The sequence below is a fragment of the Meriones unguiculatus genome (assembly GCF_030254825.1).
Source record: "Meriones unguiculatus strain TT.TT164.6M chromosome 13 unlocalized genomic scaffold, Bangor_MerUng_6.1 Chr13_unordered_Scaffold_34, whole genome shotgun sequence".
Lineage (NCBI taxonomy): Eukaryota > Metazoa > Chordata > Mammalia > Rodentia > Muridae > Meriones > Meriones unguiculatus.
Window position 1 is genome coordinate 6,872,094 of NW_026843646.1, and position 144,179 is coordinate 7,016,272.

At 40.3% G+C, this 144,179-nt stretch overlaps 1 pseudogene; it reads left to right on the forward strand.

The window, feature by feature from the left end:
- The first annotated feature begins 977 nt into the window (after window positions 1–977).
- Window positions 978–120,511, forward strand: LOC132650911 (zinc finger protein 347-like; annotated as a pseudogene).
- The last annotated feature ends 23,668 nt before the right edge of the window (window positions 120,512–144,179 follow it).

The window sequence follows — 144,179 nt, forward strand, 5'->3', positions numbered from 1 at the left end:
ACTCAGATATTGTAAGAGGTATACACACTGAATTGGTGATCAGTATGTGTCCAAAACCTTCTAATAAGCAAAAAATTCATAGTAGAACCAGTGTTGCTATTTTTCGTGCAGTAACATTGTAAAGTTTAGTGAAAGGAGCAGTTTATGAGAATCAAGAATATTGTTGTGGAGAAACCTTAATCCCTATATGACATGTGTATGATGAACAAAAAACAAACTGTGTTAATTCAATGTGGAAATCTTCATTATTTTTGTAAATTAAACCGGTATATCATATGTCAAAATGATTCTAAGACACATGAGCATAGGGATATTGAAAGAAGCAGTGTCCCTGTCTTTCTCCAAGAACAATTGATTTGGTAGTAGACCCCATTGTGAGTAAATTTTCTGAATGTGATAAATGGTTACTGTTAATTGGTTTTGCAACTTCATTGAGAATTCATCAGCAAACTCATATTGCTGAAAATACCTATGAATACTAGGAATTTGGAACTTCTGCTTGTCTTGACTCACTTTGTAAATGAAGTATCATTCATAGAGTACAAAAATTTGTGAATGGGATTGCTGTGGTAAAACTCTGAATTCTTACAATACTCTTCATATATAGGAGAAAACCTTTTATAGAAAAATGATGCTATAAAAGTGATTCACCTAACAAATGCTCTTACCACCACAGGGATCTTCAAAAATACCCATAATGAAGGGGAATGCCGTGAATGTAAATAAAGTGATAAAACTTTAATATTTGATTCTTCTTTACCATTAGACCAAATTATGAAATTAATTCATATAGATAAATATATTTATTAGTGTAATGAAATGACTGTGGTAAATCTTTCACATATGCCAATTTTCTTTGGAGGCATGAGAGCAGTCATACTGGAGAGAAACCCTTTAAATGCACTCTATGTGGTAAAGCCTTCCCCTATATCACTTTTCTCATATGGCATGAAAGAACACACACTGGAGAGAAGCCTTACAAATGTAATCAATGTGGTAAAGCCTTTGCAAAAAGGAGTCATCTCACATGGCATAAAAGAACACATACTGGAGAGAAACTTTATGAATGTAACCAGTGTGGTAAAGCCTTTGCACAAAACAGTCATCTCATAAGCCATAAAAAAACACACACTGGAGAGAAACCTTATGAATGTAATGAGTGTGGTAAAGCCTTTGCACGAAACAGTCATCTCATAAGCCATAAAAGAACACATACTGGAGAGAAACCTTATGAATGTAATAAGTGTGGTAAAGCCTTTGCAGAAAACAGTAATCTCTTAAGCCATAAAAGAACACACATTGGAGAGAAACCTTATGAATGTAACCAGTGTGGTAAAGCCTTTGCACAAAACAGTCATCTCATAAGCCATAAAAGAACACACACTGGAGAGAAACCTTATGAATGTAATGAGTGTGGCAAAGCCTTTGCAGTAAACAGTCATCTCATAAGCCATAAAAGAACACACACTGGAGAGAAACCTTATGAATGTAATGAATGTGGCAAAGCCTTTGCAGAAAACAGTATTCTCTTAAGCCATAAAAGAACACACACTGGAGAGAAACCTTATGAATGTAATGAATGTGGCAAAGCCTTTGCAGAAAACAGTACTCTCTTAAGCCATAAAAGAACACACACTGGAGAGAAACCTAATGAATGTAACCAGTGTAGTAAAGCTTTTGCAAAAAACAGTCATCTCGTAAGACATAAAAGAACACATACTGGAAAGAAACCTTATGAATATACCCAACGTGATAAAGCGTTTGCACAGCAGAGTAGTCTCCGAAAACAGGAAAAGACACACAGTGGAGAGAAACCTTGTGAGGGTAATTAATGTGATAAAGCCTTTGCATGTAACAATCATCTCCTAAGACAACAACACATTCTGGAGGGAAATCATATGAATATAACTATGTGGCAAAGCCTTTGCACATAACATCTCCTAATAAATAAAATAATACATACTGGAAAGATGTCTGACTGTAACCAATGTGAAAAAACTTTTGGACTTCAGAATAGTCTCCACACTCATGAAAGAAATCCTAATGGACAGAAAGCCTGTGAGTGCTTTTAACATGGTGAAACCATCCCACATTTGTACAATCTTCATCATCATGAAATGATTCATAATAGAGGAAAAACTTATGAATGTGTTAAAATGGTGAGGCCTTGCACAAATCTAGAGTCATCATCATCAAAAAGTATCCTTACTGGAGAGGAATTCTGTGAGTATAAGAAAGGTGGAAAGGCCTTTGTGTACTTTGGTCCACTGAGATGCAACAGAACTGTAAAACTAGCTCAATGGAAATGACGTCCCTTTTCTGAAGGGGAAAGGGAATAGCAACAATAGGAATGGATGGTAGTAATGGGGGAGCGAAACGGGGGTACTTAGATTGGAATGTAAAGTAAATAAACTTATTTTTAAAAAGAATACAATGAATAGTGAATATCAATTACATGCAACAGTATTATATAATAAGGTGTTTATGGAAGACTTATTGATAATCCTGATTCTCAACATTTAGTGTTTTCTATTGCCTCACTTTACACAAGAAACTTTTAGTTCAGTGGATGAATATATAGGACATGAACTAACACCAACCAGGAAGTTCTCTGAGAGTATCACAACAGTGGTAGCCTGTAGAAGTTTCTTTGTGTACACATACCTATTGTTCCAGGGGTACTATTGAAAAACATCACAACCCACACTGAATTTTCAGATATGAGGGAGGAGGCTTTCTTTTCCATGTATGACTCTGCTTCTGGCCTAGATGGGTAACCATGTCAAGGGTGAGTTTTCTCTGCCTGACTTCATCTGGAGAGTATCTTTAGACATGGACACCACCAATCAAATTTGATAGATGGCCTTTGAAACAGATCCCTGATAACTCCCCCCTCCCTTCAAATATAGGATAATTTGGTTCTGTGTTCTTGTTCTTCTTATTCATATAATAAGAATGTGCTGTTTAATGCAAATCTAGCATTCTTGAATTTCCTAGTATTAAAAAATTATTTACACCTATGCTTGGAGCATCCCAGGTACTCCCCAAGGGATATAAGCCACTGTTTTCTGTTTTCTGGAATTAAAGTTGAACTTACTTTCTGAGGTGGTTCCCAGACTGGCTAACCACTGTTATGCTTATGAGCTTTCCAAGCTTAATACTACTCATCTTCTGCCCCTCATGCCTTCATGGGCTGGTGGGAAACAGCGCTCCAGGTAGCAAGAGAATCACATTCTCTGAAATGCCTGTGATAAAATATTTCAGACTGCATAGCGTTTCAAATTTTACATGTTTCTGGATGTGAGATGGTCAGTCAAACAGTGTCTTGGGGTGGGACTCATTAAAATGAGTTATACTTAGTGTTTAGTTCAAGGTAAGGTTGCAGGCAAGCTTCATAGTATGAAATCTTCTCAGGTGAGTACAGTGGCCCATGGAAAATAAATACAAGCAGAAATTTTATTTTTCTGTTTTTAATAGCTGAGTACTGTTCTGATAATGTAAGGGTGCATGGCAGAGAAGAGGAACTCTCCTTTTGAGTAGTCTATGGGAAGAGGATGGGGGAAGGTGGAGGGAGGGTGGGACCAGTAGGAGTTGAGGGAGTGACCTTCAATCAGCATATATAATGAATAAATTGTGAAAAATAAAAACAATTAATAAAATAAAATATAGTAAGAAAAACAAAGCAAAAGAGCAAAAAATTGAGTCTAGATTGGGTAACTGCCCTCCCTCAAAGAGAAGAAAGAAGATATATAGAAAGAAAAGAAAAACAGAATCTTTGTCTTTGTCACCTTTCTTCCCTGTGGTTTCAGTTGAAGATCACTATCCAATGGAGACCATGATTTTCTCTCTGAAGTTTATGTTACCATAGAAGTAGGATTCAAACCTGAAACTAATGGCAGAGGTTCCTAGTTAACATATCAAATCAAACTTACCTGCCATTTTCTCTCAGCAATCCTTCACTCCTTCCATATTATCTGGTCCTCCAGGCTAGTACAGCCCATGCAACACCCTGAATTCTCCTTCCCAGGGCCTGAGCTAACCTCACTCTCCCCTCACCTATCTATAGGCAAATTATTTTGGCTACCTGTCAAGAGCCATGCAGGAGCAACAGTAAAACAGCTGTAGAACTCACGGAATGTGGCTCCCCTGTTAGCATAGTCACAATGAGTTTGTCTTGGAGAAGCATAATCCCAAGAACTGATTTTCCTGAGGAATTGTGCTCTTATTTAGCATATCTCTACTTGTTGCCCTTACGATGCCCATACACCTCATAACATGAGTTGTATGAAAACTCTAAGAAGGCTTCTAGCTTGTCACTGGGCAATATCACTGGTATTTAAAATTAACAATGTTTGATCTCTTTCCACATGGTTACTGGAGCAGATTAATGAATTAACTACTGCCCTTGAAAGGAGCCATAGATATAGATTGTAAGCAATGACCATTATACTTAGAAAAAATTTGGAAAAATAGATTGTTTAACAAGGTCAGGGAAGATGTTTTTGCTAATGGCTCTGATGTAAAAAATCTTAGAGAACAATTTAAAGTTAAGAAAAGTACACTATTAATAGTAAAGCCATGGATGTTTTAAGGTTGATGAGCTGAAACAATAGCCCAAGGAAACATTAGACCTTCAAACTGGGTCTAAAACTGAGACAGCAGTTGATTCCCCTATATTTGTTTTTCCCCTCAGCTTCTTGATATGATTTAATAAAAATGATTAATGAGTAGATACACACCCCTTTAAGATTTAAAGTACAGTTGCCAGTACCATGCCATTTTTTTTATTACTGTTGTGCTATAGTACTACTTGAGATCTCGGATGAAGATACCTCCAGAAAATCTTTTACTGTACAGGAATTTTTTTAAATCAATTCTGGGTTTTTTTGTTTTTCCATATGAAACTGAGAATTGTTCTTTCAAGTTCTGTAATGACTTGTGCTGGTGTTTTGATTGGAATTGCATTGAGTCTTTAGATTTATTTTGGTAGAGTGGCCATTTTTCTATGTTAATCCTACCAATCCTGGAGTATGGGAGATCTTCTGATATCTTCCTTGAAGTTCCTTTTTTTCATACAAGTCATTCACTTGCTTGATTAGAGTCACACCAAGGTACTTTATGTTATTTGTGGCTTTTGTGAAGGGGTTTTGTTTCCCTAATTTCCTTCTGAGCTCATTTGTATTCTGTATACAGGAGGGCTTCGGATTTTTTAAATTTAATTTTGTATCCAGTAATTTTGCTGAAGTTGTTTATCAACTGTAGGAGTTTCATGGTTGAATTTTTAGTGTTATTAATGTATACTATCACATCATCTGCAACACAAGCTGGACTGGATGTGGAGAAAGTGAACCTTCCTCCGTTGCTGGTAGGAATATAAACTTGTACAACCATTTTGGAAATCAATATGGTGCTTTCTCAGAAAATTATGAATAGTGCTACTAGAATATTTAGTTATACCAACCCTGGGCATATATTCAGAAGATTATCAACCATACAACAAGGACATTTGCTCAACTATACTCATAACAACTTTATTGACAATAGCCAGAATCTGGAAACAACTTAGATGTCCCCAAACTGAGGAATAGACACAGAAATTGTGGCAAATTTATACAAAGAAATACTATTCAGCAATTAAAAACAAGGAAATCAGAAGGCAAGTGGATGCAACTAGAAAAGATCACTTTGAGTGAGGTATCCAGAAGCAGAAAGACACTCATGGTATAAACACACTTATATGTGGATATTAGCCATATCAGGGCAGTTCAGAGTCCAATTGGGTTACATAGTAATGTGAAGAGGGACTGCCTCTGACATAATCTGATTGGCCTGCTCTTTGATCACCTCCCTCTGGGGGGGGTGCAGCCTTACCAGGCCACAGTACAGGACAATACAGCCACTTTTGATGTGAACTGACAGACTAAGAACAGAAAGGAGAGGAGAACCTCCCCTATTAGTGGACTTGGGGAGTGGCATGCAAGCAGAGGGAGGAGGGAGGGTGGGATTGGGATGGGAGGAGGGAGGGGCTTATAGGGGGATGCAGAATGAATAAAGTGTAATTGATGAAAAAAAATACTAAAATCTATAGTCCTAAAAGATCTAAACAACAGGAAGAACCCTAAGGAAGATGCTTAATCCTCATTCAGAAAGGCAAATGGGATAGACATTGGTAATGGGGGAAGATAGGGAACAGAACAGGAAACTACCACAGAGGGCCTCTGAAAGAATCTACATAGCAGGGTATTGAAGCAGATGGTTAGGCTCATAGCCAAATTTTGGGCAGAAAGCATGGAAAAATATGGAAGATTCAGGAGGTAGAAAACCTGGATGGGAGAGGCCTTCCACAAGGAGGCCAATTGAGCCAAAAAATAGGGCCCAGGAGGTCCTGTTCCAACCAAGGACCATGCATGAAGAACACCTAGAATCCCTTCTCAGATGTAGCTCATAAATATCTTAGTTTCCATGTGAGTTTCCTATTAAGGGTAACAGGGGCTGTCTCTGACATGAATTCAGTGGAAGGCTCCTTGATCACCTACTCCTGGAAGGAGCAGTCTTGCCAGGACTGCAAGGAGGAAGAAGGTGCAGTCATTCTTTGTCAGACTTGATAAGATAGGCAGCATAAGATAGTAGGGAAGTAGGACATCCCTTATTAGTGGACTAGGAAAGACGGCATAGGTGTAGACGAGGGAGGTAGGTTGTAACTGGTTGAAGCTGAGGGAGAGGCTTACAGCCAGAAAACAAAGTGAATAAATTGTAATAATCAATAAAAAAGAAAAAAAAATGAGTTTTTTTTTCCTGAAATGGTTGGACTCAGGCAACTGTCTCTTAAAAACAACTAGAAAGAATAGTACTTCATCGCTTCACATTTTCCTTTTTCCTGTAATACTATATATAATAAGTACCCTTGATAAAATTCAGTGGTTTGTTATATATTCCTAGTATTATAATATTATAAAATATTGTACAAATCAAATTTTGATATGTTAAGTGTGTAAAAATAGTTTTTGACAAAGTGGCTTGAATTTTCAAAAGAGCAAAGAATGATTACTCAAAATTCAGGAGAGTGAAAATGGAAGGAAAATTGATGGAAGAATAAATAATATATAAATAAATTAATATCTCTTACACAGTAATTATAACATTTTGGTTATTGAGATTTAAAAAAATATACACAGAATATTTCTCAAGTAAACAATGTAAGCTATTATTAATAGCTCTTATGCATGCACCCCGAAGTATTTCTTTATATTATTCCTCTTGTCACTGAAAAGTGTTTTTTGAAAAGTCATGCCACTACACCGTGATGTTCAGGCTCTAATACTGACTATTCAATTCTTATTTCAGAGCACTGACTGCTTTTAGCCAAATTAGGACTGAAATCAGACAATGTTTGATTTCTGTGTCTAACTCAGGTCATAACTTTTGATGATACATTTTGAGTTCATCCACAATTTCAAAGTAAAATGATTGCCTTTCTTGAAATGTTAAATGTTCTCTCTCCCTCTCTCATACACACACACACACACGCACGCACACGCATGATACATGTAATAGCAGTTATTGGCAAATAAAGACTTGAAATTGAAAGAGCCAAAAGAGTGTTATATGAGAGATTTTTTTAGGAAAGACAAATAAACAAGAAATAATGTGATTATATTAAAAATCTCAAAAAACAAAAGTACATGTTTCCATGAAAAAAAATTGAATAATATTATATTTTGCACTCATGTGATTCAGGACAATCAAGTCCATTCTATCTTAGCACATGGTAAGCTGTGCCTCAGTAAACATGAGTGTAGATGTGTGCTGGAGCAGCCACATCACCTGTTTCAGATGGATAATGGTGGAATTCCTCATTCAGTGTGTACAGTACATACTCTGGTTTAAATTGACTCAAGAATTTTAGGTAATTTTTGTGTGTAAACTGTATAAAATAAAGTTCCCCTAAACTTTTTTGGTCCACTTTCTTCTACTGTCTCCTTCCATCCTTTTACACAGAGATGCTGTCCAACCTGGATGATAAAGAGTGTTCAGTAGGTACAGCAGAAGAATGGACATTGTTGTCTAGTCCATTCTGTTAGTTCCTGTCTTTCTATTGGAGAATTGAACATCCAAGTTGAGAGATTTCAATGAGCAAATTTATTATTTCCCTTTATTTTGTAGTTATGCTGTGGGGTTTTTGCCTCCTGATTTGATGCTTGAGATTATTCATTCTTTCTCTCTTGAAAGATCAGGAGTTATTCTAAAGAGCCTGAATTTATATGCAACTTAGTATTTTCAACTTGCACCTTTTAATATCCCTTCCTTGTTTAATATATTTTCTTTACATTTAATGTTTTGATTTTGTGTTCTGAGCACAATTTCTTTTTGGTACACTTTAATTGTTGTTCTATATATGTTTTGTACTTTTATAGGCTACCCCTTTCTTCATTAGGTTAAGGATACATTCTTCTATTATTTTGCTTAAAATATTTTCTAGGATTTTGATGTGAGGTTTTTCTTCTTTTTCTATTTCTATTATTCATAAATTACTTTTTTCACTTTTTAGATTTTCTGGATCTTTTGTGCATGGCTATTTAACATTTCTGTTGACACAATTGCTGTTTTCTTCTTCTTCTTCTTCTTCTTCTTCTTCTTCTTCTTCTTCTTCTTCTTCTTCTCATCCTTCTCCTCCTGCTTCTCTTCTTTCTCCAACTCTTCCTTCTTCTTTTTCTTTCTCTTCATCCTCCCCCTTCTCCTTTTTTTCTTTTAAAAATAGTCACTTTACTTATATTTTCATCTGGAATAAAGTTTTCCCTTCCTCTAATCCTGGCATCTCTTTCCCATCTCCACTTCTATCCTGTCTAAATTCACCCTCATATTAAACAAGGAGGGCCATAATGTATAATAAGAAAATAAAATAGCAAAAAGACAAAAGCAAACACATCTGAGTAGGAAAAAAAAGTAAAAGAGCCCAAGTTGGGAAAGATGCAGACTTGTTCATACATGCAGGAATCTCATAAAATATTAAACTTGAAACAATAGTATACACACAGAGGACATGTAGCTTTAAAAATAGAAAAACAATCTTCAGCAAATTAAAATGAGAACTATGATAAAAACATTTTAAATGAATGCCAGAATTCTAGGACATGAGAATCCAAACTTGCCAGTGAGGGAAATCTTTGGCCATCTACCTTTTGGAATGTACTCTTAAATGTACAATTAAGAGTAGTTTCTTGGATAAAATGAGTGTCCCTTGGAGAAAACTACATTTTCATTTGCAAGCATTTATCAATTAGAGATAGGGCTAAGGACAGAACGCTAAAGGCTTGTGCATGCTGCCTCAGTCTCTCACAGTTTATCTAGTCTTCAGTCCTCTAAATTTATAGTGCTTTGTTCTTTGATATCCTCCATCCCTTCTGGCTCTTACACTCTTCTGCCTGAATTACTTAAGAGCCTGAAGGGCATATTCTGAGGTCTCTCACTGAATGTCTATTTTCCCTATGGGTCTCTGATTTTGTCTCCATCAGATGCAGGATGACATTTTTTTTTGATGATGGCTGAACAAGATACTGGTCTATGAGTATAGCAGAATGGTGTCAATGGTCATTTTATTACTTTTAGTAGAATGCAGTATTTGCTTTTCCCCTAGAACCATGGGCTGTGTAATTTCTTTTTCTTGATCAATAAACCAATGTCAGGTATGGATTCCATCATGTGAAGTGTTCCTTAATTCAAACTATAGATTGGTTATTTACTCCTAAACTCTTGCACTAATATGTCTTACAGGTAGAACATTGTTATAGTTCAAAAGTTTGGTAGCTGGGTTAGTGTTTATATTTATCCTCTTGTAGTTGCAGAGTACTCCCTATATCAAAGTTGCTAGAATGTTAGTGTGAAGGTTCTATGTAGGCACAAGCTCCATTTATCTATGTTCCATGTAAATGTAAGTGTTGTCTCCAGCAACAGAGCATTGCAGTCAATTTGTGGAGAGCAGCCTATAGTTTTGGCAAAAGCCTGTATTGTTTTGGCATTACTATCACACTACTTTGGCCAATACCTCAGTTAAATATAAACCATTACCAGTACTGGATTCCTAATTTAGTGCCAAGAGATTTCCAGTTGGGACTTTCTCCTTGTGTGGTGATTTCATTTATATTGGCTTCTTATATGTATATATTTTAGAAAGTTTCTATTGCATTAGGTTTCCACTGTACCAAATAAATGACCCTTAATTTTACCTGTCTTTCCTCATGTTACCATGTCATTGCCCTCTTCCTTTTCCAATATCCTTCAATTCTATCTTTTTAGCCCACTTTCATTTTGTTCCAAGTATTTATTTCCCTTTCCTATGGAGAAATTTCGGCCTCCCCTAACCTCCAGTTCTTAATCTGTATGTATCCCCTGCATTATTATGTTCAGTTGCTTGCATATCATACATCTTACAAGTAATATATATGTAAAAGTAAATACACACCCTATTTGTCTTTTGGGGTCTAGGTTCTCTCACTCTCAGTTATCTGCAAAGGTGAATTTACCTTCACATTTCATGATTTGAGTTTTTAAATGTCTGAGTAATATTTGATTATGTAAATACACTAGTACTATAACAAAATAGAAATACACACTGGAAAAACAGATAAAATCTTCACAAATGGTGCTGACCAAACTAGATGCCTATATGTAGAAACATGGAAATAGATGCCTATTTTCACTCAAAAGTCACCTCCAAATGGATTAAAACCTCAGCAAAGTTTATATACAGTTAAAGTCTTGAAGTCAGCACAGTTATTTGACAAACAGCATAGCTGAGTTGCATGTTACAATAGCCTTCATGCTATCTTTCAGGCTTGGTCTTGATCTCCACTTGCTACATGCTTAGAGGCCTTACAATACATGTACAACCTGGGGCCATTGGAGCAATGGGAATTTTTTTAATGAATCATTTATGCCTTCATCCTGGAGTACTGCTTCTAAGCTTCTCCAGAAAAATCCTGAGCATACTGTCCTGCTCACTTTTAGGAAAAATATCAATTATCTGGCCCTACATGAATGTCTTCCTCGTGGAAATTGTCACTCACATAAAAATGGCAGATAATTCCTTATGAGACTTTAGCTCCAAGATAGTCTTGCAAAATCTACCCCTGTGCCTCCTCAAGAAGAAAATAATCAGAACAATGTATTCTTAAAGGGCAAACAAAGTTTGTATTAGGACTAACTTTTTCTAGAAATATTAGCTTGCACAGTATCACTTTGGTGTTGTATGACCAAAATAATGAAAGAATACTTAGATTTAGCACATAAATAAATTCTACAAAGATATGAAGTATAGACATTGCGTTATGACAGGAATTTGATTTTCATTTCTCAGATTTTTAAGGACGTTGAACATTTTTAAGTGTTTCTACACCATTCAATATTCCTTTGTTGAGAATTTCTCTTTAGCTCTGTACCCAATTTTTAATTGAATTATTTGATTTTTTGGGTTCTTTATATATTCTGGGTATTAGCCTTCTGTCAGATGCAGAGTCGATGAAGATCCTTTCCCAGTCTGTAAGCCATCATTTTGTTCTGCTGACAGTGTCCTTTGCTTTAGAGAAGCTTTTAAGTTTCATGAGATCCCATTTATTGATTGTAGATCTTAGAGCCTGTGCTGCTGGTGTTCTGTTCAGGTAGTTGTCTCCTGTGTCAATGTGTTCAAGCCTTTTCTTCACTTTTTTTTATAACAGATTAAGAGTGTTAGTTTTATGTTGAGGTATTTGATCTACCAGGACTTTATTTTTGTGCAGGGTGATAAGTATGAATCTATTTGTATCTTTCTATATGTGGACATCCAGTTAGACAAGCACAATTGGTTGAAGATGTTCTTTTTTCCATTGAATGGTTTTAGCTTCTTTGTAAAAAATCAGGTGTTTTAGGTATGTGGGTTTATTTCTGGTTCTTTGATTCAATTCCACGGATCCACCAGTATGTTTCTATGCCAATACCACACCGTTTTTACTGTTTCTCTGTAGTACAGCTTGAGATCCAAGATGGAGATACCTCCAGAAGTTTTTGTTTTGTTTTTTGTTTGTTTGTTTTTAACAGAGAAGATCCGGGTATATTTTATTTAACTCGATATTACCAAAATATAATTCAATGTATAGTCAATACATAAAGACATTATTCAGAAGATATTTTAAATTATGTATTTGACACTGACTGTGTTTATTTGGATGCCAAATTTGGATTTAAAATATTTGTCTTTGTGTTGAGATTTCACAACAGCCATATCTGAAAAAGTAGATCCTCCACTGATTTCTCTCCTCCACTGTCTGGTTTCAATCCAGTTATTGCATTGTGTTGCTTTTTCTAAGCATCACCTGCCTCAAGTTTGCATAAACATGCCACCATTTGTTCTCTATATTGTCAGTTAAAACAACCAGCCAAATAATGAGCAATAGAGAGGATAGGGTGAGACATCCTGGTCCAGAGTAGGAGGAAGAGGAAGGAGGCAGGAGAGGAAAAGAGGAGAATCTGCAGGAGAGGTCTTGGCACCACATGTAGAAATGAACTGGAACTAAGATATCACTAAAAGCCATATGATGGGTGAATCTTAATGGTAGGAAACTCTGTGGGCTTAGAGGTTTAGGATAGAGTAACTGTTGGCCAGCATTGTGCTTTAGGTTAATTAAATGAATCCTAGTCTCTGTGTGGTGATTTGGCTATACAGCTGTTTAGGAATAACCACTGCTTAACTAAAAGATTAATCAACAGTAAATATTAATAATCTACAACAAATGGCACCCAACTAATCTAAGTATCCACACCCTTTAAATCCTACTTTAATTTAATTTGGTGGGGAAGAGGAATAAGCTCTCAGCGATACAACCCAAACTTTAAACCTAAAAACTCCCAGGTAAATTACTGGCTCTTTAAAAGAGACTCTTAAACATGCCTCATAACAAAAGACAGCCTATTTTGGGCAGAACTGAGACTGAACAAAACTGGCTGCCACTACATTCTAACAGGATGAGAGAAACATTAAAACAGACTTCTCAGAGCTTGGCTGATAATCTCTTCTATGGTTTTAAGACAGAAATAAAGGAAAGTTTAGAAATTATGACTATGGTTACATTCATAGTCCTCAATTTAACTTTTATAATTGACTTAGCCTTTTATGTCTTCTCAAAGGCAAAGCCTTTAGAAGAGATAGTGGAACAACACAAAGAACAAGTAGAACAATATGAAGAAAAAATGAAGTTTGGAAACAGGACATAAAACGAGATACAAAAACTTACAGAACATGATAAACAACAGGAAAAGAGGGGAGAGGTTTTAGAAAAGATACTGGAAAACACAAAGAACAACTAGAACAATATAAAGAAAAAATTAAAAGTTAGAAGCAAGGCATAAAAGAAGACATTCAAGAGATTATTGAACAAAACAAACAACAGAGAGATAGGTGTGAAATATGGGTACTGACCTTAAAAGAAGAGTTTAGAATACTAAGTAAAGAAAATACTCAGGCAGACGCAAAAGATAATAATAAAGAAAGCCAAAGAAAGGTGGTTAGAAAACAAATGTTAGCTTATTTATTCAGTCTACAACAGAGACCAGCAGAAGATGATCACCCACAGGATTACCATGAGGCTGAATGGTACCCTGTGGAAGTGCTACACCTGAGGTGGATATTCAATTCCAAAGAGTTGAAACTTTATCTAAAGTGATACAAAGTGTTAGATGCCTTAAGTGTACAGGACCAGAAGGTCAAATAAGAAAACTAAGACTATATGTGGCTGAGATAGCCATAAACTTATGGAGAAGAGATATGTTACAACAATGGAAGACCCAGATTAACATCCCCCCAAGTTCTGAGACAAGCCAAAAAACAGGTAATACTACTGATAAAGAAGCTAATTTAAAAAAAATGTCATCAACAACAGTTTCAGACTGTCCAGGCTGTCCATAAATAAAATACAACAGAGGCATTCTTTTCAACTGCCTGTTGGGAAGCCACTGCTAATAAAACCCCCACAGCCTTATCAAGGTAGTTGGGTGACCAACCTTTTTGGATTGAACAATGGTCTATGAGTAAAGAAAAATTACTGGCACTAGAACAGTTAGTCCTGGAACAGCTGGAGGCTCAGCATATAGAGGAGTCCAACAGCCCTTGGAATTCTCCTGTATTTGTCATCAAAAAGAAATCTGGCCAATGGAGGATGTTAACAGATCTCAGAGCTGTTAACAAAATTATTCAGCCAATGAGATCGTTACAATCCAGAATCCCATTGCCTTCAATGTTACCTAAGGAATGGCCTGTTATAGTGATTGATTTAAAAAATTGCTTTTTCACAATTCCTTTACATGAACATGATAGGGAAAGGTTTGCTTTCTCAGGACCCACTTTTAATAGAAGTTGTCCAATAAAGAAATATCACTCGGGTCTTACCACAGGGGATGTTGAACAGTCCTACTTTGTGCCAATATTTTGTACAACAACCGTTGGAGGTAATTCGTAAGCAGTTTCCTCAATCCATAATTTATCACTATATAGATGCTATCTTATTGGCTGATTCAGATACAAAAACATTAGAAAATATTTTTGATGATATAAACAGAATTTTGCCTTGTTGGGGTTTAGAGATTGCTTCTGAAAGATTACAAAGAAGAGATTCTATTACCTAGGATACAAAATAGGTCTACAGAAAACTTGACCACAAAAAGTACAAATTAGAAGAACCCAATTAAAAACTCTTAATGATTTTCAAAAATTGCTGTGAGATATTAACTGGCTATAGCCTACCTTCAGTTTAGCTACTCAAGAGCTAAGTAACTTATTTCAAACCTTACAGGATGATAAGGATTTTAGAAGTCCAAGAACGTTATCAACTGAAGATTAAAATGAATTGGCTCTGGTAGAAAGGAAATTACAGATGCTTATATAGACCATATTGATCCAAAGAGGGCCTGTATTTTGGTTATCTTGCTTTCCACTCATTCACCCACTGGAATTCTTATGCAGAGGGAGGACTGTCTTAGAATGGATATTTTTGGCACACAAACGAAATAAAAACTTAAAAACTGAATCCTTATGATTCAGTTCAAAAATCAAAATTATATACAATTCTCTTGGTGTTATCAAATTTTCAAGAATCTCTTAATATAGTCACTGACTCACAATATGCAGAAAGAATTTTTCTGCATATAGAAACTGCTGAGCTAATTCAGGATAATTTGGATTTAACGTCACTGGTTCTTCAATTAAAACGAGTAATCAGAAATAGAAATAATACACTGTATATAACGTAGATAAGATCTGATATGGGTCCACAAGGCCCTCTAGCACAAGACAATGATGAAATTGATCAACTATTGATAGGAAGTGTGTTAGAGGCCTCAGAATTTCATTAAAACACCATGTTAACAGCAAAGGTTTCAAAAGAGAGTTTTCTAACACTTGGCAACAAGCCAAAGAAATTGTGTGAAAATGTCCCACTTGTTCATTATGTAACTAAACTCCACTAACTGCAGAAAGTAACCCTAATGGTAACCAAAAAAATGAAATTTGGCAAATCACGTATTTTATTTTATAGAGTTTGGTAAACTGAAATATGTGCACCATACTATAGACACATATTCAGGGTTCCAATGAGCAAAAGCCATAAGTTCTGAGAAGGCTGATTCAGTTATTACACATTTATTAGAAATGATGGAAGTTATGGTATGCCTACACAATTTAAGACTGATAATGCTACAGCATATGTCTCTAATAAAATGGAAAGATTTTTTTTTACATATTATAAGATAAAGCATGTAGCAGGTATACATCACAATCCTGCCAGTCAAGCAGTCATTGAAAAATCGAAACGTACTTTAAGGGACATGCTTAACCAACGGAGAAGGGTATTAAAACACCACAGAGATAGATTACATAATGCTTTATTGACCTTAAATTTCTTAAATGTTAATAAACAACAAACAACAGCTGCACAAAAACACTGGGTTATAGAAAAAAAACTGCTGAATCATTTCAGCCTATATATTTCAAAGATACCTCAACTTCACAATAGACAGTAGGGAATGTGTTACACTGGGGAAGAGGTTTTGCATATGTTCACACGGGAGAATAGAAATTATGGGTTCCTTCAAAACTAATAAAAATCAGCTATCACAGAGGATGACGACCTGAAGACCTTGGCCTCACACAAGAAGAGAGAAATCAAGAAGACGAAACAGAACAGGTAATATAAATTGATTATCCCTTCACATGGAACAACTCTAAAACTGACTGAGACATAAAAAAAGTCTCTAACCAGAACTTCAGCAGTACATGGCCAATAAATCCTTGGCTATAATATCCTCAAAATTTATTATGCCATTCTTTTAATTGGCATTGACAAAATTGGTTCACAGTTCAATTTTATTCTGAACATCTCATACATTTATAATTTTATAACTGTGTAATGCTTGTGAGAAATTATATGTGTTTAGAACAAAAGGAGTGAATACTGGAGATGCTGGACCAAACCTGACAGAATTTTTCTTCCAGCATGCTGAGACATTGACACATCTGTTTGTATCTTGCATGTTCCAGAATTGTGCTTGTTCCTGCCTCAACAACTTCAATTGCTGTTTCTCATCACGGCCTGCTCCCAATAGAGCTTTGAAGAAAGCTACAAATCTTAATTGGTCCAGCATTCTAAACTGTTCTAAACAGGACTTTTATTATTTTCTCAACATTCAAAGACTGGACCACAAATATTGCTTACTTAATTAAACATTTTTCCAATTTTCTTTGGGCCCCCAACAGGATTTCTGCATGTCCAAAATGTCAGCTAGAAGAAATCAATGAGAATGATGTCATATTTTCCTTAAGGGGAATTGGGTAGGTTTTTGGTTGTTTTCTGTGGCTACAAGTGTTTATTGTCATTGGGAGATGTTCATAAATTACTAATGGTATTATTCAGAGTGAAACTGTTATGTCATTTTGGGAACCCCAAAAGACCTGGGATACACTCTGCTGTAAATACATGAGGTTTTTAAAATTGTATACTTGTTCAGACATGGGACACAAACTTCCTGTGGACACAGGACAGGAATGTAGCCCTGAGATCTAGGGAAGCAAGGTTTTTATGGGGCAAAACTGCAAGCAGGGACTTACATGCTTTGGCTTTACATGATTGTGTAATGGAAACTGAGTTTGAAATGATTGGTTACTTTGGGCATCAAGACCACAAACAGTTCTGGCCTGGTCCTATGGGCCAGTTTCCTAGCAACTGTATAATTAGTGGGCAGGAAAGAATGCAGTAAGGTTAATTTGTCCCCTTAAGGCTAGTTCTTCCCCAAAGGAGGCTGGACATGTTTCCAACTAACTAGGCTTTATTCATGCTTATGCTTTAAACTTTAAAACAATACCCACTGATTTTAAGTCTTTGCTCTCTCAAATCCACTAAGAATTAATGTAATTGAGATTTTAAAAATGAAATAAAATGAAGTTTCAAATCTTTCTTCCATCTGCTATTTTTCCCATAAACTCTACTGTGTGCCTTCCTTGGGAAAGGAACCTGGTTCTGACAATGTGCCAGCAGGCCTGGCTCTGATTTTTTTTTTATTTCAATCTTATTATTATTATCATTATTATTATTAATTTGGGTTTTTGAGACAGGTTTTCTCTGTGTAGCCCTGGCTTTCCAGGCCTCATTGTATACCAGGCTGGCCTCGAACTCCCAGACATACTCACAGACATCTACCTGCCTCTGCCTCCTGAGTGTTGGGATTAAAGGTGTGTGCACTGTGCTTGGCAGGACTTTCTTATAGCCTGGTTGAAGTCATACTTTATGACTTAGGACATGTGAGTGTGAAGAGCTGGCAGGGGTGCAAACCCTTCCTTTTGGAGAGAGGGTTTCTCTTGTGGCCTTGCATGTCCTGAACTCGTTTTGCAAACCCAGATGGCCTGGAACTCACACCAGCCTCTGCTTGCCCCACTGACAGCCACAGGCATGCGACACCACACCTGGCTTCTTGTTATAGTCTTTAAGAATGATTTATAATCTCTGTCTGCCTTCCTGGGACCAGCTCTGTTTTGACTGGGAGAGTTTGCAATCACTAAAAGAAAGGGGGGCAGAGACCCCAGGATTCCTTCCGCAGTGAGCAGGGACTGGCTGGGCCCTGGCTGAACAGGGAATTTAAATTGGACACATTTAAACTGGGAATACATAAATTTAAGCTGGGGCTGTGTGTGCAATAAACTAGCTTTACTTACTAATGGACCCTTGTGCTTTTTTCCCTTCTTCTAAGAAGTGTAAATCCCATCTATTTGTTTATTTTTACACGTATGACTGTTTTGCCTGCATGGATAGGTGTGCCTGTGTACCAGGTGGATGCCTGGTGCCTGAAGAGGCAGCATTGACAACCCACAAGTATACCCTTGAGTTTTTCTTTTGCCATCTATTGCTTCTCATGGGACCTACACATTAGTCTGGTTTGTTGCTTCAATGAGAGTCCCTTGGAGAAAAATAAGATTTTCATTTATTATCATTGTTATTATTATTATTAAATAGGGAATGAGTGTTCTTTTTGGAGGGATGGACACTTTATTTATGATTCACAGTGTAGTTCTCTTTATTATGGAAGATTTTTTTATTATTTGTACACTATTCTGTCTGCATGCCAGAGGAGGGCACCAGGTCTCACAATAGATTGATATGACCATGTGGTTGCTGGGAATTGAGCTCAGAAACTCTGGAAGAGCAGCCTGTGATCTTAAACTCTGTGCTATCTCTCCTGCCCCCTTATTTCTTATTTTTATTTTTTAAATTTTTATTTATTCATTTTACATCCCTGTCTTAGACCTCCCTTTCTTCTCCTTCCAGTCATACCCTCCCTTTTTTTCCACTATCATCCCTCACCTGGCTCTTCAGAAAAGAGGATCACCCTGCCTCTCCTGTGCATACCCACCCACCCCAGCATATCAAGTGGCATCAGGACCGAACACATACTCTTTGCCTGTCGAGGCAACCCCAACAGGGGAAAGTGAAAGAAAAGATAGCTTGTGGGTCAGGGTGCATTCATATGTGTGTTGGTCCTGCTGTGTTTACAAGGCCTTGTTACCCTTGTGTCCTTCATCCACTCTGGCGCTTACACTCTGCACACAGAGTTTCTTGAGCCCTTAGGGGCTTAGGGTTTCTTGCAGACATCTCATTTAGGGTGGAATGGTCCAAGGCTTCTCACTGTTTGCATATCGACTGGATGTGGGTCTCTGTATTTATTCCCATCTCCTGCAGGAGGAATTTCCAATGATGGCCTAGCAAGGCACTAATCTGTGAGTATGGCTGTGCTCCTTTAGCACAACTGTAGCATTTAGATTTCTCTTATGTCCTTGGCCTTTGTAGACTCAGGTTCCTGGCCAATCAAGCAGTATTGGATCAAGGTTCCTTCTCATGGAGTGGGCCTCCTGAAACCCAACTAGATATTAGTTGGTCTCTTCTGTGACCTTTATGCCACAAGTGCACCAGCAAATCTTGTAGGCAGGTCACTGTTGGAGAGTGAAGGGTGTATGGCTGGGTTGGTGTGTACTTTTCTCTTCTGGTGGCATGCAGCGTATGTTCCTGTATCGCAAACAGCAGTCTATAAGGGTGAAGGTTCTCGGTAGGGGCCAGCTGGGATTCGCTGTGTCCAATGACTTGTGAAGGTGTTGTCCTCAACAACAGAATCTTACCATCAGGTTGGGGAGAGCACTGGAGGATGGACACAGGTGGGGGGCCCCAGGCCCTGCTTTGATCTAGCACAGAGACCTCCTGCGTACCGACTCCACAGGACTCTGGGAAGCCTGCTCTCAAGACACGCCCTTGTCTGTTCTTATTAAATTGAAATAAATACATAGTATTAAATGAAAACATCATATATATAAAGCTAGTTATTAAGTGACACGTGTGCTCCACCAGAGGGCACCAGATTCCTTGACAGATGGTTGGAGCGCCACCGTGTGGTCCCTGGGATGGAACCTGGCACCTTGATAAGAGAGGGATTCTCTGTGTCTGATGGCTGTTGCGATGACAAAGGTCGGCTTTTTTTTTAAGATTCATCCATCCATGTATTCATTCATCCATTCATTCATTCTGCTTGTGCACCAGAAGAGGGCACCAGATCCCATTACAGCTGGCTGTGAGCCACCATGTGGTTGCTGGGAATTGAACTCAGGAACTCTAGAAGAGCAGCCAGCGTTGTTAACCTCTGAGCCATCTCTCCTGCCTCCAGTTATTTTTTAATATTTAAAAGACATTTATTTTCCATGTGAGCGCGTTTCTGCCTTCCCAAGACTAGTCTTCCTTTGACTGGGCGACTCAAAATTAATTTTAAAAAGGGGGAGGGACCTCAGGATCCCTTCTCCAGGGACCAGGGACCAGCTGGACTTCCTCTGATCAGGAGAATTCAAAGCGCTCATTTTTCCTGCACACAAGTGCAGCAGCCCTGTGTGTTTACTTCCGGTACCAGGGGGCGGGGCGATGGCATCACAAATTGGCTCCGAAAGGCTCCTGAACCTGAAGACTGCGAGGGGCACAGGGCGGGGACATTGACAGAACACCAGGGACCAGGGAAAACACTGTGCGCTTTGTGACGACGGGGAAAGCGCTTCCGGGGGATACTTCTGGGTCCTGACAGAGCTCTAGGCTAAGTAGGGAGGAGGAGGATAGCTTGTGAGGGTGTAATACGGTAAATACAGCATTCTGGGAATTGTATTTTTGCGTCTGCAACTCGGCAAAGCGACGATATAGTGAGACCTGGCTATGTTACTACAAACAATCCCAGAAGTCCTTGCTCTGAGACAGTTCTCACTGAGGCTCCCAGCAGGCACAATGCACTCTGGGATTATTTGTAGTTCCCTGGCTATGGAGTGCTTGGCTTTAAGAATTTCCGTGTCTGGGACATTTCGTCATGAATTCAGTAAGGATGTTCACAATCGTACAAGATAAAACAGATAATTTTTTTTTTTTTGTCTATGAGACACCTATAATACAATGTGAGTGGCTGGAAGTGGAGCTGAAATGCGGTAGATAGATTTAAGATTGATTTAAAGCCTGGACAGCTCCTAAGAGGGTGGATGGGGTATTGGAGCTTTTGGACAGGACTGTGCTGGATGTTAAGTGGAACGCTAGCACCCACAAGCATACATGCCATGTCTTCAATGTGTTATGTACTGTTGAAAAAGCAGGCGCTTGAGGACAACTATAAGGTTATATTCCAAGAAGCTGGCAGTTGGTGTAAATTCAAAGTTCAAGAGTTAGCACAGCACCTCTTCATTTTCCTAGTTCCTCATTCTGCATCCTGTTATTTTCAGGTATTTCAGACCGAACAAACAGCATCTTTTCAGGCTGAAAATGGACTGTAGTTTTCAGTTCAGATAGGTAGCAGCATATGATTCTTGAGGATTCTCTTAGAAAACCCTTCCCAGTAACTCAAAAGCTGGCTTCTCATGCCTGGTGTTGGAGTTTTTGTTAGATGGAGGGACAATTGTCATCATAGATGGCAAAATTTCATTTAAACTAAATTTTAGTTTTATACAATAGCTTACATGGATTATACATATCTTAGATAGTTACTAATATTATTCCATATTACTTTTTCAGACATCCTTACCTTACCATCTTCCCTTTTGTATTTCTTTCTGTCTTACCTCCGAAATTATTATACCCCCTTCAAGTTTTTCCCATTTCCTCTTTCAAATCTCTATACCTTTCTACTTCCTTCTGCCCCCACACACTTTCATTCTCACTTTGGAAATGGTCACTATTTCATTCTTGGTTTTTTAATTACTGCCGGATATAGACTCACATATGAGTACACACATATTCCGTTTAAAGCTGGGAAACTTAGAAGAGAGAATATGTGAAATTTGTCTTTCTGTGTTTGGATTACCTCATATAACATGATTTTTTTTTCTAGTTCCATCTATCTACCTGCAAGTTTTATGTTTGCATACTACTCAATAGTGATGCATTTTAAAATCATGACCTAAAGAGCTAATATTTAATTCATTTTTAAGGTTATTTAATAATTACATCATTTTGTGCCTTCTCTTTTCTTCCCTCCAAACCTTCCCACAGACTTCTCCTATTTCTCTTTCAAATTCATCTTCTTTTTTCAAATTTGTATTATGCTCTTAATATAAGTTGCTCAGTTTAATAATGTTACTTCCATGCATGTTTTCAGGGTTGATTGCTTGGTATTGGATAACTAAATGATTTTATGCTCTTTCCTGGAAAGATTTTTTTCTCATACTCTCAGCATTTATTAGTTCCCTGCAGATTTTTGTGTAGGATTAAGGACAATGGTTTCTTCCTAGACCACTTTTGCATGTCTATTAGCATTTTCAATTTTTAGTTCGTTTTTATACAGGTATATTGGTAAGCCTTTTTTTCTTTATTTTTTTATATTGGTCCATCTTATGGGTGTAGCTTCTGGTATTATTAGGAGACACATTACCAGACCATACTCTGATCCTCTGCCATATATATATATATATATATATATATATATATATATATATATGTATACGTATATATATATGTATATGTATATATATATATACATACATATACATATATATACATATATATGTATATATATATATATATATATTTACCTCCTGTTATGCATGATCACTGAGTCTTATATCTGGTAATTGTTTTGTAGATGTATCAGATGTGACTGTTCTCCAGAATTCTGCCTTGTGATTGGTTGTGGTTTTCAGTCATGATTGTGGTTCAAGGAAAAGCTTCCTTGGTCAGTGGTGAACTATACTTATCTATGTGCATTATTAAAAGCATTTAGGTTGCTACATGTTTATATTCATGCATGTACTTACATGTATTATAGGGATTTATGTAGATAATTCACAGTATGATTGCTTAAAACTCTTTTAAAAATTTACTGTTATTTCACCTACTTCCTTCTTTTATATTTATCCTGTAAAAGACCTGGGGTCTTACAGCTCAGGAGTTCAAGATCGCACTCTTCTCAGGAATTCCCACAGACCACAACTCAATGCAAAAGCAAGAGCATTTTTTTTTATTTCAATCGCGATAGGGTCACCCCTCAAAAGGCAGGAGATGGCCCCAAGCATGCAAAGCACAGGGTATTTATACTTAAAAATCTGGCCACTTTTGCTCTATACATTGATTGGTCAGCAAGAATAGCATGAAGATAGTTTATGCCTAGTTGTTTGCAGTTTTTGGCCATTTGTGAGTTTTCTCAAAACAACTCACCCTGCCCTTCAAGAGCTACTTGCCTTTGGCTTCAATTCAAGGCTATCTCAGAGCAGTTCATCCTGCCATTTGAGACCTATGTGCCTCTGGCTTTAATTCAAGGATGGGAATGGTCACAGCTGTTTTTCTTTTACAGTTGTTTTCATTCTCGGGTGGGCTCTCATCCCCCTTTACTTTGTGCTCCAATTTTAACCCTAAAATTGTGGATCAATCTCAGAGAGAGATCGATACTGCCTCTGGAGCATCAGGACATGAACCACACTTACACATTCCCTGACAAAGGCCAGTAATTGGTTAACAATACAGTGTACTATTGTGACAAGGAGCAAAAGGGTAGCAAAAGGTCCCAGTAAGAGAAGCACATAGGGGAGCATACCATTAAACCCATTCCAAAAAGAAGATTCTATTAATTCTCATCTTCTGTTTTCAAGATCTTTTTGTAATTTTTTAATCTTTCCTTTAACAATGCCTGATTTATTAGTGTAAAAAACGGCATTTCTCCTGTGGGGCTAAGCAGATTCCTCTTTTTTCAACCGTAAGGAGGTCTAATCCCCTCTGGGTCTGGAGAACTACTTCTGCTAAGGAATTGAGCTGGTCTTGGAGGTCATTGATGGTGCTCGAAAGCAATTGTACATCATTAATTAACTGTTGGGACAGTTTGTTGTATTTATATAATAAAACACCCAAACCAGCTGACCCAGCGCCTATGGAAGCAGTCAGCCCAGTTCCCACTAACAGAGGAATGAACTGAATGGCTCTCTTCATTCTTCCAGCCATTAAGTCAAAGGTGGGGACTAGGACTGGCTCATCCCCTGGAATGATGCTAAGATCAGGGAGTTGCCTGTACACAGGTCCCAGTCCAATCTGTGGGCAAGAATGTATAGGCTTTATTATTCCTGCATAAGAAAACAGTGTTATTGTCAGGGCAGAGAGCTGTGGAGATGTCAATTGCTGAATCACAAATGGCAAAGGTAGCATCCCCTACAGGTAGATCTGAGCTATCATTTTTGTAGGGTTTTGTCAAACAAGTAACATTTTGCTTGAAGAGAGGCTGCACTCTCAGAGGGGGTGCTGAGTGTCAGGACCCCTCAGCAGTGGAATAAGTGGCGTTGGGGGGGAGCTCCAGAGGAACAGGCTGCCCTTGTCAGAGGTGGAGCCAGAAGTCACTTGCAAGCGAAGGGTTGGTGTCATTTAGGAGGCTATGAGTGGCAGTAATAACATCTACAGTCTGGGGGTCTAAAATAAAATTTCCTCTACTATCAGGAAGAACCAGAGGGTGGTAATTGAGGGACGAGTATTCTTTTTTCTATTAACTCTTCAATGCATTGTTTAACCTGTTCTTGTCTGGCCTGATCCTGCACCCCTCCTCCATCTGAGAGGTGAATGGGAGGTACCTTTCTTCAGCGTACAGGCTTTCCTACCATCCCCGAACAAGGGGCTTGGAGTAATTAAGATCCATGGACTCCTGTTGGCATACTGTGGAAACAATCGTCTATCCTCATCTCCTCCCTGACTTGGTTCAATATGGCAGTGAAATAGGTGATGTTATCTTTTCCAGTACATTGTTGCACAACCCTATAGCAACTGCTATGCACAACCTGTTGATAGGTATCACAAGGGCAAGGCACGGGGCACCCATTTACATAAGGAATCATCTTAGGCTTGGTTACACAATGCCATTCTAAACTTGGGGTACTCCCTGAAGGTTGTAGGGCTCTATATGCCCATGTATCGCCAAACTCAACTTGAGCATAGGCCTTGTTGGGGCTCCAAATCTCACCAATAAGTAAGGCTCTGCCATTCATCACACCACCCTTGCAATCACAGGGTTTACCACACATTGCTTCCAGGGCCTTGTGAGCCTGGTGAGGATCACCAAAACTCCAATTGAGTAAAAACAGCACCACCCAGAGGTACCATTGTCTGTCCACTTTACTGGTCAAAGAGTTCATTGTCCCTGATGAGTTTCAGTTTTAACAGGTTGCTGGAGGCTTGGACTTTCCAGGTGTCAGAAGGTTTATGAAGAGCAGGCTGGACATATGACCCATGGATCCAAGCTGCAATGCTCTCTACTTTGACGGCTGTTGGGGTGTTGAGCAGGACACAATAAGGAACCTTCCAATGAGGTTCCAAATTCTGGCTGCGGTGTCATAACAAGTACACCATCTCTCCAACCTAGAACTAATGGGGCACCTCCAAGGACCTGGGCGCATATGCACTACCAACCTTGCTCCAAATCTCTTTCTGAATAAGTTGCAGTCCTTTTCACCTGGACAACAAGTCAGAGTTACCACTAATTATGTCAATGGGGTCCCCAAGAAGAGTCAGGGTAGCAGGAACCCCATATAGTAGTTCAAAGGGAGTTAAGCCTAGTATGGAGGGAGTATTTCTGACTCTAAAGAGGGCCAAGGGAAGGATCACTGCCCAGTCACCATCAGTCTTCATGGTCAATTTAGTGAGAGTCTCTTTGAGAGTTCTATTCATTCTCTCTACCTGTCCTGAACTTTGAAGTCTATAAGCACAATGTAACTTCTAATCAAGTCCCAGAAACCTGACCACCTCCTGGTTTACCTGAACAACAAAGGTTGGCCCATTGTTTGACCCAATTACCTTTGGAATACCAAACCGAGGAAAAATGTCTTCCAGAATCTTTTTGGCCATGACCAGGGAGGTTTCTTTCTTTGTGGGAAAAGCTTCCACCCATCCTGAGAAAGTGTACACAAAAACCAGGAGATATTTATTGCCATCTCTAGATGGTCTACTTTCAGTGAAATCCACTTCCCAATGCATTCCAGGTCTAGTTCCTTCTCACTGGCCAGCAGTGACACCTGAATACCACCTGAGAGAGGGCTGGGAAAGAGAGAGAGAGACAGGGTGACACAGAGAAGGACACTGAGTCTACATGCTGATCCAAGTGTCAGTTTAATGGACGTCAGATTAACACTTAAGTAGGCCAAAAAGTACAAGCATTTTCTCCTGTAGGAGCTTTACATGGTCAAAACATAGGAGAGCTCACTCAAGGTTACACAGCGCCTGCTGTCTGGTTACTATGGTTGCACACAGTTTCGCAGGGTCAGAACTGTCTGCTGTAGGACCACCAAGGTCAGTTTATAAGAAACTGGACTTTGCAAAATAGCCAAAGCAAAGAGGCCAGATTCCACTGTTCAGATGCCATTAACTCCAAATTTGCCATATACTCCAAAAAGGCTGCCACAGTTCCTCTCAGCTGCTTCCCTGGAAGCAGCTCTGGAAACTCTTACCTATGTTTACCTACTGGCAAGGTTCACATGCCCTAGTCACTGTCTCAGTCAGGGTGGTGAGGTTTAGTATTCAGTACTGGGATGGGTGGGCAACTTCAGCTGAATTCTTTGCCCACAAGTGAGTCCACTTATGCATCTGAGTAATTAATCTATCAGCGTCTTCCTGTGGTAGAATGATCTTACCTTTAGAGTCAATCCATGCCCCCACATAGGTGTCAAATATCCCCTGTGTTTTACCATATTAACTTTAAGTCACTTTCTGAGTAGTTTAGTCATTCTTCTCTGGGCAGTTCAGCAGTTAGTACCACTAGGACAGTTTCCTCTAGCAGCTGCTTTAGCCTCCTGATCGGCCATGTTATTCCCCTTTCCTGCCTCAGAAATCCCCTTCTGATGTCCCAGACAATGAATAATGCTTACCTTTTCCAGCAGCAACAAGGCATTGAGCAAAGTCAGAATCTCATTTTTATTTTTTATCTCTACCAGCTGATGTTAGCAGAAATCTCTGCTGATAGATGGCCCCATGTACATGGGCTGTTGGTAAGGCGAACCAACTATCAGTGTAGATGTTTATCTTTTTACCATTTTCCAGTGTTAATGCCTGGATTAAAGCAATCAATTCAGCTCGCTGAACAGATGTGCCCTCCGGCAACGCCTGGGCCCATATTACCTGATGTCCATCTACCACCACTGCCTCTGCCTTTCTCTTCCCGTTCTACAAAAAACTGCTCCCATCCTTATAGTGTGTCACCTCAGCATCAGGAAGAGGTTGATCTTTCAAGGCCTTTAGCCATCCCTGTTCCTCTGCTAGAACCTGTAAGCAATCATGCTCCAGGGGCTGGATTTCTGGATCTGGCAATAAGGTGGCAGGGTTTAGCCCTGTAGCCGGGGCAAAGGTGACTCTATCATTATTCAAGAGAAAGGCCTGGTAATGTGTCTTGCTGGCATTCATGAGCCAGAAATCAGGTGGCTGCCTTAAGACACTCTCAAGGGCATGAGGAGCACAGATGATGAGGTCCTGTCCCAGAGTCAGTTTATCTGCATGTTTTACTAGTGCCGCCACTGCTGCTATTATTTACAGGCAGGTTGGCCATCTTGCCACTACTCAATCAAGTGTTTTGGATAGATAGGTACTGGTCTCTTCCAGGGTCCAATTTTCTGTGTTAGCACCCCATTAGCCATTCCCTGATTCTCACACGCATAGAGATGGAAGGGTTTGGTTACATCAGGGAGTCCCAATGCTGGGGCCAATATTAAGGCTTGTTTGATATTACCAAATGCAGCTTGTTCATCCTTTCCCCAGATGAAAGAGTCACTGCCCTTTGAAAGGGCATGCAGAAGGGCTGCCATGTTGGCAAATCCTGGGATCCACAGCCGGCAAAACCCCACTGTACCTAAAATTTCCCTCAGTTGTTCAGTAGTCTGTAGAGGGGGATTATGAAATACAGTCTTTTTTTTCTAGCCTCCGACGGCCATCTCTTTCCCTCTTTTAATATATATCCCAGATAACTGACCTATTTCCTGCAGAGATGGGCCTTTTTCGCTGTAGCTGAGCTTACCCATCTCTTGCAACAGCTGGTCGGTGGCCTCAAAACAGGTTTCTTTACAATTTGAAGCTAATAGAATGTCATCCACATATTGGAGAAGAGTTACCTGTGGATTGGTGGCCCGGAGGTGTGCCAGGTCCCAAAGAAGGGTTTCATCTTCCTTTTAGGACAATTCTTGATCCAGTGTCCTTTCTCCTTGCAATAGGCACACTGATCCTTAGACAGAGGGCCCTCTGATTTCCAGGATCTCTCTCCCTATCATTATGACTGCACTGCAGTGGCCAGGATCTTAGTCAACTTTCTGTCTTGCCTCTTTTCCTTTCTCTTTCTCTTGCTTCCTGCTCTTTCTGCTTTCTTTCCTCTTTCTCTTCTTCCATCTCCCAGCTGTAGAAAACCTTTTCTGCTACATGCACTAAATCCTTAAAGAACTTGTCCTGTAAACCCTCTATTTTCTGGAGTTTTCTACAAATATCTCTGGCTGACTGGTTTATAAAGGTAATAGTCACCATTGGTTTATGCTCATCTAAGATAGGGTCATAGGGCGTAAACTGACAGTATGCCTCTATCAGCCATTCCAGAAAGGCTGCAGGAGATTCATGCAGCCCCTGAACCATCTCTCTTACCTTCATCAAATCAGTGGGATTTCAAGCAGCCCCATGGAAACCCGCAATTAGAGTCTGACGGTAGACCTCCAGTCATTCCCTACCTCCAGATGTGTTGTAATTCCCGTTCAGTGGGTGAGGGGAAGCCATCATCAATCTCATTAGGGAGGATGGAAGGCCTCCTGTCCATTCCAGGCACAGTCTTTCTCTTCCCAAGGAGGACCCGTCTCGTTCCTCAGTAGTTAAGAGGGCCTGCAAGAGTTTCTGGCAATCATCCCAAGTGGGCTGGTGAATAGGACAGATTCAAACAAATATGTGCCTTTTATCTCACCTCCAAGAAATGATAGTCACTGCCTGTCCCATAATAAAGTCATCCATCAAAAAAGTCAAAGAAGCAACAATGATAGAGACAAAGAAAACAAGAAAGGCAGTTACACAAGGACACCCTTACGGGTGGTACTACAGAATTCTGATTGAGAGGCTGCCTCATGGCGGCTGTCTCTGAAGAGAAACAGATGGGAGGAAAACCATCCCGGAACTAGCCTCCCCAGATGGAATCTGGAAGGTCCTCCAGTTCCCAGGCAACCGATATTCTGACAAGTTTGTCTATCGCAGACACTGAGCAGATGACCAAAAATGTCTAGATAGGTGACTAAAGAGAAACAGTGGTATACCAAAAATCAGACTAACCTGTTCTGAGCTCACTTCTGAGCCCAGCCAGTTGAGTGTTAAGGAAGGGCACACTGTTTTCCGGGCAACGCACCAAAATGTAAGACCTAGAGTCTCACTTCTCAGGAGCTCAAGATCTCGCCCTTCACAGGAAAACTCACAGACCACAATTCAATGCAATAGCAAAAGGTTTTATTGCTGTCGAGATAGGGTCGCACCTACAAAGACAGGACATGACCCTGAACATACAAAACAGGATTTTTAAGGATGAAAATCAGATCACTTTTGCTCTACACTTTACAGCTGGTTGTTCCTCAGAACAGTTCACCCCGCCCTTCAAGAGCTATCTGCACCTGGCTTCAATTCAAATAATAACAGTTGTTTTTCTCATTCCCAGGTGGTCCCTCATTTGTTCTGATGATGAAATCACTGAATAATGTCATGTTGCAGTGTTAAGAGTGCAGGGATCTGTTTAGGAGCCTGTGCAAAACAACAGCCTCATTCACTAAGGTAATTCAAGGCCCTGGAGAAGACTGTTCACCAACTTCATACAGAGATTGGATTCAGCTCTAAAGAGGGTAGTACCGGACTGACACCAGATAAGCACTGATGCCATTCTTGGCGCATGATACTGCAAATACCACATGTAGGAGAGCATTTAGAGCATGAAAAGGAGGAGCAGCCCCAAGAGAAGATTGATTAAGAGAGACAACTGCTATTGACTCTCAGGAACATCATGCCGACCTCACAGGACAAGCTACAGCTAGAGTTCCCAGTTCTCAAAAAAAAAAAAAAAAAAAAAAAAAACAAACAAACAAAAAAAAAACGTTGTGCTATTTTGGGTGAATCCAGGAATTTACCAAAAGAACTGTGAGGTTAAACTCTCTAGAATGCAAAATAGGAGGTGTGTTAACACAGAGGCAAGTTGTGCCTTTACTCACAGAAGGGAACAAGCAGATTTTGGCTCCAAGGGAAATCAAAGGTTCCCAGGGTTTCATGGCAGCTGTGGCAAGGGAAAGCACAGGTCTAGGGATGACTGCTCTGAGAGGGACAAACAGGCTAACCTCTTGCCATCAGGAAACCAACAGAGGTGCCTGTCAGGCTTAGGCCCCTCATGCAACAATACGAGCTGTCTCCCATCAGGCAGCCATGAGGTACTAGGCAGGTAGGAAAATCTAAACTGAGGATTTCAGATTTGATACACACCACTGCATGCAGCAGCACAGCTTTGCATCTGGCTGCATATAAACCTCTGACCCTAAGCACAAGGGTTCTATGTCACAAAGGAAATACAGCAGTTTATGGACCTGTGTATTCAGGGATGCTAAAGAGGATCTCTGGAAGAAGCAGAATAACTACTACAGGATCTATTGAACACCCAGGTACTGTAGATGGGGACTGCAAGGAAGAAGTTAAAATCATGGTGCATGTAAAACACGAGATGCAAAAATAAGGCAGGGGTAGAATTTCTCAGCTGTTACTGTTCTCCTCCATCTAGGGCAAAGCCGCACCCTTAGGAAGGACAGGCACATTTGGCAGTACTGGAAATTGTGTGTTCTGGAAAGCAGTGTCTAATGATCAGAGATCTAAATTAATGGCAGCAACAAGTGGTGTTCATTAAAATGCAGGAGATGACTTCAGTATCCTCTCCCAAAAGTCTTGGGATCCACAATGTGTGCTTCTGAAGGTTCATATACAGTTTCTAGGAATCTGTAAAATTTCTCCAGTAGGACAAAGTGTATGGGGGATTAAATAGGTGGAACCAGAGGGTCCAAGAGGGAAGTTGACACCTTCTGTAGTCTGCCACTGAAGGAGAAATTCAGAAATAATTCCAGGAGTCTTTCTGCAGGATAAGTCTCCTCTCTGCCCAAATCCTTATACTTCCAGTTTCCTAACCATATTTAGATTGTTGAAATCATACGCCGGGAGACTGAAGCTGAAAGGAACTTAAGGCAGAAGCACACGCAGAATGCAAGATCTGTTCTAGCCACGTTCCTCCTTGAGCATCAGCCAGAGCTGAATGAATGACTTCGTTAAAGTAGGCAAAGACTGCTCCTGGCTTCTGCCCCTTCTCCTTGCCTGATCATCAGAAGCCGTGCCTTAGACTCTCCCCTCAAACTCCTTGTGGGCCAACACAGGTGCGTACTGTGAGCTAAGCAGTGGAATTTGGGTAGAACACAAGACCACCTGTATCTGGAAAGGGTGCTTTAGGGTGGGATATGGGAAAATTCGCAGGAGGAAGGAATGGTTTCACAGTTTGGAAGCAGAAGGGCGTTCCACGGTTTAGCCTGTAATTGGAAGCCTTGAGGGAGTGGGTGGGGCCTAGGTCGGTATTTAAGGGTGAGCAGTGGACCCCTTTACGCATTTGCCATAGCCTGCACTGTCCTGGGTGTTGTTCTGAGTACACACTGGAGAGGAAGAACTCCTGTCAAAGTGTCTTCGGCAGGATGGAAGATCAGGCAGATGTGGGTGGCTGCAGTAAGACAAAGACATCCCGGCGTCTAAAGACTGTTTGGCAGGCTAAGCAGAAGGAGGTCTTGCTCTCAGTTTTTGCCAAGACACCTTACCCGAGCTTCAGGACCAGGCAGGAACTGGCCAGGGAATTTGGGGTTCCAGAGTCCTGCATCTGCATGTGGTTTCAAAACTGCAGAAATAAGACTGGCGTGTCGAGGAAGACCTCAAAACAGACCACCACAGGCTCCAGCCGTGAAGCCTCCCAACAGCCTCCTGAAAAGCTTGTCGCCAGGGTACAACAAGCAAGAGGCCCGCCCTCAGAACGGAGAAGGCCTCGAACGCGGCTTAGTCCAGCGCAGATCAGCATGCTAATCTTTTGAGATCTCTCCATCCCCAGACTATGCCACGAGAGTGCAACTGGCCCTGAGCACAGGTTTGCCTGAGGACACCGACCGCATATGGTTCCAGAACAGAAAGGCCAGGCAGAAAGGCCGCACTCGAGGCAGCACAGCTAAAGGTGAGGACCTGCCTGCCTCTCCTGGCCCGGAAAGGGCTCCTGGAGCATCGTATTGCATTGAGCAGGAGGCTTCCTGCGACAGATTGTTGACACCGGGTTCTGCAGGAGGCGAGTATGGAGAAACGTTGATGCCAACATCCGAGCTCACCTTCTCCACAGAGGCCTACCCAGAACCCAGCAACTCCTGCCCTGCACAGCTTTTCCTGGATCAACTGCTGAGTACAGCGGAAGTCAAGGAACAGGTACCAGCTGCTCTGAACCCAGATGACCCATGAGACCAGATCGAACCAACACTTGAGGCTCCTCTCACGGAAGAAGAATATCAGTCTCTGTTGTATGATATTTGACCCCATTGGTAACCCCTAGAATTGGGACTGTAAAACTCTGTTGCTTGGACCGTCACCTGACCATTGTCTCAGAGACTCCAGCCAGAAATGAGCTTGGACAGATGCTCAGGCTTGCACCTAAGAAAGGTGCAGAGCTCTAGCGATCCTGAGTAAGTGTTGGGAAAAAGATGGAAGGCCCTGGAGGTGCGAGGAACCTCACAAGAAGACCAACAGAAACAGGTGACCCAGACCCCAGGGGGCTTGCAGAAACTGAGCCATCAAATAAGGAGCATGATTGGTCTGGACCTAAGGACCCTGCACACACGTAGCAGGTGGGAGGTGAATCTTTGTGCTTAATGTGGGTTGCCCTATGAGGGAGGTGTTGTGGAGTGGCACAGCGGCGGTGGAATGTTGTTTCTAGCCTGGACTTTGGTGTTTCTAACCTGGACGGTTTTTGAAGGACAGTTATATCATGTTAGCTTCAATTATGATGAGTATAAATATGTAATTTGTCTGTTATTGTACTCTGCATCATTAAATTACTTTTAAGCATTACTATGACCTGGTTATTGTTTTCATTTGGAAGTTAATGTAAAGGAGATATGATTATCCTTCAAGCTGAGAAGATGTGTGATCATGAGTCTTGGTTTTTATCTTGACTGCATGTGGAATTAAGCAAAACACCCAAATTAAGGACACAGTTGTGAAGTACTCTTCCTTATTTGAAGTAGTCTTCTCTACTTCTATAAGGATCTATAAGGCTGAAAAACACACCTTTAATCCATATCTTCATACTGCAAAACCAACCACTCACCTTTGCCTCATCTTCTACTGGAAACCTATACAAGGACATGGAAGAAGGAATATTTTACTCTTTCCTGTTTCCTTTTGCTTTGGTAGCAAGTCTATTTCTTCATTGACTATAGAACCTTCTTCTTGAGGATTTCAGTGTATTTGAAGGTGGGTTGCGCCAACCAGCCTCATGGACCAAGCCAGTGATAGATTCCTTGATTTTCCATTTTTAGCCATCCACTGTTGAATTAATTGACTCACAGATTGTAAATCATTCTCATAAATCCTTTCCTATAAAGAGAGAGTTAGAGGGAAAATAAACTATGCATATAATTATCTTTCACATAGAACTACCAAATTTTCTGCTTTTAATAATGTTATGTAATTCATTCAGGAATCACTTAAACAACAGTAATTTTCATATGAGGAGTTATAGAAAAAATATTCATCACCATGCAAAGTCAAAATGCTACATAACTTTTTGGGTATATTGATGGACTAGGAATTAATTTTTTGATGCAGTTATATTCTAAAATATCATAATTGAATTACAAGTATTTTAATTTTTTGCAGCATTTATATATAGTTTATTTTTACCTCAAATTAATCCCTTCTATGTCTTAATTACCTCAACACACATTAAAGTGTGTTCATTTTTCATTTTCATAGGTTACAGAGATTCTATTTTATATGGGGATGACATCATGAAAATTAACTGTTCTATGCATGACACTGCTAATACCAAAACATCATTCAAATAATAAGTAGACCTATCAGAATCACACTAGAATTCTCAGCAGAGATTATGAAAGCCAGAAGGGCTTGGATGGATATCATGCAGACACTAAGAGACCACTGATGCCAACCCAGACTACTATACCCAGTATATATGCAGCCATCCAGCCCTACAGAAGATACTAGAAGGAAAACCCCAACCCATTAATATTAAATACACTCCAGAAAACACATTGTGGCCCACACCATGAGGGGAAGTCCATGCCTGACACTGCCTGGATGACCATGAACCAGAGTCAAGATAACCTAGAGACACACGATATCTGTAAACATGACAGGCAAAAAAATGCCAATGAAAGATACTCCGCTATAATCATATATGAGTGCCTAGCCCAGTTGTCATCAGAGAGACATCACCCGGCATCTGATGGGAGCAGATGCAGAGACCCACAGCCAAACACAATTATGTATCTAGGGGAACGCCACAAATAATGGAATATGTATTGTAGGAATCAGAGATATCAAGGACAGAACAAGAACATGGCTCACTAAGTCAACTGGGCTCATAGGGGATCACAGAGACTGAAAGAAAAAGGCAAACATTCTATGAGTCTTGTGAGCTAGGTTGTCTGCATACATCTTAGATGTTGCTGAGGGACTTCCAACAGTGAGTGTGTGTGTGTGTCGGGGGGTGACTCTGACTCTTTTTCCTGCTCTAGCTACACTTTCCTCATGTATTGCTTTGACCAACTCTGATGTGAGGGATTGTTCCTAGTCTTATTGTAACTTGTTATGCCATCAGAATTTTTTTCATTGAAAATAAAGAAGCAGTGGATCTGAAGGAGAGGTGAGTTGGGCAGAGTAGAGGTGGATAGATTGTGGCTAGGAGGAATGGAGGAACAGGAAACTGCAGTTGGGATGTAGTGCATGAAGCAAGAACAAAAAATAAAATGCTAAAACAAAATAAACTATCAGCAGCTAGGGCTGTTGGTGAGTACCTGCAGTGCTAGCACTCAGAAAGTTAAAGGTAGGTGGGTCTCTGTGAGCACAGAGAACACAGGATGTTCTACAAACAGAGTCCAGGACAGCCAAAATTATTCAGAAAAATCCTGTCTTCAAACAAACAAAAAACTGTCAGCATTTTGTGTTTCATCTTTAGGAACTTTGTTTTATGTCCTACTTTTTAATTTTTTATTTTTTAATATGAGATACAGTTTATTAACTTTGTATCCTAGCTGTAGCCCAGTCCCTCATTTCGACCCTTTCCCACCCACCCTCTCATCTCCTCCCTACCCCTTTCCAAGTCCACTGATAGGGAAGGGCCTCCTCCTGTTCCAACTGACCCTAGCTTATCAGGTATCATCAGGACTAGCTGAAATATCCTCCTCTGTGGCCTAGCAAGTCTGATCCTCCCTTGGGAGGGGGGAGGTCAAAGAGCCAGCCATTGAGTTCATGTCCAAAATAGTCCCTGTTGCACTTAGTATGGTACCCACTTAGATACAGAGCTGACATGGATATATTTGAGCAGGGGTGCTAGGTTACATGCATACATGGTCCTTGGGTAGAGATACAGTCTCATAAAAGACCCCTGTGCCCTGATATATTTGGTTCTTGTGGAGTTCCTTTCCTTTCCAGGTCACACAAACAACCCCTTCTTTCATATGATTCTCTGTGCTCTGCCCAAGGTTTGGTTATGAGTCTCAGCATCTGCTTTGATATACTGCTAGGTAGAGTCTTTCACAGGGCCTCTGTGGTAGGCTTCTGTCCTGTTTCTTGTTTTCTCCTATGTCCATCCCATTTGTTTTTTTAAGTGAGGATTGATCATCTTAACCCAGGTTCTCTTTCTTGTTTGTCATCTTTAGGTGTACAGATTTTAGTATGTTTTTCCTATGTTATAGGTCTAGCATCCACTTAAAAGTGAGTGTATACCATGTATGTCTTTCTGCTTCTGGGATACCTTACTCAGGATGATCTTTTCTAGATTTTTTCTTGTTTCTTTATGTTTATATCTCATGATTTCTTTGAATGGACTAGATAAAAACCTGTCTGTTGCACAGCTGGTAAATAGGTTTCCCATTTTATAAGCTGCTTCACCACCTAAAGAATGGATAGCAAAAGCATTTTAGTCTCCTGTTGTTAGACCGGGAGTCTCACTGATCAGGAGCTCAGGATTGTGCACTTCCCAGGAACACTCAGAGACCACAACTCGATGCAAAATCAAGAGTTTTATTCCAATTGTGATAGGGTCGCCCCTCCAAAGAGAGGAGATGACCCTGAACATGCAAAGCACAGGGTTTTTATACCTGAAATTCAAACCACTTTTGCTGTATCCATTGATTGGTCAGCAAGAATAGTATGATAGTGTACAGCTGATTGTAGATAGTGTACAGCTGGTTGTAGATTGTGTACAGCTGGTTGTAGATAGTTTACAGCTGGTTGTAGATAGTTTTTCTCAGAACAGTTGACCCTTCCCTTCAAGAGTTATCTACACATGACTTTTCAATTCAAATAATCACAGTTGTTTTTCTCATGCTGAGGTGGTCCCTCACCCCCCCCCTTTTTTCCTCAATTGTAACCCTAAAATTGTGGATCAACGTCAGGGAGAGGTTGATACTGTCTCTGGAGCATCAGGAACTGAACTGCACTTATAAGTTCCCTGACAAAGGCGAGTTCTTGTCGGAGAGTTTATTGTCCTTGATGAGTTTCAGTTTTAGAAGGTTGTTGGAGGCTTGGACTTTCCAGGTGTTGCAGGTTGATGAAGAGCAGGCTTTACATGTCACAGGTGGACCTGAGCTGTGATGCCCTCTACTTTGACATCAGTTGGGGTGTTGAGCAGGAGGTAATAAGGACCCTTCCACCCAGGTTCCAGATTTTGGCTGCAGTGTCATGACACATATACCAGATCTCCAACCTGGGATTGATGGGGCACCTCCAAGGACTCAGGTGCATATGCACTGCCATCCTTGCTTCAAATCTCTTTCTGAATAATTTGCAGTCCTTTTAGCATGGACAACAAGTCAGAGTAACCACTACTTATGTCAAGGGGGTCCCCAAGAAGAGTCAGGGGAGCAGGAACCCCATATCATAGTTTGAATGGAGTCAGGCCTTGTACAGAGGGAGTATTTCTGACTCTAAAGAGGGCCAAGGGAAGGAGCACCACCCAGTCACTGCCAGTCATCATTGTCAATTTGGTGAGATTCTCTTTTAACAGTCTATTCATTCTCTCTACCTGTCCTGAACTTTGGGGTCTATAAGCACAATGTACTTAGAGTCAAGCCCCAGAAACCTGGCCACCTCCTGGCTTACCTGAGCAACGAAGGCTGGCCCATTGTCTGACCCAATTACTTTTGGAATACCTTACTGTGGAAAAAATGTCTTCCAGAATCTTTTTGGCCATGACCAGGGTTGTTTCTTTCTTTGTGGAAAAAGCTTCTTCCCATCTTGAGAAAGTGTCCACAAAAACCAGGAGATATTTATTATCGTACCTGGCTGGTTTAATTTCACTGAAATCCACTTCCCAATGCATTCTGGGTCTAGTTCCTCTCAGCTGCTTCCCTGGGCTCTGGAAATTCTTACCTATGTTTACCCTCTGGCAAGGTTCACATGCCCTAGTCACTCTCTCATTCAGGATGGTGAGTTTTAGTATTTGGTACTGGGATTTGTGGGCAACTTCAGCCAATTTCTTTGCCCTCAAGTGAGTCCATTTATACATCTGAGTTATTAATCTCTCAGCGTCTTCCTGGGGTAGAATAATCTTACCTTTGGAGTTAATCCATGCCCCCAAGTCAGTGTCAAATATCTCCTGTTGTTGCCATATTAACTTTAAGTCACTTTCTGAGTAGTTTAGTCATTCTTCTCTGGGCAGTTCAGCAGTTAGTACCACCAGGACAGAGTTTCCTCTAGCAGCTGTTTTAGCCTCTTGATCAGCCATGTTATTCCCCTTTGCTGCCCTGGAAGTTCCCTTCTGATGTCCCGGGCAATGAATAAAGCTTCGCTTGGCAGGCAGCAACAAGGCATTGAGCAAAGCCAGAATTTCGTTTTGATTTTTTATCTCTTTACCAGCTGATGTTAGCAGGCCTCTCTAATGATAGATGGTCCCTTGCACATGGGCTGTTGCGAAGGTGTACTGACTATCAGAGTAGATGTTTCTTTTTACCCTTTCCCAGAGTTAATGCCTGTGTTAAAGCAACCAATTCAGCTTGCTGAGCAGAAGTGCCCTTCAGTAACGCCTGGACCCATATTAACTTATGTCCATCTATTACTGCTGCCATTGCCTTTCTTTTCCCATTCTCCCAAAACTGCTCCCATCCATATAGTATGTCATCTCACAGTAGGGCAGAGGCTGATCTTTCATGTCCTTTCGCCATCCCTGTTCCTCTGCTAGAACCTGGAAACAATCATGCTCCAGGGGCTGGATTTGTGGATCTGGCAATAAGGTGGCAGGGTTTAGCCCTGTAGCCGGGGCAAAGGTGACTCTATCATTATTCAAAAGCAAGGCTTGGTAATGTGTCATCTGGGCATTCATGAGCCAGCAATCAGGTGGCTGCCTTATGACACTCTCAAGGGCATGAGGAGCACAGATGGTGAGGTCCTGTCCCAGAGTCAGTTTGTCTGCATGTTATACTAGTGCCGCCACTGCTTCTATTATTTCCAGGCAGGTTGGCCATCTTGCCACTACTCAATCAAGTGTTTTGGATAGATAGGCTACTGGTCTCTTCCAGGGTCCAATTTTCTGTGTTAGCACCCCATTGACCATTCCCTGATTCTCAGCCACATAGAGATGGAAGGGTTTGGTTACATCAGGGAGTCCCAATGCAGGAGCCAATATTAAGGCTTGTTTGATATTATCAAATGCAGCTTGTTCATCCTTTCCCCAGATGAAAGAGTCATTGCCCTTTGTAAGGGCATGCAGAAGGGCTACCATCTTGGCAAATCCCAGAATCAACAGCCAGCAAAACCCTGCTGTACCGAAAATTTCCCTCAGTTGTTCAGTAGTCCCTGGAGGGGGAATGTGAAATACAGTCTCTTTTCTAGCCTCCGAAGGCCATCTCTTTCCCGCTTTTAATATATATCCCAGATAACTGGCCTGCAGGATGGGAGTTTTTCGCTGTAGCTGAGCTCACCCATCTCTTGCAACAGCTGGTCGGTGGCGTCAAAACAACTTTCTTTACAATCTGCTGCTAATAGTATATCATCCACATATTGGAGATGAGTTACCTGGGGATTGGTAGCCTGGAGTTGCGCCAGGTTTAGGTGTAGGGCTTCATCTTCCTTTTGGGACAATCCTGGATCCAATGTCCTTTCTCCTTGCAATAGGCACACTGATCCTTAGACAGAGGGCCCCTCCGATTTCCAGGAACTCTCTCCCTATCATTATGACTGCACTGTGGTGGCCAGGATCTTAGTCAACTTTCTGTCTTGCCTCTTATCCTTTCTCTTTCTCTCACTTCCTGCTCATTTTGCTTTCTTTCCTCTTTCTCTTCTTTCATCTCCCGGCTGTAAAAAACCTTTTCTCCTACCTGCACTAAATCCTTTCACGACTTTTCCTGTAAACCCTCTATTTTCTGGAGTTTTCTACAAATATCTCTGGCTGACTGGTCTATAAAGATTATAGTCACCATTGCCTTATACTCATCTGAGGTAGGGTCATAAGGTGTAAACCAGCTATATGCCTCCATCAGCCATTGAAGAAAGGCTGTGGGAGATTCATCTGGCTCCTGAACCATCTCCCTTACCTTCATCAAATTGGTGGGCTTTTGAGCGGCCCCATGGACACATGATATTAGAGTCTGGCGGTAGACCTGCAGGCATTCCCTACCTCCGGATACGTTGTAATCCCAGTTGGGGTGGGTGAGGGGAAAGCCATCATCAATCTCATTAGGGAGGATGGAAGGCCTCCTGTCCATTCCTGGCACAGTCTTTCTTGTCTAAAGGAGGACCCGTCTCCTTCCTCACTAGTCAAAAGGGCCTGCAAGAGTAGCTGGCAATCATCCCAAGTGGGCTGGTGTGAGAATAGGACATATTCAAAGAAATATGTGCCTTGTATCTCACCTCCAAGACATGATAGTCACAGCCTGTCCTATAATAAAGTCATCCATCAAGAAAGTCAAAGAAGCAACAATGATAGAGACAAAAAGAACAAGACAGGCAATTTGACAAGGACACCCTTTTGGGTGGTACCACAGAATTCTGATTGAGAGGCTGCTTCACGGCAGCTGTCTCTGAAGAGAAACAGATGGGAGGAAGACCATGCAGGACCTAGCCTCCCCAAATGGAATCCGGAATGTCCTCCAGTTCCCAGTCAATCGATATTCTGACAAATATGTCTATCGCAGTGACTGAGCAGACGACCAAAAAGGTCCAGATAGGTGACTAAAGAGAAACAGTGGTATACCAGAAATCAGACTAACCTGTTCCTAGCTCAACCTCTGAGCCCAGTCTGTTGAGGGTTAAGGAAGGGCACGCTGTTTTTTGGGCAACGCACCAAAATGTAAGGCCTGGAGTCTCACTGCTCAGGAGCTCAGGATTGCGCCCTTCACAGGAACAATCACAGACCACATCTCAATGCAATAGCAAAAGGTTTTATTGCTGTCGAGATAGGTCGCACCTCCAAAGACAGGACACGACCCTGAACATGCAAAGCACAGGGTTTTTATGCCTGAAAATCAGATCACTTTTGCTCTATACTTTACAGCTGGTTGTTTCTCAGAACAGTTCACCCTGCCCTTCAAGAGCTATCAGCACCTGGCTTCAATTCAAATAATCACAGTTGTTTTTTTCATTCCCAGGTGGTCCCTCATTTGTTCTGATGATGAAGTCACTGAATAATGTCATGTTGCAGTGTTAAGGGTGCAGGGATCTGTTTAGGAGCCTGTGCAAAACAACAGCCTCATTCAGTAAGGTAATTCAAGGCCCTGGAGAAGACTGTTCACCAACTTCATACAGAGATTGGATTCATCTCTAAAGAGGGCAGTACCAGACTGACACCAGATAAACACTGATGCAATTATTGGCACATGATACTGCAAATACCACATGTAGGAGAGCATTTAGAGCATGAAAAGGAGGAGCGGCCCCAAGAGATGAATGATTAAGAGAGACAACTGCTATTGGCTCTCAGGAGCATCATGCCGACCTCACAGGACAAGCTACAGCTAGAGTTCCCAGTTCTCAAAACACCTGGTGTGCTATTTTGGGTGAATCCGGGCATTTACCAAAAAAACTGTGAGGATAAAATCTCTAGAACCCAAAATAGGAGGTGTGTTAACAGAGAGGCAGGTGGTCCCTTTACTCACAGAAGGGAACAAGCAGATTCTGGCTCCAAGGGAATGCAAAGGTTCCCGGGGTTTCATGGCAGCTGTGGCAAAGGAAAGCACTGGACTAGGGATCACTGCCCAAGAGGGACATACAGGCTAACCTCTTGCCATCAGGAAACCAACAGAGGGGCCTGTCAGGCTTAGGCCCCTCATGCAACAATACGAGCTGTCTCCCATCAGGCAGCCATGAGGTACTAGGCAGGTAGGAAAATATCAACTGAGGATTTTAGACTTGATTTTAGACTTGATACACACCACTGCATGCAGCATCACAGCTTTGCATCTGGCTGCAGATAAACCTCTAACCCTATCCACAAGGCTTCTATGTTACAAAGGAAATACAGCTGTTTATGGACCTGTGTATTCAGGGATGGTAAAGCGGATCTCTGGAAGAAGCAGAATAACTTCTACAGTATCTATTGTACACCCAGGTACTGTTGATGGGGACTGCAAGGAAAAAGTTAAAATTATGGCACATGTAAAACATGAGATGCAAAAATAAGGCAGGGCTAGAATTTCTCAGCTGTTACTGTTCTCCTCCATCTAGGGCAAAGCCACACCCTGAAGAACAACAGGCACATTTGGCAGTACCGGAAATTGTGTGTTCTGGAAAACAGTGCCTAATGATCAGAGATCCAAATTAATGGCAGCAACAAATGTTGTTCCTTGAAATGAAGGAAATGACTTCAGTATCCTCTCCCAAAAGTCTTGGGATCCACAATGTGTGCTTCTGAAGGTTCATACAGTTTCTAGGAATCTGTAAAATTTCTCCAGTAGGACAAAGTGTATGGTGGATTAAATAGGTGGAACCAGAGGAACTGCCACACCCACGCCAGTGTCGCCATAGTAGCATAAGCTACAGGGTGGGGGATATGATTTCCTCGGAAATAATGCCCCCTGGAAGGTCCCTGGCAAACTCATCCCACTTGGAAAAGAGACGTGTTCTGAGATTTCTACGCTTCTTCAGTTGTGGCTCTGGGGCTAAAATAATAAATTCTTTGATCTTTCCCTGTGATACCTGAAACAGCACAATTAACTTTATAAAGAAATTTATTATTAGTAGATTGTTAAAGGCTTTAATAAAAATAAGTTTAAGAAAAGTAATGAATTAAATTTAGTATTAATAGGCATTAAGAATAGTAAAATAATAATAGGCTCCTTCTTAAGAAATAATAGCATGAGAGGTGCAGCTGGCGGGAGTTTCCCCCTCCCTTCAGTGCCTTGTTCCTAGAGAAGATCATAAATCTTGGGCAGGACGTATCCCATACGTCCTGCCCAAGAGTTAGATTTTGATATAGAGAAGGACTTTGGCAGGCATCTGATTTAGCTCCTAACTTTCCTCTTCATTGGTTAGCAATAATAAAACTATATTTGAGGTTTCTTTTCCTTTGTTTGCTCTGATCAAAAAGTTTCTAGGCCAAGATTATTTGTGGGTGCTGCTTTATGTTTAATTGCATTTTGAGTTAAAATGTAAACTTTGTATTCTTGGTAAAAGTCTGAATGTTCTGGAAAATATGCCAATTTTAAGGTGCCTCTTGTGAAATCATTATAAAAATACTAGCTTGATTTCAGTAAAGTTGCAGCAGAGTCAAAACCATCAAGGTGTCTCTGTCAATTCTTCGCCGAAACCGTGTCTTCCTGTCTAAAGCCTTGTTCTCCCGCGGAAGACAGGAGCCCGACTGGGCCGGTCCGTGGCAGGGAACCAAGAGGGAACTTGACACCTTCTGTAGTCTGCCACTGAAGGAGAAATTCAGAAATAATTCCAGGAGTCTTTCTGCAGGATAAGTCTACTCTTTGCCCAAATGCTTAGACTTGCAGGGTCCTAACCATATTTAGATTGTTGAAATCATACACCGGGTGACTGGAGCTCAAAGGAACTTAAGGCAGACGGCACACGCAGAGTGCAAGATCTGTTCTAGCCACGTTCCTCCTTGAGCATCAGCCAGAGCTGAATGAATGACCTTGTTAAAGTAGGCAAAGACTGCTCCTGGCTTATGCCTCTTCTCCTTGCCTGATCATCAGAAGCCGTGCCTTAGACTCTCCCCTCAAACTCCTTGTGGGCCAACACAGGTGCGTACTGTGAGCTAAGCAGTGGAATTTGGGTAGAACACAAGGCCAACTGTTTCTGGAAAGGCTGCTTTAGGGTGGGATATGGGAAAATTCGCAAGAGGAAGGAAGGGTTTCACAGTTTGGAAGCAGAAGAGCGTTCCACGGTTTGGCCTGTAATTGGAGGCCTCGAGGGAGTGGGTGGGGCTTCAGGTCGGTATTTAAGGGTGAGCAGCGGACTCCTTTACGCATTTGCCATAGTCTGCACTTTCCTGGGTGTTGTTCTGAGTACACACTGGAGAGGAAGAACTCCTGTCAAAGTGTCTTCAGCAGGATGGAAGATCAGGCAGATGTGGGTGGCTGCAGCACGGCAAAGACATCCCGGCGTCAAAAGACTGTTTGGCAGGCCAAGCAGAAGGAGGTCTTGCTCTCAGTTTTCGCCAAGACACCTTACCCGAGCTTCAGGACCAGGCAGGAACTGGCCAGGGAATTCGGAGTTCCAGAGTCCTCCATCCGCGTGTGGTTTCAAAACCGCAGAAATAGAACTGGCATGTCGAGGAAGACCTCAAAGCAGACCACCGCAGGCTCCAGCCATGAAGCCTCCCAACAGCCTCCTGAAAAGCTTGTCGCCAGGGTACAACAAGCAAGAGGCCCGCCCTCAGAACGGAGGAGGCCTCGAACGCGGCTTAGTCCAGCGCAGATCAGCATGCTAGTGCAAGCTTTTGAGATCTCTCCATCCCCAGACTATGCCACGAGGGTGCAACTGGCCCTGAGCACAGGTTTGCCTGAGGACACCGTCCACATATGGTTCCAGAACAGAAAGGCCAGGCAGAAAGGCCGCGCTGGAGGCAGCACAGCTAAAGGTGAGGACCTGCCTGCCTCTCCTGGCCCGGAAAGGGCTCCTGGAGCATCGTGTTGCATTGAGCAGGAGGCTTCCCGCGACAGCTTGTTGACATCGGGTTCTGCAGGAGGCCAGTGTGCAGAAGCGTTGATGTCAAGACCCGAACTCACCTTCTTCACAGAGGCCTACTCAGAATCCAGCAACTCCTGCCCTGTCCAGCTCTTCCTGGAGCAACTGGCGAGAACAGTGGAAGAGGAACAGGGACCAGCCGCTCTGGACCCAGATGTACCATGGGAGCAGATCGAACCAACACTCGAGGCTCCTCTCACAGAAGAAGAATATCAGGCTCTGTTGGACGATATTTGACCACATTGAGAACGCCCAGAATTGGGACTGTAAAACCCGGTTGCCTGGACCCTAACCTGACCATTGTCTCAGAGACTCCAGCCAGAAATAAGCTTGGACAGATGCTCAGACTTGCACCTAAGAAAGGTGCAGAGCTCTAGCGATCCTGAGTAAGTGTTGGGGAAAAGATGGAAGGCCCTGGAGGCGCGAGGAACCTCACAAGAAGACCAACAGAAACAGCTGCCCCAGCCCCCAGGGGGCTTGCAGAGACTGAGCCATCAAATAAGGAGCATGCTTGGTCTGGACCTAGGGACCCTACATACACATAGCAGGTGGGAGGTGAATCCTTGTGCTTAATGTGGGTTGCCCTATGAGGGAGGTGTTGTGGAGTGGCCCAGCGGCGGTGGAGAGTTGTTTCTAACCTGGACTTTGTTGTTTCTAACCTGGACGGTTTTGAAGGACAGTTATATAATGTTAGCTTCAGTTATTATCAAGATAAATATGTAATTTGTCTGCTGTTGTACTCTGCGTCATTAAATTATTTTTAGGCATTACTATGACCTGTTATCCTTTTCATTTGGAAGTTAATGTAAAGAGGAGATATGATTATCTTTCAAGCTGAAAAGAGGTGTGATCATGACTCTTGGTTTTTAACTTGACTGCATATGGAATTAAGCAAAACACCCAAATTAAGGACACAATTGTAAAGTACTCTTGCTTGTTTGAAATAGTCTTCTCTACTTCTCTTCTGGATCTATAAAGCTGAAAAATATAACTTTAATCCATATCTTCATACTGCAAAACCAACCACTCATCTTTGCCTCATCTTCTACTGGAAACCTATACACGGACATGGAAGAAGGAATGTTTTACTCTTTGCCTGTTCTTTTTCGCTTTGGTAGCAAGTCTATTTCTTCATTGACTATAGAACCTTCTTCTTGAGGAGTTCTGTGTATATGAAGGTGAGTTGAGCCAACCAGCCTCATGGACTAAGCCACTGATAGATTCCTCGATTTTCCATTTTTAGGCATCCACTGTTGAATTAATTGACTCACAGATTGTAAATCATTTTCATAAATCCTTTCCTATAAAGAGAGAGTTAGAGGGAACATGAACTATGCATATAATTATCTTTCACATAGAACTACCAAATTTTCTGCTTTTAATAATGTTATGTAATTCATTCAGAAATCACTTAAACAACAGTACTTTTCATATGAGGAGTTATAGAAAAATATTCATCATCATGCAAAGGCAAAATGCTACATACATTTTTGGGTATATTGATGGCCTAGGAATTAACTTTTTTGATGCAGTTATATTCTAAAATATCATAATTGAATTACAAGTATTTTAATTTTTTGCAGCATTTATATATAGTTTATTTTTACCTCAAATTAGTCCCTTCTTCGTCTTAATTCACTCAACACACATTATAGTGTGTTCATTTTTTATTTTCTTAGGTTACAGAGATTCTATTTTATATGGGGATGACACCATGAAAATTAACTGTTCTATGCATGACACTGCTAATACCAAAATAGCATTCAAATAATGAGTAGACCTATCCAAATCACACTAGAATTCTCAGCAGAGACTATGAAAGCCAGAAGGGCTTGGATATCATGCAGACACTAAGAGACCACCGATGCCAACCCAGACTACTATACCCAGTATATATGCAGCCATCCAGCCCTACAGAAGATACTAGAAGGAAAACCCCAACCCAATAATGTGAAATACACTCCAGAAAACACATTGAGGCCCACACCATGAGGGGAAGTCCATGCCTGACACTGCCTGGATGACCATGAACCAGAGTCAAGATAACCTAGAGACACACGATATCTGTAAACATGACAGACAAAAAATGACAATGAAAGATACTATGCTATAATCATTGATGAGTGCCTAGCCCAGTTGTCATCAGAGAGACATCACGAGGCATCTCATGGGAACAGATGCAGAGACCCTTATCCAAACACAATGATGTATCCAGGGGAACCCCACAAATGAGGGAATATGTATTGTAGGAACCAGAGATATTAAGGACACAACAAGCACATGGCCCACTGAGTCAACTGAGTTCATAGGGGATCAGAGACTGAAGGACAAAAACATAAACATTCTATGAGTCTTGTGAGCTAGGTTGTTGGCATGCACCTTATGATTATTATCCTGATTTCGCTGAGGGACTTCCAACAGTGAGAATGGGGGTGTCTCTGACTCTTTTTCCTGCTTTAGCTACACTTTCTCTCCTCATGTATTGCTTTGACCAACTCTGATATGAGGGATTTTTCCTAGTCTTATTATAACTTTCCATGCCATCACATTTTTTTTCATTGAAAATAAAATGAATGGAAAAAAATACAACCAGATGAAGGAGAGGTGAGCTGGGCAGAGTAGAGGTGGATAGATTGTGGCTGGGAGGAGTGGAGGAAGAGGAAACTGCAGTTCAGATGTAGTGCATGAAACAACAAAAATAAAATGCTAAAACAAAATAAACTGTCAGCAGCTCAGGCTATTGGTGAGCACCTACATTCCTAGCACTCAGGAAGTTAAAGGTAGGTGGATCTCTGTGAGTTCAAGCACAGGCTGTTCTATAAAGAGAGCCTGGGACAGCCAAAATTATTCAGAAAAGAATCCTGTTTTCAAAGAAACAAAAAACTGTCAGCATTTTGTGTTTCATCTTTAGGAAATTTGTTATATGTCCCACTTTTGTATTTTTATTTTTTAATATTAGATACAGTTTATTAACTTTGTATCCCAGCTGTATCCCAGTCCCTCATTCCCTTCCTATCCTACCCTCCTTCCCTCATCTCTTCCCTATCCCTTTCTAAGTCCACTGATAGGGGAGGGCCTCCTCCTATTCCAACTGACCCTAGCTTATCAGGTATTATCAGGACTAGCTGAAATATCCTCCTCTGTGGCCTAGCAGTCTGATTCTTTCTTGAGAGGGGGGAGGTCAAAGAGTGAGCCACTGAATTCATGTCTAAAATAGTCCCTGTTCCACTTAGTATGGTACCCACTTGGATACAGAGCTCACATGGACTACATTTGAGCAGGGGTGGTAGGTTATATGCATACAAGGTCCTTGGTTGGAGAAACAGTCTCATAAAAGACCCCTGTGCTGATATATTTGGTCCTTGTATAGTTCCTGTCCTCTCCAGGTCACACTAACTCTCCCTTCTTTCATATGATTCCCTGTGCTCTGCCCAAGGTTTGGATATGAGTCTCAGCATCTGCTTTGATACACTGCTAGGTAGAGTCTTTCATTGGTCCTCTGGAGCAGGCTTCTGTCCTGTTTCTTGTTTTTGCCTATATCCATCCCATTGGTCTTTCTAAGTGAGGATTGATATCTTAACCTAGGTCCTCTTTCTCATTTATCTTCTTTAGGTGTACAGATTTTAGTTTGTTTATCCTATCTTATAGGTCTAGCATCCAATTGAAAGTGAGTGTATACCGTGTATGTCTTTCTGCTTCTGGGACACCTCACTGAGGATTATCTTTCTGGATTGTTCTTTTATTTTTGTTCATGTTTACATTTTATGACTTCTTTGAATGGTCTAGAATTGAACCTGTCTGTTGTATAGCTTGTAAAGAGGTTTCCCATTTTATAAGCTGCTCCACCACCTAAAGAATGGATTGCAAAAGCATTTTAGTTTCATGTTGTAAGACCTGGAGTCTCACTGCTCAAGAGCTCAGGATTGTGCCCTTCCCAGGAACACTTATAGACCACAACTTGAGGCAAAAGCAAGAGTTTTATTTCAGTTTCTATAGGGTCCCCCCTCCAAAGACAGGAGACAGCCCTAAATATGCAAAGGACAGGGTTTTATACCTGAAATTGAAACCACTTTTGCTCTATACATTGATTGTTCAGCAAGAATAGCATGAAGATAGTTTACACCTGGTTTTAGGTAGTATACAGCTGGTTGTAGATAGTTTACAGGTGGTTGTAGATAGTTGTTCTCAGAACAGTTGACCCTTTCCTTCAAGATTTATCTACACCTGACTTCAATTCAAATAATCACTGTTGTTTTTCTCATTCCCAGGTGGTCTCTCACACACCCCCTTTTTGCCTCAATTTTAACCCTAAAATTGTGGATCAACCTCATGGAGAGGTTGATACTCTTTCTGGAGCATCAGGACCTGAACTTCACTTATACTTTCCCTGACAAAGGGGAGTTCTGGTCTGAGAGTTTATTGTCCCTGATGAGTTTCAGTTTTAGTGGGTTGCTGTAGGCTTGGACTTTCCAGGTGTTGCAGGTTGATGAAGAGCAGGCTTAACGTGTGACACATGGACCCAAGCTGTGATGCTCTCTACTTTGGCAGTTGGGGTGGTGAGCAGGATGTAATAAGGACCCTTCAACTGAGGTTCCAGATTCTGGCTGCCATGTCACTGCACATATACCAGATCTCCCACCTGGAACTGATGGGGCACCTCCAAGGACCTGGGCGCATATGCACTGTCAACCTTGCTCCATATTTCTTTCTGCATAAGCTGCAGTCCTTTTAGCCTGGACAAGTCAGAGTTACCACTAGTTATGTCAAGAGGGTCCCCAAGAAGAGTCAAGGTAGGAGAGTAGAAACCCCATATAGTAATTCAAAGGGAGTTAAGCCTAGTAGGGAGTGAGTATTTCTGACTCTAAAGAGGGCCAAGGGAAGAAGCACCACCCAGTCACCCCCAGTCTCCATTGTCAATTTTGTGAGAGTCTCTTTTAGAGTTCTATTTATTCTCTCTACTTGTCCTGAGATTTGGGGTCTATAAGCATGATGTAACTTCCAATCAAGTCCCAGAAATCTGGCCACCTCCTGGTTTACCTGAGCAAGGAAGGCTGGCCCATTGTCTGACCCAATTAGCTTTGGAATACCTTACTGAGGAAAAATGTCTTCCAGAATCTTTTGGTCACGACCATTGTGGTTTCTTTCTTTGTGGGAAAATCTTCCACCCATCCTGAAAAAGTGTCCACAAAAACCAGGAGATATTTATTGTCATACCTGTCTGGTTTAATTTCAGTGAAATCCACCTCCCAATGCATTCTGGGTCTACTTCCTCTTAGCCGCTTTCCTGGGCTCTGGAAATTCTTACCTATGTTTACTCTCTGGCAAGGTTCACATGTCCTAGTCACTCTCTCAGTTAGGATGGTGAGGTTTAGTATTCGGTACGGGTATTGGAGGGCAACTTCAGCCAATTTCTTTGCCCCCAAGTAAGTCCACTTATGCATCTGAGTTATCAATCTCTCAGCATCTTCCTGGGGTAGAATGATCTTACCTTTAGAGTCAATCCATGCCCCCACATTGGTGTTAAATATCCCATTTTTGCCATATTAACTTTAAGTCAGTTTCTGAGCAGTTAAGTCATTCTTCTCTGGGCAGTTCAGCTGTTAATACCACTGGGGCAGAGTTTCCTCTAGCAGCTACTTTAGCCTCCTGATCGGCCATGTTATTCCCCTTTGGTGCCCTGGAAGTTTCGACCTTCTGCTGTCCTAGGAATTGAATAATGCTTACCTTGTTGGGCAGCAACAGTGCATTGAGCAAAGTCAGAATCTTGTTTTTATTTTTTATCTCTTTTTATTTTTTATCTCTTTACCAGCTGATGTTAGCAGGCCTCTCTGATGATAGATGGCCCCGTGCACATGGGCTGTTTATGAGGCGTACTGACTATCAGTGTAGATGTTTATCTTTTTACCCTTTTCCAGAGTTAAATCCTGGGTTAAAGCAATCAATTCAGCCTGCTGAACAGAAGTGCCCTCTGGCAATGCCTGGGCCCATATTACCTTATGTCCATCTACCACCACTGCCTCTGCCTTTCTCTTCCATGCTCAAAAAAAACTGCTCCCATCCATATAGTATGTCACCTCAGCTTTATGAAGAGGGTGATCTTTCAAGTCCTTGCACCATCCCTGTTCCTTTGCTAGAACGTGCAAACAATCATGCTCCAGGGGCTGGATTTCTAGATCCGTAAATAAGGTGGCAGGGTTTAGCTCCATAGCCAGTTCAAAGGTGACTCTATCATTATTCAAGTGCAAAGCCTGGTAAGGTGTCATGCAAGTGTTCGTGAGCCAGCAATCAGGTGGCTGCCTTATGACACTCTCAGGGGCATGAGGAGCATAGATGGTGAGGTCCTGTCATAGAGTCAGTTTGTCTGCATCTTTTACTAGTGCCACTACTACTGCTATTATTCGAAGGCAGGTTGGCCATCTTGCCACTACTGAATCAAGCGTTTTGGATAGATAGGCTACTGGTCTCTTCCAGGGTCCAATTTTCTGTGTTAGCAACTCCTTGGCCATTCCCTGTTTCTCAGCCACATAAAGATGGAAGGGTTTGGTTACATCAGGGAGTCCCAATGCTAGGGCCGACATTAAGGCTTGTTTGATATTATCGAATGTGGCTTGTTCATCCTTTCCCCAGATGAAAGTCTTTGCCCTTTGTAAGGGCATACAGATGGGCTGCCATCTTGGCAAATCCTGCAATCCACAGCTGGCAAAACCCTGCTGTACCTAAAATTTCCCTCAGTTGTTTAGTAGTCCGTGGAGGGGGAATATGAAATACAGTCTCTTTTCTAGCCTCTGATAGCCATTTCTTTTCCTCTCTTAATATATATCCCTGATAACTGACCTGTTTCCTGCAGAGCTGGGCCTTTATTGCTGATGCTCTATATCCAAGGTCACCCAGCTCTTGTAACAGCTAGTTGGTGGCTTTAAGGCAGGTTTCTTTACAATTTGCAGCTAATAGAATGTCATCCACATATTGGGGAAAAGTTACCTGGGGATTGGTGGCCCGGAAGTATGCCAGGTCCCAGTGTAGGGCTTCATCAAATATAGTAGAAGAATTTTTAAACCTTGAGGAAGTTGAGTTCATGTAAGCTCACCTGAGTCCCCTGAGTCTGGGTCTTTCCATTCAAAAGCAAAAATGTCTTGCCTGGTAGGGCTGAGTTGGAGACAAAAAAATAAAATGTGTCCTTAAGGTCCAGGACCATATACCAAACCCTGTCAGGGGGAGGGGAACTCAACAGGTTATATGTGTTGGGTGCGGTAGGGTGTAAGTTCATGACCTGTTTGTTAACTTCCCTCAAGTCCTGTAGGGGTCAATAGTCATTGCATCCAGGCTTCTGAATTGGCAGCAATAGAGTATTCCAGGCAGAATAGCCCCTTCTGAGAACCCCTAGATCAAGGAACCTCTGTTTGTGAGGGTGGATCCTCACGGGTTATCTTAGACATTGGATATTGTTACACCGTGATTGGGGTAGCCTGAGGCTTCAGCTCTATCAGAACTGGAGCTGTTTCTCTGCTTTTCCTAGGCCATCTGTTTCAGCCCATGCCCGGGGAATCTCTGTAGCCACCAGTCAATGTCTTTTTCTGGACTTACCACCTTTTCAGAAAGGCGGCATTCATCTTCCAGTTGAATTGTCAGTACATGAATGGGATCTCCTTTATTGTCTGTCAAATGTGGGCCATCTGGTCTAAAATGGATATGGGCTCCTATCTTAGTTAGAATATCTCGCCCTAACAGCGGGTATGGGCATTCAGGGAGAACTAAGAATGAGTGGTATACCCGGTCCACTCCAAGGTCCACCATTCTTCGGGTAGTCCATGAGTATTGTTTACATCCAGTGGCTCCTTGGACCGATGATTTCTTCTTTTTTAGCTTCAAAATCTTGTAACAGAACAGAATGCTGGAAGCCAGTGTCCACCAAGAAGTCGACTGGCTTCCCGTCCATCTTAAGGGTTACCCTGGGCTCTGGGTGAGGGGTCAAACTCTGTCCCCCCCTAATCACTGTCATCATCCAGGGTTAGGACCTGGGTCTCCAGGGCTTGGGCATTCGGTTTTTCTGGCTTTTTCGTCCTTTTAGGACAATCCTTGATCCAATGTCCTTTCTCCTTGCAATATGCACACTGATCCTTAGACAGAGGGCCTCCTGGAGTCTGGAGGGTCTTAATCTTGACAGCAAGGATCTTGTCAAGGTGAAGGGTGCCCTCGTGTGGCCATTCAACCTGAAAAGTAGGCCACTCTGAGGAACAGAAAGTTTGCCATTTTTCCCTTTTAACTTCAACTGAAATGTTATGTGCCCTATATCTCACCTCTGAGAAATGATCAAGGCTGAGGGATAAGGGTGTAGTCACAGTTTGTCCCATAATAAAGTCGTCTGTCAAGAAAGTCAAAGAGGAAACACAGATAGAGACAAAGAGAACAAGACAGACATTTAGACAAGGACGCCCTTGCGGGTGGTACCACAGAACTCTGATTGAAAGGCTGCCTGGCGGCAGCCATCTCTAACAGGAAATAGATGGGAGGAGGAGCGTCCCAATCCTAGCCTCTCAAACCGGAGCGTCCTCCAGTTCCCAGTCAAGTGATAGTCTGATACGTCTGTCTATCACAATGAATGATCAGATGACTAAAAAAAGGTCTAGATAGGCGCCTAAACAGAAACAGATTGGTAAGACAGAAACAAGTAAAGCAAAACAGAAATTAGACTAACCTGCTTTGAGCTCAACATCCGAACTCAGTCTGATGAGGGTTGGGGAAGGGGCACGCCCTTTCCCGGTCAAACGCACCAAAAATGTAAGGCCTGGGGTCTCACAGCTCAGAAGTTCAAGATTGCGCCCTTCCCAGAAATCCCCACAGACCACGACTCCATGCAAAAGCAAGAGTTTTTGTTTGTTTGTTTGTTTGTTTGTTTTTTGTTTTTCCAATCGTGATACGGTCACCCCTCCAAAGACAGGAGACGACCCCAAGCATGCAAAGCACAGGATTTTTATACTTAAAAATCTGGCCACTTTTGCTCTATACATTGATTGGTCAGCAAGAATAGCATGAAGATAGTTTACAGCTAGTTGTTTGCAGTTTTTGGCCATTTGTGAGTTTTCTCAAAACAATTCACCCTGCCGTTATTTTTTAAAACCTATCTCGGAGCAGTTCATCCTGCCTTTTGAGAGCTACGTGGCTCTGGCTTTAATTCAAAGATGGGAATAGTCACCCCTGTTTTTTATTTTACAGTTGTTTGCATTCTCAGGTGGTCTCTCAGATGGAGATGAAGAGAGAGAGAGAAGGAGACAGCAGGACATGATAGCGGAAGAGAGAGAAGGGGGCACCCCAACAGAGAAGGGGGAGAGCACAAGAAGGCAATAGCAAGAGGGCGAGAGGCCAAGAGAGAGACAAACTGGGCAGGCAGATCCTTTTAAGGAGCAAAGTAACCACACCTGCCCTCCCTGGCAGTCAACACGTAATGACATCACAGGTTGCTAGGAAAGCCAGAAATAGGTGCCTAAATACTAAGAGTTGGCATAGGCCTTTAATCCCAGTACTCTGCCAGGCAGAAGCAGGCCACTCTCTGTGAGTTCAAGGTCAGGCTGGTCTACAGATCTAGTCCAAGATAGCCAAGGCTAAAAGGAGAAACCCTCTCTCAAAATACCAAAATATTCATATGTATAATTAATATATTCTCACTAAATATAGTAATATAAACCAATATATTTAATAAATATGTTATATATTAATATATACATTTTGTTTTAATCATATGTATATGTTTCAATTTATGTTTTAATCATATAGATATATTATTGAAATAAAAAATCTGAGCCAGGCTTTGTGGCACATATCTCTAATCCTGTCTCTCTAGGAGACACAAGCATGCTGCTGTGTAAGTTCAGTGTCACCCTGGTCTACAAAGCAAGTCCAGGACATGCACGGCTAGAGAGAAACATTGTCTAAAAAAACAGGCTAGATGTGTGGCTAGATATATCTGAAATCACATAGTGTGACAAGGCTATAAGAAAGTCTTACGAGGCATGGTGACACACATCCATAGTCCCAGCACTTGAGAGGCAGATGAAGGTAGGTCTCTGTGAGTTCAAGGTCAGCCTGGTTTACAAAGAGAATCCTGGATTGGCAATGATGCACTGAGATACCATGTCGCAAGAATAAAACATTAAATTAAATTAAAAAAATCAAAGCCTGGATTGTTGGCAAATGCCTCTAATACTAGCACTATGACTGGCAGAAGGAAATGGATCTGTGTTAGTTTAAGGCCTGCCTGGTCTAGAAAGTATGACAGGTCAGTCAAGGCTATACAGAAAATCTCTTTCTCAAAAAACAATATCCTGGGATGTAAACAAAAAAACCTTCTAGTATCTGAAGGTTGTTTCTTTTTTTTAACTTTTTAAAAATTTATGTTTTTGTAAATTACAGTTTATTCACATTGTATCCATGCTGTGGCTCCATCCTTCATCCCCTCCTTTATTCAACCTCCTAACTTCCTCCTATTTCTGTCCTAAAGTCCACTGATATGGGAGGTCCTCCTCCACTTTCATCTGACCCTAGCCTATGAGATCTCATCAGAACTGGCTGCATTGTCCTCTACTGTGGCCTGCTCCCCCATCAAGGGGAGGTGACCAAAGAGCCAGACACTGAGTTCATATCAAAGACAGTTCCTGTTCCCATTACTAGGAAACTCACTTGGAGACTGAGCTGCCATGGAATATATCTGGGCAGGAGTTGAAGAGGTTCAAGGTTATCTCCATGCATGGTCTTTGGTTGGAGTATCAGTCCCAATGCTCTCCTTGTGGAACTCCTGCCCCCTCAAAAGTCTTCCTTAGTCATCAGGGAAATACAAATCAAAATGAACCCAGGATATCACATTACACCTATCCGAACAGAAAAGATCGAAAACTCAAGTGACAACACATGCTGGAGAGGATGTGTGAAAAGGGGAACACTCCTCCATGTCTGGTCGTGATGTAAACTTGTACAACCACTTTGGAAATCAATGTGGTAATTTCTCAGAAAATTAGGAATAGTGCTACCTCCAGATCCAGCTATACCACTCCTAGGTATATATCCCAAATTTGATCAAGTGTACAACAAGGACATTTGCTGGACCATGTTTGTAGCTGCTTTATTTGTAATAGCCAGAAGCTGGAAACAACCCAGGTCCCACTCCATTGAGGAATGGATATAGGAATTGTGGTACTTTTACACATGGGAATACTACTAAGCATTTAAAAATAAGGAAATCATGAAACTGGCAGGCAAATGGTGGGATCTAGAAAAGATCATCCTGAGTGAGGTATCCCAAAAGCAGAAAGACACACAGGGTATATACTCACTCATAAGTGGGTATTAGACATATAATACAGGATAAACATACTAAAATCTGTACTCCCTAAGAATCTACTAAAAATTTTTTTTTAATCTGTTTTTCATCATAGCCTTGGAGGAAGTAAATTATTTACCATGTTCACTTATAACGTAATGGAGGAAGTCACCAATTGTGGTTGTGTTCTATATTTTGAAACATTGGAGTAGGTATTGAAGTTTGATGTATGTGTATCAAATCCAATCACAGAAGTTTATTAGGTAAATCTGTTATTCTTTCTGTGGCTGCTGTTGATCTAATGCATTTCCACTTGCTGATAGGTATTTTTCTGCTGAAAAGTATAGAATGGGATTCCCATCATCTATGTGATCCATTGCTTATTTATACCATGTGGTATGTGATCATGCTTTTCAATGAAGAGCCTCTGAGAAAGCATGGTGCTTTTGTTTTTCATTTTCACAAATTCCTTTAAGATGTTTGTTTTCAAGCCTGATTTGGATGTCAGTAATTAGGCAAAGCTGCATTTGAAGTCTTGATTCTCGTGTCAGCTTTCTGAGTACACGTCCAAGGGTGGAAGATGTTCCCCCAATGTGTTCTATTTTTACCAACATTAATGTTAAAATGCTTAATAGTGTATATGTATGTATATATGCATAAATATATATGAATATATATATACACACATATATATGTTATTTGAAGTTCCATTCTTCTTATGTTCCCATTAGTTACTACATGACACATAATGTTGAAGTACTGCCTTCTGAGAGAATTATCTAGAGGTGCTGAATAATGTAACAGCAATGATATTTATTTCAAAAAAGCATGTTGTGTGTGTATGTGTAATCTGACTATGGGTTCTTAGGCCATGACAAATGTATGAAGACTTGGTGACAGCTTTGTGGGGTTTATTTTAGTCATTGTTATATGTTCAAAGTCATGTTGCCAGTTTTGCTTACCACAGACATTCCCCACTGAGTTCATTGATACTCAAATAAACTTAATTGAAATATTACATCAGTAAAATATTGTCTTCTATCCAGATTATAAACCTATTGTCCTATAAGGATGGAAGAACATGAAATAATACTAATACTAATACTAATACTAATACTAATAATAATAATAATAATAATAAATGCTATGTACAAATTAAAATGATATAATGCTGTCATTTTTTTTGGAATGTGTTAGTTCATTCTTAGGAGTAAAGACTTATTCATAAAACTGTCTCAGATCTACAAGTGAATGTCAGAGAGTTGTCTCAGTGGGAATAGTTGGTTGTTTCTAAGCCTGATGATTTGAGCTCAATTTCTGGGTAGCCAATATTACTCCTATAGAATTTTTCTAATATTTCTATACTTGGGCCTTTGTATGTACAAATTCACACACCAGCACATACATAAATCATTTTTAAACCTAAATAAGGGCCAGTTCTTTCACTGGTCAAAAGACTCTTTGGGTTTCATGTTGAAAACTCATATATGGGATGTAAACAGATAGTAAACAGCAATAAGTTGTCCTCTCATGGCACATACATACTCAAACATTTTTCAATGGATGAAATTAAAGCAAAGGAGAAAACCCACTTACTGACAACATCAGAAATGATTTTGCAATTGTAAATAAATGTAGAATTTGAAGACTTATTACTGTTCATTAAAAGAAAAAAATGTTACCTGTGTACATCTTATTTTATCCATTCATTCCTTGATTCAAGAATAAGTCATTAAAAATATCTTAGCTTTGCTCAGAGATGCATCCCTGTCATCGTAGACCTGGGAGTCCATGGAAACCTAATCTTTCTGAGATTATGGTCAGCTTGGTCCACACAATTAGCTCTCTTTTGTGTTTGTTCGTTCATTTATTTGTTTGTTTTTTAGACAAAATTTCCTTGTGTAGTCTTGGCTGTCCTAGATCTACTTTGTAGACCTGGCTGGCCTCAAATTCAAGTCTCTTCTTCCCTGAGTGCTGGGATTACAGGTGTGTGCCACCATGCCCAGCTCCAAAACTGAGCATGTGCCCAGCTCTAAAACAGGCATGGCTATGTAGAAATATCATGTATTTAAATGATCCCCCAAAATGTACTTTGTATCTCAAATTATAGGGTTTTTTTCCCCCTCAGGGATAGTGTCCACAGAGCTGCATCCTGGTACTGTTCCTGGTCCTGGTCCTGGTCCTGGTCCTCAGAGCCTAGCTCTTGGCCCAGCTGTGGCCCCCAAATTCTGCTGTCAAGCACTGGCCCTGCTGGGCTTTTTTTTCTGGGGCTCAATCTATCCCAGTAGACCCCCTGCACACCAACTACACTCCTGGCAGCATCTTCTATAAATGGATGCACATGCCCAACTCGCAGAAAACTCTCGACAAAAACAGGCTCCATACCCCTTGGCTAAGCCACCCACTGTGGGCCAATGGGGAGGCCCCATCTCTGAATACATCACTTAAGTTGAGTAAGCAACACCTTTTTAATAATAATAGTATGAAACCAACAATAATAACACAAGAGTGAAAAACAGCAATTTAAAAATATATAAAATTGAGGGAATCTTTTCTCTAAGGGGAGCAGGCGCAGGGTGCAGCTCAGCCGGCAATTGTACCAACTATATGTCTACCTCGGGCAGCGAGGACAGGGGATTGGGTGCCCCCAAGTGCACTACAGTGGAGAAAACAGTAGCTCATCAGCCAAGTCCACAAGGCCCTGTGCATCCTCTGATACTAAAGCCAGAGGTTTCACTGGTCCAACTTCTGGCAAGACTGGGGATCCTGCAGCCATGGGATCCAAGAGCTCAGCATCCTCTTGGGGCTTAGCATCTGCCCCCAAAGCCAGGCTCCGTTTCTCCTGTGCCACCAAGGTGTCTTGCATGGGCAGCTCTGCAGTTGAGGTCCCAAGTAGCCCTGGATCTGAGCAAAAAAAGGGGTGAGCCATCATCTGGGATAAGGGAGCAGCCTGAAGGCACGCAGAATGGGGTGAGCTAACCCAAGATGGCCTCTCCATGCCAGAGAAGGCACAGTCCCCTCTCCTACCCGCAGGACAGTCGATTTGACAGTCTTCCTCCTCTGCTTCCTTGGCCAGAGCTTCAGGACACTTCCCCTGTGGGACACGGGGTTGGAATCAGCTGCTACCTCACTAGGCGCCTCCCTCGGGTCCTCATTCTCCTCCTAATTCTCCTCCTCCTTTTCAGGCTTCAGCTTATCTAGGGCTTATCCATTACCCGGAGGATCTCCCCAGATTGGCAGTCCAACTCTTCAGTGGGCACATGGATCCTGGCATAGTCCAGCAGCCGTCTCACGATGGCAAGGTCCGGGGGCCCCAGAGAAATCCTGGGAGAATTTCTGCAGCCACTGGGACAAGAACAAGAAGATGGCACTGTGGGTGAGAGCAGGGCAAAGGGACACTGTGTCGGGAGCCTGGCTTCTCTTTGGAACTGCGGGGGGGCATTGGTATCCCCCAGGGCCTTTCCTTTTTTGTCTCTCCCTCTGCTGCTCAAAACCTAGGAGCCCAGTGGGAAACCTCTGTCCTCTACCAGCAGGTTAGGTCGTGAGGACAGTCCCTAGGTAGATAACCCCAAAGGTGAGGCTCCTGGCCAAAATTGGCCCTCCACCCTGGCCTTAAACGCCCCTTCCTGCTCACCTCCCCCTCCACCCCAAGCTTACTCATGTCTTTGTCTGCTTTTCCGCCTGAAGGATCTATACCTGTGACAGTCCACGGGGGTGTTACCCCTACTGCCCCGTATCCCCAAGCCACCCAGACATCTAGAAGGAACTATTAGAATCTTCCCAGGGATGGGTGTGGGGGTGCTAGGGGCTCCATCCATAACAAACACCGCAAATGGGGTCCAGAATCCTTTACACAAACCGGGAAAGGTCGCTCAGGGCATGAGAAAGGGTGGTGTGTGAGATTCCCTGGGGAAGGTGAATGGTACCTGTTAGAGCCCCACCCTGCCACAATCACCCATGTTTGGCCATGTCACTTTAAGGAGTCTGGCCTGGGACTCAGGCTGCTGGGACTCACACGTCCGGTTCTGTGAGGGCACAGGGCACTGGCCCTGGGAAACAGCAGGAGAAGATCTGAGAGCTGGCTAGATCCCCGGTGGAACCACTCTCCTGCCTTTTCAGCATCAGGTCCAGAACCAAACAGATGGTGGCAATCTTTGGATAAAGGGCCAGAAGGTGGGCAAATAGGGAATCATCTGCTTCACATAGTCCATGCGATCATTGCTGAGCATGAGGATGCCATGCAGTAAGGCTCACTACCTTTCGCTATGAGGAAGGACCAGGGCAGGAGGGATGCTTTAAGTGTGCAAACCCCGAGGGGCACCAATGACCACTTTCCCTACACCTAAGCGGGAAACAGGCATGAAAAGCGTTCCTCAGTGTCCCAGCAGGAACACTCTTCCAGGCTGCGATCGCGGTGGATGGGGGGTGGGGTGGACCAGAAAGCTTCCCTGCTGCAGGACAGCCCTGGTTACCTTGGTCTCCCAGTGGGGAACAGGCCAGAAATGTGTCATGGAGCGCACCACATGTCTCCAGCAGCGGCACAGGCGACCACGGCTGTCTTCTCTGAGACCTGAGCCCGTGGAGGTCTGGAAGCAGAACAGACTCATCTCTCCAGCTCCTCTGGACCAGCTGGTCTGTCCAGGCTGCTGTTGCTGCTGCTGGCCTCCCGTTACCTGGCAACCAGGGTTCCAAGTTCCATCCGGAACCGGGCTGAGGAAGCATGGTCACTTCCTGGAGTCACCCTGCCAGAGCCTCCGGTTCATGGGTTCTCCTTGGAGGCCATCAGCCCTGCAGGCTCTGCTGATTAAACAAACCATCAACAGTTCCAGAGAGAAATGATGGAGAAGTTGCCTCCCGTCACCACTAGAGGGCATAGAGTCACATGAGAGGGTGCAAGGATGAAAAAAACAGCAGCAGCAGAGAGGGATGGCTACCATCCTTCTTTAATCTTTTATTATTATTATCATCATCATCATCATCATCATCATCATCATTCCATTCTTCTTCCCTAGTATACTGAAAACAAATTCACCTTCTTTCATTTCACCTACTGAACTAAAATGTTCTCATCTCTCAGCCTTTGAATATGTATGTTCTTTATCTTTTCTGGGGTGTTAGGTACCTCTTGCTTTCCTTTAGGTTTCATAGTGGAATTCATAGTGATGTATACATTTCTATGCATGGTCTATGGGTTTGTTTATGGTGGATTACCCCACAAGATTGTAAGCTTATAGAGAAAGTGGTGTTTACATCAATCATTTTTGTGTGTTCAGGACTTAGCAGAATATTGGGTACCTAATTCACAATAACTATCTGTGGAAGGACAAATAACCTTTTAAAAAGTAAATTCCTTTAACAAAGTCTTCATAATCTGATAGTAAAACAGAATTCTCACCTAAAGGATGGGAGCATGTAGCATTTTATTTGTTAATGACAGCCATTATGCCATCTGTAAAAAACTTTTCCTGGAGTCTTTTTATCTTGTTCTGTTACTGCTGTTACTAGGACAGCCTACTCTATGCCTGTTGCCTTCTCTGTGTTCTCTTTAATTTATCCCATAACAAGTTACTTCCTCTAAGCTTTAGTGAGATTTAGCATCTGGCTTCATTATATCTAAAGATTATCTGTTTCTGCCTGTTTTGTACAGAAGGCAGGAATACAACTCAGAGGTAGAACATTTGCTTCATATATAGGAGGTAAGGAAGGAGGAGGAAGGGGAGGAGAAAAAAAAGAACAGGAGAATCGAAACACTGCTTTTCTTTATGCAGATGTACTTCCTTCAATACAGGAGTTAACAGTCTTCTTGTCTCTGCATTCCAAATAAGGTAGAAATTGCAGATACAGCAACAGTGATACTTATTTGGTGTTAGTTTTTAACCTGGTCCTTCTCCTGACATTTACCTGCTTTATATGTATTTGGTTTTATGTATATGTTCATTTTCTGGGATGAATCAATTTTTTCATTAGGTTTTATGAGAAGTCATATTCTCAGAAAGTGTCCTGAGCTTTGAATCCTACGATACTTATCCCTAGGAGCCCATATCTGCAAAGGTGATTATGTCCTCTCTGTACATCATTTGATGTTATGACTTCAGGATTCATCTTGAACCTTGTTTTCAAGAGAATGTTGTAAACAAGCCTTAAGCTTAGCAGGCATTTTGTGCCTCATGAAAAAAATTTCATCATAAAATGTCCTGTCTGAAAAGAGCATCTGAGATCATTATACAATGCACTCAGTTATTTTCATTTTAGTCATTAACATTATTAGTACTATTTAATGTTTTTCATTACTTTGTTAGAGACACAAATATGATGATCCTGGTGTAAGGGACTGTGTACACACTGTTAACTAAGAAAATAAAATCACACATTCAAAACAAGTAAAACCTCCAAATATTGATAAGAATTAGGTTTAGATTTAGTGCCCAAAAATAATTCAGTTGAAATGTGGGAAAAACATTGAAACACCATTATTCAGCAAGCATTTAGAGTATATATGTAAATATGATGAAAGGAATGTACACATAAACACAACTTAAAAATTCTTGGCACATGGTATATACTCACTCATATAGACATATAATATAGGATAAACCTACTAAAATCTGTACATCTAAAGAAACTAATCAAGAGGGAGGATCCTGACTAAAACGCTCAATCCCTATCCTGTAAGGCAAAGAGGATGGACATCAGAAGAAGAAGAAAACAGGAAACAAGTTCGGAACCTGCCACAGAGGCCCTCTAAAAGGCTCTGCCCTGCAGACTATCAAAGCAGATGCTGAGACTTATGGCCAAGTGTTGGGCAGAGTACATGGAATCTTATGAAAGAAGTGGGAAATAGTAAGATCTGGAGAGGACAGAAACTCCACAAGGAGAGCAACAGAATGAGAAAATTTGAACACCAGGGTCTTTCCAGAGACTCATACTCCAACCAAGTACCATGCATGGAGATAACCTAGAACCCCTGCATAGATGTAGCCCATGACAGTTAGTGTCCAAGTGGGTTACATAGTAATGGGAAGAGGGACTGCCTGTAACATAAACTGATTGGCCTGCTCTTTGATCTCAGGCCACAGAGGAAGACAATGCAGCCACTCCTCATGAGACCTAACAGACTAAGATCAGAAGGAAGGAAAGGGAGACCTCCCCTATCAGTGGACTTGGGGAGGATCATTCATGAAGAAAGGGAAAAGTAGGTGGGGTTAGGGGGGGAGGAAGGAGGGGCTTATGGGGGGATACAAAGTGAATAAAGTGTAATTAATAAAAGTTTAAAAAATTAAAAAAATATTTAACACAAATAATTAAATAAATAATTATAAAAAAATTCTTGGGCACACATACAAAAAGTGGGACTTCATTAAGATTTTTTTTTCTTTTCGTTTTCTTGACAGGAAAAGTTTGAACATGTTTCTCCCCTGTCCTCCTTTTTATTCTCCTCCCTCCCCTTCCCTTCCCTGCCTTCCTTGCTCAGTGTGAATTTACAAACATTGCACTTGAATTGGATGTAGTTCTTCAAAAGCATTGCCAAAAGGACCCCTGCAGCCTCACTTCTAAACCTTGAACCTCAAATGCATTCTAGCTATTTTTTTTCTTGCATTGGTGATTAATTAAAGCAACTCATTTTCTGGGGGGTAGGGGTAGATACCCAGACATGGTGAATTCCTCATCTACTCCTCCCCATTCCCCATGCTTACAACCTTTAGCACTTTGGGGAGCACATTGACAGAGGTTCCCCACTTATTCAAACCACAATCATACATGTGCTTTCTAAGATTTTCTAATAAAATTCTTTTAGTTGCCAGTATGAGACCTTAACTAAAAAAGAATTGTTTTCATTCTCAGGTGACAATCTCATAAGTACAGCCATGATAATAAGTGACATATCAAGATGCTCAGGTGGGTATTCTGTGTACAGTGCCAGTACACAGGCTCAGACCCAGGAACTCAGTGGAGCCAAGCCTTCCCTATTTGAGTTTGGTTCACTTCCTTGTTGAAGCCACCTATGGCTAAAAAAAAGAAGTTTGTGGGATTGGGAGTGTACCTCACTTGATACGAGGTGGAGCAGAAGGATCAGAAATTCAAGGTCATCTTATAGCTGTTTAGTTTAAGGCCGGGCTGGGCTACAGGGGACCCTAACCAAATAATAATAATAGTAATAACTACAATACCTTTCAACTAAGAGCATTATTTGGTGGTCATTGTTCCAAGCTAGAGCTAACCTCAGGTCACCGAACTTCCTCATAGAGATAGCAAGGAGGCAACAAGGTCAAGCCCAGAAAGACTATCTGCACACAGACCCCTCTCCAACCGAGCCTTCCTAGCCAACTATGTGGAAATATGTGTTTCCACTGATGACCAGAGGTGCCCCAGCTTGTAGTGTTGGGAGCATGGGGAAGGCAAAGTCACATTGGAGCACAGCTGTTTGATCACCAGCCCACTGAGACCATCACAAGCAAACAAAATCACAAAAGTACAACAAAGGAAAAAAAAATGTACTGGGTATAATGCACTCGAAGAGAATGGAAGAAAAAATACCAAAAACTCAGAACAGTGGCCTGTCTCTCTATGGGCCCTCTATCCTATTCCATTAGTGGTGACCTACCCCCAAATCAGGCTCCATCCAACTACACCCGAGTTTGGAATGATGACCTGCATTCAGCCAGACCAGAGAATGGAGCAGCAACATATTTGTTGATCTCTGTCTACCAGACCAGAGCCCAAAGCACCAGCCAAACTCTGCCAGACCAGAGACCACAGCAGCAGCAAATTTCTGCCAGATCAGAGGCCAGAGCAGGGGACACACTCTGCCAGACCCGAGGCCAGAGTAGTGGATAAGATCTGCCAGACCAGAGACCAGAGAATATTGGCAGAGGTGCCAATCCTGGGCTCCACATACTGTATCAATCCCTTGCCACATTCTTGCCACTCTCACTGGAGACTGTGAAGCATGGCTCAAGCCTCCTGAAATGGGAAAAAAATCAGGTCTAGGGGGATAGAAGGATTTTGTCCCATGTCCTCAGTCAGTCCCAGAGACAAAAAATGACAGCGAGAGTCAAAACAGTTAAACAAGACACAGACTAGATCCCATTGCTTGTGCAGCAGAAAAATACACAGAGCCAGACAGCAGATCCCACCACTCCTGCAGTGGAAAAGGAAAGTAGGATATCAGTGAATCTCTGCTGCAGGAGCTACCTGCATTATCCTTGTCCAAAGATCCAGAGATCAAAGAAAACTCGGTGCTCAACTCCCTTTACAGATGTGCCCTTTTGGGGGGGGTCTGGAAGACTTTCCAGACCCCCTGTGGCCCACAGCTGTCCAGAGCATCAGCTCTAACCTTTCTGATGACACATATTACACATTTTGCCTTGTCCCCAAAAAACAAACTAGAGAAACACCGAGAAAGACACAGACAGATACAGACAGAGTGCTCATTTACTGGCTGTTGTTCAGCCCCATGTGCCTGGGGTGCTTGGGAGACTTGGGGATCCAATATAAGAACCCATCTGTTATGGCCAGATCTTAGGGTGACCAAAGATCATCAGGAGCCAGACCACATATGCAAGAGCAAAGAGTTTTACTTGGGCTTATGCTGGGTCTCTCCATTTTTACACACACAGTGGATCAGAGAGAGCCCTGAGCAGGTGCATGGCAGGGTTTTGATTGGGGTTTTAGGAAGGACCAGGAAGTTCTGGTTTAATAGTTACAGGATTGGTTGACATTCAGCAAGGGCAAGCTTTCTACAAAGTGATTGGCTAGCTAACATAACTAACATTGAGGGAGCTATCTCTAGGCCTCAGGAATGTTGGGTATTTTCTTTGTCACTGAAGGTTCTACTACAAAGTTGGTAGACTGCTCAGCACAAATGCCCCACTTTGAGATAAGATACCTTCCCATTCTTGTTATCCTCAGGCTGTTCCTTGGGTAAGGAATCTTACGACCTTGTATTTGGAATTGGTGACCCATGGTCCAATTCCTGGTGGCTTTATAATAGAGTCACAATTCTGGTGAAATTTAAGTGCCCTTTTTTAGGCCTAGTTCCTGGTGACCTTTGAAGATGTCTCTCCATTCTAAAAGATCCATTTGGATTTTGTGGGGGTTATAAATTATATGTCCTGTGTCAGAGAGCACTCAAATATTAAGCTGTGATATAGAAGAGTAGAACTGATGATGTAAAGGATTTACTATCGCTGAGAAACTAGTGGTACCAGTTAGAATTTAGCTGAGGGAAGACTGCCTGTAAAACACTCCACAGATAAGCAGTATGCTAACCAGACCTGTTAGAGATTAGGATCCCGGGATACACATGTTTGCTCACCAGGATTGTGTAGAAATGTGTCAGGGTTATGTCTTTTTAATTTGTAAATTCCCAATGTGTATTTATTAATTCATGAATGCAAATGAAAGCAGACAAGATTGGTGGGTGTACAATTTGGGTCAGGTATCTTGCTCCAGTAAATATTGAATTTCAAATTAAGGGACTGTCCTATGCCCATATGTACAATCCTCATTGACACAGTTCTGTCAGTTCAAATTTGAGACACAGGCTATGGGCTTAAGCTGTGTCTGTCAGGTTACAGGTCTCAGCAGCTAATATTGTACACAGGGATAACATCAAACAGTATCTTATTAATGGCTTTCCCTCTACAAGAGAATGGCCTGTGTTTTTCAAAGTCAGTATGCTATGTGTTTTTTTTTTTCAACTCTGAGTTTAAGAGCAATGGCTGCTCTTCCAGAGGTCAGGAGTTCAATTCCCACCAACCACATGGTGGCTTACAACATCTATAATGAGATATGGTGCTCTTTTCTGGCATGCAAGTGTAGATGCATGCAGAACACTGTATCAATAATAAATAAATATATGAATAAATAAATAAATAAATAAGTCAGTTGTTGGTATTATTAAATTTTATTATGTTGATGCATTACTGCTCTAGTCTCTTATTAGATAATATTCTTTGATAATCCAGTTATTAAGAATTTCATTCCTTTTCCCCTAGTGCTTTGATATTTGTTTTTGTTAAAGCAATGTCTCCTGTAGATCAGCCTTTCACATGCTATGTAGTTTACACTTTATTGGAACACTGAATGCTGCCCCTACTGCCTAGTGCCTAGAACATAGTCCTGCAGCTCTTTTTAGGTGGGCCCTGATTAGTGAGTGTGAAGTAAAATAGAACAGTGAATTAATGTCCCCTGAAGACCCTAAATTTTTAGAGGTGGGCAATTACAAATAAAGAGGGACCTGTGTAAGAATTGAGTTCACTAACCTACTTTGAAGCTGGTGTAGTCACAACACAGAAAGGGAGGGGGAGAAGGGAAGATGGTAATGAGTCATGTAATCAATTTTAGATGGTCAATAAAAGTGAAAACTGTACATTTGGGGGGAGTCATACACAAAGGGAATCAAGAATATGGATTAGTTGCTGAGCTTGTTTCTGGGAAGCAAATTTCTATAGTTGCATGAGTTCAAACAAAACAGAAGTTCTGGATAAACTGCTGTGGTAGTGACTAACAGGGATGTTTCCCCTCCCCACATTTGAAAATGCACAACCTGAGAAAAGAAGTTGTGAGTAATACTTGGTGTTCTCTAATACATATTCAAAGTCTCTGAAGAATATTGGACCATAAGGCCATTTTCAACTTTTAAAAATAATTTTAAGGTTATAATGAAATCATTTCAACCTTTTCATTCCTCTCTGCTCTTACATCTCAAATGCTGGGATGAATCTTTAAGGAGGCTACTTAACAATCAAAGCAGACCTGGCTGTGAGGTTCTCCCAGCATCCCTCAATCTTTTCCTGTTACAAGGTATGGGTGTCATACACAGATCTCTACCTCAGAAGTTGAGCTGCCCTCCTCCCAGCTCTCATTCCTTATGTATTCCAACCATTTTGGTTACCTGGTCTTTTTCATTTATCATTTACCTTCCCACCCTTTTCATCTGGCTCTCTTCTCCTCTCACATGGCTCAAGTTCATGTCAATCCTAGACTGTCCCAGATGTTCCTGTGTCTGACTATGTTCTCTCATATATCTATAATAAACTTTCTATTCCAACATTCCTAGGTACAGCCATATCCTTTTTGTTTTATTTCTCATTTTCATTGAGCTCTCATTACCTACTCCTTTCTTTCAAATTCATGGCCATTTGTTTCTTTAATGGTTGTTACTATTTGGCTTTGACTAAAGTTTGGCTGAAGGACTTCCCAAATATGAGGTAGAGATGATTGCGTTGGACACTGATCATGTAATGGAATGTGCAACATAAATGACCTGTATCTTGGAAGATGAGCAGGTGCCCTGGGAAAGTAGAAGATTGTATTTTAAAACATTTCCAAGATGAGGATGTTGCAGGATATTTGATCCCAGTGTGATCCCATAGATTGTGAACAGTAAAAACCTGTGCTTTGTTTGGTATGGTTGAGCCCTAACACAAACCTTAATTCCAAGAACTTTCTGTTTATTCTAAAGAGGTGATTATGGTATGGTTCCGTCAGCCCTGGAACATACCTTTAATTCAAAAGCTCTCTGTGCACAGGATTTAATAATGTTAACCCTAGATCAAGAGGCAAAGCAAGAAGCCAGCTGACAGGGATAAAAGAGTAAGTGGAACTTTCAGCTGAAATGTATTTAAGAAAGAGTGTAAAAGTGGAAGGAGTTTTAGCATAGTAGATTTTGGGCTTTTTGAGCTTTGAGCTAGAAAGCCTTTGGCCTTGGGTTCCTTTGGCCTATCTCCCCTGATCTGTCATCTGAACTGGTGAGCTTTTGGGGCTTTTTACTCTTGGAGTTGAGGTGAGTAGGATGGTCAGATGGGTGCTTTCTCTGCCTCTCTTCACTGGAAGGTTTTAAAATAGAATAATTGGAATTTTCATTCTTTTATAACAACATTAGCATTCTGTGTGCCCATAGGGGTTAGGGCAAAGCTAGAATGCCTCTGCTATCAGCATCATTTGATCTTTGATCCACTGGTAGAGGAGCTACTACTGTCCTAAGACTCAGCTGTATTGTTCAAGCTAATGAGGGATTCTGGGTAGGCCTAGCAGTCAGGAGCAATAGTGGGAGGTAATTTATGGGTTTGTTTTGGGATTTTCCTCTGATATAGCTCTAAAGAGCTGTGAGTGAGACCAGAGGCCATGTCATGCTGAGTGTGGGGCCATTGTCCCCAGGCCAGGAATAGCAGGCTCCTGAGCTATCACAGCCTGATCTGCTTTGAATGAGATGGACTGTGGTTCAGGCTGTGGTTCTGTTGGTCTCCATGTGGTGATCTTGACAGAGACCCTTGGCCTCTGACCCTTCCTGAGTGTTGATTGTCCAGAGAAGTGAGGACTTTGCCGCCTGGGCAGTAGAAAATTGTGGTGCTTATAATATCACTATCTAGTGTACACACGCAAGCATTAGTTTTGCAGTGGACAGATTGGAAAACTGAAGGTCTCATTTCTAGAAATGATTAATGTTGTATTCCACATAGAGATTTGCATAACAAATTTTACAACTCGTTTTGAAACTGGAAGAAAAGAGGGGTGGTGGTCATCTTTCAGCAATACTTGATTACATTTTTTTAACCTTTCAACTACCACCAGTCACAATGGCATGATTTAGGGAAATTCAATTCCAGGGTACAAAAGGAATTTCTGAGATGCAGAATTTTGTCAGGTGTGCCAGGTTTTAAATAAGAGGATAGGAAAGATTCCACATATTGTGACATAAATCATGCAGAAGGAAACAGAAACTAAATTATTCTCCATCATTTTTTGTGTGTGAGTGTCTGCAAGGGCTGGGCTGTGCCTGAACCCACAAGGGGACATGAGGGACTGCAAGCCATAGCCCAGCTTATGATCACCTCCATTTTTTAAGAGACTTCTAAAGCAAAAGGACTCTCTGTAAAGGAGGTTAGTAGTAGCTGGAGGGTCAGGAAAATATAACTGTTTAGGTGTCACTTTGAGTTTGTCTTGTAGCAGTTGTGAAATCTGTGTTTATTTAATTTGTATTAATTAGAAAATCAAAGGTATCTCTGGTTCCATGCCAATTTTTCATGCTAGAAGTTACTTATGTCTTTTCATGTTAGCTTGGCTATATTTTAGGCTTATTTTTTTGGCTTTTTTTCTCACCCCCTTATTCTTTCACAAACACTGTACACATTCTTGATTATTGAAGTTTGTAGTAAGTACAAAAGTCACATCATGCCAGAAGATTATGAGATTCATGGCAATGGAATCATCCCTTATTTTTCTGTTTTCCTCTGTTTCTTACCAGGTGGCTTTTCTGATATGAGATAGAGATTTTGGATTGTTCTTTAGCAATCACATAAAGACAATTTGCACTTATATCTGTAGAAGACAGAAGAGATAACATGAAGGTGAGTGATACCAGTTGGCCAGTTTACTCCTTCTCTTTTCACATTTTTTTGGTGATCTGTCATTTTCTTCAGAAGTTTCATGTGTCCAGTGGTCTCCATATTCTTTAGTTGGATGATTTTATTCTCCTGAAACGATTAAATCAAAACCCTGCCCCATCCCTAATTCTGGGGTGAGGGTTGTAGCTTTTTAGGCATGTTATATCTTTTATAGAGCAAAATGTTTTTTTCGAAATAGAAAAAGTATAATATCTCAATTAAAGTTAAAAAAATCTTTGAAAGTTTCCAAATATACCTTAAAGTGTATTTATTTCTAGATAATAAAGGATATTCACTTTGATTTTCAGCCTGCCTTTTACAAGCAGCTTTTAAATAAAATCAGTGTAAATCCTGTGTGCCTGCCTCTGCCTCCCAGGTGGTATGAAAAGGCATGTGCCTCCCAAATGCTGGAATTAAGGCTATGAACCACCAACACCCTGTCATTGTAACTCCTGAATTTAGAAAACAACTAATTAATATAGAACTGCTTGTCTCTTCTGGGATTAAATGCATGGTCTATCACCATGCTGCTCAGATATGTTATAGTCACTCCAAATTATTCCAACTCAAAAAATTTATACCTTAGAATTTACTTAAAACTTTTTAAAGCTCTTAACTGTTTTTAATATGAAACAACAAAAGTATCTTTTTTATTTAAGAAAAAAAACTTCAGTCTTTATTAAGTTAGTTTGGAGTGAATGACCACACTGTCTGATGAAATGTTACCTCTGCTTATTCAGGAGATCTCCACTATTAAAATCTAATCATTATCAATTTTGTTAGGATCCTCCTTTCTTTTCCTGTGGTAACATTTGGTTTTACCAGTGAAGACATAGTTCAGTAATTTCTCACTGTCTACTCCTTTTAGTTTTGTTTACTTCATTTTTTTCTAGAGTATTTAGGTGTGCTGTTAAGTTGCTACTAAGAGATCTTTCTGATTATTTTTTCTGAATGTACTTAGTGGTATGAACTGTCTTCTGGTCAACAATTCCGTTGTGTACTATGACTTTTGATATCTTATGTATTCATTTCATCGACTTTTAGAAAGTCTTTAATTTCTTTCTTTATTTCAGTTTTGATCCAATTTTTATTTAATAGAGTGTTGTTCAATTTTTATGAGTTTGTAAGCTTTCTATTGTTTTTGTTATTGGTGATGTGCTGCTTTAAACCTTAGTGGTCTGATAGGATGCAGGAGATTATTGAAAGTTTCTTATATCTTTTGAGACTTCCACAGTTCAAGTATATCATCCATTTTGGAGAACAATATATGTGTTGCTGAGAAGAGAGAACAATCTTTTTGTTTGGGTGGATGTTCTGTAAACATCATTTGGGTAGTGTTTTGATGTTAGTTATCTGGACCATTTCTCTGTTCAGTTTGGTCAGGAGGACCTGTCCATTGGTGAGAGTGATATATTGAAGTCTTCCCCTATCGGTTTATGAGGGCCAGGATGTGATGCCAGCTGCAGAAGTGTTTCTTTTATAACTTGGGTGCTCTTAGGTTAGGGGCATTGATGTTAAGTATTGAAATGTTATATTGCTGGATGTTTTTTTAATATGTCATGTCTTTTGCCATCTTTTGATTAGTTGTTTTTGAAGTCTGTTTTGTTAGATATTAAAATTGCTTTACAAGCTTGTTACTCTAATTCATTTATTTGGAATATCTTTTCCAACCCTTTACCTTGAGATAATGTCTATCTTGATGTGAAGCTGTGTTTGATGTATTTAGAAGAAGGGTGGATTTTGTTTTATCATCCATTTTTGTGAGCCTGTGTCTTTTTATTGGTGAATTTGGGTCAATGGTATTAAGAGATATCAACAAACAGTGATTGTAAATCCTGGTATTTTGGTGGTGGTGGTGGTCGTGGTTTTAGCACCCTGTGTTGGGCTATATTTATAGATACATATTGTTTAAATTTGACCTTATCATGAAACATCTTATTTTTCTTCATTTGCTGATTGAAACTTTCTGGGCATGGTTAGTAATTTGTCTTGGCTTCTGTAGTTTTTTAGAGTCAGAAGCACTCTGTCTAAGCTATTCAACTTCTAGCATTTTTACTGAGAATACAGGATTAATTCCAATAGATCTGCCTTTTTTTTTTTGGTTGGTTTTTGTGGGTTATTTTTTGTTTTGGTTTGGTTTTTTTTTGGTTTGTCTGGTTGGTTAGTTTGGTTTGTTTTTGTTTTTGTTTTTGTTTTCAGTTGCAGCTTTTTATATTCTTTCTTTGTTCTGCATGTTTTGTATTTTGATTATTCTGTGCTAAGAAGACTTTCTTTTCTTGTCCAGTCTCTTTGGTGTTTTTATGCTTCTTGTGCTTTCATAGACATCTTCTTTAGGTTAAGAAATTTTTCTTGTATGATTTTGTTGAAAATATCTTCTGGAACTTTGATCTCATCCTTCTTCTTCTAATCTGATTATTAGCATGTTTTGTGTTATCATAATGTCCCAGAGTTCCTGGATGTTTCCTGAAAGTTTGTATGTAGACCAGGCTGGTTTTGAACTTAACAGCTCTAACTCAAGTCAAGTGTTGGGCTTAAATCTAGGCCAACATGCCTGGCATCAACATCACCATGCTGCTGAGCATGGAATATAGAGTTTTAGGTATTTATTTTCTTTTGTTTTGTATATGTAAGCATAGGTTATTGTGTTGATATTCATCAACATCTTGCATTTGAAATTTGGCAGGGAGTATATTTAATTTCTTAGGATGCCCTTTATTCATGACACTAACACTATCTGAGCTTTCCGAGTCATTGAATTGTAGGTGTGTGACGCTCTTCTTACCAGTTGTATTTGTTTTATTTTAATTTTGTTTGTTTTATTTACATTTAATTTATTTTTAATTTAAATTTGTTTTTTGTTTTTATTTATTCTCTGACATGAACTTGAGTCTTTGATCACCTCCTCCTGGGTGGTGCAACCTTGCAAGGCCACAGAGGAAGATGATGCAGCCATCTTTGATGAGACCTGATAATCTAGAAGGGAAGGAATCCCTCCCCAATTAGGAGACTAGAGAAAGGGCATAGGAGCAGAAGAAGCAGGGTGGGTGGGACTGGCAGGAGATGAGGGAGGGGGCTATGGCAAGGATACAAAGTGAACACATTGTAATAAATAACTTAATTAAATTAAAAAAATAATTTATCCACTTAACATCCCAATTGTAATCTTCTCCCTTGACTCTTCCTTGTCTCACCCTCCATTTTTTTCCTCCTTATCCCATTTCCTATATCTCAGATACAGGGAACCCTCCTCTCCTACCATCTGAACCAAGCCTATCAAGTCTCACTAGGACTTCCTGCATCCTCTTCCTCTGTGGCATAGCAATGCCCCTCCACCACGGGGAAATGATCAAATAGCACACAACAGAGTCCATGTCAAAGCCAGCACCTTCTCCCCTTACTATGGATCAAAAATGGAGACTGAGCTGCCTATCAGCTACATCTGAGCAGGGGTCTGGTTCCTCTTCATGAATGGTCTTTGGTGGGTCCATCAATCTCTGCAAGTCCCCATGGGCCCAGATTTGTTGTCCTTGTTGGTCTTCTTATGGAGGTCCTACCAGCTCTGGGTCTTTCTACATTCTATCCTCTCACTCTTTCCTATGATTCCCTGTGCTCTACCCAAAGTTTGGCTGTGAATCTTAGCATCTGTTTCGAACCCCTAATGGGCAGAGTCTTTTGGAGGATATGTATGTTAGGCTCTCATCCTCTTCCCTCTCCTCAGTCACTTCTGGTGTCGATTTTATATGCACTTTTGCATAAGAATTAAGCATCCTCCATAGGGTCCTCCTTTTTATTTAGCTCCTTTAGGTCTATAGATTGTAGTATGTTTATCCTATATTATGGCCATTATCCATTTACAAATGAGTATATACCATGCATGTCTTTCTGGTTTTGGAATAACTCACTTAGGATGATCATTTCTAGTTCCATCTACTTGCCTGAAAATTTTATAGTTTCCTTTTTTTTTTTTAATACCCGAGGTGCATTCCATTGTGTAAATGTACCACAATTTCTGTAAAACAATGGTTTGGTTGAGAGACATATAGTTTGTTTCCCTATTATGGCTATTATGAATATAGATGTTATGAACACAGTTGAGCAAATATCTTTGTTGAATGGTGGAGCATCTTTTTGATATATGCCCAGAAATGGTATAGCTGGGTCTTGAAGTAACACTATTTCTAATTGTCTGAGAAAGTATCAGATTGATTTCTAAAGCGGTTGTATAAGTTTTCACTCCCACAGCAATGGAGGAGTGTTCCTTTCTTCACATTCTCACTAACTTGCTGTCACTTCAGGTTTTGACCTTAGCCATGATGGGTTTAAGATGGAATGTCATTTGCATTTCCATGATGACTACAGATATTGAGCATTTAATGTCCACCATTTGATATTCCTCTGTGGAGAAATCTTTGTATAGTTCTGTACCCCAGTTTTAAATTGGATTATTTGGATTATTGGAGTTTAATTTCTTCAGCTCTTTATATATATTGTTTATTAGCTCTTTCAGTTGTATGAAGGGTTGGTGAAGATCTTTTGTCAGTCGGTAGGCGGTCATTTTGTTCTATTGACAGAGTTCTTTGCTTCATAGAAGATTTTTGTTTCATGAGATCCTATTCATTAATTCTTGATCTTAGAGCCAGTGTTCTTGGTGTTCTGCTGAGGAAGTTACCTTCTATGCCAATGAGATCGAGGATCTTTCCCACTTTTTTTTCTAACAGATTTAGTGTATCTGGTTTTATGTTGAGGTCTTTGAACAACTTGGACTGCAGTTTAGTGCAGGGTGATAAATATGGATCTATTTTCATTTTTCCACATGTAAACTTCAGGTTAGACCAGCACTGTTTGTTGAAGATGCTGTTCTTTTTCCATTGCATGGTTTTGGCTTCTTTGTCAAAAATCAAGTGGCCATAGGTGTGTGGGTTTATTTATGTGTCTTCACTTCAATTCCATTGATCCACTGATTGTTTTTATTATAGTACCATGCAGTTTTTATTACTATTGATTTATAATAGAGCTTGAGATGAAGAATGGTGATACCTCCTGAAGATCTCCTATTGCACAGGATTGTTTTAGCTATTCTGGCTTTTTTATTTTTCCATATGAAGCTGAGAATTGTTCTTTCAAGTTCTTTAATGAATTGTGTTGATATTTTGATGGGAATATCATTGAATCTGTAGATTGTTTTGTTACGATGGCAATTTTTACTATGTTGGTCCTACTGATCCATGAGCACGAGAGATATTTCTATCTTCTGGTTTCTTTTTCAATTTCTTTCTTCAGAGGCTTGAAGTTTTTGGTTTTGTTTTTGTTGTTGTTCATATAGGCTTTTTACTGGCTTGTTGAGGATAACACCAAAATACATTTTTTTTTTACTGCCTATTGTGAAGGGTGTTATTTTCCTATTTTTTTTCAGTCCATTTGTCTTTGGCATACAGGAGTGTATTTTTTTGAGGTTCCCTACAGTAGAATTTTGGGGGTCATTTTTGTATACTGTCATATCATCTGTGAATAGAGATACTTTGACTTCTTCCTTATCACTTTGTATCCCCTTAATCTCCTTTAGTTGTCTTATTGCCCTAGATAGGACTTTGAGTACTGTATTGAAGAGATTTGGAGAGAGTGTGTAGCCTTGTCTTTTCCCCAAGTCCAGTGGAATTGACTTAACAATCTTTTCATTTAGTTTGATGTTAGTTATATACTATTCTGTATATATTCTGTATATTTTTTGTATACTATCTTTACTCTTTTTAGATATGTACCTTTGTCCCTGGTCTCTCCAAGACTTTAAACAAGAATAACTGTTGGATATTGTCAAATGCTTTTTCAGCATCTAACGAAATGGCTTTTTTTCAATTTGTTTATACAGTGGATTACATTGATGGATTCCATATACTTAACCACCCTTGCATGCCTGGGATGAAGCCTACTTGGTCATGGTGGATGATACCTTTGATATGTTCTTGGATTTGGTTTGCAAGTATTTTATTGAGTATTTTTACATCATTGTTCATAAAAGAGATTGGTCTGAAGTTCTCTTTCTTTTTGGGGATCTTTGAGGATTTATCAAGTTGACTGTGGTCTCACCAAAGGAATTTGGTCATGTTGCATCCATTTCTATTTTATGAAATAATTTGGAGAATATCAGTATTCACTCTTCTTTGAAGGTCTTGTAGAATTCTGCTCTGAAATCATCTGGCCCTTGGATTTTTTTTGGTTGGGAGTATTTTGATGGATGCCTCTATTGCCTTATTTACTATAAGACTATTTAATATCTTTACCTGATGTTGATTCAACTTTGCTAAGTGGATTTTAAATAGAATTGTATATTTCATTTAGATTTTCAAATTTTGGGGCATATAGGCTTTTGACATAAAAGGTAATGGTTCTTTGGATTTTCTCAGTGTGTATTATATCTTTTTCTTTCAGACTTTGTTGGTTTGGATAGTATCTTTCTACCATTTACTTAGTTTGGCTAAGAATTTGTGTTTTTTATTTTCTCAAAGAACTAGCTCTTGGTTTCGTTGATTCTTTGAATTATTATCTTTGTTTCTAATTTATTGATATCAGCCCTGAGTTTGGTTTTTCCTAGTGGTCTACTCTTGCTGGGTGTGTCTGCTTCTTTTTTCCTAGGTCTTTCAGGTATACCATTAAGTTGCTTGTATGAGATGTCTCCAATAGCTTATGATGGCCTTTGTTGCTATTCAAACTCCTCTTAGGACTGCTTTCATTGCATCGCATATGAAGTTGAGAACTCTTCTATCAAGGTCTGTAAAGTATTCTGTTGGTATTTTGATGGAAATTGCATTGAATCTGTAGATTGTTTTTGGTAAGATGTCCATTTTTACTATGGTAACTCTGCCAAGCCATGAGTATCAGATAGTTCTATATTCTGATATCTTCTTCTAATCTTTCTTCAGAGACTTGAAGTTTTTTCATACAAGTCTTTGACTTAATTGATTATGGTCACACCAAAGTACTTTATGTCCTTTGAGGCTATTGCGAAGGGTGTTGTTTCCCTAATTTCTTTCTCAGCCCTTTTATCTTTTGTATACAGGAGGGCTAAATTTTTTATGAATTAATTTTGTATCCAGCCACTTTACTGATGCTGTTTGTCATCTGTAGAAGTTCCCTAGTAGAAGTTTTGGAGTTATTCAGGTATACTATCATATCATCTGCAAATAGTGATACTTTGACTTCTCCCTTTCCAATTTGTATTCTTTTGATCTCCTTTAATTGTCTTATTGCTCTAGTAAGGACTTCAAGAACTGTGTTGAAGAGATATGGAGAGAGTGGACAGCCTTGCCTTGTCCCTGAGTTCAGTGGGACTGCTTTAATTTTCTCTCCATTTAGCTTGATGTTGGCTATAGGCTTGTTGTATATTGCCTTTACTATGTTTAGGTATGTGCCCTTTATCCCTGATCTCTCCAATACTTTAAACATGAATGGATGCTGGATTTTTTCAAATGCTTTTTCAGCAACTAAGGAGATTATCATGTGTTTATTTTTCTTTCAATTTGTTAATATGGTGGATCATATCAATGGATTTTTGTATATTGAACCACCCCTGCATACCTGCCATGAAGCCTGCTTGGTTGTAGTGGATGATATCTTTGATGTGTTCTTTTATTGGGTTTGCAAAGTATTTTGTTGAGTATTTTTGCATCAATTTTCATAAGGGAAATTGGCCTGAAATTGTTTTTTATGCTGCGGTATCCAGGGCTGCTTGCTCCTGGATAACTGGGTTCTGGAGATGCCATTTTGCTCTGTCTTTTGTTGGTTGAGCTTTTATGCTGGCCTCTATTCATTTGGCTATCTTAGGTGTTGGATGTTAGTTTCTGGTGGTTCCTAGAATCCTGTGCTGGGGAGAAGGAGAATCCCTTTGGCAGGAAGAAAATTTTTTCAAAGGAGGCTTCCTTAGCTTTTGGGGTACGGTTACTGAATGACAGGTGTTTTTCAGGAATTGTCACAGCTCACCTTAGGCATACAGACCTTAGTGGAAATTTTCCATGTTAGTCAAGGGGGCTCTCTTCTCACCCAGAGAAATCCTGGAGACAGCTGCCCTGATGCTGGGGTTCTTGCTGTAAATTTAGTGAGCTGAAGCTGTAATCTGGGTACCCCATGGTTTGGTCAGTTTAGTTAGGGATAACTGGTTGTCCCTTGGAGCAGTATCTGGGGGTTGTTCTCAGGGAACCCAGGCTTCTGTAGGTCTGAGTTTGGAGCTCTGTGCCCCAGTACCCAGGTGGTAATCAGTGGCAGGTGAGCACCACTCTCATGTGTACAGCAGGAGGCTAGAGTCTGGAGCCTGTAGATAACCAGAAACTTTTCTGGAGCTAGGTGTCCTAAAGTAGGGCCAGATATTTCCCCCACCTTTGCGTTTTCTCCCAACAGAAAGATCCAGTCTGTACTGTTGGGGGGTGTAGAGTGCATAGGCACTTGCTTGCGAATGGTGGCTCCAAGCTGGTGACTGGACAGGAACCTGGAAAATTTTTCCGATAATATTCCCATATGTGGTCGTGGTAGTGGTGGTGGTAGTGGTGGTGGGAGGGTCAGCTGAGTGCTCTAAGCTGGGACCTGCTGTTTCCCTCCCTGTGGGGTTTTCTTTCTACAGGGAAACCCATCCTTTAGTTCCCTGGGGCACACAGTTCTGTCTGTGATGGAGAGTTGGTTACGTGGGTCTGGCGGCTGAAGTCCCACTCAGGGCTGGCTGCTGTGCACCTGCAAGTCTACAGGACCTTTTCCATGGATAGACTGGATGACATTCAGTCAGTCCCACTTGCTTCCTTCCCTGTGGGTTTTTCTTGAGAGTGGGACTCCCAGTCTCTTGTGCTCTGGGGCACACAGTTCAGCTTGGGAAGGTGATCAGGACACACTTCTTGGGTCTATTTTCTTGAAAACTTTATTCCTGCCAAAACAGCCAAGGAAATTTTCCAGGGATTAGCTGGGTGCTCTGAGGTTGAACCCAATTGTTTTTCTCATCATTGGGTTTCTTATCACCTGGTAAACACAGTCAATGTTGTTTAGGGACCAACTGTTCCAACTATTTGTCACTGTGCAGTCTCTGTTACCCCACTGATCAGTATGCAATCAGCCCTGCCATCTGGAATCTGTTTTTAATTTTTACTGAATATGAGTATTTTGATTGAAGTCATGAATATGAACCTCTTGTGTGCCTGATCGTCACAGTAGTCCAAAGATGTGTTCAGAACTTATGAACTTATAGCAATTGATAATAGTGGGTCCCAGTTAAACACTGACATTTCAGACCAATTATTTGCAAGAGCAGCAAGAGCTCCTCACTGCTGAGCCATCTCTCCTGCCTTAAGTTGCTTACATATATCATCATTTACATTGCTAATATTTTCATCTTTCTATTTTTAGCTATTTAAACATGCATTCCTTTTAGTAAGATCTTATTAAAGTTACAGTTTAAGCTAGGGCATTGTAGATTTCTGAAAATTGAATACACAACTGGAGTGAATGTATAATTCCTTGTAGAAGCTTCAGTAAACACCTCTCAGTTCTTTCCATGTTTTATGTTTGTTTTATTGATTTAAAGGGGTGACTCTGTCTTACTATATAGGTCTGGCTGTCCTAGAACTCTTTGTATAGATCATGCTGGCATCCAATTAAATAATATATACCTGTGTCTGCCTCCTGAGTGATGGAATTAAAGGCATGACAGAATATACCCAGCTTGTCCATCATTTTTTTGTAGTTAGTAACTGTTCATATTTCTCTGATGTGTACTTAGTACTGTTCATCTGTTAATTTCTCTCTGTGTGTCTCTGTCTCTCTCTTTCTATTTTGCTCTCTTCTCTCTGTTTGTCTTTGTCCACATTAATTGCCATGAGTATTCCAAACCTCTATCCTATTCAGATATGGCACAGTTAAACTTTTTTATTTCGTTTTATTCTAAAATGACTTAGTGATAACATTCACACTTATTTTTTAATAGAAAAGTTTTAATCTTTATTTTAAACTATAGCCTATACATGATTTAAAAAGGAAAATATACAAAACAAGGATCAAAGAATAATCATGTGTTCTATGCCTTTTCTTTTGTCTGGGAACTCAGAAATATGATGTTATCAGCTATGATTATTGTTGCTTGCCACTCACATTATTTTTATCCATCTATTCACTGTAGTACAATTTCCCCTCCACAAATATATGAGCCCCCATTTTCATATACTGGTATGCCACATCTCTGATCCCTGGTCAAAACATGATATCCAGTGCCATGTTGTCTTTTGACTGACACCACCCATCTGTTCACTGTCACCTGATAGCCACATCTCATATGATGACTGTGTTTTTTCCTTCTACCTGTCTCATGACAGGGCCCTGACCTACTTGCCCAAGTAACTAAAGATGATTCATACATTACTCAAGAACCCAACTAATGTCTATTTCATATTCATGCCTTACAAACTAATGAAATGCCTTTAACAAAGGTTTCCAAAGCAAGCCTTTGGTTTTCCTTACAATCTAACCTTTAAGCTTTTTCTTCTCCTCTTGTTCACCTCATGCACAACACCTAACTATCTAACACTAGCACTTCTGTGTCAGAAAATAAATGGAAACAGCACTAGAATTATATGATTCTATTGCCAATGAAGTATAAATTTATATTGTTGCTACTCTTTCTGTTGTACAAATGCATGGCATATTTTAGGATTCAGTGACCTTCAATGATGTGCATGTGAAATTCAGCCAAGAAGAGTGGGCTTTGCTGGAACCATCACAGAAACAACTCTACAATGATGTGATGCTAGAGACCTGTAAAAACCTCACTGCTATAGGTAAGACAGCAAATTTTCTTTCACTTTTAAAATGAGGAGACAAGTCTTACTTTGTTATTTATCCTTTTCTATGATTCCAATTGAGAATGAGGAGGAATGAGGTGACTAAATCAGGCATGGTTCTAAGGGTCATAGAAGATAGTGATTTAAGTTTTGCTTTAATAATAATATGATATTTCCAGTCATATATATTTTCTGGTACTCTATTTTAGGCTACAATTTGGAAGACCATACCATTGAAGAACATTTTCAAAGTTCTACAAGTAATAAAAGGTAACTTTATGTGCACACTGATATAGATATGAATCTTAAGAAATTTTAATGTGTCCTGGAAGTTTGTTTTTTGTTTGTTTGTTTGTTTGTTTGTTGGCTGCTTTTTATTTTCTGTTTTTGAAATAGTTTTTTATTCTGTGTAGCTGTGGCTTGACTTAGACTTGCTTGTTAGAACAATGTGATCTCAAAATCACACAGATCTGCCTGCTTCTGCCTCCACAAATGCTGGGATTAAAGGAATGTACCAGCACACCTGGCTGTGTCCAGGAGGTTTTAAAGAAAAGCAACAGTGTAAAAAGAGCACTGCTTTAAGTGTACTGATGATCATTAAAATCTCATAATTCCACGTACCTCAATGTCAGGTATCTGATTTGTGTTTGCAAGGTACTCCCCTAAGATAGAAGAAAATAAAATAATGTTGTAACAGAAAATACCATTGAAATCATATAGACAATACAGCTACTGAGTTAAACTGCCAATCTGTTTAGTCTCATTCTATCTACTCAGATATTGTAAGAGGTATACACATTGAATAGGTGATCAGTATGTTTCAAAACCTTCTAATGAGCAGATATTTCATAGTACAACCAGAGTTACACATATTCATGTAGTAATACTGTAAAGTTTAGGGAAAGGAGCAGCTTCTGAGAGTCAATAATAAAATTGTGGAGAAACCTTAATCCCTATATGACATGTCTATGATGAACAAAAAAAAAACGTGTTAATTCAATGTGGAAATCTTTTATTATTCTTGTAATTTAAATTGGTATATCATATGTCACAATGTTTATAAGACACATGAGCATAGAGATATTGAAAGAAGCAGTGTAACTATGTTTCTCCAAGAATATTAATTTTGTAAAAGTCCCCACTTTGAGTAGATTTTCTGAATGTGATAAAAGGTAACAGTTAATTGGTTTTGCAACTTCACTGAGAATTCATTAGCAAAATCATACTGCTGAAAATACCTATGAATGCTAGAAATTTGGAACTTCTTCTGCTTGTCCTGGCTCACTTTGTAAATGAAGTGTCATTCATACCGTACAAAAATTTGTGAATGGGATTGCTTTGGTAAAACTCTGAATTCTTACAATACTCTTCATATACACGAGAAAACCTCTTATAGAAAAATGATGCTATTAAAGTGAACCACATAATAAATGCTCTTACCATCACAGAGATCTTCAAAAATACCCATAATGAAGGGGAATGCCATGAATGTAAATAAAATGATAAAAGTTTAAGATTTGATTCTTCTTTTTATCATTAGACCAAATTATAAAATTGATTCACATAGATAAATATATTTATTAGTGTAATCAAATGACTGTGGTCAATATTTCACAAGTGCCAATTATCTTTGCAGGCATGAAAGCAATTGTACTGGAGAGAAACCTTTTAAACGCACTCTATGTGGTAAATCCTTCCACCATGCCACTGTTCTCATAAGCCATGAAAGAACACACACTGGAGAGAAGCCTTACAAATGTAATCAATGGGGTAAAGCCTTTACAAAAAACAGTCAGCTCATAAGGCATAAAAGAACACACACTGGAGAGAAACCATATGAATGTAATGAGTGTGGCAAAGCCTTTGCACAAAACAGTAATCTCATAAGCCATAAAAGAACACACACTGGAGAGAAACCTTATGAGTGTAACCAGTGTGGTAAACCTTTGCAAAAAACAGTCATCTCATAAGCCATGAAAGAACACACACTGGAGAGAAACCTTATGAATGTAACCAGTGTGGTAAAGCCTTTGCAGAAAACAGTCATCTCTTAAGCCATAAAAGAACACACACTGGAGAGAAACCTTATGAATGTAACCAGTGTGGTAAAGCCTTTGCAGAAAACAGTACTCTGATACAGCATAAAAGAACACACACTGGAGAGAAACCTTATGAATGTAACCAGTGTGGTAAAGCCTTTGCACGAAACAATCATCTCTTAAGTCATAAAAGAACACACACTGGAGAGAAACCTCATGAATGTAATCAGTGTGGTAAAGCCTTCGCACATAACAGTACTCTCATACGGCATAAAAGAACACACACTGGAGAGAAGCCTTACAAATGTAACCAGTGTGGCAAAGCCTTTGCAGAAAACAGTACTCTCTTAAGCCATAAAAGAACACACACTGGAAAGAAATCTTATAAATGTAACCAGTGTTGTAAAGCCTTTGCACAAAACAGTCATCTCATAAGCCATAAAAGAACACACAATGGAGAGAAACCTTATGAATGTAATGAGTGTGGTAAAGCCTTTGCATGCCACAATAATCTCATAAGCCATAAAAGAACACATACTGGAAAGCAACCTTATGAATATACCCAATATGATAAAGCCTTTGCACAGCTGTCTCCGGAAACATGAAAAACACACAGTGGAGAGAAGCCTGGTGAGGATAATTAGTGTGATAAAACCTTTGCATATTACAGTCATCTCCTAAGACAACAACACATTTTGGAGGGAAACCATATGAATTAACTGTGTGGCAAAGCCTTTGCACATAACATCTCCTAATACATACAAGAAAACATACTGGAAAGAAGCTATCTGACTTTAACCAATGTGAAAAAACTTTTGCACTTCAGAATCATCCTCACAATCATGAAAGAAATCCTAATGGACAGTGGTTTTAACATGGTGAAACCATTCCATATTTGTATAATCTTCATCATCATGAAAGGATTCATACTGGAGAGAGCTTTTGAATGTGTTAAAATGGTGAAGCCTTGCACAAATCTAGAGTCATCATCATCATAAAAGTATCCTTACTGGAGAGGAATTCTTTGACTATAACCAATATGGAAAGGCCTTTGTGTTCTTCGGTCTACTGAGATCCAACAGAACTGAAAAACTAGCTCAATGGAAATGACTTCCCTTTTGTGAAGGGGAAGGGGAAAGGGAATAGGGGCAATAGGAATGGAGGGTAGTAATGGGGGAGAGAAGGGAGTGGGACTACAATTGGAATTTAAAGCAAATAAAATTATTTTTAAAAAGAATACAATGAATGGTGAATATCAATTACATGCAAAAGTATTATAAAATGTGTTTAGGGAAGACTTATTGATAAATCTGATTCTCAATATTTACTGTTTTCCATTGCCTCACTTTAGACAAGAAAAGTTCAGTCCAGTGGATGAATATGTAGGGAATGGTGAACTAACACCAGCCAGGAAGTTCTCTGAGAGTAATATAATAGTGGTAACCTGTAGAAGTTTCTTTGTGTATACATATATATTGTTCCAGGGGTTCTATTGAAAACCATCACAACCCAGACTGAATTTTGAGATGTGAAGGAGGAGGCTTTCTCTTCCATGTATGACCCTGGTGCTGGCCTAGTTGTGTAACAATGTAAGGGTGAGTTTTCTGTGCCTGACTTCAACTGGGGAGTGTCTTTAGACATAGATGCTACTAGCCAAATTTGATAGATGGCTTTTGACACTGATCCCTGCTAACTCTCTCCTCCTTTTAAATATAGGATGATTAGGATCTATGCTCTTGTTCATATGATAGGAATGTGCTATCTAATGCAAATCAAGCATTCTTGAAGTACCTAGTTTTGAATGATTATATACACCTATCCATGGAGCATCCCAATCATTTCCCAAGGGGTATATAGCCTCTGTTTTCTGGAATTCAATTTGAACTTATTTCCTGATGTGGTTCCTCTAGACAGAAGGAGAACCAAATTCTTTGAAATGCGTGTGATCAAATGTTTCAGACTTCATAGCATTTCATATTTCACATGTTTCTGGATGTGAGATGGTCAATTAAACATTGTCTTGTGTGTGGGACTCTGTAAAATGAGTTATACTTAGTGTTAATTTCACAGTAAGGTTGCAGGCAAGCTTCAGGGTATGGAGTCTTCTGACGTGAGCAGAGTGGCCTATGGAGAAGTAATAAGAGCACAAATATTATTTCCTTGTTTTAATAGCTGAGTAGTATTGTGATAAGACATGGGTGGATGGCAGAGGAGGGAAACTCACCTTTTGAGTGGGATAGAGGGAAGAGAAAGGATGTGACCAGTAGGAGTTGAGGGAGGGGCCTTCAGTCAGGATATATAATGAATAAACTGTGAAAAATTAAAAATAATTAATAAAAGAAAAACGAATTAGAAAAACAAAACGAGAGAGCAAAAATTTGAGTTCAGTCTGGGTAACTGCCCTTGCTCAAAAAAAAAAAGATATAAAGAAAGAAAAGATTAAGCATCTTACCATGGTCTTCCTTCTTGATTACCTTCCCTAGGTCTATAGATTTTAATATGAGCATCCTATATTATATGTCTAATATCCACTTATATGTGAGTATGTACCATGTGTGTCTTTTTGCTTCTGAGATACCTTACTCAGGATGATAATTTCTAGATCTCACCATTTGCCAGCAAATTTCATGATTTCTTTGTTTTTAATTGCTGAGTAGTATTCCATTGTGTAAATGTACCACAATTTCTTTATCCATTCCTCAACTGAGGGATATCTGGCTTGTTTCCCGCTTCTGGCTATTACAAGTAAAGCTGCTGTGAACATGGTTGAGCAAATATCCTAGTTGTATACTTGAGCATTTTTTGGATATATGCCTAGGCGTGGTATAGCTGGATCTTGAGGTATCACTATTCCTAATTGTCTGAGAAATAACAGGAGCCTATCACAGAGGTCCTCTGAAAGACTCTACCCAGCAGGGTATCAAAACATATGCTGAGATTCAGAGCTAAACATTTTGCAGAGTGCAGGGAATGTTATGAAAGAAGGGGGAGATAGAATTATCTGGATGGAACAGAAGCTCCACAAGGAGAACAACAGAATCAAAAGGTCTGGGCACAGGAGTCTTTTTGAGACTGATATGCTAAACAAGGACCATGCATGGAGATAAATTAGAACCCTTACACAGAAATAGTCCAATGCGTCTCTGTATCCAAGAGGGTTCCCATTAATAGTACTAGGGACCATCTCTGACATGAACTCATGGGCTAGTTCTTGGATCAGCTCCACCTGAGTGGGGAACTATCCTTCCAGTCCACAGAGAAAGACAAAGAAGCCAGTTCTGATGAGACCTGATTGACTATAGTCAGATGGAAGGGGAGGAAGTCCTCCCCTATTACTGGACTGGGGGAGAGACATAGGAGAAGAAGAGGGAGGGAGGGTGAGATTGAAAGGGGGTGGTGGAGGGGCTACAGCTGGGATACAGAGTGAATAAACTGTAATTATTAAAATAAAAAAGAAAAGAAAAATTAAAAAAAATGTTTAATAAAAGAAAGGAGAATCAAAGATGGTGGTACCAAGAGGACAGTTTCTGCAGAGCAGTAGAGCAGTGACTACACAGCAAGCAACAGACCAAACTCTAAGCCCTAAAACAACAGCAATTGTGTTTCCAAGTTAAGAACAAACCCCATGGAGTGGGAAGTAATCGCTTCTTTTCTCAGGCCACCCAGATAAACCATGGAATATTTCCTGGGTCCCTGCAGGCAATAGGTCACCAGCCCAGAGCCACATGACTGTGCTCTGGCTCTGGTCACCATCCCAGACTGTACTGTGGGCCCCACAACACCAGAGATTGGGATTTCCAGGCTATAGAAAACCCCATGGAGTAGGAAGCAATCAGGACTGACCTCAGGTCACCCAGAAAATCCCTGAAAAAGGTCTGGGCTCTAGAAGGTGCTCAGGCCAGAGAGCTGCTTGTATGCCCAAATCACTGTCCCACTGTGGGTACCAAAGCACCAGGGACCAGGTTTCCTGTTGGGAGGAAACCCCATGGTGAAAGAAACATCAAGTCCAACCTCAGGGCATCCAGTGGAATTCCACCACACTCCCCCAACAACTTCTAATGAAAAGTTTTTGGGTTCCTTCAGATGCCCAGTCAGCAGCATAGAGCCACTTACCTGCTCCTGTTTGTTCTACTCAACATCCTAGACTGAACTGTGGACCCGAAAACAGGACAGACTGGGTCACCCTGTTGGGAGGTAACCATAGGGTGGGGGAAACATCAGTTCCAAACTCAGGACAGCAGTTCAGGAAAAGTTTCTGGGTTCCCACTGGCTCCAGGATCTAGCATCCTGCTGTATGCATGACTGCTGCACTTATCTGCTGCTGATTACCGCTTGGGTACTGAGGCACAGAGCTCCAACCTCAGATCTACAGAAACCTGGGATCCACAGATCAACACTAGACAAAACAGTCCCAGCATGATTCTTAAATTTCTAGCAGGGTGGCAGTTCTACCCTAGCCTCGCCCTAACAACAAAGGAAACACTCTGTCTGTACACCCTCAGGGACACAGAGCTAAAGTCAGTTTCACTGTTATCTGCAGTCTGTGGCCTGGAACACAAAATGTGGACCTGAAACCATTCAAGAAAAAGACTGGCAGGCATGAAGGTGCAGGCTTGTAATTGGAGGACAAGAAGCTGAGGGAGGATGATGAGTTCCAGACCAACCTGGGCTTCATGTTTCCAACTGCTTGTCCCATCAAAACCCAGAGAACTGGACTGAAGATATAGATCAGTAGTTAAGACACATGCTGCTCTTGCAGAGGACTGCATTAGGCTCCCAGAATCTGTATCAGGTGGATCACAATGATGTCTAGCTCTTGGGCATCTCCTACCTTCTTCTGGCCCTTGCCAGGCATGTATACCCACATGCACACAGATAAATAAAATAAAGCTACTTAAAAACTGAGAATGACAGACAGAGAGATGGACAGGTGGACACAGCATGAGCTTGCCCTGCACTGGAGACTACTACTGTGCCTAAGACCCCTCACTGTGCCTGCCAAGCTGCTGTGCCCATCGACCTGCTGCAGTTCCTGCTAACCCTACTGCCAAGTCCATCAAATCTTCTGCCACTTTCTCTGTTCATCACTGCACAGTCGTTCACTGTTTTTTTTTTTTCTTTCTTGAGGTGGGATCTCATATACCCTGGCTGCCCATAATCCTGGTCTGTAGCTGAGGGGGACCACAAGCCTGAATAGTCTTTTGAGCTTTTGCCATTCTGATGGGTGTAAGGTGAAATCTCAGGGTCATTTTGATTTGCATCTCTCTGATAACTAAGGGCATTGAGCATTTTTAAGTGTTTCTCTGAGATATTCCTCTACTGAAAATTCTATGTGTAGCTCTGTCCCCATTTTTGATTGGATTACTTTTGATTTAAAACATAGTTTTTGAACAATTTTTGAACCATGTTTCTTTGGAAGAAATAACAGATTTTCACAACAATATGTGTGTGTAATAGATATATATGATAGATAGACAGATGATAGATGTGAGATAGATGGTTATATAACTGTAATAATATGTGTGCAACAATAGGAGGGAGACTTGTATAAAACATCATGATAGGCTAGGGTCAAATAGAAGGGGAGTAGGATCTTGCCTATCAGTGGGCTAGGGGAGGGGCTTAGGTGCAGAAGAGGGAAGGAGGATGTGAGCAGATGGAGATGAGGGAGGGGCACAGCCACAGTACAATTGGAATAAATTGTAATAAATGATAATAATAAACAGTAATGTAAAAAAAAGCACCTTGAAATTTATATTCATCTCCAAAGATTATGAATACCTAATTCTTTTAAACTGTTAAAGGTCCATGGTGAAAATAAAATAACAATAAGGCAAGAATTCTAGAAAAACCAGAGTGTGTAATCTTGACTGCTTAGAAGGACAGAAAGGCCCCAGGTGAGGCTTACATATCAAGCATTATTAACTACTCATACAATGTCTTTGAGTCCTTTAAAAAATAAAGATTTGAAGTTGGGCATCTTGGCGCAAGCCTACAATTCCAGCAACTCAGGGAGGCAGAGGCAGGTGGATCTTTTTGATTTCCAGGACAGCCTGGTCTACAAAATGAGTCCAGGATAGCCAAGCTATAAAGATCAAAGAAGGAAGAAGGAAGGAAGGGAAGGAAGAAAGGAAAGTAAAAAGCCAGACCACACTAGTACATGGAGCTGGTCTTTTTAAGTTTTAATAAAACGCATTCAAAGTTTTCCAAACATATGTTCATACCTATCACAATGAGATTTCTCACATTGGGGGGTGTTTAATCAGCTAACCTCAATTCTTATCATTTCTTCTACCAATATTCTGTAATTTGGTTAGTAAAAACAACAATCAAATAAGGAAAGTTAGAGTTAAAAATGATCCTTTATGCCAAGCAGTGATGGCACACACCTTTAATCCCAGCAGTGCTCAGGAGGCAGAGACAGGCAGATCTCTGAGTTTGAGAACATTCTTGATTTACAGAGGAAGTTCCAGGATAGTCAGGGCTACATGGAGAAACCCTATCTTGGGAAAACAAACAAACAAACAACAACAACCAAAAACTGAAAAAAAAATGTATAAATTCTCAAAAGAGTACATCATTTATTAGAGTAAACTTGCAGTTCATGATTTGCTATTCAATGATGGAGTTAAATACTCACAAGTAAAAATGGGAGGCCACAGGAAGGAGGGAGACTTTACAGTCTCCTCCTTATCTGTACAATGCATATAAGTAGATCATCTGTACATTCAACCACAAAGTTCTTCAATAACTGCTTCTCTCAATGGTGCCCTCAATTGTTTTGTTTACACATGACACTGAAAAACATTCCTTCACTATCTATGTCCCTGGATCCTGATAACCCATCCTGTCACCTTGTACCTGTTTTGCCAGCATGAAACTGAAAACTCAGATTTATAGTGCTTTAAACATATAATGTTATTATTTATCATGTTAAAAACAAAGAAAAACAAAACACAAAGCAGCTATCTAGACCTGCTATGGCAACCCTACTGTCAGTCATTAGTTATCCAGGATCTTTCTAGCTGTTTGCTCTGTTACTCCTACCCAAGATGGCTGCTACATCTCCAGTCCATTTCTTGCTTGCTTGCTTGGATTGGGTTTCTCTGTGTAGGTTTCTCTGCTGTTCTGGAACTAGATCTATAGACCAGGATGGCTGTTAATGCAGAGATCCAAATGCTTCTGCCTTGCCTCCCAAATTCTGGGATTAAAGATGAGCCACCACCTCCCAGCCAATCTCCAGTCTCAGCTAAAGAAAGGCTAGGATGGAATACACACCATTATCCCCTTAGAACACTTTTGAAACATTATATTCATCATTCTATTTATATTCAACTAATGTAGACATAGTCACATGATTATATCTGTTAAAAATTTAAAAAGCACTGGAGTTGACTCAGTGATTAAGAGTACTGACTGCTTATCAAGTGGTGCAAGCCTTTAATTCCAGTGCTTTTGAGGCATAGGCAGGTGGATCTCTGTGAGTCTGAGGAAGAGTTCCAGAACAGCCTGGACTACACACCCAGAGTCCATGTCTTGATGACTCCTTCTCTCCCCCACAAAAAAGTAGGAAAAAAGAAATGTAAAAAATTCGTTTTAATTTGAAAACAATCTCTTTTATACAGCCATGTAACCAGACAAAAATTATGGCTCATATCACCTACAAGAAAAATAATATCTATTAGGGAGAGCTGAATATCTCTTCCAAGTTCACAAAATGCATTTGCTGCTCCTCTTCTTTCACCCCTAAGCAATGGTGTACCCCAAAGCCTGGGCCTTCGTCATTTAATCATATCTTTGCTATGCTTGTAGACAGGAGACCAGCATAACTGTCATCTGAGAGGCTTCATCCAGGAAATAATGGAAACAGTTGCACAGACCCACAGTCAAACAAACCTTAGGCAGAACTCTGGGAATCTTGTGGAAGAGTTATAGGAAGGATTGGAGAGGTAGGAGACCATAAGAAAACCTACATAGTCAGCTTCACCTGGGACTATTGGGCCTCATACAAACTGAACCACCAACAAACGAACATGCCTGGCCTAGCCCTCAGCCTCTTATACATATGAAACTGATGGGTTGCTTGTCCTCAAGTCAGTCCCCTAGCAACTAGAGCAGGAGCTGTCTCTGACTTGGACTCTGTTGCCTCCCTTTGGATCCCATATTCTTATCCAGGGCTGCCTTGTCTTGCTGCAGTGAAAGAGGAGGTACTTAATCCTGATATAACTTGATGTGCCTGGGTGGGTTGGTTGGGGGAAGTACAGGGAAAATATTTGGGAGTTTGGGACTGGCAAGAGATGAGGGAGTAGGGCTGTGAGTGGACTGTAAAATGAACAAATAAATAAATTAATGAAGAAAAAATATAACTGACCTATAGTCATCAAAGTGACAAGATCATGAAAAAGTTGAGGGAACTGTTCCATACTGAAAGAGACTAAAGAGATAAAAAAAAATGAAACACTTAAATATACCAGCTTCTTTTGACATTTTTGTGAGTAATAACATAGTCAATAAAACCCACATTAAATGGAATATTATGTCAGCGTGAATTTCCTATTTTGATAACTGCACTGTCATTATGTAGGACAACATTCTTGTTTGCATAAAATTGACACTAAACCATTCAGAGTGACAGGGCATAAGGTCAACAGCTTCCTCTCAAAATGTCCAAAGTAAAACAGCACTTAACTGTGTACCATACTTGGAACGTTTTTCAAGTTTGTTATTGTTTTAAAATTGTTGTGGGGGAAGCTGGGCATGGTCTTTAACCCAAGCAATTGGGAGGAAGAGGAAGGCGGGTCTCTGTAGGTTCAAGACCAGCCTGTACTATATAAGGAATCCCAGAACAGCCATCCAGGGTTCTGTAGAGAGAATTTGTCTCAAAAAAAAAAAAAAACCTAAATAAAATTATTGTAGAGTAAAGAACAATGTAACTGAAAACTGAACAAGATTAAAAACAAAACTGAATCTCCACACTAGCAGTCTGGGTAAGATTATGTCTGTAAGAAACTGACAAGTGAAATGACATGACATTTTGGAGCAGCAATAATATTCTCTAAATACAGCCCAATGTCGTCTTTGTGTGTGTGTGTGTTCATGATGCTGGTGAAGCATGCATACTAGGGAACACATAGGAAGGTTAGAAGACAACTCTGTGCAATCACTTCTTGCCTTCCACCTTTTCATAAATTCAGGGATTGAACTCAGGTCTCCAGGCTTGCCCAACAAGAGCTTTTATCTCTTGAGCCATCTCATCGACCTGCAAGCGGTTTTTTAAGTGACCTCAATTAGGCAGTAGTGAGAAAAAACTGGGAAGAATCCCTTCTCTGAAACAAATTCTTAGGAATGAATAAATAATAAACATTGGTACTCTAGTGCTACCAACGACTAACAATCAGCAAAACACAACCTAAGCACCTCCAGAGACAAGGGGATGCAGGGTTAGTAGCTAAAATTCCTTGCAAGTGTAAAACTGGAATTACCCTGAAATAAAAGAGCTTTCCCACCTCTACAGTAAACTTGTTATTATGTCCTGGTTATCTATACATAACAACACAAAGAGATAAAAATAAGAAAATAAGCCTGCGTGAACCGTGTATACTCCTGGTTGTGCAAGTCCATTAAAGTATAAACAGCAGTGTATCTGCCAAACTGTTCCTTATGAAGAATTCTCGGACAAATAAAGGGAACAATCAAAACTCATGAAAGCCCAGTGAGAGAGAGCACTGGCTTTCTTTACCCAAGAGTCTGGCTGTCTTTACTTAAGAAGAATCATTTCATTCTGGAATGCTGGCATATACATCCTGAAAAAAATAATGTTCCTAGAAATGTGCACGGATCCTGTAGCCTTTCCAAGTACCCTGCTTTCTTTCAGCCCAGATGTGTAAGCTCCCCACCCCATGAGCTCCAGAGCAGGGGGGAGGCAGCACGGGACTCTCTGCTCTTACTTTCCAGGAGGACTGGTCCCAGCATCACTCTTCCTCAGGATGCAGGGCACAAGTGTATCCCTAGGAACGCCATACAGTCTGGTCCTGCCCTCCCAACACAGGCGGCCCGAGGGCGTGGCTCCGGATAGCAACAGCCTCCACAGAGGCTCATGGAGGAACTCGGGCAGGCTCTCCCGACCCCCCGACCCGGCCAGCCCACCAGCCTCCAACTGCACATCCCTGGCCTCGCTCCACAACTGCCGTCCTGCGGGTCACTCACACACGCCCACAGCCAGCCAGGCTTGGCTGCTCCGCGATGGCCAACACCTGTGGGCCCGCCGCCCCTCCACCTTGGGACCCAACCTTTTCTCCTCCCCGCCTCCCAGCCGCGATGCCAGGCCCAGCACCGCCTAGCCCACTGGATGGCTGCTGGGGGCGGAGGCGGAGCCCAGAGGCGGGGCGGGGGAGGAGCCTGTAGGCGGAGGCGGAGCCCGAGGGGCGGAGGCGGAGCCAGGGGCGGGGGCAGGGGAGGAGCCCGGCGGAGGAGGGAGGCGGAGCCCGCGGTAGCAGAGGCGGAGCCTAGCGGAGCGGGGGCGGAGCCCGGGAACGAAGGCGGAACTCGGGGTGGAGACGGGGAGGGGCACAGAAGCGGAGGGAGGAGGAGCCCTGGGAGGTGAAGGCGGAGCCCGGCAGAGGAGGGAGGCGGAGTTCGGGAGAGCAGAGGCGGAGCCTAGTGGGTGCAGAGGCTGAGCCTGGGGCAGAGGCGGAGCCCGAGGGGACGGAGGCAAAGCCCGGGTCAGGCGGAGGCGGAGCCCGGGACGGCGCCTGCCACACACCCTTACCTGGCTTCTCTTGGTCTCAGCCTACCACAGTGAAGTAGTCTACTAGCCAAACCACGACCACCGCCACCGCGCCCAAAAAGCGGGTTCCCGCCGCCAACCCTCGCCGCCATTGCCCTCCCGGCACGGGACGAGCTCAGCGTTTTCCCTTCAGCGTCTGTAGCCATAGCAACGGTGCTTACGTCACGCTTGACAATGGAGGCGCTCACCCAGCCTGCGCTGCGCCTCGCGCAAGCCCCTCCCCCGCCCCACCCGAGAGGGCTAGACCTTCTGGGTCAGGACGCTCTGAGGCCTGATATTTCTGAAATCTTGTTATTAATTTTACAGGACAAAAGGATCTTTGAGATAATTGTACATCAAAGCATTTCTCTCCTGTTTTCAAACCCCTTGTCTTAGTTACTTTTCTATCACTGTGTTAAGATATCATGACCATGGCTGCTTATAGAAGAAACAGTTGGTTGGGTACCTAGAGTTTCAGAGGGTAATTCCCCGAGCATCACGGCAGGGACCATAGTGGCAGACAGGAATGGCAGGCAGAGAACCAGAGAGAACAGTGGCTGAGAGCTTACATCCTGATCGACAAGTATGAGGCAGAGAGCTAACTGAGAATGGTGTGCAATTTTAAAACCTCAAAGCCCACCCACAGGAACATACCTCTTCAACACGATCACACTTCCTAATTTTTCCAAAACAGTTCCACCAACTGGGGACCAGATTTTCAAATATATGAGACTGTAGGGGTCATTTTCATTCAAACAACTACACTCCTCAATAGCTTCCTATGGAGCCAAGAATTAAGATAAAAAACTTGACTGTCCCAAAGCATCCCAGACACTCAGATTCTTGTGCTGTTTTGTTGTTGCTGCTGCTGTTTTGTTTTTGAGACAGAGTTTCTTATAGTCCAGGTTGACCTTCATTCCTGACCTTCCTGATGCTCCATTTACAGGTATGTGTCGCCACACTTGCTTTATGATCTTTTTTTGTTTGTTTTTGTTTTGTTGATGTTTGTTTTGCTTTTCAAGAAAGGGTTTCCCTGTGTTGCTTTGCCTGGACTGGACTAGCTCTGCTGAGCAGGATGGACTCGACCTCACTGAGATCCAGTGTGTGCCACCACACCTGCTGACCTCTTTTTTAGGGGGGAGGGTATTTTTATCTTTTGTGTGGATGAGTGATGAGAGTATTTTGCTTATATGTGTATAAGTGTAACACCTATGTGCCTTATATCCCAAGAGACCATATGGCATCAAATTCCCTGTAACAGGAGCTACAGAAGATTGTGAACCAACATGGACATGCTAGGAAGTCTGAAAAAAAAATAAAAAAGCAGAGTGTTTTGCTTTCTTCTAAGATTTATTATGTATACAATGTTGTGTTTTTATATACACCTGCATGCCAGAAGAGGGTAACAGATTTCATTATAGATGGTTGTGAGACACCATGTGGTTGTTGGGAATTGAACTCATGACAAAAAGTAGCCAGTCCTCTTAAGGTAGGAGCCATCCCTCCAGCCCCACAGAAAGTATTTTTCATACTAAGCCATCTCTTCAGCCCCTCTGGCTTCCTCTTTAATCTTTGTTTTTCTTGCTGGGAACCATTGTTTTACTAGCTGCTTTGATATTTAAGCCTCAGCAGAAAGAGTGCTTTTACCAGGCCTTCACTGGAGTTAGTGAAGAATTTCCAAGTCTAGCTTCTTTTATTTGAGACAGCAGATGGGATACCAAAATCACACATCTTGTTTCACCTCCTTGAGAATTTAACTCATTGTACTAAAATGCTTTTACTTTGGCTTAAAAGGAGTCTGAAATAAAGCAAGGCATCTAGCTTCCACTAGAGCCACTCGGAAAGGTCCCATGTGTTGTCTGTTAGTTTATTAATTTCAGTCCTCACTCCCAACCCAAGAACCGTTTGACTCTGCTGGCAGGCTCTGGCAATTCCTATTATTATTGTTGTTGTTGTTACTTCCTTCCCATTTATATTCCAAACAAATTCACCTACTTTTATTTCCCTTATGGAACTAAAATGTTCTCAACTCTAGGCCTTTTAATATATATGTTCTTTATCCCTTCTGGGGTGTTAGATCCCTCTTGGTTCTCTTTAAGTTTCATATTGGATTTTATAGTGATGTATACATTTCTATGCATGGTCTATAGGTTTGTTTATGGTGGATAACCCCACAGGACTGTAAGCTTATAGAGAAAGAATGGTGTTTTCATGAATCATTTTCTGTGTGTTCAGGACTTAGCACAGTACTGGATACCTAATTCACAAACAGTAACTATCTGCGGAAGGACAAATAACCTTTTAAGTAGTAAATGCCTTGAACAAAGTCTTTTAATCTGATAGTAATACAGAATTCCCACCTAAAGGATGGGAACATGTAGCATTTTATTTGTTAATGACAGCCATTGTGCCATCTGTAAAAAACATTTCAGGAAGTCTTTTTTTCTTGTTCTGTTACTGCTGTTGCTAGGACAGCCTCCTCTATGCCTGTTGCCTTCTCTGTGTTCTCTTTAATTTATCCCATAACAAGTTACTTCCTTTAAGCTTTAGTGAGTTTTCGCATCTGGCTTTATTATATCCAAAGACTATCTGTTTCTGCCTGTTTTGTACAGAAGCTAGGAATACAACTCAGAGGTAGAACATTTGCTTCACATATACAAGGTAAAGAAGGAGGAAGAGGAGGAGGAGAGAGAAAAGGAACAGAAGCAAAGCATTGCTTTTCTTTATGCAGATGCTCTGCCTTAAATACAGGGGTTAACAGTCTACCTATCTCTGCTTTCCAAACAAGATAGAAATTACAGATACAGCAATAGTGCTATTTATCTGGTGTTAGTTTTTAACCTGTCTCCTCTCCTGACATTTACTGTGTACCTGCTATATACATAGTTGGCTTTATGTACATGTTCATTTTCTGGGAAGAATCTATGTTTTCATTAGGTTTTATGGGAGGTTAGATCCTCAGATAATGTCCTGAGCTTTGCACCCTGCCATACCTATCCCTAGGAGACATATCTCCAAAGCTGATTATGTCCTCTTTGTATATCATTTGATGTTATGACTTCAGGATGCATCTTGAACCTTGTTTTCAACAAAATGTGGTAAACATTCCCTAAGTTTAACAGGCATTTTGTGCCTAATGAAAAAAAAAAAAAAAAAACATCATAAAATTTCTGAAAAGAGCATCTGAGATCATTATACAAAGCACTCAGTTACTTTCATTTTGGTCATTAACACTATTAGTACTTCTTATTGTTTTTCATTAGGTTTTAGAGACCCAAGTATGATACCCCTTCTGTAAGGGACTGTGTACACACTGTTAACTAAGAAAATAAAACCACACATTCAAAACAAGCAAAACCTCCAAATATTGATAAGAATTAGGTTTAGATTTAGGGCCCAAAAATAATTCAGTTGACATGTGAGGAAGACATTAAAACACCATTATTTAGCAAGCTTTTAGAGTATATATATATATATATATATATATATATATATATATATGTAAATATGATGAAAGATGTACACATAAACACAACTTAAGAATTCGTGGACATACACACAAAAGGTGGAACTTAATTAAGCAGGATTTTTTTCCTTTTTGTTTTCTTTCCAGGAAATTTTTGAACATGTTACTCTCCTCCCCTTATGTTCCTTCCTTGCTCAGTGTGAATTTACAAACATTCGTCTTGAATGGATGTAGTTCTGTAAAAGCATTGCCCAAAGGACCCTACTGACTCATGTCTAGACCTTGAACCCCAAATGCATTCTAACTATTTTTTTTCTTGCACTGGTGATTAAGTAAAGAAACTCATTTTCAGGGGAGAGGAAGGGGAGATACCCAGACATGTTTAATTCCTCATCTATTACCCCTTATGTTCTTTAGCACTTTGGGGACCACATTGACAAAGGTTCCCCACCCATGTAAACCACAATCATTCCTGTGCTTCCTAAGATTTTTCTAACAAAATTCTTCTAGTTACCAGTCTGGGACCTTGCCTGAAAAAATAATTGGCTTGGTTCTCAGGTGACAATCTCTTAAGTGCCAATGCATGGAAGAGCACCCCGGCTAATAAGGCATGTGCCAAGGGGCTTAGGTGGGTATTCTTGGAACAGTGCCAGTACACTGGCACAGACCCAGGAGCTCGGTGGAGCCAAGCCTTCTCCTTTTGGGTTCTGCCCACTTTATAGTTGAAGTCACCTATGGCTCAAAAAGTTTGAGGGATTAGGGATGTATCTCAGTTGATAAGTGGTGGAGCAGAAAAATCAGAAATTCAAGGTTATCTTATAGCTGTTTATTTTCAGGCCAGGCTTGGCTACAGGGTACCCTAACCAAATAATAATAATAGTAATAACTACAATATGTTTCATCTAAGAGCATTATTTGGCGGTCATTGTTCCAAGCCAGAGCTAACCTCATGTCACCGACCTTCCTCATAGAGATAGCAAGGAGGCAACAAGGTCGAGCCCAGAAAGACTATCTGCACACAGACTCCTCTCCAACCGAGCCTTCCTAGCCAAATATGTGGAAATATGTGTTCCCACTGATGACCAGAGGTGCCCCAGCTTGTAGTGTTGGGAGTATGGGGAAGGCAAAGTCACAATGAAGCACAGCTGTTTGATCACCAGCCCACTGAGACCATCACAAGCAAACAAAATCACAAAAGAACAACAAAGGAAAAATGTACTGGGTATAATATGCTCAAAGAGAATGGAAGAAGAAAATACCAAAACTCAGAACAGTAGCCTGTCTCCTATGGGCCCTCTATCCTGTTTCATTAGTAGTGACATACCCCCAAATCAGACTCCACCCAACTACACCAGAGTTTGGAATGGTGACCTGCATTCAGCCAGACCAGAGAATGGAGCAGTAACATATCTGTTGATCTCTACCAGACCAGAGGCCAAAGCACCAGCCAAACTCTTCCAGACCAGAGACCACAGCAGCAGCAAATCTCTGCGAGATCAGAGTCCAGAGCAGGGGACACACTCTGCCAGACCCCAGGCAGAGTAGTGGATAAGCTCTGTCAGGCCAGAGACAAGAGCACATTGGCAGAGGTGCCAAGCCTGGGGCTCCACATACTGTATCAGTCTCTTGGCATCTCCTCGCCCCTCTCACTGGAGCCTGTGGAGCAAGGCTCAAGCCTCCCTGAAATGGGAAAGAATAAAGTCTAGGGGGATAGAAAGATTCTGTCCCATGTCCTCAGTCAGTCCCAGAGACAAAAAAAAAATTGACAGTGAGGGACAAAACAATTAAACAAGACACAAACAGCTAGATCCCATTGCTTGTGCAGCAGAAAAATACACAGAGCCAGACAGCAGATCCCACCACTCCTGCAGTGGAAAAAATGAAAGTAGGATATCAGCGAATCTCTGATGCAGCAGCTACCTGCATTGTCCTTGTCCAATGATCCAGAGATCACAGAAAACTGGGTACTCTACCACTCTTTACAGATAGGGGCACATTCATCCTCTCTGAGGTACAGAGATCACAGAAAATTCGGTGCTCAACCCTTTACAGATTTGCCTCTTCGTGAGGGGGTTCTGGAAAGTCTTCCAGGCCCCCTCTGGCCCACAGTTGTCAAAAGCATCAGCTCTAACCTTTCTGAACGCACAGATTACAAATTTTGCCCCAAGGCCCTAAAAGGGAAACTAGAGAAACACAGAGAAAGACACAGACAGACACAGACAGAGTGCTCACTTATTGGCTATTGTTCAGCCCCAAGTGCCAGGGGTGCTTGGTAGACTTGGGAATCCAATATGAGAACCCATATGTTATGACGGGATTTTAGGGTCACCAAAGATCACCAGGAGCTGGACCACATATGCAAGAGCAAAGAGTTTTATTTGGGCTTAAGCTGGGTCTCTCCATCATTACCAACACAGTGGATCAGAGAGGAGAGCCCTGAGCAGCTGCATGGCAAGGTTTTGATTGGGGTTTCAGGAAGGACCAGGAAGTTCCAGTTTAACAGTTACAAGATTGGGTGACCTTCAGCAAGGGCAAGCTTTTTACAAAGTGATTGGCTAGCTAACATAACTAACATTGATCAAGATATCTCTAGGCCTCAGGAATGTTAGGTATTTTCTGTGTCATTGTATGTTCTACTACAAGGTTAGTGGGCTGCTCAGCACAAATGCCCTACTTTGAGATAAGATACCGTCCCATCCTTGTGGTTATCCTCAGGGTGTTCCTTGGGTAGAGAATCTTATGACCTTGTTTTTGGAATTGGTGACCCATGGCCTAGTTCCTGCTGATCTTATGGTAGAGTCACTATTCTTGTGACCTTTAGGGGGCCTTTTTTAGGCCCAGTTCCTGGTGACCTTTGGTGGTGTCAGGTAGGTTCTCTCGGTTCTAAAAGATCCATTTGAATTTTGTGGGGTTTGTAAATGGTGTGTCCTGTGTCAGAGAGCACTCCAATATTAAGCTGTGATATAGAATTGTAGAATTGATGACGTAAAGGATTTACTATTATTGAGAAACGAATGGTACCAGTTAGAATTTAGCCGAGGGAAGACTGTCTGTAAAACACTCCACAGATAAGTTATATGCAAACCAGGCCTGTTAGAGATTAGGATCCCGGGATACACATGTTTGCTCACCAGGATTATCTAGAAGGCAGAGTGAGGTTTTTTGTTTGTTTGTTTGTTTTTTTAATTTGTAACTTCCTAACATGTATTTATTAATTTATGAATGTGAGTGAAAACAGACCAGATTGGTGGGTGTACAGTTTAGGTCAGATAACTTGATCCAGTGAATCTTGAATTTTGACTCTCCTATGCCCATATGTGCAATCCTCATTGACATAGTACTGTCAGTTTAAATTTGAGACACAGGTTATGGGCTAAATCTGTGTCTGTAAGGTTACAGGTCTCGGCAGCTAATATTGTACACAGGGACAACATCAAACAGTATCATTTAATGGCTTTCCCTCTACAAGAGAATGGCCTGTGTTTTTCAAAGTCAGTATGCCTATGTGTTTTTTTTTCAACTAAGAGGTTAAGAACACTGGCTGCTCTTTCAGAGGTGACAAGTTCAGTTCCCAGCAACCACATGGTGGCTCACAACCATGTATAATGAGATCTGGTGCTCTCTTCTGGTGTGCAAGTGTACATGCATGCAGAACACTGTATACATACTAAATAAAGAAATCTTTTAAAAAGTCAGTTATTGGGGTTGGGGATTTAGCTCAGTGGTAGAGCGCTTGCCTAGCAAGCACAAGTCCCTGGGTTCGGTCCTCAGCTCTGGGGGGAAAAAAGCCAGTTATTGGTATTGTTAAATTTTATTTTGCTAATGCATCATTGCTCTAGTCTCTTATTAGTTAATATTCTCTGATAATCCCCAGTCATTAAGAATTTCATTCATTTTTTTCTCTACTGCTTTGCTATTTGTTTTTCTTTAAAGCAATGTCTCCTGTAGATCAGCCTTCCACATGTTATGTAGTTTACACTTTATTTGAACACTGAATGCAACCTGTACTGCCAGTGCCTAGAACATAGTCCTGCAACTCTTTTCAGGTGGGTCCTGGTTGGTCAGTGTGAAGTAAAAGAGACCAGTGAATGAGTGTCCACTCATATTCCTGTTTTTGTTTGTTTGTTTTTGAGGTGGGTAATTACAAATAAAGAGGGACCTGTGTAAGAATTGAGTTCACTGACCTACTTTGAAGCTGGTGTAGTTACAACACAAAAAGGGAGAGGAAGGAGGGAAGATGGCAATGAGTCAGGTCAATTTTAGACAGTCAGTAAAAGTGAAAACTGAACATTTCGGAGGATTCACAGACAACAAAATCAACTATATTGATTAGGAGCTGAGCTTTGTTCTGGAAAGCAAATTTCTATAGTTGAACCAGTTAAAACAACACAGAAGTTCTGGAGAAAGTGGTGTGGTAGTACCTAACAGGTATGTTTCCCCCCTGTTTGAAAATGCACAGAGAAAAGGTGTGAGTAATAATTGATATTTCCTAACACATACCTGAAGTCCCTGAAGAATATTGGACCATAAGGCCATTTTAAACTTTTAAAAATTATTTTTGAGATTATAATGAAATAGTTTCAACCTCCTAATTTCTCTCTACTCATGTCTCAAAAGCTGGGATGAATGGTTGAGGTGCCTACTTAAAAAATCAAAGCAGATGTGACTGTCAGGTCCTCCCAGCACCTCTCAGTCCTTACCTGTTACAAGGTATGAGTATCATACCCAGATCTCTCACCCTGAAGTTGAGCTGCCCTCCTCCCAGCTGTCCTTCCTTATGTATTCCAACTGTGTTGGTTACCAGCCTGGTCTTTTTCATTTATCATTTACTTTCTGGTTCTCCACTCACCTTTCTCCTCTCTTCACACATCGCTCAGCGTAATGTCAACCCTAGACTATCCCAGAAGTTCCTGTGTCTGACTATGTTCTGTCTTCTACCTATAATAAACTTTCTACTCCAACATACCTAGCAATAGCCACATTCTTTTTCTTTTATTTTTCATTTTCATTGAGCTCTCAATAACTACTCCTTGCTTTCAAGTTAATGGCTACTTATTTCTTTAATAGTTGTTACTGTTTGGCTTTGACTGAAGTTTGGCTGAAGGACTTCCCATCTATGAGGTAGAGATGAATGCACTGCACACTGAGTATGTAATGGAATGTGCAACATAAATGACTTTTATCTTAGAAGATAAACAGGTGCCCTGGGAGAGTGGAAGATTGTATTTTAAAAAATTTCCAAGATGAGGGTGTTGCAGGATATTTGATCCCAGTGTGATCCCTTAGATTGTGAACTGTAAAATGCTATGCTTTGTTTGGTCTGGTTGAGCCCTAACTCAAACCTTAATTCCAAGAACTTTCTGTTTATCGTAAACAGGTGATTATGGTGTAGTTCTGTCAGCCCTAGAATATACCTTTAATACAAAAGCTCTCTGTGCACAGGATTTAATAATGTTAACCCTAGGTCAAGAGGCAAAGCAAGAAACCAGCTGACAGGGATTAAAGAATAAGTGGAAGTTTCAGCTGAAATGTATTTAAGACAGAGTGTAAAAGTAGAAGGAGTTTTAGATTGGTAGCTTTTGGGCTTTTTTGAGCTTTGAGCTAGAAAGCCTTTGGCCTTGGGTTCTTTTGGCCTATCCCCCCCCCCCTTGAGCTGTCATCTAAACTGGTGACCTTTTGGAGCTTTTTCCTCTTATATGTGAGGTGAGTAGCAGGGTCAGATGTGTGCTTTATCTGACTTTCTGAACTAGCAGGTTTTCTCCCCAGTACCTAGCTCCTGGGTCTGTATTGGTAAACTCAAACAATTGGGATTTTCATTTTTTTATAACAACACTAGGGTTCTGTGAGCCCCTAGGGGTTGGGGCAAAGCTAGAATACCTTTGCTATCTGCATCATTTGATCTTTGATCAACTGGTAGAAGAGCTACTACTGTCCTGAGACTCAGCTGTATTGTCCAAGCTAATGAGGGAGTCTGCATGGGAATAGCAGTCAGGAACAACAGTGGGAGGTAACTTATGGGTTTGTTCTTGGATTGTCCTCTGATGTAGCTGTAGGGAACTGTGAATGAGAGCAGAGCCCATGCCATGGTGAGTGTGGGGCCATTGTTCCCAGGCCAGGCAGAGCAGGTCTGCTGAGCTATCACAGCCTGATCTGCTTTGACTGATATGAGCTGTGGTTCAGACGCTGGTTCTGTTGTTTTCCATGTGGTGACTTCAGCAGAGATCCTTGTCCTCTGACCTTTCTTGAGTGTTGACTATCCAAGGAGGAGGGGACACTGTGGGTTGGGCAGTAGAAAGTTGTGGTGCTTATAGTATCACTATCTAGTGTTCACACCCAGGCATTGCTTTTGCTATGCTTTAGATAGATAGATTGGAAAACTGAAGGTCTCATTTTTAGAAATGCTGCATGTTATAATCCACACATGGTTTTGTGTAACAAATTTTATAAATAGTTTTGAAACTGGTAAAAAAAAAAAGTGGTGATGGTCATCATTAAGCAACACTTGCTTATTTTTTTTTAATTTATTTTTCACCTTTCAACTACCACCGGGCACAATGATGTGATTCAGGGAAATTCAATTCTTGGGTTCAAAAGGATTTTCTGAGATGCAAACTTTTGTCAGTGTCAGGTGTGCGTGGTTTTAGGTAAGTGAATAGGGCAGATTACACATCTTGTGACATAATCCATGCAGCAAGAAACAGATACTAAATTCTTCTCCAACAGTTTTTTTTTTTTTTTTTCTGTGAGAGTGTTGGCAAGCCTGGGCTGTGCCTGAACTCACAAGCGGACATGAGGGACTGCAAGCCATAGCCCAGCTTTATGATCACCTCCATTTTCTAAGAGACTTCCAGAGCAAAAGGACTCTCTGTAAAGGAGGTTAGTAGTAGCTGGGGGATCAGAAATATAACAGTTGAGGTGTCATTTTATGTTTGTCTCATAACAATTGTGGAATCTGTGTTTAATTAATTTTTATTAGTTAGAAAAAAAAGGTATCTCTGGTCCAGTGCACATTTTTCATACTAGAGTTTCCTTATGTCTTTTCATGTAAACTTGACTATATTTTAGGCTTATGTTTTTGGCTTTTTCTCTTACCCCCTCATTCTTTCACAAACACTGTACACATTCTTGATTATTGAAGTTTGTGGTAAGTACAGAAGTTACATCATGCCAGATTATGAGATTTGTGACAATAGAATCATCCCTTATTTTTCTGTTTTCCTTTGTTTCTTACCAGGTGGCTTTTCTGATATGAGATAGAGATTTTGGATTGTTCTTTAGCAATCACATAAATACAATTTGTACTATGTCTATAGAATGCAGAAGAGATAACATGAAGGTGAGTGATACTATTTGGCCAGTTTACTCCTCTTTTGACATTTTCTTTTGGTGATCTGTCATTTTCTTCAGAAATTTCATGTTTCTAGTGGTCTCCATATTCTTTAGATGTATGATTTTATTCTCCTGAAAAGATTAAATCAAAACCCTGCCCCATCCCTAATTCAGGGGTGAAGATTGTACCTTTTTAGGCATGTTATATTTTTTATAGGGCAAAATGTTTTTTTTGGAAATAGAAAAAGTATAATATCTCAATTAAAGTTAAAAAAATCTGTGAAAGTTTACAAATATACCTTAAAGTGTATTTATTTCTAGGTAATAAAGGGCATTCACTTTCACTTTCAGCCTGCCTTTTACAAGCAGCTTTTAAATAAAATCACTGTAAATCCTATGTGCGTGCCTCTGCCCCCCCCCAGGTAGTATGTAAAAGGCATGTGGCTCCCAAATGCTGGGATTAGGGCTATGAACCACCAACACCCTGTCATTGTAACTCCTGAATTTAGAAAACAACTAATTAGTAGATAACTGCTTGTCTCTGCTGGGATTAAAGGCACTGTCTATCACCACACTGCTCAAAGATGTTATATTCACTCCAAATTATTCCAACTCAAACAAGTTTATTCCTTTGAATTTACTTAAAACATTTTAAACCTCTTAACTGTTTTTAATATGAAACAACAAAAGTATCTTTTTTTATTTAAGAAGAAAACACTAGTCTTCATAATTTTTTTTTTGGACTCAATGACCAAGCTGTCTGATGAACAGTTACCTCTGCTTATTCGGGAGATCTCTACTATTCAAATCTAATCATTATCAATTTTGATAGGATCCACCATCTTTTTCCTGTGGAAACATTTGGTTTTACCAGTGAAGACACAGTTCAGTAGTTTCTCAATGTCTACTCCTTTTAGTTATGTTTACTTCTTTTTGTTCTAGAGTATTTAGGTGTGCTGTTAAGTTGCTACTAAGAGATCTTTCTGACTATTTTTTTCTGAATGTGCTCAGTGGTATGAACTGTCTTCTGATCAACACTTCCATTGTGTACTATGACTTTTGATATGTTGTGTATTCATTTCATTAACTTCTAGAAAGTCTTTAATTTCTTTCTTTATTTCAGTTTGGATCCATTTTTTATTCAATGGAGAGTTGTTCAATTTCTATGAGTTTGTAAGCTTTCTATTGTTTTTGTTATTGGTGATGTGCTGCTTTAAACCTTAGTGGTCTGATAGGATATACAAGGTTGTTGCAAGTTTCTTCTATCTTTTGAGACTTCCACTGTTCAAGTATATCATCAATTTTGGAGAACATTATATGAGTTGCTGAGAAGAGGGAACAATCTTTTGTGCTTGGGTGGATGTTCTATAAACATCATTTGAGTATATTTAGTTTTTTGATGTTAGTTAGCTGGAGCATTTCTCTGTTCAGTTTGGTCAGGGGGACCTGTCCATTGGTGAGAGTTATATATTGAAAACTTCCCCTATCAGTTTATGAGGACCAGGATGTGATGCAAGCTGCAGAAGGGTTTCTTTTATAACTTGGGTGCTCTTATATTTGGGACATAGATGTTAAGTATTGATATGTTATACTGCTGGTTGTTTTATTTTAATATGTCATATTTTTTGCCATCTTTTGTTTAGTTGTTTTTGAAGTCTGTTTTGTTAGATATTAAAATTGCTATACAAGCTTGATTCTCTAGTCCATTTATTTGGAATATCTTTTCCAATACTTTACCTTGAGATAATATCTATCTTGATGTGAAGCTGTGTTTGATGTATTTAGGAGGGTGGATTCTGTTTTATCATCCATTTTGTGAGCCTGTGTCTTTTTATTGGTGAATTTGGGTCATTGTTATTAAGAGATATCATTGAACAGTGATTGTTATTTTGGTTGTGGTGGTGGTTTTAGCACCTTGAGTGGGGCTGTATTTATAGATACATATTATTTAAAATTGACCTTTTTATGGAACATCTTATTTTCCCCATTTGGTGATTGAAAGTTTCTGGGCATAGTTAGTAATTTGTGTTGGCTTCTCTAGTTTTTTTAGAATTAGAAGCATTCTGTCTAAGCTCTTCAACTTCTAGCATTTTTACTGAGAATACAGGATTAATTCTAATAGATCTGCCTTTTTTTTTCTTTTTTGGTTGGTTTTTGTTTGTTTTGGTTTGTCTGATTGGTTGATTAGTTTGGTTTGTTTTCATTTGCAGCTTTTCATATTCTTTCTTTGATCTGTATATTTATCATTTTGATTATTCTCTGTTAAGAGGACTTTCTTTTCTGGTCCAGTGTCTTTGGTATTTTGTATGCTTCTTGTGCCTTGATAGACATCTTCTTCTTTAGGTTAAGAAATTTTTCTTGTACGACTTTGTTGAAAATGGGTTCTGGACCTTTGATCTCATCCTTCTTCTTCTAATCTGATTATCAGCATGTTTTGTGGTGTCATAATGTCCCAGAGTTCCTGGATGTTTCCTGAAAGTTTGAATGTAGACCAGGCAGGTTTTGAACTTACAGCTCTAACTCCAGTTGAGTGTTGGGCTTAAATCTAGGCCAACATACCTGGCATCAACATCACCAGCATTGGGTGCTGAGCATGGAATATAGAGTTTTAGGTATTTATTTTGTTTTGTTTTGTATATGTAAGCATAGGTTATTGTGTTGATCTTCATCAACATCTTGCATTTGAAATTTGGCAGGGAGTATATTTAATTTCTTAGGATGCCATTTATTCATGACAGTAACACTATCTTAGCTTTCCGAGTCATTGAATTGTAGGTGTGTGACACTCTTAATACCTGTTGTATTTGTTTTTTTTTTTTAGTTTGTTTGCTTTATTCACATTTAATTTATTTTTAATTTAAATTTGTTTTTTTTTATTCTCTGACATGAACTCATGTCTTTGATCACCTCCTCTGGGTGGTGCAGGATTGGAAGGCCACAGAGGAAAATGATGCAGCCATCCTTGATGAGACCTGATAAGCTAGAAGGGAAGGAATTCCTCCCCAATTAGGAGACTAGAGAAAGGGCATAGGGGCAGAAGAAGGAGGGTCGGTGGGACTGGGAGGAGATGAGGGAGGGGGCTATGGCAAGGATACAAAGTGAACACATTGTAATAAAAAATTAATTAAATTAAAAAATAATTTATCCACTTAACATCCCAATTATAATCTCCCTTGACTCTTCCTTGTCTCACCCTCCATTCTTCTTTCCTCCTTATCCCACTTCCTATATCTCAGATACAGGGAACCCTCCTCTCCTACCATCTGAACCCAGCCTATCAAGTCTCACTAGGACTTCCTGCATCCTCTTCCTCTGTGGCGTAGCAATGCCCCCTCCACCAAGGGGAAATGATCAATTAGCAGACAACAGAGTCCATGTCAGAGCCAGCACCTTCTCCCCTTACTATGGATCCCACATGGAGACTGAGCTCCCTATCATCATCATTTGAGTGGAAGTCTGGGTCCTCTTCATGAATGGTCTTTGGTGGGTACATCAGTCTCTCCGAGTCCCATGGGCCCAGATTTGTTGTCCTGGTTGTTCTTCTTATGGAGGTCCTGACAGTTCTGGGTCTTTCTACATTCTATCCCCCCACTCTATCCTGTGATTCCTTGTGCTCTACCCAAAGTTTGAAAGTGAGTCTTAGTATCTGCTTCCAACCCCTGCTGGGTAGAGTCTTTCAGAGAATATGTATGTTAGGCTCTCATCTCATCCTATTCCTTCTCCACTGTCACTTCTGGTGTTGATTCTATTTGCCCTTTTGAACAACAATTGACCATCCTCCATAGGGTCCTCTTTTTATTTAGCTCCTTTAGGCCTGTGGCTTGTAGTATGTTTATCCTGTATTATGGCTATTATCCACTTACAAATGAGTATATATCATGCATGTCTTTCTGGTTTTGGAATAACTCACTTAGGATGATCATTTCTAGTTCCATCTACTTGCCTGAAAATTTTATAATTTCCTTTATTTTGTAAAAACCCGAGGTGCATTCCATTGTGTAAATGTACCACAATTTCTGTAAAACAATGGTTTGGTTGAGAGACATGTTGTTTGTTTCCCTGTTATGGCTATTATGAATATAGATGCTATGAACACAGTTGAGTGAATATATTTGTTGAATGGTGGAGCATCTTTTTGATATATGCCCAGGAATGGTAGAGCTGGGTCTTGAAGTAACACTATTTTCAATGTCTGAGAAAGCATCAGATTGATTTCTAAAGTGGTTGTATAAGTTTGCCCTCTTACCAGCAATGGAGGAGTATTCCTCTTTCTCCACATTCTCATTAGCTTGCTGTCACTTCACGTTTTGACCTTAGCCATGATGAGTTTAAGATGGAATGTCATTTGCATTTCCATGATGACTACAGATATTGAGCATTTAATGTCCACCATTTGATATTCCTCTGTGGAGAAATCTCTGTTTAGTTCTGTACCCCAGTTTTAAATTGGAATATTTGGATTGTTGGAGTTTAATTTCTTGAGCTCTTTATATATATTGTTTATTACCTCTTTCTGTTGTATGTAGGGTTGGTGGAGATCTTTTGTCAGGCTGTAGGCGGTCATCTTGTTCTACTGACAGAGTTCTTTGCTTCATAAAAGCTTTTTTCTTTCATGAGATCCTATTTGTTAATTCTTGATCTTCGAGCCAGTGTTCTTGGTGTTCTGTTAAGGAAGTTACCTTCTATGCCAATGAGATCAAGCTCTTTCCCAATTTTTCTTCTAACAGATTTAGTGTATCTGGTTTTATGTTGAGGTCTTTGAACAACTTAGACTGTAGTTTGATGCAGGGTGATAAATATGGATCTATTTTCATTTTTCTACATGTAGACATCCAGTTAGACCAGCACCATTTGTTGAAGATGCTGTCATTTTTCCATTGCATGGTTTTGGCTTTTTTGTCAAAAATCAAGTGGCCATAGGTGTGTGGGTTCATTTATGGGTCTTCACTTCAATTCCATTCATCCACCATTCTGTTTTTATCACAGTACTGTGCAGTTTTTATTACTATTGTTTTATAGTAGAGCTTGAGATCAGGGATGGTGATACCTAATGAAGATCTGTCTTTGAACACGATTGTTTTAGCTATTCTGGCTTTTTATTTTTTCCATATGAAGCTGGGAATGATTTTTTCAAATTCCTTAAGGAATTGTATTGATATTTTGATGGGAATATCATTGAATCTGTAGATTGTTTTTGGTACGATGGCAATTTTTACTATGTTGATCCTACTGATCCATGAGGATGAGAGATATTTCTATCTTCTGGTATCTTTTTCAAATTTTTTCTTCAGAGGCTGGAAGTTTTTGGGTTTTTTGGTTGTTGTTGTTGTTCATATAGGTTTTTTACTGGCTTGTTGAGGATAACACCAAAATACATTATGTTTTTTTTTTTTCCTGGCTATTGTGAAGGGTGTTATTTTCCTAAGTTTTTCTCAGTTCATTTATCTTTTGCATACAGGAATGTATTTTGTTGAGGTTTTTTTTTTGTTTTTTTTTTTTTTTAGTTAACTTTATATCCAGCCACTTTGCTGAAGTGTTTTTCAACTGTAGGAGTTCCCTACAGTAGAATTTTTGGGGTCATTTTTGTATATTGCCATATCATCTGTGAATAGAGATACTTTGACTTCTTCCTTATCTCTTTGTATCCCATTAATCTCCTTTAGTTGTCTTATTACCCTAGATAGGACTTCGAGTACTGTATTGAAGAAATTTGGAGAGAGTGTGTAGCCTTGTCATGTCCCCGAGTCCAGTGGAATTGACTTAACATTCTTTTCATTTAGTTTGATGTTAGCTATATACTATTATGTATATATTCTGTATATTCTGTATACTGTCTTTACTATTTTTAGATATGTGCCTTTGTCCCTGGTCTCTCCAAGACTTTAAACAAGAATAACTGTTGGATATTGTCAAATGCTTTTTAAGCATCTAAGTAAATGGTCTTCTTTTTCAATTTGTTTATACGGTGGATTATATTGATGGATTCCATATACTTAACCACCCTTGCATGCCTGGGATGAAGCCTACTTGGTCATTGTGGATGATATTTTTGATATGTTCTTGGTTTTGGTTTGCAAGTATTTTATTGAGCATTTTACATCATTGTTCATAAAAGAGATTGGTCTGAAGTTCTCTTTCTTTTTGGGGATCTTTGTGGATTTATCAATGTGACTGTGGTCTTACAAAAGGAATTTGGTCATGTTGCATCCATTTCTATTTTGTGAAATAATTTGGAGAATATCATATATTCTACAGTTCCTCTTTGAAGGAACTGTAGAATGCTGCTCTGAAATCATCTGGCCTTGGCTTTTTTTTTTTTTTTGGTTGGGAGTATTTTGATGGCTACCTCTATTGCCTTAGGCATTATAAGACTATTTAATATCTTTACCTGATGTTGATTCAACTTTGGTATGTGGAATCTAAAGAGAATTGTATATTTCATATAGATTTTCAAATTTTGGGCATATAGGCTTTTGACATAAGAGTTAATGGTTCTTTGGATTTTCTTAGTGACTGTTATATCTTTTTTCTTTCAGACTTTGTTGATTTGGATAGTGTCTTTCTGCAATTTACTTAGTTTGGCTAAGAATTTGTCTGTGTTTTTTTTTATTTTTTCAAAGAACTAGCTCTTGGTTTCGTTGATTCTTTGAATTATTATCTTTGTTTCTAATTTGTTGATATCAGCCCTGAGTTTGGTTTTTCCTAGTGGTCTGCTCTTGCTGGGTGTGTCTGCTTCTTTTTTCTTAGGTCTTTCAGGTATGCCATTAAGTTGCTTGTATGGGATGTCTCCAATAGCTTATGATGGCCTTTGTTGCTATTCAAACTCCTCTTCAGACTGCTTTCATTGCATCCCATATGAAGTTGAGAAATCTTCTATCAAGGTTTGTAAAGTATTCTGTTGGTATTTTGATGGAAATTTCATTGAATCTGTAGCTTGCTTTTGGTAAGATGTCCATTTTTACTATGTTAACCCCGCCAAGCCATGAGTATTGGAGATAGTTACATATTCTGATATCTTCTTCTAATTCTTTCTTCAGAGACTTGAAGTTTTTTTTTTTCATACAAGTCTTTGACTTGCTTGGATATGGTCACAGCAAGGTACTTTATGTCCTTTGTGGCTATTTTGAAGGGTGTTGTTTCCCTAATTTCTTTCTCAGCCCTTTTGTCTTTTGTATACAGGAGGGCTACTGATTTTTTTGAGTTAATTTCGTATCCAGCCACTTTGCTGATGGTGTTTATCATCTGTAGGAGTTCCCTGGTAGAAGTTTTGGAGTTACTCAGGTATACTATCATATAATCTGCAAATAGTGATACTTTGACCTCTTCCTTTCCAATTTGTATCCTTTTGGTCTCCTTTAATTTTCTTCTTGTTCTAGCAAGGACTTCAAGAACTATGTTGAAGAGATATGGAGAGAGTGAGCAGCCTTGCCTTGTCCATGAATTCAGTGGGATTGCTGTAAGTTTCTCTCCATTTAGTTTGATGTTGGCTACAGGCTTGCTGTATATTGCTTTTACTATGTTTAGGTATGTGCCTTGCATCCCTGATCTCTCCAAGACTTTAAACATGAATGGATGCTGGATTTTATTTCAAATGCTTTTTCAGCATCTAAGGAGATTATCATTTGTTTTTTTTCTTTCAATTTTTTAATATTGTGGATCACATTGATGGATTTTTGTATAGCGAACCAACCCTGCATACTTGGCATGAAGCCTACATGGTCATAGTGGATGATATATTTGATGTGTTCTTGTATTGGGTTTGCAAAGTATTTTGTTGAGTATTTTTGCATCAATGTTCATAAGGGAGATTGGCCTGAAATTCTCTTTCTTTGTTGGGTCTTTGTGAGGTTTAGGTTACAAGGTGACTGTAGTTTCAATGAATGAGTTTCGTAGTGTTCCTTCTGTTCCTATTTTGTGGAATAAATTGAAGATAGCTGGAGTTACCTCTTCTTTGAAGGTGTGGTAGAATTCTGCACTGAAACCATCTGGTCCTGAGCTTTTTGTGGATTGGAGTCTTTTGAGGAATGCTATTTCCTTAGTGGATAAAGGACTATTTTATTGATTTACCTGCTCTTGATTCAGCTTTGGTAAGTGTAATTGATTAAGAAAATTTTCCATTTCATTTAGATTTTCAAATTTTGTGGCATATAGACTTTTGAAGTAAGTCCTAACGATTGTTTGGATTTCCCTAGTGTCTTTTGTTTTGTCCCATTTTCATTTCTGATTTTTTAAATTTGGATAATTTCTCTCTGCCTTTTAGTTAGTTTGGCTAAGGGTTTGTCTATCTTGTTAATTTTCTCAAAGAACCAGCTCTTAGTTTCATTGATTCTTTGAAATGTTTTATTTGTTTCTAATTTATTGATTTCAGTCCTGAGTTTGATTATTTCCAGGTGTCTATTCTTTTTGGTGTGTCTGCTTCTATTTTTCTAGGGCCTTTAGATGAGCTATTAAGTTGATTGTGTGAGATGTTGCAAATTTCTTCTTGAAGGCACTTAGTGCTATGAACTTTCCTCTTAGCACTGCTTTCATTGTCTCCCATAAGTTTGGTTGTGTTGTGTCTTCATTTCCATTGAATTCTAGGAAGACTTTAATTTCTTTCTTTATTTCTTCCCTGACCCAGCTGTCATTTAGTAGTGAGTTGTTCAGTTTCTATGTGAGTGTAGGCTTTTTGCTATTTCTGTTGTTGTTGAGGTCCAGCTTTAGTCCATGGTAATTAGATAGGTTACAAGGCATTATTTCAATCTTCTTATATCTGTTGAGACTCACTTGTGGCCAACGATATGGTCTATTTTGGAGAAGGTTCCATGAGGTGCTGAGAAGAAGGTAAATTCTTTTGTCTTTGGGTGTAAGATTCTGTAGATATCTGTTAGGTCCATTTGATACATGACCTCTATTAGAGATATTATTTCTTTGTTTAATTTCTGTTGTTTACCTGTCCTTTGTTGAGAGTGGGGTGATGAAGTCTCCCAGTAGTAATGTATGGGGATCTGTGTACAGTTTAGGTTTTATTAATGTTTCATTTACAAAAGTGGGTACCTTTGTATTGGGGGCATAGATGTTCAGAATTTTGATTTCTTCTTGGTGGAATTTTCCTTTGATGAGTATGGAATGATCTTCCTCATGTCTTTTGATTAATTTTGGTTGAAAATCTATTTTATTAGATATTAGAATGGCTACTCCTGCATGTTTCTTGGGTCCATTTGCTTGGACCCTTCCAGGCTCTTTACTCTCAGGTAATGTCTATCTTTGTGACTTAGATGTGTTTCTTGTATGCAACAGTTTGTTGGGTCTTGTTTAAGTATTCATTCTGTTAGTCTGTGTCTTTATTGGAGAGTTAACTCCATTGATGTTGAGGGAAATTAATGACCAGTAGCTGTTAGTTCCATTTATTTATTTATTTATTTATTTATTTATTTATTTATTTATTTTTTAGTTCCTTTTATTTTGATGTTGCTTGTGGTAGTGTGTTTGTGTGCTTGGTTACTTTTAGTTTTGCTGTAGTGACATTATTTATTTCCTGTGTTTTCCTGAATGTAGTTAGCTTTCCTGGGTTGTAGTTTTCCTTCTAGGAGCTTCTGTACCTCTGGATTTGTGGGTAGGTGTTGTTTAAATTTGTTTTTGTCATTAAATATCTTGTTTGCTCCATCTCTAATGACTGAGACTTTTGCTGGGTATAGTAGCCTAGGCAGACATCTATGTTCTCTTAGGGTCTGCATGATATCTGTTCAGGCCCTTATGGCTTTCATAGTCTCTGTTGAGAAGTCAGGTGTTATTCTGAAGGGTTTGCCATTATATGTTACTTGATCTTTTTCCTTTGCAGCTTTTAGTATTTTTTCTTTGTTCTGTATACTTACTGTTTATTATATGGTGGGAGAATTTTCTGATCCAATTTATTGGGTGTTTTGTAGGCCTCTTGTATTCGTATAGACCTCTCTTTTAAATTGGTGAAATTTTCTTCTATGATTTTGCTGAAAATATTTTCTGAGCCTTGGAGGAAGGAAACTCTTTTTCCTCTATTCCTATTATTCTTAGGTTTTGCCTTTTCATGTTGTCTTGGATTTCTTGGATGGTCAGGAATTTTGTAGATTTAACATTTTCTTTGATGAATACATTGATTTCTTCCATTGTGTCTTCCACACCTGAGATTCTTTCTTCCATCTCTCATAGTCTATTGGCTATGCTTACCTGTGTAGTTCCTGTTTTCTTCCCTAAGTTCTTTTTCTCCACAATTTCCTCAATTTCTGTTTTCTTTAATTTTTCCAATTCTTTTTTTTTTTTAACATATTTACCAAAATTTATTGAGGGCTGAGATGATAGCTCAGGGAAGAGTGTTTGCCTAGTACATAAGAGGCCTTGGGTTTAATATCCAGCATTAAACAAAAGGACAAAGAGCTCTGCACAAGTAAGCTGAGTATGGCAGCTCAGGCATGTAATTCCAGCACTCAAGCTGAGGCAGAAAGATTGCTGTGAGTTTGAGGCTAGCCTGAGCTGTATTTTTTTTTCTTGTGAGCTCCAAGCTAACCTGGGTTCTACTGGAGAGAGATTATGTCTAAAAGTAAAAACACAAACAAACAAACAAACAAAAAAAAAACGATATTGACCTTTACATTTCAAATGGCTATATTTTATTGAATAATTATACTTCAATAAGGCAGCAAATAATTGCTATCAATAAAAACCAATTCTATTATCAGATCTTGAGCCATTTTATTGATTTCCTTCACCTGTCTGACTATATTTTCCTTCAATTCCTTCAGCTGTTTGTTTGAATTTAATTTCTTTCAGTGATTTAAGTATTTCCTCTCTAAAGAAAGGCCACAGATTGTTTGGCGGCAACTTCCTGTATTTCTTTAAGGATGGCCATAATCTGTTTGACTTTATCTTCTTCCATTTCTTTGCAGATGGCAATAATCTGTTTGAATTTATCTTCATCTAGGTCTTTACGCAGTTTATTTTTTTCCTCTATTATCCTGTTCATAAGCACAGATGTAAGGTCATCTTCTTGAATTTCATTTACACTGGGTTATCCAGGGCTGCTTGCTCCTGAATAACTTGTTCTAGGGATGCCATATTGCTCTGTCTTTTGTTGGTTGAGCTTTTGTGCTGGCCTCTACCCATTAGGCTATCTGAGGTGTGGGGGGGTTAGTTTCTAGAACTTCCTGGGATCCTGTAGTGGGTCGAATACCCTTGACAGGAAGATGATTTTTCCCAAAGGAGGCCTCCTCAGCTTTTTGGGTATGGTCACTGAATGGCAGGTGTTTTTCCGGAATTGCCACAGCTCACCTCAGGCGTACAGACCTGAGTACTAATTGTGGCCTTTGTTAGTAAAGGGGGCTCTCCTCTCACCCAGAGAAGTCCTAGAGACAGCTGTGCTGCTGCTGGGTTTCTTGATGTAAATTTAGTGAGCTTGCTGCTGTAACCTGGGTGCCCTGGGGTTTGGTCAGTTTAGTTAAGGATAACTGGTTGTCCCTTGGGGCAGTATATGGGGGTTGATATCAGGGAACCCAGGCTTCTGGAGGTCTGAGTTTGGAGCTCTCTTTCCCAGTACCCAAGTGCTAATCAGTGACACATGAGCACTACTCTCATGTGTACAGCAAGAGGCTAGAGTCTGGAGCCTATGTATAACCAGAAACTTTTCTGGAGATAGGTGTCCTGAGGTAGGGCCAGATATTTCCTCCATCTTTGGGTTTTATCCCAACAGGAAGACCCAGTCTGTACTGTTGGGGGGGTGTAGAGTGCACAGGCACTTGCTTGAGAATGGTGGCTCCAAGCTGGTGACTGGACAGGAACCTGGGAACTTTTTCCAAGAATATTCCCATATGTGGGGTGGTAGTGGTGGTGGTAGTGGTGGTGGGGTCAGCTGAGTGCTCTAAGCTGGGATCTGCTGTTTCCCTCCCTGTGGGTTTTCTCCCAACAGGAAAACCCAGCATCTAGTGCCCTGGGGCACACAGTTCTGTCAGTGACGAAGAGTCGGGTGGGAGGGGCTGGTGGCTGGAACCCCACTCAGGGCTGGCTGCTGTGTACCCACAGGTCTACAGGACCTTTTCCAGGGATAGACTGGGTGACATTTGGTCAGTCCCACTTGCTTCCTTCCCTGTGGGGTTTTCTTGAGACTGGGACTCCCCGTCTCTGGCGCCCTGGGGTGCACAGTTCAGCCTGGGAAATTGATCAGGACATGCTTCTTGGGTCTTTTTGCTTGAAAACCCTACTCCTGCCACAACAGCCCAGGAAATTTTACAGGGATTAGCTGGGTACTCTGAGGTTGAACCCAATTGTTTTTCTCAACATTGAGTTTCTTATCACCTGGTAAATACAGTCAATGGTGTTTGGGGGCCAATAGTTCCAACAATTTGTCACTGTGCAGTCTCTGCTACCCCGCTGATCAGACACAGTGTGGGATCAGGTCTGCCATCTGGGATCTGTTTTTAATTTTTACTGAATATGAGTATTTTGATTGTATGCATGAATATGAACCTCTTGTGTGCCTGATCATCACAGTAGTCCAAAGATGTGTTCATAATTCATGAACTTATAGCAACTGATAGTAGCGGGTCCCAGTTAAACACTGACAATTGAGCCCAATTATTTGAAAGAGCAGCAAGAGCTCCTCAATGCTGAATCATCTCTCCTGTCTTATATTGCTTATTTAAGATCATCATTTATATTGTTAATATTTTCATCTTTCTATTTTTAGCTGTTTAAACATGCATTCCCTTTTAGTAAGATCTTATTAAAGTTACAGTTTAAGCTAGGGCAGTGCAGATTTCTGGAGAATGAATACACAACTGGAGTGAGTGTATAATTCCTTGTAGAAGCTTCAGTGAAGACCTCTCAGTTATTTCAATCGTTTGTATTTGTTTGATTGACTTTTCTGGGAGGCTCTGTCTTACTATATAGGTCTGGCTGTCCTAGAACTCTTTGTATAGATCATGCTAGCATCCAATTCAATAAGATACACCTGCCTCTGCCTCCTGAGTGATGAAATTAAAGGCACAACAGAATACACACAGCTTGTCGATCATTTTTTGTTGTTAGTAATTGTTCATAAATTTCTCTGATGTGTACTTAGTACTGTCCATCTCTTAATTTCTCTGTGTGTCTCTGTCTCTCTCTTTCTATTTCGCTCTCTTCTCTCTGTTGGTCTTTGTCCACATGAATTACCATGACTATTCCAAAGCTATATCCTATTCAAAAAAGTTCAGATATGATTCAGATATGACACAGTTAAACTTCATTATTCAGTTTTCTTCTAAAATGACTTAATGATAACATTAACACTTATTTTTAATAGAAAAGTTATAATCTTTATTTTAAACTATAGACTATACATGATGTAGAAAGGAAAGTGTACAAAACAATGATCAAAGAATAATCATGTGTTGTATGCCTTTTCTTTTGTCTGGTTACTCAGAAATATGATGTTATCCGCTATGATTATTGTTGCTTGCCACTCACATCATTTTTATCCATCTATTGACTGTAGTCCACTTTCCCTTCCACAAATATATGAGCCCCCCTTTTCATATACTTATATGGCACATCTCTAAGCCCTGGTGAAAACATGATATTCAGTACCATGTTGTCTTTTGACTGATGTCACCCATCTGTTCACTGTCCCCTGATATCCACATCTCATTTGTTGCTAGATAAAATATGATGACTGTGTCTTTTCCTTCCACCTGTCTCATGACAGGCTCCTGACCTACTTGCCCAAGTAACTGAAGATGATTCATAGATCACTCAAGAACCCAACTAATGGCTACGTCATACACATGTCTTACAAACTAATACAACACCTTTAACATAGGTTTTCAAAGCAAGCCTTTTGTTTCCTTTACAATCTAACCTTTAGGCTTTTTCTTCTCCCATCCTTCACCTGATTCACAGCACCCAACTGTCTAACACTAGCACTTCTGTGTCAGAAAATAAACAGAAGAAGCCCTAGAATTATATGATTATATTGCCAATGAAGTATAAATTTATATTGTTGCCACTCTTTGTTTTGTACAAATGTATGGCAAATTTTAGAATTCAGTGACCTTCGATGATGTGCATGTGAAATTTAGCCAAGAAGAGTGGGCTTTGCTGGAACCTTCCCAGAAGCAACTCTACAAAGATGTGATGCTAGAGACCTGTAAAAACCTCACTGCTATAGGTAAGACAGCATTTTTTTTCATATTTAAAATAAGGAGACAACTCTTACTTTGTTATTGATTCTCTTCTGTAATTCCAATTGAGACTGAGGAGGAATAAATTTATTAAATCAAGCATGGTTCTAAGGGTCACAAGAAGATAGTGATTTAAGTTTTGCCTTAATAATAATATATTTCAAAATAATATATATTTTCTGGTACTATATTTTAGGCTACAATTGGGAACACCATAATATTGGAGAACATTTTCAAAGTTCTACAAGTAATAAAAGGTAACTTTATGTGCACAATGATACAGATATGAATCTTAAGAAATTTTAATGTGTCCTGGAAGTTTGTTTGTCTGTTTGTTGGCTGCTTTTTTTCTGTTTTTGAAATAGTTTTTGTTTTCTGTGTAGCAGTGGCTTGGCTTAGACTTGCTTATTAGACCAGCATGACCTCAACATCACACAGATCTGCCTGCTTCTGCCTCCACAAGTGCTGGAATTAAAGGCATGTACCAGCACAGCTGGCTGTGTCCTAGAAGTTTTAAAGAAAAGCAACAGTGTAAAAACAGTACTGCTTTAAGTGTACTGATGATCATTAAAATCTAACAATTCCATGTACTTCAATGTCAGGTATCTGATTTGGGTTTGCAAGGCACTCCCCTAAGATAGAAGAAAACAAAATAATATTGTAATTGAAAATACCATTTGAATCATATGGACATTACAGCTACTGACTTGAACTGCCAATATGATTAGTCTCATTCTATCTAATCAGATATTGTAAGAGGTATACACATTGAATAAGTGATCAGTATGTGTCCAAAACCTTCTAATGAGCAAATATTTCATAGGACAACCAGTGTTACTCATATTCATGCAGTAACACTGTAAAGTTTAGTGAAAGGTGCAGCTTATGAGAATCAAGAATATTGTTGAGGAGAAACATTAATCACTATATGACATGTCTATGATGAACAAAAAACAAACTGTGTTAATTCAATGTGGGAATCTTTTATTATTCTTGTAAATTAAACTGGTATATCATATGTCAAAATGTTTTTGAGACACATGAGCATAGGGATATTGATAGAAGCAGTGTCCCTCTCTTTCTCCAAGAACAATTCTTTTTGTAGAAGTCCGCACTGTGAATAAATTTTCTGAATGTGATAAGTGGTTACTGTTAATTGATTTTGCAACTTAACTGAGAATTCATCAGCAAACTCATACTGCTGAAAATACCTACAAATACTAGGAATTTGGAACTTCTTCTGATTGTCCTTGCTCACTTTGTAAATGAAGTATCATTCATACAGTACAAAAATTTTTGAATGGGATTGCTGTGGTAAAACTCTGAATTCTAACAATACTATTCATATATAGGAGAAAACCTCTTATAGAAAAGATGATGCTACAAAAGTGAATCACATAACAAATGCTCTTACCATCACAGGGATTTTCAAAAATACCCATAATGAAGGCGAATACCATGAAAGTAAATAAAGTGATAAAACTTTAAAATTTGATTCTTCTTTACCATTACACCAAATTATGAAATTAATTCATATAGATAAATATATTTATTAGTGTAATGAAATGACTGTGGTAAATCTTTCACATGTGCCAATTATCTTTGCAGGCATGAAAGCAGTCATAAAGGAGAGAATCCCTTTGAATGCACTCTATGTGGTAAAGCCTTCCCCTATACCACTGTCCTCATGTGGCATAAAAGAACACACACAGGAGAGAAGTCTTATAAATGTAATCAATGTGGTAAAGGCTTTGCAACAAACACTCATCTCACGCGGCATAAAAGAACACATACTGGAGAGAAACTTTATGAATGTAACCAGTGTGGTAAAGCCTTTGCAGAAAACAGTACTCTCTTAAGCCACAAAAGAACACACACTGGAGAGAAACCTTATGCATGTAATGAGTGTGGTAAAGCCTTTGCACAAATCAGTACTCTCTTAAGCCATAAAAGAACACACACTGGAGAGAAACCTTATGAATGTAACCAGTGTGGTAAAGCCTTTGCACAAAACAGTACTCTCTTAAGCCATAAAAGAACACACATTGGAGAGAAACCTTTTGAATGTAATGAGTGTGGTAAAGCCTTTGCAAAAAGCAGTATTCTCTTAAGCCATAAAAGAACCCACACTGGAGAGAAACCTTATGAATGTAACCAGTGTGGTAAAGCCTTTGCACAAATCAGTACTCTCTTAAGCCATAAAAGAACACACACTGGAGAGAAACCTTATGAATGTAACCAGTGTGGAAAAGCCTTTGCAGAAAACAGCAATCTCATACGGCATAAAAGAACACATACTGGAAAGAAACCTTATAAATATACTCAACATGATAAAGCCCTTGCACAACAGAGTAGTCTCCGAAAACATGAAAAAACAGACATTGGAGAGAAACCTTGTTAAGGTAATTAGTGTGATAAAGCCTTTCCATTTAACAGTCATCTCCTAAGACAACAACACATTCTGGAGGGAAACCATATGAATATAACTGTGTGGTAAAGCCTTTGCACATAATGTCTCCTAATACATAAAGGAACACATACTGGAAAGAAGCTGTCTGACTGTAACCAATGTGAAAAAACTTTTGGACTTCAGAATAATCTCCATACTCATGAAAGAAATCCTAATGGACAGAAAGCCTGTGAGTGCTTTTAACATGGTGAAACCATTCCACATTTGTATAATCTTCATCATCATGAAAGGATTCATAATGGAGGAAAACTTATGAATGTGTTAAAATGGTGAGGCTTTTCACAAATCTAGAGTCATCATCATCATAAAAGTATCCTTACTAGAGAGGAATTCTGTGACTGTAAGCAATATGGAAAGGCCTTTGTGTTCTTTGGTCTACTGAGATCCAGCAGAACTGAAAAACCAGCTCAATGGAACTGACCTCCCTTTTCTGAAGGGGAAAGGGAATAGGGGCAATAGGAATAGAGGGTAGTACTGGGGGAGGGAAGAGTGGGGGACTATGATTGGAATTTAAAGTAAATAAACTTATTTTTAAAAAGAATACAATGAATGGTGAATATCAATTACATGCAACAGTATTATATAATAAGGTGTTTATGGAAGACTTATTGATAATCTTGATTCTCACCATTTACTGTTTTCAGTTGCCTCACTTTACACAAGAAACTTTGAGTCCAGTGGATGAATATGTAGGGAATGGTGAACTAACACCAGCCAGGAAGTTCTCTGAGAGTATCACAACAGTGGTAGCCTGTAGAAGTTTCTTTGCGTGCACATACCTATTGTTCCAGGGGTTCTATTGAAAACCATCACAACCCAGACTGAATTTTGAGATGTGAGGGAGGAGGCTTTCTCTTCCATGTATGACCCTGCTGCTGGCCTAGTTGTAAAACCATGGCAAGGGTGTGTTTTCTCTGCCTGACTTCATCTGGAGAGTGCCTTTAGACATAGATGCCACCAACCAAAATTGATACATGGCCTTTGACACAGATCCCTGATAACTCCCCTCCCTTCAAATATAGGTTAATTAGGTTCCATGTTCTTTTTCACATGATAGGAATGTGCTGTTTAATGCAAATCAAGCATCCTTGAAGTGCCCTGTTTTAAAAAATTATCTACACTTATTTTAGAGCATCCCAGTCACTCCCCAAGGGGTACATACCCTCTGTTTTCTAGAATTAAAGTTGAACTTACTTTCTGAGGTGGTTCCCCGAGTATTCTGATCTTTGTTATGCTTTGGTGGCTTCCAAGCTTTATACCTCATCTTCTGGGCCTCCTTCCTTCCTGGGCTGGTGGGAAACAGCCTCCAGACAGCAAGAGAACCACGTTTTCTGAAATGCTTGTGAAAAAAATGTTTCACACTTCATAGCATTTCAAATTTCACATGTTTCTTGATGTGAGATGGTAAATCAAACAGTGTCTTGGGGGTGGGACTTTCTAAAATGAGTTATACCTATTGTTTAGTTCACAGTAAGCTTGCAGGCAAGGTTCATGGTATGAAATCTTCTGATGTGAGCACAGTGGCCTATGCAGAAGTAATAAGAGCAGAAATTTTATTTCCCTGATTTTAATAGCTGAGTAGTGTTCTGATAATGTGTGGATGGATGGGAGAGGAGGGGAACTCCCCCTATGAGAGGATTAGGGGAAAGGGTTTGGGGGAAAGAGGGAAGAAGTGTGGGACCAGTAGGAGTTGAGGGAGTGACCTTTAAAAGGGGTATACAACGAATAAATTGTGAAAAAATAAAAATGATTAATAACATACAAATTAATTAGAAATACAAAACGACAGCAAAAATTTGAGTCCAGTCTGGGTACCCACCCTCCCTCAAAGAAAAGAAAGAAGATATAAAGAAAGCAAAGAAAAATAGAATCTTTGTCTTTGCCACCTTTCTTCCTTGTGAGCTCATTTTTTAATCATTACCTAGTGGAGACCAAACTGCTCAGTCTGAAGTTTATATTTCCATAGATGTAGGTTTCATACCTGGAACAAAAGGCAGAGGTTCATATTTAACATATCAATACAGAATTAGCTGCCAATTTTTTCCCAGCAATCCCTCAATTCTTCCATGTTTTACGGTCCTCAAGGCTGGCATAGCCCACCCAATACCCTGAATTCATACCTCCCTGCAAGTTCACACCTCCTACCATGCTCACACCTCCCTGGACGCTCTCATCTACCACACTCACACCTCCCTGCACGTTCATACCTTCTTGCATGTTCACCCCTCCCTACAGGTTCAAATCTCCCTGCAAGTTCACACCTCCTACTACACTCACACCTCCATTCATGCTCACACCTCCTACAAGGCTCACACCTTCTTGCCCGCTCACATCTCCTTGCACGGTCACACCTCCCTACATGTTCATACATCCCCACATGCTCACACATCCCCACATGCTCACATCTCCCTGCAAGTTCATACCTCCTACCATGCTCACATCTCCCTGCATGCTCACACCTCCCTGTATGCTCACACCTCCATGCACACTCATGCCTCCCTGCACAGTCACACCTACCTGCACATTCACACCTACCTGCACATTTACACCTCCCTACATGTTCAAAACTCCTTGCAGGCTCACACCTCCCTGCATGTTCACACCTCTCTCACACCTCCATGCAAGTTTACACCTTCTAGCATGCTCACACCTCCCTTGATGCTCACACCTTCTACAAGGCTCACATCCCCCTGCATGCTCAAACCTCCCTGCATGCTCACATATCCCTGCACGTTCACACCTTCTACCGTGCTCACAGCTCCCTGCAGGCTCACACCTCCCTGCATGCTAACACCTTTGTGCACATTCACACCTCTGTGCAGGTTTGCACCTCTCTACATGTTCACACCTCCCTGCAGGCTCACATGTCCCTACATGTTCATACCTCCCTACAAGCTCACACCTCTCTTCAAGTTTACAGCTTCTACCATGCTCACACCTCCCTGCACACTCTCTCCTACAAGGCTCACACCTCCCTGGATGCTCACACCTACTATGCTCACAGCTCCCTGCATACTTACAGTTCCCTGCACATTCACACATCCTTGCACATTCACACCTCCCTGTATGCTCACACCTCCCTGCAAGTTCACACCTTATATCATGCTCACACCTCCCTGCATGCACACACCTACCTGCACATTCACAGCTCTGTGCACATTCATACCTATCTACATGTTCACACCTCCCTGCATGCTCACACCTCACTGCACGCCCACTCCTCCTACAAGGCTCACACCTCTCTGGATGCTCATAAGTACTACGCTCACAGCTCCCTGCACACGTACACCTCCTTGCATATTCACATCTTCCTACATGTTCACACCTCCCTAAAACTTCACACCTTCTTCCATGCTCACACCTCCCTGCAAGTTCACACCTCCTACCATGCTCTCACCTCCCTGCATGCTCACAACTCCCTGAAGATTCACACCTCCTTGCACCTTCACACCTCCCTACAGGTTCACAACTCCCTGCAGGTTCACACCTCATACCATGCTCACACCTCCCTGCATGCACACACCCACCTGCACATTCACAGCTCCGTGCACATTTACACCTATCTACATGTTCACACCTCCTACCATGCTCACATCTCCCTACACGCTCACCCCTCCCTGCATGCTCAAACCTCCCTGGACACTCACACCTCCTACAACGCCCACACCTCCTTGCACGTTCTCACCTCTGCATTCTCACACTTCCCTGCATGCTCACACCTCCCTGAATGCTCACACCTCCCTGCACATTCACACCTCTTTGCATTTTCACACCTCCCTACATGTTCACACCTCCCTGCAAGTTCACACCTCCCACCATGCTCACACCTCCCTGCAAGTTCACACCTCCCTTCAAGCTCACAACTCCCTGAATGCTCATAACTCCCTGAATGCTCACACCTCACTGCATGCTCTCACCTCCCTGCATGCTTACACCTCCATTTTGGATCTCCCCTGTTGACAACTTTTGACTCGAAGTGCATGTTATCAGACCAAAAAAATAAAAATATTCTCAGACAATAGAATATAGTTGTTTTCTGGTTCCACCTCCTTGTGATTCTTTCAAACCTGTAACCACAAGTCAGTTTCTGTGTCTAATGTAGAGGGGATGTTCTCGGAAGTAGAAAATAGGCGGATCCTGTCTCTTAGACAGTCTGGTAGTTCATGTGTTTTTTATTGAGAATTTTAGACCACTTATTGAATTATTGTTGAAAGATGTATGCTGATTCCTGTCATGTTCATGACCTCATGATGTTTTCTTGGGCTGATTCAACCACCTCACGTCCCAGGGGAATGTCTTTAAGCACCTTGTGATGTCTCAGATGTGTTAATTCTTCTCCTTAGGTGGAGGCATTCCTCCTCATTTTCTCTACTGACCCGTCTCTGGACACATCAAATCTTTTCATATGTGTTTATCCTAAACGAATATCCCTCTCTCGGTTTTAATACATACCATTGCAGATGATAACGTCTAGGATTCTCCTAACAATGACGGTGTCCAAGGAGTCAGGCTTGGTGTTTTGATTTCCTTCTGAGTTTAAAGTTGATGTATTATTCTAGCAGGCTCGCCACCTTTGTAAGCTCGTTCATCTTTCTCCATTCAAGGTTTAATAACATTTTTAATTTTGTGTTTCTAATGTTTTAACTAAAATGCATTGTTAAAATTCACATAACAATCTCTCTTTCTCTCTCTCCGTTTGTTTCGGGAGGATTCCAGGGTTCATGATAATATTAGGGACAGGACTTTAGCTCTTGACCACCAACAACTGGTCAGGAAGTATCACCAGGAAAAAAAAAAAGAAATGGCGGAGGGAGCCTAGGATTCTCCTCTAGGAATAAGTAAAAATCAGCTGCTGGCCCAAACCGGAAAGCTTTGTAAACAGGTTTGATCTGAAATTAGCTCCTGTGAAGGAGAGGACTTCTGCAGGAGCCATCTCCTGGGCTGGTGAGGAGACCAGACTCCCTGTGGGAGGAGCCATCACCTGGGCTGGTGAGGAGATCCCGCCCCCTGTGGGAGGAGCCATCTTCTGGGCTTGTGGTGAGACCAAGGCCCCTGTGGACGGAGCCAGCCCTGGGCGGCTGGTCCACTGCCTCTGCATCAGCTCCCGCCTTCCTTCACTTCCGTCACCGGCTGGGGTTTGGTCATCTGATTATCATCATCTGATTATCATCATCTGATTATTATTATCTGATTATTATTATGTTATCATCTGAACATTATTATCTGATATTATTATTATCTCTTCATTATTGTAATCTAATCATTATTATTTGATATTATCAACTGATTACCATTATGATTATCCGTTTATTATTATTTGTATATTATGATATGGTTATTATCTGATTATGATTATTATCTGATATTATTATCATTATCTGTTTATTATTATTATCTGTTTATTATTATGTGATTATTATTATCTGGCTAGTATTATCTGGTTATTATTATCTGATTATTATTATGTGATTATTATTATCTGATCATTATTATCTGTTCATTATTATTATCTGATTATGATTATGTGTTTATTATCATTTTCTTATTATTATTATCTGATATTATTATCATCTGATTATTATTATTATCATCTGATCCTTATTATCTGTTTATTATTACCTGTTTATTACCATCTGATTATTATCATCTGGTTCATATCGGTTTATTATTATCTGTTTATTATCATTATCTGATTATTATTACCTGATTTTTATCATTTATTGGTAATTTTGTCTGTTTACTATTATTATTTTATTATTGTCACTTTCTTGTGTGTGAGAAGTGCGAGGGGCCCTTTCCCAGCTTTCCTCAGAGCTGCCTTCTGCCACCATCACTGTCACTGTCGCAATCACCATCACCCTCCATCCCTGGATGTGGAGTGGACACAGAAGTCCTGTCCCCTCTGCACAGCACTCTGGTATCTCTCTGTCTCTGTCTCTCTGTCTCTCTGCCTCTCTGTGTCTCTCTGTCTCTGTTTCTGTTACTGTGTCTGTGTCTGTGTCTGTCTCTCTCTGTCTCTGTCTCTCTGTGTCTCTGTTGGTCTGTGTTTCAGTCTCTGACTCTCTGTCTCTGTCTCTGACTCTGTCTCTGTCTCTCTCTGCCTCTATCTGTCTCTCTCTGTCTGTCTCTGTCTCTCTGTCTCTGTCTATCTCTCTGTGTCTCTCTCTGTCTCTGTCTCTCTATGTCTCTCTGTCTTTCTGTTTCTCTCTGTGTGTCTCTCTGTCTCTGCATCTCTGTCTCTGTCTCTCTGTATCTGTCTCTCTCTCTGTATCTGTCTCTGTGTCTCTGTCTCTCTGTCTCCATCTCTGTCTCTGTGTATGTCTGTTTCTCTCTGTCTCTGTCCCTGTCTCTGCCTCTGTCTGTCTCTGTCTCTCTGTCTTTCTGTATCTCTGTCTCTGGGTGTGTCTCTGTCTCTCTGTCGGTCTCTCTGTTTCTCTGTCTCTCTCTGTCCCTGTCTCTCTGTCTCCCTCTGTATCTCTATCTCTGTATCTTTGTCTCTGTGTCTCTGGCTCTGTGTCTCTGGCTCTGTGTCTCTGAGTCTCTGTCTCTCTGTGTCTGTCTCTTTTTTCTCTCTGTCTCGCCTCGTCTGTGAACCCTGAGTATTCAAGCTCATTTAAATATATTTGAATGTGTTTGACTTTATTTTAATACACGGGTATTTGAATAAATTTGAATATATTTAAATACATTACGCGATGCACTGGAATGTGCTGTGGAGCTCAAAGGACGCCCTTCCAGGCCAGTCCCTCCCAGCTCCTCAGAGGTCACCTCCTGGAGGTTGGTCTGATGGTAAGCGTTCGGCCCTCTGGGTAACCTGCCTGAGGGGTCACATGGGGGTCCTTGTACTGCGACCTGGAGGATGGCAAACATGTTATTAGTACGTTATAATGATAACGATGTGTTATCAGCTCCTTCTCTCTGGGCTCCCTCCGCGCAGGCAATGGACTTAACCCTATGTGCAAATCCTTCAGTCCTCTGTGCACTCATTCATTCATTCACTCATTCATTCATTAATTCATTCTCCTCCTTCTCTTCCTCCTACTTCTCCTCCTTCTCCTTCTCCTCTTACTTCGTCCTCTTTTTCCTCCTCCTTCTCCTTCTCCTCCTCCTCCTCCTTCTCCTCCTTCTTCTCCTCCTTCCTCTTCTCCTCCTTCTCCTTCCTCCTCTTTTTCCTCCTCCTTTTCCTTCTCCTCCTCCTCCTTTTTCTCCTCCCTCCTCCTTCTTTTTTTCCTCCTCCTCTTACTTCCTCTTCTTTTGCCTCCTCCCTCTTCTTCTCCTCCTCCTTCTCTTTCTCCTCTTCCTCCTCTGCCTCCAGAATCCAGGAAGCATCTTAAAGTCTTGGGGAGACAATTGAAAGGTCTGATACCCCTTCCTCTCCTCCACCCCCGGAGTGTGTCTAACTGTGACCTTCTCCTCACTTACCCCCGCACAGCGTTCTTCTCTCACAAGGTGGAACACAAGAGCAAGACCCACAACGGCAGGAGCTTCCAGAGGACAAGGACGCTGCCAAGTGAGTCCAAACCCGGTGGGGGCTGCCGGCTGGGGGAGGGAGGAGAGGGGAAGGTGGTGAGTAGGTTTCTGCAGCGTTCTGGAGCTCAGGGAGGCGTGAGTTCGAGGCCATCCTGGTCCACAGAGCAAGTCCGGGACTTGGCTGGAGCCACAAAGCGAGACCCTGTCTCAAAATAATTCACAAGCAATTGGGGCAGCCTGGAATTCTTTATTTCTCTCTTTCTCTCCTTCCTTCCCTGCCTCCTTCCTTCCTTCCTTCCTCCCTCCCTCCTTCACTCCCTCCTTCTTTCCCTCCCATCCCTTTCTCTTCATCCTTCCTTCTCTCCCTCATTCCCTCCTTCCTTCCCTCCCTTCTTCCCTCCATCCTTCCTTCCTCCCTCCTTCCTTCCTTCCATATCAAAAAGGGGGCAGGCCAAAGGTAGCCCAAACAAATGTAAAACTCCAGGTACAAGATGCCTAGCATATCCTTAAATGCTAAAGGGGAAAGTGAGTTTATATAAAGTTTGGCTATAAAGGCCCATCCTGTGCAAAAAAGGGGGCAAGCCAAAAAATAGTCACAACCAATGTAAAACTGAGGTACAATATGCCTGTGGTATGCTTAAATGCTAAAGGTAAGAGGGAGTTTAAATAAAGTTTGGCTATAAAGGCATAACTTCCCATTCTATATTTAAAAAGGGGATAGGACAAATAGCTACAGCATATATAAAAACCTAGGCCTAAACCTTTAAACAGGTACAGGATACCTAGGGTATGCTTAAATTCTAAATTAAAAAGGAGTTTATATAAAGTTTATTTAAAACATGCCTTTTCTGTTGCTCAAGGCAACCGGCTTGTCTCTCTAATGGAAGACCTCTCGGGAGATAGGTAGCAGCTTGGCCTAATACAACACTTACCCAAGATCCCCCAAAAAGATACTTTGATCTATCCAACATTGTTTTTATTTCAACATGATAATGATTGTATGTTCAATAATAATGGTAACTTATATTGTTGATCCCTTTACATGGAAACAATTCTCAACCTGACTGAGACATAAAAATATGTCTCCAGTCAAAACATCAACAATACATGGCCAATAAATCCTTGGATATAATATCTTCAAAAATTCATTATGCCCTTATTTTATTTGGCATAGTTAAAATTGCCTTACAGTTTAGTTTCATCCTGCACATCTCATACATTTATAATTTTAGAACTGTATGATACTTGTGAGAAATTATATGTATGCAGAACAAAAGGACTGGACACTGGAGATGCTGGACGAAACCTGACAGAATCCGCCTTCCAGCATGCTGAGAATTTAACATATTTGTTCTAGTCTCTCGCATGTTCCAGCATTCTGCTTGTTCCTGCCTCAAATGCTTCAATATTTCAATATTATTTGGTGATATTTGACACCAAAAAAAATAGGGCTTCTTCTTCAGACTATGTTATCTAAACTGAAATTTCTAGGCTAAGTGTATGAGGGAACATACAGGGTAAGGGTAGGGTAAGCAGTCAGGAGGCAGAGTTAGGAGGATCACATTTCCAGAAACATTTTTAAGAAGGAATTATGGTATTAATTTGTTAGTCCCATCATTCTTTCACTCTTATTTTCTTTCCTTATTTCTTCCAATCTATCTATCTATCTATCTATCTATCTATCTATCTATCTATCTATCTACCTATCTATTTATTATGTAGTTTTCGGCCTGCATGTACACCTGCACTCCATAAGAGGGCACCAGATCTCACTATAGATGGTTGTGAGTCACCATGTGGTTGCTGGGAATTGAACTCAGGACCTTTGGAAGAACAACCTATGCTCTTATCATCTGAGCCCAGCCCTGGTCCCACTTTTTTTTAGCTCATGTTCCATAAATTTTCTAAAACATAAATGAATGTGTAATGAGCATCTGTAGAAGGAGGCATTGTTTTTCAAGGAAGGAAATGAAGTGTCTTAATTTCATTAAGAAATGTCTTAATGATTCTTTATTATGGTCACACATAAGTTTAAACAAATACTGCTGAGTTCATCTCAAGGGCTCATGTCACCATATGGTGAATTAAATTTATCATTGTATTTTCAGGATGATAATTATTTCTTACCTATGACCACTAGAAAGCTGTATGCTGCCTTAGCAATGACTGAGTAAACAGCAGCTTTTAAGAGGGAGGTGGGGAGGCCAGCCTTAAACTTGTGATCCTTTTGTCTCAGCCTTCTGAATGCTGAGGTTCCAGGCTTGGGCTGCTAAAGTGAGAACAGTGAAGCAGATAGTATATTTATCTGTTTTGTGTGTGGGGGGGATTATCACATTTTAACATTTCCAAACTTTGTATGCATAACGTATCTCCCACATAATAAAATACTTAAATGTATCGCTCTGCCATGTCAGGCAACTCCTAACCAACTGTAATTCCAACTCCAGGGAATCCAGTGTCCTCTTCTCTCCCACATGGAAACACACACACACACTATACACAAACATATGTCTCTTTTAAAAAATAAATGTGTAATCATCCTCACAACTAGAAAAGCACATTTTTTAAGAGGTGCCAATGAGAGGCACTGTGGTAATGTGGCCTCGACAGGCAGAATATTTTGTCAAGTGTTTCACACCTTTCTTCTTCAGTAGAAGGTTTTCACATATTCTCTTTACAAAATAAAAATAGAACCCTGTGTCTCACCACAACCCCCGCCCTATGGATCTTTTGTAGTTTTTCCTGCCTTCTTTGATTTCTATAAAAACAGTTCATAATCTCTGTCTACCTTTCTGAGACCAGGCCTGTTTTTCACTGGGAGAGTTGGCACTCATTAAAGAAAGTGTGGCAGGGATCCCAGAATTTCTTTTTCAGGGAGCAAGGACTTGCTGGGCCCTGGCTGAGCAGAAGAATTTAAACTGGGCACATTTAAACTGGGATTATGTAAATTTAAGCTGTGGCTGTGGGGTCAATAAAATAGCTTTACTTACTAATCTTCTTTTTTTCCCCCTCCTAAGAACTGTAAATCCCATCTGTTTATTTTTACACATATGACTGTTTTGCCTACGTGAAAAGGTGTACCTGTGTACCAAGTGGATGCATGGTGCCTGAAGAGACCAGAAGAGGGAGCTGAATCCCTGGAACTGGAGTTACAGATGGGGTGAGCTACCAGGTGGGAAACACACCTGATCCTTTGCAAGAACAAGTGCTTTTAACCCCGAGCCTTTTCTGTAGCCCCAGAACTATGAAAGGCATCCATGATCTCGTCCTCAGTGTTGTGGCTTATTGGTAGAAATCTTCTCACAATATTGACTGTAAGTGTAGAAGGCAGTCACCGACATTTCTGGGTTCCCATGAAAACTCTACAACTACCTTGACCTTGCCCACGGTGCTATAGGGGTCAGTCAGGAAAGTGGCTAAGACACTGCAGAACACCAACACACTGGGTGTCAGGAACCTGGCTTCTGTAGATCAGTCAGGAAAGCTCTAGCCAGAAAAATCACAGTGGACACTCATCAGTGAAAGGACAACTGAGTATCCCAGAACACAGTAGAAATCAGGAGTTGTGTCTTTGTTGAACATGACAATTGCCATGGCCCGGGGGCATAGATTCAGGTCACTCCAAATTACACGTTCCCATGTGGAGGCAATCCCATTAAATATATATACTATCAGAAGAGCCATAAATGCTCTTCAGTTAGACCTTAGAAAAGTGGGTTATAGCAAAACAGGAAACTCAGCTATGGGCCTCCAATACCATAAGGTGAAATTCTTAACAACCGGCCTGGAAGAAGCTTGTGTTCTATTTAGCATGACCCTACAGGTATTCATCAGTCCTAAGACACTAGGTCCAACCAAGAAGCTGGCAAAGAATGGCAAATAGGGGCTAAAGATGGCCAAAGACAAATTGTTATCAGGCTCTGGACACATCAACATCTCCACATCACTCCAGTTCTGATGGGTTAGTCAGACTCTGTAGACACAGAGCCTCTGTGGGCATTCTCATTCCCATGATGAGGTGGGCGGTCAGGTTCAGGGTATGCAACTCTTTTAACATGGGAGAGAAATTCCCAGCAAACTTCACAGACAACAAGTTGAATCCAAGAGCAAATGAGAAGGATGATAGGCTATTGATACCAGCAACTGCCTCAGTGTTCCTGAATTATAGCATTAACTACACACACACACATATAGTAGAATTCTTTCTCTGTCTGTCTGTCTCTATCTCTCTGTCTCCCTTTCTTTCTCTCTCTCAAACATATAAACCCTAAATGACTCATGAACAGAGCCTCAGAGTGGCTTGTTGGGTGACGCAGATGACTGTGCTGTGGTGGCCAATGTAGAATAAATAGTAGAGGAAGCAGTAGCAGCAGATAATCAAGGGATGGCTTAGAATTCTGGGATTGCCCTTGGCCAGAAAAGGCTTAGTACTTCACAAATTGATTTAAACCACAGCGGTGATAGCAAAGAAGCACAGAAATGCACCAACCCTAGACCAGAAAATGCTAAATGGCAGGCCAGATCATTAGTTTGGGGAGGTGGATTTATGTCACGGGCACACACTTTCATATTTCAGAAAGAAGAAATTGTCAGGCTCCACTCTTCCAGAAATCAATAAAATGGTTGAAGTGCCTAATGTTATTAATAAAAGGAGCAAAGAAAAAACATGAGGAAAACATGGGTGCAGAGATACAGATATTCGCTCACACAGAAATACCATGAAAGCATGAAACCAGAAGCCACAGGCATACAAAAGAAGTGAATATATATTGTAGCCTTGACAACCCACAAATATGCCCTTCAATATTTCTGTTGCCATCTGTTGCCGCTCATGGGGCTAACCGATTAGTCTGTTTTTTTTTTTTTTTTGGCCCTTTGGAGAAAGAAAACTATCTTTAAAATTTATTATTATTATTTAAAAAGGTAGTGAGTGTTCTTTTTTGGAGAAAGGGGATCTTTTTTTTTTTTTGAAAATATATTATTTGTAGAGTATTCTGCCTGCATATCAGAAAAAAGGTGCCAGATCTCTCTATAGATGGTTGTGAGCAGCCACGTGGGTGCTGGAAATAGAACTCAGGACCTTTGGAAGAGAAGCCTGTGCTCTTAAGCTCTGTGACGTCTCTCCAGCCCCCTCATTTATTATTATATTATTATTTAATATTTATTGATTCATTTTACATCCCTGTCGTAGACCCTTCCCTCCTCTCCTTTTGGTTCTACTCTCCCTGTTTACCCTATCACTCCTCACCTGGCTCCTCAGAGAAGGGGATCATCCCCTCCCCTGTGTCCACCCACCCATGCCATTATATCAAGGCACATCAGGACTCAGTGAATCCTCTTGCCCTGTGGTGTGGCAAGGTAGCCCCAACAGGGGAATGTGATAGAAAAGCTAGCTTGTGGGTCAGGGTGCATTCATATGTGTGTTGGTCCTGCTGTGTTTAAAAGGCCTTCTTACCCTCCTGTCCTTCATCCTCTTTGGTGTTTACACTCTGCACAGAGTTCCTTGAGCCCTTAGGGGAGGGAATTGCTGGAGACATCTCATTTAGAGTGGAATGGTCCAAGGCCTCTCACTGTCTGAGAATCAACTGGATGTGGGTCTCTGTATTTGTTCCTATCTGCTGCAGGAAGAAGTATTCTATGATGGCTGAACAAGGCACCGATCTGTGAATACAGCTGTGCTCCTTTAGCACAACTATAGCATTTACATTTTTCTGATGTCCCTGACCTGTGTAGACTTAGGCTCCTGGCCACCCAAGCCATGTTGGATCAAGGCTCCTTTTCATGGAGTGGGCCTCCTGAAACTCAACCAAATATTAATTGGTCACTTCCATGAAATTTGTGCCACAAGTGCACCAGTAAATCTTGTAGGCAGGTTACCATTGGAAAGTGAAGGGTTGGTGTGTACTTTCCTCTTTAGGTGGACTATGGTGAAGGTTAAGGGGAACACGAACACCCACAAGCATGCATGCCATGTCTTCAATGTCTTATGTATTGTTGAAAAAGCAGGCACTTGAGAATAACTATAAAGTTATGCTCCAAGAATCTGATAGTTGGTGGAAATTCAACTTTCAGGAGTTAGCATGGCACCTCTTCATTTTCCTAGTTCCTCCTGTATTCTGTTATTTTCAGATATTTCAGACCGAACAGAAAGCATCTTTTCAGGCTGGAAATGGACTGTAGTTTTCAGGTTAGATATAGCAATAGCATAAAATTTGGTCAGTGGTGAACTATACTTATCTGTGTGCATTATTAAAAGTATCTAGATTGCAACATGTTTATAGTCAAGAATGGACTTACATGTACTATAGGGATTTTATGTAGATAATTCACAGTATGATTACTTAAAACTCTCCAAAAGTTTACTGTTATTTCATTCACTTCCTTCTTTTATATTTATCCTCCTTCATAATTAGAGTACCTCCCCTGGTTTATCCCAATCAGATCAATTGTTCATGCCATTGTATTGGTTACCCACCATGCCTTCTTGTTTCTACAGTTATTCCATGATGAATACGCACAAACCAACATTTGGAGCTAGATGCCCCAAAGTAGAGAATGAAAGATATTTGTCTTATGGATATGGGTTACCTCAATTATGTTTTTTTTTACTTACATCTATTTATATGTATGATATTTATCATGTTAAACATATTTATGACTTTCCATTTCCTACCTATTGTGAACAGAATAGCAATGAAGGTGACTGAGCAAGTATTTGTAGAGTGGGTTGTCAAGTCATTTTTAAGTATGTCAAGGAAAAGAGAGCAGAATCAGGCAGCAAATTTATAATTTCTGTTTAAAAAATTTTCTACTCAGATTTCTGGAATTGCACAACTGTTTAAAAGACACACCACCAAAACCTTTCCAGAAACTGATTTTCATGCTTGGTCTATAGAAGAATCTCAGATATCACCCAAAGCCCTGTATATAACAGGGATAAAAACCCCATAAAATAACAAAGAAAACAAGTATTTGTTCATGTACTATTTATCTCAATTACTTTCATGTAATTACATTTTGAATATGTATATTGTCCAAAAATTAATAAATAACATGCATAACTTACTAAAATGTGTTTTCAGCAGCAGCTTCTATTCTAAAATAGAATGTCTGTGATTGTTTGACAAAGTGAGGAGCTCTTATGTTTGTTTAAATATACATTTAAGAAAAAGTTACTTAAAAGTGGGTAAATAACTTAATTTTATTATACTAATGGGTTTTATTAGAAAAAAGAAAACTAATACATCAAAATGATCAATTTTTATTTGCTATTTTTTGTTTTTAATACATCTCAAAGAGTTTTTATCAGGTCTTTTTTTTTTTAACAGTTCTAAAGAATGAGTTTATTGATTAATGCATAAACATATGGCCAACTTCCTCTGCCAGAAGTATTTGTACAAAGGAAAACAAAGAATAAATAAATGGTATGACATCAAACACAGTTTTGAAGAAAGTCAGACACGTCAACAAATTAGGTTTTCATTGATCTGAAAAAGAGGAAATCCCAGTTACAGCTCAGGCAAATAGGTAAGGTTAAATTGCAAAGGAAGGCTTGGGCTTTCATTGGAAGTCAATAACTGTCAGCCACACATTTTTTTCACTCTTTTGTAAATTACCACAATTTTGCTCTGCAAGATTCATGCTGGAGAATTAATGAATGTATTCCATGGGAAGAAATGAGCATGTCTCGACTTTTGCCTTGGCGTGAGATGTGCTATCAAATAGCCCCGGATCACCCTGCTTTAACTTAACCTTTAATTGTACCCTATGCAGGTGGACTGCTCTCCATATGGTTCTGTGATGTTGCCTCTTTGATCTTGGTCTTAAGAGAATAATTTAGCACTTAGGGAAGAAGATGCACCCAAGCAGCCCTGCACTAGAGGCTAATATGGAGAAGACCTCCACAGCCATGACAGCTTTGCCCTTGGTGCTCTGGTAGACAGGGATGAAAATGACCCAGACACTGAGGAAGACCAGCATGCTGAATGTCAGGAACTTGGCCTCATTGAATGTGTCAGGCAGGTTCCTTACCAGGAAAGCCACAGTAAAGCTACCTAAGGCCAGGGTCCCTAAGTAAGCCAGCACACAGTAGAAAGCAGTAACTGAGCCCTTGTTGCAAAAAATGATGACATGAGAATGTTCAGAGTGTTCATCTGAGTCAATATATGGAGGCGAGGTTCCCAGCCAGACTCCAGAGAGAATAAGTTGGATCAGGACACAGACGGGAATGACGGCATTATAGACGACTGAGACAAACAACCTTCTCATTGTTCTTCCTGGCTTCATGACTCTAAAAGCCAGAATTACAGTTATAGTTTTTGCCAAAACAGTGGAAATAGCCAAGGTGAACACAAGTGCAAATGTTATTTGTTGCAGTATGCAGGAGACTGTGTTTGGGCGTCCAATGAAGAAAAAGGAGCAGAGGAAGCAGAGGAGGATGGAGATGAGCAGGATGTAGCTGAGAGTCCGGTTATTGGCCTTAACAATGGCTGATTCTCGATGTTTGAGAAAGAGCCCCAGAACTGCAGTTGTGCTGATAGAGAAGCACAGAGCTGTGCAGGCCAGAGAAATTCCCAGAGGATCCTCAAAGGAAAGGAAGGTCACTGCCTTGGGCAGGCAGTGGTTTCTCTCAGGGTTTGGGTATTCTTGACTTGGGCAAGGGATGCACTCCTGCTGATCTGTGTGGAGAAATTGGGTCAACATTTCACCTCATATAAGTATCTATTCATTGCACAATTAATTCATTAAACTGCTTTCCAATGATGTGTGTACCATGGTATATTCTGCATCCTGTTAACTGTCAAGGACATGAACTCTTCATAATTCGCATTTCTATTGTTTATCTTGTTTAATTATAAATAAGCTTTCTGCTCAACAGCTTATCACTGTTTCTTTGGGTCAATGAAATCTATTTTATTTATATTCAGATAAAGTAATACTGTTAAGTAAGCCTTCAAATGCTTTTTTTACACTTTGAGTTTCTAAATATGTGTACTTTGTATTTTGATGACATCAATGTATAAAAATGCACTTCCTTGTTTCCATCATCATGGGTTCCTCTCATTTTTCTTGTTACTCACTGTATCAGTGGATATTTGTTATCCCACTCCTATAATTTTTCTAAGGTAACATGGGAATAAGTTAGGTCTCACCTCCATGACCTATGGAACAGTTCTGATTTGGTGGTAAATATACAGCCCTTGCATCAACAAACTCCAGCTATAATCTCAGAACAATAATTACCTATCTCAGCTGTGGAAGTTTCAAATAAATTTCTATAGTCTTTCACATCCTTCGACTCAGGAAAGGACTCTGTCTTTCATTATTAATTCCATAATAATCCTGGGAATAGTTCTAATTTTCACTCTTGTTCTTCCAATAATATTCTGAAGACTGAAAAATAACCTGCATGTCATAAATACCATAAATCTACAAAAATGTTAAATCACAAAGGGAGAATAACAGAGCCATATTCACTGAAATTGTTGAGAGTCATGAGCCAGTATAGTTGCTTGGTGCTATTCCAGCAAAGCTGAGATTGTTACAATTGTTCTATCTCTAACTTCTGTTTGTTGTTGTTTTTTTTAATTGTTTGTTGCATTACTGGGGACTTTCTGCACTTTGATTCAATTTCTGTTCATTTTTTCTACATAAAAATTATGTCTGAGTCTTTTTTTTAATTAGGAATTTTTAATTATTTATAGTTTATTCACTTTGTATCTTAGCTGTAGCACCCTTGCTCATGCCCTCCACATCTTCCGACACTCATATCCTCCCATACCCCTCTCCAAGTCTGCTGATAAGGTGGTCTTCCTCCTCTTCCCTCTAACCCTAGCATGGCAGGTCTCATCAGAGCTGGCTGCATTGTAAGGGGAACAGGGACTGCCTCTGGATTAATCTCAGTGGCTGGCTCTTTGATCACCTCCCCTTAACAGGGAGCAGCCTTACCAGGTCATAGAGGAAGACAATGCAGCCAGCCCTGATAAGACCTGAGCCTTATGAAAATACTAAACTTAACTTTATCTGTCCACTGTTTGAAAATCTTTTTTATGCCCTGGAAATTGTTAAGCAGAGTTAAGCAGATAGAGAGATGAGACCATTATTTCAGGAGTTTTCTTGGGGTATGTGCCTCTAAATAGTATATTGGTACAGGGTAAACAAAGGCAATATGCATACCCTGAGAGGCCTGGAGATTCATGTATAGGTTTAAGATCTTTTATTATAGGCTTAGAGCTCCCTGAAAATGTAGTTTAAAGATAGAAGGTCACAGAGGATAGACTCCTGACGGAATAAAACTTAGTTAATAAGATAGATTGACTTAAATAAACTTTTTCTAGTTTGTAGCATAAATAATGATACATATAGTAAAAGAAGATATTTCTTTGTATTTGCTATGCATAAAAAGACCAGTTAAAGTGTTTTTTTTTTGTTGTTGTTGTTTCTCTGGACTGCTCTCATACTACAAACAAAACCAGCCTAAAAGCAGGCTTTCACATATTAAATGTGTTTTCTGTGAAGGAGACATTCTTTAAATTCTTTAAAGTACAGTTATAGGGCTAATAATGATAATCAAATATGTTTTGTGTGTACTTATTAAATTGTAACTGAACTTTTATCCCCGGATAATGAAAAAAATCAAACACCCATTCTGTACCACTTGTATAATCATTAATCTCTGTTTGTACTGTGAAACTTGTATAAACAAGAAGAGCCTTGTCAACAATAAGTCAGAGGCAAAGAAAGGTCTTTATGTTGTAAGTCAGCTGCTAGATTCCACTGACCACATCAGCTGACTAACTCCCTCTCATTGTTGACCCATCATCTGCTCTCTGGAGCACCCTGTAGGCAAAAAAAACTCTCCTTTCCATGCTCGGGATTGCCCCACAGAAAGGCTCCTGGCACAAGCTCACAGAGAATGAACTGCCAACAGTAAAGCATGCATGGGACAGATATGGGATTTCTGCACATATATAACAGTTGTGCAGCTTTGTCTTTATGGGGGACACCTAAGAGCAAGACCAAACTTTCTTTGACTCTTTTGTCTCCTAATTTGACTGCCTTGTGTAGCCTCAATAATACAAGTTGTGCTTATTCTTATTGAAACTTTATATGCCAAGGCTGGTTGATACCCATGGGGGACTTATTTTTTTGGAAAGAAAGGGAGGAGGGTACATTGGGTTGGGAGGTGAGGTGAGAGGGAGGGTCTGAGAGGAGGCGAGTGAGCAAATGCTGCGATAGTACACAAATTGATTAATAATATAATAAAAAGAAATAATAACTTTGTAATAGAAATGAGTGAAACAGAAACAAAGAACACAATACATAGAAGTAACCAAAGGAAGAGCTGTCTCTTTCTGAAGATAAAGAAAACTGACAGACCTATAGCTCAAGTAAATTAAGGAAAAAAATAGAGTACTCAAATTAACAGAATCGGAAATTACAGAAAAACATTACTACAGAATTCAACGAAATTCATAATATTCTAAGGAAATATTTTTAAAACATACTATATTCTAGTCAGCTTAAAAAGGTAATGAGATAGATAAGTTTTAGATTTGTCCAAGCAACCATTAGTCAAAGATGAATTCAACAATAATTTATCAACCTAAATAGACCTAAATAGACCCAAGTGTAAATTCAAAAAATTACAAAAGGCTCCTGCCAAAAAAGAAAAGGATGAAAGATCAAAACAAGGAGAATCCAAGATGGTGGAGACCAGTGTGCACCTTATCTGAGGGGCAGAGATGCAGAGACTCTGAGACTAGTGTATGGACAGGTGCTAGATCCAGAGCATCAACTTTGCTGCTTCTTGTTCTGGACAGGTCATCCAGGAAATGGAGTCCATCTGATCCAGGCCCTCTGTGGCCATCTCATGGAATCAGGAGTAGCAAAATTTGGGCCACCTGCCCCTTCATATACTCCAGTGAGTTTGGATCTCCATATTCAGGGACTGTTTGCTCTAGAAGCCAGACTTTGGATCCCTCCTACTCCCTGTAGGGCAGCTTCAGGTTTACTGGGAGAGCATCTTAGCCACCAAGCCACTGTTCTACTGGTCACCCTGTGGACACCACTTGAACAATAAAATTACAGGGATGGTAGATCCAAGAAAGCAGAGCTCAGAGGAATCTGAGTACAGGGAGCACAGTTTGAGGCAGGCTTGTAAGCGGCAGCCCAGCTTTATTCTGAGGAATCCCACAGACAGAACCTGAGGCACCTGCACCTTGCTAATGATGACCACCAGTACCTGAACTCCAAAATTTATGGTTCCAGTGCATGCACACCCTTGTCCTTCAATTCACCAGTCCCTACATATTTGTGTCCATACACTGCCATGTGCCCTGCCCTTCAAGATGCTGGCATCTGAACTGCCAGTATCCATTCCTGAGCAACTGTACATTTGACATCTTCCTGAATACTACTCTAAACTCCAAAGACAGGAGGATCCAGTCTTTGATGCAGTTTCCAGTAAGAAACAGGTAAGGCTACAGACAACCAGATGGCTAAAGGCCAACAGAGAAACACAGTCAACAAAAACTGGGACATCCTGGCTCCAACAGAACCCACCCCTGAGAGCAATGGATATTCTAATATAGCTGAAACATAGAAAAGGGACATTAAATCTATGTTTATGCAGTTATTAGAGACATATAAAGAAGAAAAAGAACAAATGTCTCAAAGAAATACAGGGAAATAGAGGGCAAACAGAGAACATCATATACAAGAAACCACAATTAAATAGGTGAAGGAAATTATTAAAAATATTCAGTTCTTGGAAAAGGAATTTGAATCAATAAGAAAACACACAGAAAACCCTGGAGATGGAATACATAGAGAAGAGATCAAGTACCACAGAGATAAGCATCACCTACAAAATACAAGAAATGGAGGAGAGAATCTCAGGCATTGAAGATACAATTGAAGAAACTGATCTATCTCTCAAAGAAAACATACAATCAGAAAAGTTCAAGGATGCCATGAAAATGTGAAACAATAGGAACAATAGGAATAGACTAAACAGATGATTCTAGGCTCCAAGTTGTAGAATATATTTTTAATAAAAATCATAGAAGAAAATTTCTCCAATCTTAAGAAAGAGATAACTTTAAACATACAAGAGGCTTAAAGTACACTAAATAGACTAGAACAGAAAAGAAAATTCTCTTGCCATAAAATAATCAAAACAATAAATCTACACAATGAAGAAAAAATATATCAAAAGCACAAAGGAAAAAGATCAAGTGACATATAAAGGCAGACCTATTAGGACCACAGCAGGCTTTCCAACAGAGCCTATGAAACCCAGAAGGCCCTGGGGGGCTGTCATGCAGAAGCGAAGACACCACAGATGCCAGAGCATACTACTCTACTCAGCAAAACTTATAATCAACAGAGATGGAGGAAACAAGATATTCCATGACAAAACTAAGTTAAAACAATGTCTGTGCTCTATTCCTGACCTTGAGAAGCTACTAGAAGGAAAACTCCAACTCAATGAGATCAACTACACCCTGAAACACACGATATAGATAAGATCAGAAGAAAAATAAAAAAAACAAGCACATAAATACACTATCTGCAATAACACCACAATAAAAGGAACTGAAATTCATTGATGGCTTGTATCTCTCAACATCAATGGAGTCAGCAATCCAATAAAAAGACACATGCTAACAGAATAGTTATGAAAACAAAATCCTACTTTCTGCTGCATACAATAAACACACATCATCCCCAAAGATACACACTACCTTGGAGTAAAGTGCTAAGAAAAGGTTTTCCAATCAAATGGAACCTAGGAGTAAATGGCACTACCATCTTAATATCTAATAAAATAGTCTTCCAAATGAAATTATTCAAAAGAGAAGTGAAGGATACTTTGTCCTCATCATAGAAAAATCCACCATGAGGACAACAATATCTTGAACAACTATGCCCCAAATAGAAGGGCACCTGCATTTGTAAAAGAAACATTATTAAAACTTCAATCACATATCAGTCCCAACACAGTAATAATGGTAAACTTCATCACCTCACTCTCACCAAGTGACAGATCATTGTCACAGAAGCTAAACAGTGAAATCATGAAGCTTACATAGGTCATGCATCAAATACCTAATAGAAGTCCTCAAAAATGGTCACCCAGACACAAATATGTCTTCTTCTCTGCAAATCAAGGAACTTTCTCCAAAATTGAACATATATTCAGGCAAAAAGCAAGTCTTAACACATACAATAAGACTGAAATAATCCCTTGGATCCAATTACACAACCATGTTCTAAATCTGGACCTCAACAATGACAGAAAGAGTGAAATGCCTACACATACACATGGAACCTGAACAATTCTACTCAATAACAGGTGTCATGGAAGAAATAAAAAAGTAATTAAAGATGTCCTAGAATTCAATGAAAATTAAGGCACAACATGCCCAAACTTATGGGACACAATGCAAGCAGTGCTAAGAGGAAAATTCATAGACTAAGTGCCTTCATATAGGAATTTGAGACATCTCATACAAGCAATCTAATAACACAACTGAAAGACCATGAATAATACAACAAGATGTAGACAGGGAGTAGAGGGCTGGAAATAATCAAATTCAGTGCTGAAATCAATATACTAGAAATGAAATGATTCAAAGAATCATCGAAACCAAGAGCTGATTCTTTGAGAATATCAACCAGAGAGACAAACTCTTAGCCAAAGTAACTAAAAGGGAGAAAGAAAGTTTCCAAATGAACAAAATATAAAAGGAAAAGGGTGATAGAAGGACAGAATTCATGGAAATCGAAGGAATCATTAGGTCTTACTTCAAAAGTATATACATCACAAAAACTTAATATCTATATAAAATTGACAATTTTCATGGTAGATTCCACTTAGCAAAGTTAATTCAAGATCAGGTAAATAAAACATCCTATCTTCCCCAAGGAAATAGCGGAAGTCTTCAAAAGTCCCTATCCAAAAACGCCCAGGGCCAGATGGTTTCAGCTCAGAATTCCACCAGACTTCAAAGAAGAGTAAATACAAATACTCTTCAAACAATCCCACAAAATAGAAACAGAAGGAACATTAACAAATTAATTCGATGAAGATGCAGTCACGTCACAGTCAAGATCCAAGAAAGACATAAACTTCAGACCAATTTCCATCATGAACAATGACACAAAAAAACTCAGTAAAATACTCGCAAAACAAATACAAGAACACATAAAAGATATCATCCACCATTGTCAAATAAGCTTCATCCCAGGCATGCAGGAGTGGTTCAGTCTATAAAAATCCATCAATTTAATTCACCACATAAACACACATAAGGAAAATAATTCCATGATCATTTCCATAGATTCCAAAAATCCAATGCGTTTTCATGTATAAAATTTTGGAGAGATCAGGGTCACAAAGCACATACCTAAACATAGTAAAGTCAATATACAGCAACCCTATAGCCAACATTAACCTAAATAGAGAGAAACTCAAATCAATCCCAATTGAAGACTTCTATTAGG